Source organism: Poecile atricapillus, chromosome 12 (assembly GCF_030490865.1).
Source record: "Poecile atricapillus isolate bPoeAtr1 chromosome 12, bPoeAtr1.hap1, whole genome shotgun sequence".
Lineage (NCBI taxonomy): Eukaryota > Metazoa > Chordata > Aves > Passeriformes > Paridae > Poecile > Poecile atricapillus.
The window spans coordinates 573,261-706,960 of record NC_081260.1 but is presented as its reverse complement, the minus strand read 5'-3'; the positions used below and the strand labels follow the sequence as shown (position 1 = coordinate 706,960).

The 133,700-nt window shown below is 59.1% G+C and overlaps 10 protein-coding genes and 1 long non-coding RNA gene across 35 annotated transcripts in view; 8 read left to right on the top strand and 3 right to left on the bottom strand.

Moving 5' to 3' along the window:
* Positions 1-9,778, top strand: part of TSC22D3 (TSC22 domain family member 3) — a 16,275-nt gene extending 6,497 nt beyond the window's left edge. Inside the window, exons 1-3 of one of the 2 annotated variants that reach the window (XM_058847431.1) lie at positions 7,458-7,716; positions 7,912-7,963; positions 8,523-9,778. In XM_058847431.1, coding sequence (XP_058703414.1) covers positions 7,595-7,716; positions 7,912-7,963; positions 8,523-8,768 — 420 coding nt within the window. In that variant the 5' untranslated portion in view covers positions 7,458-7,594 and the 3' untranslated portion in view covers positions 8,769-9,778. Of the gene's footprint in view, positions 1-7,457; positions 7,717-7,911; positions 7,964-8,522 lie in introns of those variants that run through there. The other variant, XM_058847430.1, reaches the window with a different exon arrangement.
* Positions 9,779-27,432: 17,654 nt separating this feature from the next.
* On the top strand, positions 27,433-38,857 carry LOC131583781 (uncharacterized). Its single transcript, XR_009278592.1, has 4 exons — positions 27,433-28,640; positions 28,745-29,110; positions 32,329-34,228; positions 38,187-38,857. It is a non-coding gene; the product is annotated as an uncharacterized LOC131583781 (long non-coding RNA).
* A 1,408-nt stretch (positions 38,858-40,265) lies between these two features.
* On the top strand, positions 40,266-47,412 carry FAAH2 (fatty acid amide hydrolase 2). The gene is made up of 11 exons (XM_058848222.1): positions 40,266-40,519; positions 40,626-40,708; positions 40,930-41,063; positions 41,322-41,531; positions 41,923-42,042; positions 42,469-42,604; positions 43,390-43,507; positions 43,817-43,936; positions 44,816-44,927; positions 45,576-45,770; positions 46,444-47,412. The coding sequence occupies exons 1-11, from the start codon at positions 40,322-40,324 to the stop codon at positions 46,617-46,619; spliced, it is 1,602 nt and encodes a 533-aa protein (XP_058704205.1). The 5' UTR covers positions 40,266-40,321; the 3' UTR covers positions 46,620-47,412.
* A 118-nt stretch (positions 47,413-47,530) lies between these two features.
* Positions 47,531-54,567, top strand: LOC131583776 (interleukin-10 receptor subunit alpha-like). 8 transcript variants are annotated; one of them, XM_058848218.1, is made up of 8 exons: positions 47,531-48,309; positions 49,470-49,639; positions 50,028-50,148; positions 50,722-50,913; positions 52,025-52,203; positions 52,619-52,772; positions 53,041-53,168; positions 53,449-54,567. In XM_058848218.1, the coding sequence occupies exons 3-8, from the start codon at positions 50,118-50,120 to the stop codon at positions 54,358-54,360; spliced, it is 1,596 nt and encodes a 531-aa protein (XP_058704201.1). In that variant the 5' UTR covers positions 47,531-48,309; positions 49,470-49,639; positions 50,028-50,117; the 3' UTR covers positions 54,361-54,567. The 8 variants fall into 8 exon arrangements, with proteins under 8 accessions (XP_058704201.1, XP_058704203.1, XP_058704202.1 ...); XM_058848220.1 differs by having other exon boundaries at positions 50,815-50,913; positions 53,449-54,566; XM_058848219.1 differs by having other exon boundaries at positions 50,815-51,067; positions 53,449-54,566.
* A 5,380-nt stretch (positions 54,568-59,947) lies between these two features.
* On the bottom strand, positions 59,948-68,899 carry LOC131583780 (chloride intracellular channel protein 2-like). Its single transcript, XM_058848228.1, has 7 exons — positions 68,565-68,899; positions 68,225-68,438; positions 63,818-63,927; positions 63,287-63,412; positions 62,239-62,345; positions 61,671-61,852; positions 59,948-61,527 (listed from the first exon to the last, which is right to left on the bottom strand). Exons 1-7 carry the CDS (start codon positions 68,882-68,884, stop codon positions 61,366-61,368), a joined length of 1,221 nt encoding a protein of 406 aa, XP_058704211.1. The 5' UTR covers positions 68,885-68,899; the 3' UTR covers positions 59,948-61,365.
* A 1,248-nt stretch (positions 68,900-70,147) lies between these two features.
* Positions 70,148-78,432, top strand: LOC131583779 (protein eva-1 homolog C-like). 4 transcript variants are annotated; one of them, XM_058848225.1, is made up of 8 exons: positions 70,148-70,628; positions 73,560-73,759; positions 75,154-75,277; positions 75,479-75,631; positions 75,788-75,928; positions 76,089-76,160; positions 76,506-76,595; positions 77,301-78,432. In XM_058848225.1, exons 1-8 carry the CDS (start codon positions 70,547-70,549, stop codon positions 77,684-77,686), a joined length of 1,248 nt encoding a protein of 415 aa, XP_058704208.1. In that variant the 5' UTR covers positions 70,148-70,546; the 3' UTR covers positions 77,687-78,432. The 4 variants fall into 4 exon arrangements, with proteins under 4 accessions (XP_058704208.1, XP_058704207.1, XP_058704210.1 ...); XM_058848224.1 differs by having other exon boundaries at positions 70,149-70,628; positions 75,788-75,931; XM_058848227.1 differs by lacking the exon at positions 76,506-76,595 and having other exon boundaries at positions 70,149-70,628.
* Positions 78,433-81,385: 2,953 nt separating this feature from the next.
* Positions 81,386-86,097, top strand: CCNB3 (cyclin B3). 3 transcript variants are annotated; one of them, XM_058848278.1, is made up of 12 exons: positions 81,386-81,432; positions 82,120-82,202; positions 82,323-82,406; positions 82,568-82,686; positions 83,157-83,259; positions 83,583-83,684; positions 83,860-83,952; positions 84,203-84,340; positions 84,777-84,932; positions 85,219-85,368; positions 85,552-85,682; positions 85,818-86,097. In XM_058848278.1, the coding sequence occupies exons 1-12, from the start codon at positions 81,429-81,431 to the stop codon at positions 85,888-85,890; spliced, it is 1,236 nt and encodes a 411-aa protein (XP_058704261.1). In that variant the 5' UTR covers positions 81,386-81,428; the 3' UTR covers positions 85,891-86,097. The 3 variants fall into 3 exon arrangements, with proteins under 3 accessions (XP_058704261.1, XP_058704259.1, XP_058704260.1); XM_058848276.1 differs by having other exon boundaries at positions 82,120-82,238; XM_058848277.1 differs by having other exon boundaries at positions 81,388-81,432; positions 82,120-82,238; positions 83,586-83,684.
* Positions 86,098-86,233: 136 nt separating this feature from the next.
* DGKK (diacylglycerol kinase kappa) lies at positions 86,234-105,900 on the bottom strand. 7 transcript variants are annotated; one of them, XM_058848268.1, is made up of 29 exons: positions 105,579-105,900; positions 96,664-96,774; positions 96,469-96,549; positions 96,152-96,256; positions 95,815-95,947; positions 95,540-95,646; positions 94,972-95,097; positions 94,725-94,827; positions 93,164-93,326; positions 92,959-93,067; positions 92,663-92,802; positions 92,445-92,526; positions 91,864-91,955; positions 91,508-91,607; positions 91,072-91,312; positions 90,779-90,877; positions 90,568-90,667; positions 90,030-90,137; positions 89,470-89,566; positions 89,283-89,390; positions 89,007-89,120; positions 88,743-88,877; positions 88,493-88,659; positions 88,254-88,371; positions 88,081-88,167; positions 87,872-87,988; positions 87,675-87,786; positions 87,072-87,241; positions 86,234-86,678 (listed from the first exon to the last, which is right to left on the bottom strand). In XM_058848268.1, exons 1-29 carry the CDS (start codon positions 105,774-105,776, stop codon positions 86,604-86,606), a joined length of 3,498 nt encoding a protein of 1,165 aa, XP_058704251.1. In that variant the 5' UTR covers positions 105,777-105,900; the 3' UTR covers positions 86,234-86,603. The 7 variants fall into 7 exon arrangements, with proteins under 7 accessions (XP_058704251.1, XP_058704253.1, XP_058704252.1 ...); XM_058848270.1 differs by having other exon boundaries at positions 87,072-87,199; XM_058848269.1 differs by having other exon boundaries at positions 89,470-89,563.
* Positions 105,901-110,227: 4,327 nt separating this feature from the next.
* On the bottom strand, positions 110,228-122,250 carry SHROOM4 (shroom family member 4). 6 transcript variants are annotated; one of them, XM_058848262.1, is made up of 10 exons: positions 122,075-122,250; positions 118,631-118,782; positions 117,391-117,522; positions 114,922-116,869; positions 114,661-114,722; positions 113,685-114,284; positions 113,015-113,437; positions 112,743-112,932; positions 111,940-112,212; positions 110,228-111,858 (listed from the first exon to the last, which is right to left on the bottom strand). In XM_058848262.1, exons 1-10 carry the CDS (start codon positions 122,198-122,200, stop codon positions 111,589-111,591), a joined length of 4,176 nt encoding a protein of 1,391 aa, XP_058704245.1. In that variant the 5' UTR covers positions 122,201-122,250; the 3' UTR covers positions 110,228-111,588. The 6 variants fall into 6 exon arrangements, with proteins under 6 accessions (XP_058704245.1, XP_058704246.1, XP_058704247.1 ...); XM_058848263.1 differs by having other exon boundaries at positions 113,685-114,272; XM_058848264.1 differs by having other exon boundaries at positions 113,685-114,251.
* A 2,721-nt stretch (positions 122,251-124,971) lies between these two features.
* On the top strand, positions 124,972-126,717 carry BMP15 (bone morphogenetic protein 15). The gene is made up of 2 exons (XM_058848260.1): positions 124,972-125,458; positions 125,942-126,717. The coding sequence occupies exons 1-2, from the start codon at positions 125,134-125,136 to the stop codon at positions 126,715-126,717; spliced, it is 1,101 nt and encodes a 366-aa protein (XP_058704243.1). The 5' UTR covers positions 124,972-125,133.
* Positions 126,718-132,195: 5,478 nt separating this feature from the next.
* The window catches only part of PHKA1 (phosphorylase kinase regulatory subunit alpha 1), a 21,948-nt gene continuing 20,443 nt past the window's right edge, over positions 132,196-133,700 (top strand). The window contains 3 exon segments of the mRNA XM_058847778.1: positions 132,196-132,368; positions 132,472-132,630; positions 133,103-133,150. Of these exon segments, the coding sequence (XP_058703761.1) occupies positions 132,291-132,368; positions 132,472-132,630; positions 133,103-133,150 (285 nt within the window). The 5' untranslated portion in view covers positions 132,196-132,290.

Genomic DNA, 133,700 nt, shown 5'->3' with positions numbered 1-133,700 from the left:
GGCACTCCCGCACGCCGCAGGGCAGCAGCTGCCAGCGCCCAGCAGGGCTCCAGAGCTCCTGCTCCTGCCTGAAAAGGGGCCTGGGATTGTTTTTGGAGGATGCCAGAGGCCCTCCTTTGGGGTTTCTCTCTGGGGCTGGGGAGGCAGGAGCCAGGCTGGCAGCCCCCCGTGGGTGCAAGGGCACCTCGTAGCCCTCGTGCTGCCAGAGGTCCCTTCAGTGTTGCCACCACCTCTGCCCTATCCCCACTCCCCCAAAAATGGGCCAGAAAAGGGCAGCCAGGATCTGGGGCTCATGCAGCTGAGGCTGTGCAGGATAACACGGTCAGGCAAGGAGCAAGGAGAGCTCTGGAGTTCAGAGCCATGGCTGGCAGGAGCGCCAGGGCAGGGCACGGGTAACCAGGACATGATAACACCCAGTTCAGTGACAGGACTCCAGCCACGGCCTGTGGGTGTGAAACACTCTGCTCTGCAGACAGATCTGTGGATTAAAGCTCAGCCAAGGGTTCAGCCTGCCATCCTCCCTGGAGCTGGGCATTCCTGCTCCGTGGGAGCAGGTAGCGTGGTGGGGGTCAGCTGCACTGCCTCAACAGCCGGCACGATGCTCAGAGAAAGCTGCAGGGTTTTCACTGGGCTGTGCCATAGCTGGCACTCTCACCTCAGTGTTTGGCAGCTGTGGGACCCTTTGTGGGGAGCAGTGAGGGGCAAGGGTGCCCCACAGCCCCTGGCAGGGCACCCACTGGGACTCCCACAATGGGATGGCAGCAGCATGGGGCTGGTGTTGACAAACACGAGCAAGGTGGGATGTTTGGCCTCCTGATCCAGGGCTCTCCAATGAGCTCTTTTTCCTCTTCCTCTCCTATGCCAGCATGCCCGGGGAAGCCGTGACTCTGGGGGCTTCCGACACGGTGAGAAGGGCTTGTCTGGAACTGGGTCCTCTCTGACCTCCCCTTCTCACACTGCTGCTGCTGGGGCACAGGAGGAAGAAGAGGGTCTGGTGACAGTTAAAGAAAAATTGCAGCTCTCAGCAGGCTGGCTCGAGGGTGTGCACTCGCATGCTAGAAAAAACCAGAACTGGGAGTACAGCCAAGTACCTTTATCGGAGGAAGCAGTCAGCCCCACAGCTGGACACAGGAGCCTACCAGGGCTCCCTCCACCACCCCACAGCCTGACAGGTTGGAGGAGTCTCTGCAGCACAATCCCTGCCTTCATGCCTGCTGCCTGGTGGAGCAGGTCACCTGTGTCCCCTGCCCATGGCCAAAGAGCCCACTCTGTCTCCACTGGGCATGAAGGGAAGGAGGACATGTTCCCTGTCAGCCTTGCCAAGGGAAGGTTCCCCTCAGGCCTTCCCTCCCTGAAACCGTCCCTGGGCTTCCCCAGCGTGGAGGGGCCACCACTTCTGTGTGAGCCACACATGACTCTGGTGTCCCCTGGCTTGGGACTGGGACCAAGCAGGCAGGGGGTGCATCCCTACCCAGGCACATCCAGGTGTGCCCAGGAGTGGTTTCTCGCTGTTCTGGAGCAGCACGTGCCCTGGGTTGGGGGATTTATGACCCCTCCAAGGCTGTGATGGGCATGACCTGGGTCCCCTTGTCACGGGGCTCCTGGTTCCATGGGGCTTCTGCACGTCCCACACGTCCTGGAAGGCAGCAGCCGAGCTGGGGGTAGTGCCAGGCCTCAGGGAGCAGCTCAGCCAGGGGATCTCCAGGAGGAAACCAAGATCTGGACAGTTGGCGTGTCCTGGCAGTGCTCGGCCCACAGCCCTGGGGATGGGCACAAGGGCCCCACACCGGTGACACAGGGTGCTGTTCAGGACCCTGGGATTGGCATGGCAGATGACTCGGCTGCCTGTTTGCCTGGGGGCAAACCTTTCCCAGAACCAGGATAGAGGTGCTGGACACGACCTGGAGCTCCTCAGCCCTGTCCCACACCCAGCCCTTCCTGCCACAGGCTCCCACAGGCCCCAGCCATCACCCGTGTCCCCAGCCACACTTCCCTCTGCTCCTGCAGGGCATGTCCAGTGCTGGCATTCCCAGTCCCTTGGCTTATGCCACCACAATTGCAGGATTTTGGGCTGTGACAGGCAGAGTTTTCTTAGCTGTGTGTTTGCAAGCAGTAGCTTTTCCTCTCTCACTCTGCTCTGACCCTTGGAGCAGGAGATCTGACTCTGCAGAGCAGCCTGGGCAGCCTTGGCTCTGCGCCTTTCCCAGTTTGCTCTCCAGTGTCTCTGGGGCCAGGCTATAAACATTTCCCACGCCTCAGACCCTCTGAAGGGCCTTCCTCCCATTGAGCTGAGTCCTTGGGAGAGAGCAAGCCAGGAAAACTGCCACGGAGCCATGAGCACAGGCTGGAGTAGGGGGAGAGCCAAGTCTGGGGAGCCAGGGCTGCTCCTGAAGCCCCGAGCACCCCTCCACCGGCTCCATCGGCCGCTACCGGGACAGGAGCATCCTTTGGTGGGTGGCACTGCAGGGCCTGGAGCAGCTCCAGCACACAGGGCACGGTACAAAGGCACATCTTGTCCCCGGGGCTGTGGGGAGAGGGCACATCCCCAGAGCCACAGCACTGTGCAGGTGTGGGATGCAGGCAGCGAGCGATAATCCCCTCTTGCCCCTTGCTCCAGTCTGGCAGAGCCCTGTGCTGCTGCACAACTCCAAGTCCCATTGCTGAGGAGGGGGTTGTCACCTATTGTCACCTGGCTGGCATCTTCTGGGCCGAGGCACAGGCTGTGTGAGGGCTGAGGGGCTGCCAGCAGCTTTGGGGTGTCCTGCAGGGCCGCTGCTGGGCTGATATCATCACTGGCTGCTGTCACCACCTCTCCTCACTGCTCGATGACAACCGCGGGTGCTTTTTTTTCCCCCGAGAGCACAACAATTAGTGTCACAATTACCCTGTATTGCGGCTGCTGTCACTGTTACCAAAATAACCACAGGCACGAGCCGGGCCCGGCCTGATGAGCCTCCTGTCACTGTGTGTGTGCTCAGGAGTGGCTGTGCTGCTGTCCCAGGGTGCAGATCACACCATGGACCCGGCCTGATGAGCCTCCTGTCACTGTGTGTGGACACAGGAGCGGATGTGCTGCTGTCCCAGGGTGCAGATCACACCACAGGCCCTGCTCCAGGCACTCGGTGCTGGAGGGTAACAGAGTCTGTGACGCCCTGCTCTTTAGGAAGCACAAGCTTGTGTGCTGCCCACCCTGCTCTGCTTGGAGGAGCAGGAGTGGGTGGTGGGAGAGGAGGCGGCTGCCAGCGGCCTGGCAAGGCCAGGTATGGTAGGAAAGGGCCCCCCACACCTTGGGGAGCAGCTGGAGCCCTGTGTAGGGCCCTGCTGCTGTGGGGGCATTGGGGCAGCTCAGAGGGGCTCCTGGGCAGAGCTGGCACGAAGCAGGATCCAGCAGGGCTGTGGGGGTGCCAGCAGGGCTGCAGGTGACACCGAGGGCTCTGCAGGTGACACCGAGGGCTCTGCAGGTGGCACCGAGGGCTCTGCAGGGCTCGCAGAGTGCCCTGTGCTGTGCTGCTGGCTCAGGTGTGCAGTCAGGGCAGCGCACACTGTCAGTCAGGGCAGTACACACTGTCAGTCAGGGCAGCGCACACTGTCAGTCAGGGCAGTACACACTGTCAGTCAGGGCAGCGCTCCTGCCTCTGCGTGGAGCAGCGTCTGTTTGGGACGCAGAGCACGTGTCACGGGGGCATTCGGGTCGGAAAAGACCCTCGAGATCGTGGGCTCCGGGTGATGCCCGAGCGTGCTGGCACATGTGTGCGAGCAGTAGGCCCCGGTGTGCCCACGCGTGCCCGTGGGCTGCAGACGCGTGCAGGGCGCGTGGGCGGGCGCCGTGTGCGCCCATGGGTGCGGGCAGGAGCCGCCTGCAGGGCTGCGAGCTGTGCCGAGCTTGGGGGGCTGCGAGGGGCTGCAGCCCCTGCCCGGCTTCACCTGCCCTGGCCAGCGGCTGCGTAGGGATCTCTCATTTACTGAGCGCCAGGAAAGAAACTTCTGCTTCTCCATCCCTGCAGGGCATCCCTTGCTGGGGCCTCTCGAAGGCTGACAGCGTCCTGCCCTGCCTGAGTGAGGAGCCCATGCCCCAAGCGGTGATGTGGGCAGGGCTGGGTGGAGAGACCCAGGAGGACTGCAGGGAAATCAGTGACTTACTCCGGTTTATTTTTGCAATAGTCCCAGCTCCATGGGAAAAATATTGGAGGTGGCAGAGCTGAAGCATTTTCCAGCTTCACTCCAGTAGCTGCAGAAGTATTTGGGTTTTTTCCTTGGTGCCTGAATGCTGCATCAGAAAGGTACCAGGTGGGGACCAGGAACCAGGACAAGGACCACCAGCCAAGCTCTGGCTTGCCGGTTCTGGAGCCCTTGGTCCCTGCCACTGATGATTGAGAGCTTCCTTTGGGAAGGAGGCTGCGCCAGCACTGGGGGGGACATGCCACAGGAGGTGGGAAAACAGGCACAGCTGCCAGGGCTGGGGGCAGACTGGGGTCTGCCCATCCCATCTCCCTGCTGCTGTCACCTCTCTGCAGAAGACAGGAGGTGGCACAACCGTAGGAGAAAATGCTCTCCCCATCTCTCCTGTCTTCTCCACAGTGAAACCAGCATGCTTCATGAGCTGCAGTGGCAAACTCAGCCAAGGGACCCCTGGTGTGGGTGGTCTGGACTTGTCCCAGCAAGGGGACAAAGCTGTGTCCCAGGGGCCGCCACCAAGCCCACCACCAGCCACTCTGGGGACAAGCGCACACAGAGGCCTTTCATCTCCCCAGGGAGGGGGGCACCCGCACAGCTTGGGATGGCACACTGGCCATTGGTCTTGAAAGGGCCAATTGAGTACAGCTGAGGTCATCTCCCAGCATGTTTACCCTGTGGCTGGAGCCCCTGGATGCAGCCAGCACCCAGGCTGTCTCTGTCACTGTGAGCCGTGGGGACGCAGCCACAGGCAGAGCCGGCATCGCTGCTGGGAGCAGAGGGGCAGAGCTGGGTCACGGTGTGGCATGGCCTTCCAGCCGCCGTACTCCCCGAGCCTCTTCAGAAGGAGGGACTGGTGAGTAGGGCCTGCTGTGGGTCGGGGGGGGAGCACGGGCCAACCTCGGGGCTTGGGGGACAGATACCTGCCCACTCTGTGCAGTGCCAGCACCCTGCTCAGCCCCCACCCAGCAGCTCTGCATGGGCTGGAGTGGGGCTGACACAGGGGGATGTGCATAATCCTCCCCACAGCTTCCAGACGGGCCCACCAGGGAGAAGATGCTTTCTCACATCCCTGCATCAAACCCGCACATCCCAGGGCACCTACATATGCCCGGCTGCGGTTCACAGACAGCACAGCATCCTCGTCCTGCCCTGGGAGGGGGTTGTGGTTTGTGGAGAGCTGCCTGGCTAGGTCTGGCTCCCAGCAGAAGCTGTGCTGCACTGTGCCTCAGTTTCCATTTTGATGGGGAAATTCCACTCTGCTCCTCCTCCCCACTCAAGGAAGGGGCACAGCAGCACACCCACAAGTCAGGGTTCCTTGGCCTCTCCCAACAGCCAAGTGCCAGGCACATTTTGTACGCCCTGGCCCGGGACTGCTGCTCAGTGTCCTTTGCAGCATCCCTGGGGTGCACATGCCCTGCCGGCACTAACTCTTCCGTGGATGCTGTGCCGTGTGTGGGGTGCGCCATCCAGCATCAGCCTCGCCGTGCCTAGCAGGGGATGAGCCCCGGGGTCAGGGGCAGCAGGCAACCACTGAGCAAAGTTGATCCAGAGGGCGGAGATAAGTGGGCGCCCAGGGGCAGCGGGGTCAGCACCGGCTGGGCAGCGCCACCCCCGCCCCTGGGATGCTGCCGTCGTTTTAGGGGCCCTGCTCCCAGCCCTTGGGGCTGTGGAACGCCTCCGGAGCCTCCAGAGACTCCGCTCCTCCACACTCTCCAGAGCCTCCAGAGCCTCCCCAGCCTCCCCAGCCTCCACAGCCTCCCCAGCCTCCACAGCCTCCCCAGCCTCCACAGCCTCCACACCCTCCACAGCCTCCACACCCTCCACAGCCTCCAGAGCCTCCCCAGCCTCCCCAGCCTCTCCAGCCTCCACCCGCGCTCGCTCCGTGTGCGGAGCGGGGCCCGCAGTGCCGCCCGTGCCCGCGCGGGGGCGCCGTGCGCGGTTATGCAACGATGGGCGGGGCGCGCCCGGCCCCGGGGAGCGGCGCTGGACCCCCCCTTTGTTCGGGACCCCCCCTTTGTTCGGGACCCCCGCTTTGTTCGGGACCCCCCCTTTGTTCGGGACCTCCGCTTTGTTCTGGACCCCCCTTTGTTCGGGACCCCCCCTTTGTTCGGGACCCCGATTTGTTCTGGACCCCCCTCTGTTCGGGACCCCGCTTTGTTCGGGACCCCCGGAGCGCTCGGAGCCTCGGGGTGGCGGTGTTTAGTGCCCCCGAGTTTGTTCTGGACCCCAGATTTGCTCTGCCATCCCGCGGTTGTTGTTCTGCGCCCTGGGCGTGTTCTGTACCCTGAATTTGTTCTGCACCACAAGTTCATTCTTCTGCACCCTAGATTTCTCGTTCTGCACCTTGGGGTTGTTTTGCTCTGTATCCCGAGTTTTGTACCTCTGTTTTGTTCTGTATTTGGGGGCTGTTCTGCACTCCGGGGGTGTTGTTCTATACCCCGGGTTTCTTCTGCACTCCGCAGTTGTTGTTCTGCAACCTCGGGGCGTGTTCTGTACCCTGGGTTGGTTCTGCACCCCGGGTTTGCTTTGCACGCAGGTTTTAGTTTCCCCTCCTGGAGTTGTTTTTTTACGCCTGGGTTGTTTTTCCGCTCTCGTTTCTGTTGTTTGTCACTCGTGTTTCTGTTTGTTTTGCACCCTCGTTTCTGTTATGCACCCCGGTTTTTAGCAGCCCGTTTCTGTTTTTCATTCCCGTTTCTATTTTTCACCCGGGGGTCTATTTTGAATGCCCGTGGCTCCCCTTTCCCTCCTGCCTGCTGTGCACAGTCCTCGGGCCTCACTTGGCAGGACGGGCAGGCTGCACCTCCAAACGCAGCCTGGGCTCAGCCCTTCTCCCAGCAGGAGCGTGTGTCCCCGGGATGCTGAGCGGGGCTGGCTCCGCTGGGGCTGCCGGACGAGGGGCGTGGAGGAGGGTCCAGACTGGGGGGGACGCGGTGCTGAAGAGGGGGGTCCAGACTGGGGGGGACGCGGTGCTGAAGAGCGGGGTTCTCGTGCTCGGCGGCGCCGTGCTGTGCTTCAGCTGGAAGGGGCGGAGGGGCTGCACAGGGGGGCAGAACACGGGCTGAGTACCGGGGCAGTACCGGGGCAGAACACGGGCTGAGTACCGGGGCAGTACCGGGGCAGTACCAGGACAGTACCGGGGGGGCAGTACCGGGGGGGCAGTACACAGACTGAGTACCGGAGGCGGTACCGGGAGGCAGTACACAGGCTGAGTACCGGAGGCGGTACCGGGGGGGCAGTACACAGGCTGAGTACCGGAGGCGGTACCGGCACAGCCCCCGGCGCGGCGCTGCGGGCGGTCCCGGCCGCGTTCGCCCCTCCCGGCAGGGCGGGCACCGCCGATATAAAGCCGGGTTGCCTCGGGAGGCCCGCAGTGCGTTTCGCTCCGTCTGTGCGAGTGTGTGTTCCTGCGCCCACAGCCATGAGCACCGGCATGTACCAGTCCCCCATGGAGGTGGCTGTCTACCAGCTCCACAACTTCTCCATCTCCTTCTTCTCCTCCCTGCTCGGGGGGGATGTGGTCTCCGTGAAGCTCGATAACAGGTAGGGGCAGCCCCGGTGCTGAGGTGCGGGGGAAAAGCTGCTCCAGGAGCGAAGCACAAACGCGACCGGTGCCTGAATCCATCGGTTCCCTCGGGAGGGGCGCGCCCCGAGCGCTGGGGGGGAGGCGTCGCTGCACGGACCCCTGTGGAAGGGAGGCGTTCGGTGCTGACCCCCGGCCTTTCCGCTCTCTTCCAGCGCCTCCGGAGCCAGCGTGGTGGCCATCGACAACAAGATCGAGCAGGCGATGGTGAGCTGCAGCGCTGCCCCCTCTGCCCCGCACCTGCCCCGCCACCCGCGGCTGCCGTGCCCGGGGCTGGGCTCCCCGCTCCCGGGTGGCTGCTCTGCCCAGGGCCGGGGGTCCCTCGACCCGCGGGGGTCCCCACTCCCCACCCCGCTGCCAGGCAGAGCCGCTCTTTGTCTGCAACCGCCGCAAAGCTCATTGGCTCCAGCCCCTCCGCAGTGCGCAGGGAGCGAGAGCGGACATGGAGCCGGACTTTCGGGCTCTGGGCTTGCCCCAGCCGGGTCCCCTGGGCGCTCAGGAACTGCAGCCCCCACAAATCCCGGGGCAGGGGAGGAGGCTGGAGAGTGCTTCTGGATGCAGAGAGACCAGAGAGATGCCCCTTGAGGGAGTTGTGCTGGATGAGCACCAAACCCTGGGCCAGGGTTCCAAAGTTGGGGTGGGGAGGGATAGTCCTTGGGAAAAGCTTCTCCAGCATTTTGCACTTTCCCCAGCACTTGGGAATGGGAGGGAGCACCCCCCAGGGCATTACTCTCCATTGATAGGTCTCTTCCATGGCATTTTGCAGGATCTTGTGAAAAATCATCTGATGTATGCTGTGCGGGAGGAGGTGGAAGTCCTGAAAGAGCAAATCAAGGAACTGTTGGAGAAAAACTCCCAGCTGGAGCGTGAGAACAGCCTCCTGAAGACCCTGGCCAGCCCTGAGCAGCTGGAGAAGTTCCAGTCCCGGCTCCCAGCAGAGGTGCTGTGCCCTGAGGAGCAGAGCCCCGGGGTGGCTGCCCCGGCCCAGCGCTCCGGGGGCTCTGCGGTGTAAGGTGGCTCTGTCCTCGGGGTGGGCAGAGCCACAGAACTCTTTCTACTTAATCTCCTGCAAAATCGTTTCCGCCTTCATCTCACACGAAGGACTGCCAGACCCTGGCACTGAGCCGCACCCCTCGGGCAGCCCTGGCCAGCCCGCAGAGCCAGCGGCCGTCTCCTTCATGAGGATGCTCTTCTTCAAGGAAGACAGGGGCAGCTGACCCCCCCTCCCCACCCAACCACCCAGCAGGTGCCAGGAGGAGATCTGTGGAACCCCGGGCCCTGCTGCAGAGCGAGGCTGGGCAGGCTTTAGCACCATGCTGGTACCAGCGGTGGGAAGGAGCACACGCCAGGCCCCAGGCCGTGCTTGCACTCTGCAGGGGGGTGTCTCTTTCTGGCCAAGCCCGACATTGGAGGGAGACCGATGTTTAGTGAGCGAAGCAGATGTGTCCCACAAGCCACCCAGGAGCCTGCTGGAACCCAAGCCAGACTGAGCAGCACCAGGGCTGGCAGCCGCAGCGTAGACCGTGGCTGAACGCACAGCAGTGTGGGGATTACAAGGAGAAAAAGCTTGTTTTGTTAGTTTGGGCATCTTGTGTAGCCGTATCTATGTACAAACACGCGCACCAGAGGTGCCTCCGAGGCCGCGGGGTGCCCGCTCTGGCTCAGCCGTGCCCACCTGAGCAGCTGGGGCGTCGGAAGGCGGGCTGGAATGGTGAGCGCCCGTCAGTGGGCACACAGCTATTGCCAGTGGCACCAAGGAGGGGACAGACTCGCTCCTCTCTGGCATCCCACCTGACAGAACCATGCAGCAGCACTGGGAGGATCTGGACTGACCACTGGGCAGAGCCACAAGCCAGGCTGTGCTCTAACCCTCTGAGCTGGAGGAGCCAGCCCATGCTCTGGGCTCCCCTCTGTCCCTGGCCTTTCCCTGGGATGTGACGGGACATTGCTTTTGATGTCAGAAGCGGTGACACTGTTGTGTAAATCTAGATAGAAATGGCAATAAACTCTACTTTTTATATATACCTGCACTCCAAGCTGTGTCTGTGGCTGGGAAGAGAGGGGAGAGTGATGGCACTGGGGAAGAGGCTGGAAATTGCTGGAATGGGACTGGTGTGGATACTGGGCTGGTGCTGTTTCCCAACTGGGAAAAGCTGGCAGTTCCCCACCTTTGCAGGAGGGGATAGTTCCCCCTAGAAGGCCCTGGCTGAGCCAAGATGGGTTTTTGGAGATAGGAGCAGGTCGCCTCTTCCCAAGGGCTGGATGTGTGGTACGGAAAAGTGCTGTGAATCTGCAGGTCTCTGTCCCCTGTGTCACACCTGTGCAGGGCAGACTTGGCAGCACAAGCACAAAGGAAGCTCTTCTCAGGCTGTGTGGAGCTGTACCCTCAGCTCTGCTCTTCCTCTGGTACTTTTGTTCTTACAGCCATCATTGATATTTTTTGTTTTTCATTTTGGGCCATCTCAAAATATGATATAAGGATGGGTCATCTGGATTGAACAGTGCTGGACAGGGGTGGGGAATGCCCCAATCCTGTCCTAGGGCACAGCCAGCTTTTGATTCAACCCCAGGGGTATGTGAGGGAGAGAAAAAAAGCCCCAATTCCTCTATCCCTGGGGCTGCTGGTGGCTAATACAGGTTAAAACCTGGAGGTGTTTGTGCAGAGCCCCAGGCTGGCAGGACGTTTGAAGCAAGGTGCAGTATTGCCCCCCAGGGTTTCCTGTCGGGACAGAACTGCTGGGCCAGCCAGAGCCATCCTTGGGCCAGGGGAGCAGGCAGAGGCCACAGCTGTGCTGCAGCAGCCCAGCTCCACACAGTTTCATGTCTCTGCTGTGGTGAGGGCGGCTCAACCCCAGCCCTGTGTGAGTCACAGTGGAGCTGGGGGTGGTTGGTACCCTGGAAACGCCGGGTAAACAGCAAAACACAGGCCACAGGGGCTTGAAAACATTGTTGCATGCCTTTTTCATCTCTGTCCTGTCTGTCCCAACATGGTGACCCCACAGAAGCCTTGTGCAGGCAGCCCTGCAAGGGCTCTAGTGCAGGGGCACACACATGTGCATCTTGAGTACGTGTGTGGAGACTTTCCCTGTGTGTCTGATGATTTCTCGTGTGTGTGTGTGTGTAAACAGGTTCAGCCCCCCCTACCATGTACATCCCCTGCACACACAGGCACTGCAGCAGCCTGGGGGGACACACACCACGGTCCCCCAGTGCTGCCAGCCTCTCAGGGGGAGCTGTTCCACGGGGCAGCTGGATGCAGTTGTGCTTGCACTGGCCAGGTCACTGTGGTGGGTGTTGGGGTGCTGGGAAATGCTCTGGCCATCCTTCTGGCCCTTCTCAGCTGGGGAAGCTTTGGCCTGCAGCAATGAGCTCTGTTTGTTCTAATGGCACCCCTCAGTCCAGCTGTGTTCAAGGGGTGCCGTGATGGTGTTGGGAATCCTGTTTGCTGCCTCCACCCGTCCTCTGTCCCCTCCCCGCAGCCCTGGGGTTCCACACAGCACAGAGGCACTCGGGGACAGGCTGTGGCAAAACCCGCTGATTGCAGCCACCAGCCTCCAAGCACTCGCTGCAGAGCTCAGCCTTCCTCCCACGGGGAGGCAGAGCCTGTCCCTCCTGCAGCGTGGGGTGACAAAGTGCCAGCCAATGGCACCGGGCAGCCCTTGCAGAGCCCCCCGCTGCCCCGTGGGTTACGGCACCCCCGTGTCTCCTGGCCCCCCGTGTCTCGCAGCCCAGCCCCGGATCCACCCCACGGGCTCAGCTCAGGGCCAGGCGACAGAGAAGGGCAGGGGGTGTGTGGTGCTGCAGGGCTGGGAGGACACGTAGGTGCTGCAGCAGCCTGGGACGGGCTTTGGAGCAGCACAGCGAGGGCAGCAGGATTTGAGGGTCTGCCCAAGGGTCAGGATATAGGGGAGACACCCCCAGCCCTGCATGTTCTCACTCCTTCACCGGGTTCTCCTGGGGAGATTCCACTCCAGCCAGGCAGAAGGGCCTTATGCAACATCCCTCCCTGTGCCTCAAACACTCTGTGCCTCCCTGCTCCTCAAATCGAACACCACGTCCCAGCCCAGCCCAGCCCTGCGGGAGCCTTGCAGACAGATGCGTGCATGGGATTTTCCACACAGTCCCTGGTGCCCACGGATCCAGATCAGCCCAGCACAGCTGCCCAGGGCCAATTGCAGGCCTGGGGACCCTCTCAGGATGGGAAGCTGTGCTGCACAGTGGGGGCTCCCGCTGGAGAGTGGCACAAGCTGTGATGCCGGCCCTGAGCAAGCTGCAGCTGGGTGCCATGGGGCAGGGTGCATGGTGAGAGCAAGAAGCAGCCAGAGCCCACACAGGCAGCCAGGGTGCTGGGGCTCTGTGTGCAGCAGCCTCCCAGGCCTGCACTAGCACTCCATGAGCACTGGGACCCCCCATCTGGGACAGCTGGAGAGGGAGAGATGCAAGCGTGAGGATGCACCAGCAACAAGCCAAGCTTGCAGAGCCCATGCCCCAAGAACTCCTGCAGCAAGGGTGGGTGGGGTGTGCAGAGGGGGTGCACCAGAGCTGAGGGTCCTCATCTAGCCTGTCTCCTTCCCCGCAGCTCAGCCACCCTCCTGCTGTGCCTCAGTTTCCCCTCTGTTCCTGTCCCCTGGGAAGGGAGTTTCTCCAAGGCAGGGTCAGGCTGAGAGCCTAGCATGCCTCCAAGCAGTCCCAGCTGGGTGAGCGGTTTCTCCATGGCAGGGAGGCGCAGCCCCAGGCAGAGGGACGGGGGCTGTTCCCAGCACACGTGCATGCCAGTAGCTGCTGGCAGGGCTGCCCACCACAGGCACGCTGCAGCCGTGCCCTTTGCCATCTCTGTCAGCCCACGGGCACCTGTGGGGTACGGGCAGCACGTCCCAAAACGGCACAGGCAGTCCTTGTTGCTGTTGTGCCAGTGCCATGCCATCCTTACGTAACCAGGGAGCCAGCCCAGGCCTGTGCCTTCTGCTTAGGGCTGGGACAGGACCCAGCAGTGCCAGCCGCCAGCCCCCGCAGGGTTTTGGCCCTGTCACAGGTCACAGGGCTGTCCCCCTCCCAGGAACAGCACCAACCCCTGTCCCCCCACAGCCCCAGTGGGACGGGGACCCTCCAGAGCGAGCCCAGCCGGGCACCGAGGGCAGCGGCTGCCGGTGCCCAGGGCTCGGTGTCAGGGTGGGGGCCGGTTCTCGGGTGGGTACGCAGTGTTCCCAGCGGGCTGTGTCCCCGGCACCCTGCCCTGACAGCCACAGGCATTTGTTGGTATCAGGAAGTGAAACAAACAGCAGGCAGTAACCTGGCAGCGAGACCGCAGCCGCCTCAGTGTGCTCCACGCTCCTGCCGAGACCTCAGCACCGCCAGCTGCCCTTGGCACAGCACCTCTCCCTGCCCTCAGTACTGCTGCGGATGCCTGAGGAGAGCAGCTGGCTCATTCTCACAATCCTCAGGTATCCTTCCCGTGTCCTCCTGTGCTGCAGGATGAGTTTTCCCACTGGGAAAAATAATGCCATAGTTTGTGGTCTGTGGGCTGCAGCTGTGTCCCCAGCCTGGTCAAGTCCTGTGGGCCAGTTGCAATAGGACAAGGGGGACAGAGTTAGACTGGATACAGGAAAGTTTTTTACGATGAGGATGGTGAGGCCCTGGCACAGGGTGTCCAGAGAAGCTGTGGCTGCCCCTGGATCCCTGGCAGTAGCCAAGGCCAGGTTGGAGGGGTCTTGAGCAGCCTGAGATGGTGGAAGTTGTCCCTGCCCATGGCAGGAGGGTGGAATAGATGGCCTTTAGAGGTCTCTTCCAACGCAAACCCTTCTGGGATTCTATGATTCAATGAATCTTTGGTCTGGTTGGGTCCAGCTGTCCCTGCAGGTCCCTGCCTGTGTCACGGGGGTCTCATACTTCTGGGAGCCATGACATGCTGGCTGCCCTTTCATCCCCACCCAGCTGGAGAAAGGGTAGCCCAGTGAGGAGCCATCTGCCCACATTCTGCCATGGGTCAACACACAGGGAGCCACAGCTTTGCGCCCATGCTGAGGTGGCTTTGTGTGAAATCCTCTGGACAGACACTCCCCAGGGCTGGGACAGCTGTGGGACCTGCTGTGGCAAAAGGACTTCAGCTTTCCAGGTAGAAACAAGGCCAAACAGCCCCAAGGAGACAAGCTTAGGGGAGGAGAGACGAGGGAAGGGGATGGAGTACGGAGGATTGTGTTGGGGAAAGGCAGGAGATACTGTCGAATTACAGCACCAAAAACAAAAGTTGCTGAGGCAGCTGGAAAACAGGTGGGTCATGCAGGAGGGTGACAAGAGTGCAAAAGACACAAACAACCTGAGATGCCTCCTGCCTGTCCATGCCAGAGCCAGCACGACAGCTCTTAGGAGGTTAATGGGATCATTAGTGGCGATAAGGAGGCAGCTAAGCAGTAAAATGTTCCCGAGAAAGTGAACTTCCTCATTCCAGCCAAGAAAGGGAGATTGGTTCAGAGCAAACAGCACCAGGATAAACAACTCAATTAGAAACAGCAAGTTCTCGAACCCAGACAAACAACCCAGACCCGGAAGGTTTCATGTGGGAAGAGCCACGCTCAGAGCAAACACTTCCCCATGGGACTGCCACTTAATGAATGAGCACTTGGAGTTACAGAAGGTGCCAGGGATTAACTGGGATTTAGGGGCCTGGGGGACCTGGCCAATTTGCTTTAATTGATCATTAGAAACAGCATAATCCCCAGGAAAATCAGTGTGGGAAATCCGGGCGCCAGGCTTCAGACTTGGCTGGGACTTACAAGAGGACACGAGTCACGAAGGGGTTGCCTCCATTCCAGAAGGCTTTGCAAATGAGTGGCTTGTCTTGTAGCTGACCCTCTGGGGGCTGCCCATGGCCTGCCTCAGTCCCCAGCTGCCTGCCTGGTGCCCTGCCTGCAGAAGCAGCTGCCCACACTGCCTGGCTCCCAGACCAGAGGGCAGAACAGAGGGACAAGGGTTCACCTGCACCCAGGGCAAGGCTGACCTCTCCACCCTGTTCCTCCACATCCCACTGCCACTTGAGCCCAGGGCTGCCTGCAGGCTGTGCTGAGGCAGGGACAGGCAGCTGGTGATCTTGGTGTGGGTGACACTGCAGCCCTGTGCCAGGTTTACACCGTTTCCAGACACTGATATGGACATTTTTCCCCGAGCTCAGCACTCAGGTCTCCCTGCTATTTGAGGTCTCTCTGCCAGCCTTCCCAGCCCAGTCAATGATTACCGAGGATGGAGGTTACCCAAGAGCCACCAGGACAGTCAGAGAGCAGGAATGACATCCCCAGGCAAACACTGGCTGTGCTGGCCAGGGCAGGGTGCCAGCTCCCAACAACTTCAGCACAGCTTTTTGCTGACACAGCCAAGGTGCGTGGGGCCACCCCACTGCCAGCTGGTGGTCTGCTGGACAGACCAGAACCTCAGAAGGCCCCAACCTTGTCCCTGCCCCTGCACAATCAAGATCTCCTTGCCACTGTGGGTCTGCTCCCGCTGGAGACGCTGGCCCCCGCCACTGGAGGGGTCATGGGCCACTGCAGCGGAGAGCAGGGCTGGCAGGAGATCACTCTGTGTGTGCCACACACTGCTCAGGCGTGTTTGTTGTGTCTGAGCCCTGCTTTGCCCCAGGCTGGAACCCCAGCAGGACTAGGGCTCGGCTCCATGGCAGGAGATCTCCCAGCTCTGGGATCACAGGCTGGAGGGATTTTTTGGTCTTTGCTTTTTTGCTGTGGAGCTGGCATTTCAGAGAAGGGCACCTCAGGTGAAGGGCTCACTGCAGCAGGCACCAGGGGTACCCAGGGCTTGGAAGGGACAGCAAGAGCTGGGCTGCAAAAAGCCACTGCTCTCCTGGAGGATGGATGGGCTCTGTTTGCACTTGCACAGTGCAAAGCAGCACAACACTTCCAGTCTTTCCTCTCCACCCCTGGAGAAACTTCCCCCTCAACCTTCCTGCACTCTTCTCTCAGTCAATTCAGTAATTCTTTCATGCCCACAAGAGAAGATACACTGGCAAAGTTAAAGGTAGTCCTTGGCCACCTCTGAGCCAAACATAGCTAAACTTCCTGTCCCAAAGGTCCTAGAGGCATGAAATGGGACTTCTGACTTGCTGGGAACATTCAGGTGCTCTGGAACACGGAACATGAGCATGGCCCATTTTTAATGAGCAAACTCTGGTAGAAGCATCATCAGAGCAGAGCTGCTGCTGTTCCTGAACAGCCCCGTGCACGTGGGAGAAGCCCCTAAAGGGTGCTTGAGCCAGGGTGATGCAGGCAGGTTCGTCTGTGGGACTGGAGGCCCTTAGCTGCCCTGGCCTCCTCTGCAGCCCCCACAGCACGGGCTGACCAGGGGTGACAAGGGGATGTGGTGGCAGGGGCATTGCAGCTGGGTTGGAGCCCTGGGGAGATGGTCCCACGGTGGGAGAGCAGGCAGGGGGTGGCCACTGCCAGGCGAGGGGTTGGTGGCCGCAGCCTGTTATTCATTCTCCGGGAGAAAACCTTTGGACTGTGGAAGGTTCGAGGCTCAGGGAAGGCGGGGGCAAAGGCAGAGTCCAGGCTGGGCTCTGTCTGTCTGCCTCCCTCAGCGAGGGGACTGCCAGGCTGGGGACACCTGCGGCTGAAGGCACTGCACAGGGGCCTGTGCAGGGTGAGTGGCTGTGAGCACAGGGTGCACAGGGCCTTGTCTCTGGCCCGGTAAGCTCCAGGCTGCAGCGCCTTCCCATCTTGGTGTGAAGGGGCTCCGTCCTAGCGACAGCTGCAGAGAGAGGAGAGAGCAGGAGAGCTCACCTTGGGTCTCTGCAGGCTGTCTGCATCCCAGCACTGAGCCCACAGCAGTGCAGCAGCCCCTGCACCCTGTGCTGTGCTCACACAGCAGTGCAGCAGCCCCTGCACCCTGTGCTGTGCTCACACAGCAGTGCAGCAGCCCCTGCACCCTGTGCTGTGCTCCCACAGCAGTGCAGCAGCCCCTGCACCCTATGCTGTGCTCACACAGCAGTGCAGCAGCCCCTGCCCCGTGCTCGGCTGCAGGAAGGGCCGTGGCTGCATGGCTGCATGTCGGCCTTCCAGCCGTGGCACCAGCTTCCTCCCACGGTGGCTCCCAATTAAACCAATTTCTTGGATGGCTTCAGCGATGCAGGAGCCGGAGGCTTTGTAGTTGTGCAGCCTCTTGGGCCACCCCCAGGGTCTCCCTGTCCCCCCAATGCCCTCCCCATCCGCAGGGCAGCACCTGCTCTCTTGTGTAACACGTGGCCTGATCTCCTGGGCCAGTGCCTCACTGGCCCTGCTGCTCTCCATAAGCCTTTTTGGGAACATATCCCAGCAGGAGCCGAGTGCTGGGGACTGTCCCGGCCTCCCCAGGCACAAACAAGCCAGCGCCATGCTGGGATGTGAGCCAGAGGCACCTCTGAAGCTGCCGCCCAGCCCAGGCCCCGCTGGTGCCAGCCCGCTGTGCCCAGAAGCTGTGACACCAAGCAGAGCAGCACATCAAAGCCCTTCTTGCCTCAGCTCCCCAGCACCCCGGCCAGGCACAGAGGGGGTGCCAGGGAGGATGGGCAGGCAGGCCCAGGGCCCCCATGGGGCTGGGGCCAGGGGGTCGGGTGCCTTCCCTCTCTGAGCACCCCCTTCCTCTCGCCAGAGCCCAGTCCCAGCGTACAACAGCTACTCAGAGTGGCTGGGGTGGAGTAGGGACAGGAGCACTGCAAGGCCAAAGCAAGGCTCACAAGCACAGCCTGAGCTGATGCCAGGAAGGAGAGGAGCCTGAAGTGGGCTAAGTTGGTCACTGCAGCCACAGGAGCTGCACTCCCAGCAGCCCAAAACAGATGGACAGACAGCACGGTGACAGGGACCTGTGCTGTCTAACAAGGAGGATGCAGAAAACTTCTGGGGTGTGACTCCGGGGAGACAGACCCAAAGATGTCCTGGGCTGGGTGGGACAGTGTTCAGACAAACACCAGGGTCCCTGTCAGTGCCACTGGTGCAGGGGCAGCTCTGCGGGCACATGAGACACGGGCTTGGGCCACCAGGCAGAGAGAGCCTCTGTGGCAGTGGCAATGGTGTGGCTGCTGCTGCCCCTGGTGTCACCAGCACTGTGGCACTCAGGGACACGCACTCAGCCCTGCAGCCATGGCACTGACACAAACACACACATGCTTTAAGGCACAGGCTCCATGCTCAGTGGGACCAAAGCCTGACGGTCCCCCAGGCAGCCCTTTGGGTGGCTGAAAGCTCAAGAGCTGCAGGTGAGGCGCTGCTGCAGCGAGCAGAGTGTGAGCAGTTTGGCTGCTGCAACCCCACTTTGAGAATTTGGGTCCAGTGGCAGACATGGGGCAGAAACCCCTGGTGCCGACACCAGCCAGAGCTCTGGTCCCTCCACAGCACAGGGGCTCAGGGGCCAAGGGGAGCAGGGCCAGCACCCAGCCGAGGAGGCTGAATGGCAAAGCGCTGAGCAGCAGAGGCCGCAGGCTGCCTAGATGGGTAATTACTGTTATTGTTGTTATTATTGTAATTACAGTAACAGCAACAGCTACAGCTGGCTGCCTTTGCATCACTGCTGGCATCATGGGCATTGTCACTGCAGTGGGAAAGTGACATCCCCAGGGCAGGAAGCGCCTTAGCCAAGGCCCGTGAGGTCTGTCCCTCTCTGAGGGCATCCACAGCAGTCTGCCCCTCCCTCCAGGGACCCGCTGCCCACGACTCTGCTCTGCTGCCTGCAGAAGAGGACAGATGGGTCTGGAGATGAGCTGACAGCTCCAAAGCTCCCTGCCCATCCTGGGGCTGTGCCTCTTCCCCAGGTCAGTCCCTGCCAGGGACCGGCTCACTCTGTCCCCAGGGCCCGGTGTGTTGTCATTTGGGGTACAGCCAGAGCTGGTGACACTGCTCCAAACTCTGCCACTGCCAGGGAGGATGCCCTGCTCATGGGACAGGACCATGTGGCTTTCCAGTGTGGGGACATGTGAGCACACAACAGAGACCCTGTGCCTTGGCTGTGCAGGGCATCCCAGCAGTACCTGAACCACCGAAGCCGTGACCTCTCAGAACTCCTGCACTGGGGAAACAGAGAAGCAATGTGTCATTTTATCAGCTCTGACCTGGCTGTGCCCCCCTCTGTGTGCCCCCCACAAAAGCTCTGCTGGCAGGCGACCCCCAGGCACCGTGGCAGAGCTGGCTGGGGCAGGGGCAGGGGTCACTGCACACACGCTGGCGCAATTAGGCAGCCAGAGGCTGCTGCCAACAGCCCTGCTGCAGCACGGGAATGCCACACCAATCAATCCAGGCACTGGCTTGGGGCCAGGATCAACCTTCCAGGGCTGCAGGAAGTCAGGCAAGAAGACAAAATGCCCCTCCAGGAGGTGGGTGTCTAACCAGGGCCTGGATCTGGCAGCCAGTGTGCCCACCCTTGGGCTTGGGGTCACCAACTTCTGCCTAGGGCTGGAAGAACCAGCCCCTGCCCCCTGCCACCACCCTGGGGACATTTCAGCTCGGCCCCCATGGTCAACAGGGCCCAGCAGCTGGGGGTGGAAAGCTGAGACGGCTTCATGAGAAGAAAAGAGAGCTTGGAGGTCTATGGCCATCTGACCCCCACTGCAGCCACAGGCCAGTCACCACAGTGTGCTCAGCCCTGGGGAGTCCAAGAGCCGGGTGCCAGGAGCCAGACACATCTGCTCTCTGCCTGCTGCTCCCATCACAGTGACAAGTGGCCACCGGATCCCAGTCTCGAGCTCTCTTTGGCTGCTTCCCTCCACGCTGCCCGCCCCGGCCACCCCCATCCCCAATCCCACAGTTGATCTGGAAGCAGGAACCAAAACCTGTCGCTTCCTCTTGCTCACGGTGTCTCACAGCATTGCCCAAAATAGCTGAAAAAGCCCTAAAATAGCGCTGCCCACTCAGCTCAGCTAGTACCCTGAGGAAGACGTAGGAGTGTGTGCAAGGCTGGGGGTGACCAAGCAGAGGGACCAGCCCAAAAACGCACATCCCGTGGGACCATCATTTCCCCCGGCGGGCAGAGAAGCAGCTGTTGCTGTGGCGACAGCTCAGCGCTTGCTGCTTCCTCCCACGGATCGGGTGACTCGGCGTCATCAGCCGGCCGGCGGTGAGCGTGGCCAGGGCTGCCACTCAGAGCTGGCCACCGGCCCCGGCCCGCCTGTCCCCCTGCCCTTCTCACCGTGCCCGGCCATCTCTGCCTTTCCTAGAGCTCCCATCAGGCAGCTGGGTGTGGAGCCTGGGTCACGATTAGCACGTTCCGGCTCGGAGATGGGCTGTCCCCAGCTCTCCAGCCCGGGGCTGGGTTAGCCAGCGCTTCCCCCCGTGCGAGTGACGATAATTCGGGCAGAGCCACCTCTGCACAGGCTCCCTCCGCCTGCTCCCCTTTCCTTCCTGGGCACACCAGGGCATCGAGCAAGGACCAGGACGCTGCTGCCCTGAAGCATCCTATTCACAAGTGAAATGCTTCCCAGTGCCCCCAAATTAATCCTGATTCAATGCCAAACCATCCGGGGGAGATGCCGAGCTGGAGGGATCCGGGGTTCACGAGCCAGGTGAGGGATCAGGAGTGGATTTGGGGGAAGCTAGGTACCAACAATGTCTCCCAAGGATCAGCCATCCTGAAATGCTCGCAGCATCTCCAGAGAATGTTAATCCCTCTCTGTCAAACTCAGATTACATAACATTCCCTGTTTCCATTCTCTCTCCCTGGCTCTGCTCCGCTGGAGGACCCCTGAACCCCCCTAGCTCCAGGCTGTCCCCACACCTCCTTTGCAGAGCTGGATGCACAGGAGCACTCCTGGGAGAGTCTCTTCCATGGCCAGGAGGCACCCCAGGGTCTCTGCTTGTCCCAGCACACAGACCCAGAACCTGCTGAAGGTGTTTTAAAACTGATCTGTTCATGAGCAGGGGAATCCTGGGGGAAGTAAGACCAGAGCTGTGCTGTGATGCTTTTCAGGAGGAATTTTCTTGAGAAGGCAAAGAAAAGGCCCAAAATCATGGCCCAAAATCAGTGCCATCCACTGAGCACACCCAAACAAAGGAATGGCTGCTTCCAGACCTGCTGGCTCTCCCCTGGGCTGCAGCAGCTGGGAGGGCCTGGACTGTCCCAGGGAGGCTTCACTGTGCCCATGCCAGGACACAGCAGCATCAGGTTCCCAGAAACCTTTGTCTTGCTCCCCTGAGACACAGAGTCCCTTCTCCTTGGTGGTTCTCAAGCAGGTTCTGAACCCCCACCCCATGGAGCAGCATAGATACCCTGAGCCTCCTTATCACCAGCCAAGGAGTCAGGGACTAATTCTAGCTCCCCTGAGCCTCCAGCATGCCTCCTGTGCCATCCAGGATGCCCTTGCTCCCCTCGTGCCCCATATGCCTGTTTGTATGTTGCTGCCCTGGTTACTGGCCACTGAGTCACCACCAAACCTCTCTCACAGGCAGGAAAGCCCAGACTCATGTTTTCCGTGGGATTCCTACAACTCATTCAACCTTCTGAGGTGGGGAGAGATGTTGACAGAGGTGGTGGACAGAGATGCTGACGTCAGAGGGATGTCCCAAGAACCAGGGCTGTCTACACAGGGAGCTGCCAAGAGCACATCCAAGCTCTGCAGGAATGTTGGGGTTCCTTGGGGCTGTATGATAGGGGCTTCCTTCATCCTTTTGGAAAATGGATCCAGGAGAAATCTTTCCCCAGCAGCTCCTCTTGCAGCTGAGCAGCCGTGGTGCCTGTGTGTGGGTTCACTCCTGACATGTTCTTTGTGAACCCACCCTCACATGGGTGCTGAGGCTCCTCACCCCTCCCCTTCATATCCCCAGTTTTGCAATGCTGCAAAATTATCCCCAGCTCCCGAGAGCCCCCCCAGCCCAGCTCTGTGAGGAGCCAGCATCTGGAAGGGATCAGCACAGTAACCACTGCAGGGAAAGGGGAAGGCTATAAATAGCAGCAAGTTTCCAAATCGAAGCTTTAGAAACAACAACAACAACCGAAGAACACAGGCTGAGGCGCTGCCTTTTCTGCCCAGCGTGTTTATATATGTAGTCATTTTTTTATTCCTAGCTTGTTTTCAATCTTCCCTCATTGCTGTGATGTTCTGGGTCTCTCCTCTTTCCCACTGGGCAGCTTCCCAGAGACACGTTTCTTGGAAGGTTGTAACCTCTTTTAGCAGATTTTAAATGGCTCTCAGGCAGGAATGTCCCAGGACTCATTTAGCAAGACAGACTTGTCCCTGGTTTGGGGGTGCCACAGGGCTGGCTGTGGTGGCCCTGGGGTGTGGTGGGCACTGCAGGGAGGACACCAAAGTTCATCCAAGTGGAGGGCTGATGTTTTCTCAGGGAACTCATTGGTGATGGGAAAGTCTCAGCGCCTGCAAGGAGAGGCAGGCTGCACACCTGACTGCAACCCTTATGGCTAAGAGGTAGTGCTGGCAGGAAACTGAGCCTGAGAAACATTGCCTGGGGTCTCCTTTGGAGCATCCAGAGGAATGGATGAGGGTTTCCTTTGGACCATCCTCAAACAGTGTCCCTTACTCAGGCATGGACACTCCTGGGAATAACCCAAGCACAATCCCAGCTGTGGGTCCCCACACCCTAGCCCTGTTCTGGGCACAGGAACTGCACCTCCTGAGTTCTTCCCACTGTCCCTGTTGGGGCCCATGGACTGGCACAATCCCACAGTCAGTCTCAAAGCTCTCACAGACACCACAGCTCTAGCAGTACATCCTTCCTGGCTGGTTTGTGGCCCCAATGGCATCCAGTGTCCAATGGGACATCTGTTCTGCAGAACAGTGACCCCCAGCTCCTGGCAGGGCAACTCAGATGTCAAACAAGGGAACAAGGAGAAATTGCACCTTTGCCCCATCAAGTTCCTCTCCAGCTTGAAATCCCCAATCACAGCCCAAACTCCTTGAGCCCTGGTGTGTCCCTGCTCCTTCCCCTGCCCAGGGCTCCTCAGTGACTGTGAATAGCAGCAGCCTGGCCCTGGGAAGTGTGGATGTGTGGCCTCCTGTGCAGACCAAGCCAGTGCTGCTGTGTTTATCCCAGTTTTATTGCCCACTGGAGTTGTTTTGCTGGAAGGGCTGTGGTCTGGCAGGCTCTGCCCTGGCAGCAGTGCTGTGGTGCAGCCAAGCCAGGATGGCATGACACACACGTTTGAGAAATAACCTCATAAATCTGCTTAATTCAGTCAGTGAATCATTCCTGCTCCCTGTGGGCTCCCTCCCTATGAGCCAAGCCTTCCTGTCCCTGCTCTGGGAAACAACACAGGCTAAAAGTACCCGGGCAGTGTTCCCTGAGCAGCACCAGCAGCACTGCCTGCTCTCTCCCCGCAGCCCTGCCCTGCCCAGCACACCCGGCCTTCCTGCAGAATGCTGGGAGCTGCTCGGCACCTTGGTGCCACATCCCCAGGCTCCAGCCTCTTTTCAGGGGAGAAAGGGCAGAGTGAGGGCTCCGAAGGTCTCACAGCAGTTGGTGCATTAGCAGGTGCAGCTGTCCCAGCTGCAGCACCTCCCTGCTTCCATCACAGCCCCCTCGTGACCCCATCCTGCCCCACGCAAGAGGCGCACGGAGGGCTGGGACACTCGTCATGGCCCTGAAATAGCAATGACCTGCAAACATGGGCTGAGGGTCCATGTCGAGGGCTGTGGCTGCAGGAGTCCCAGCGTTAGGTGACTATCCCAGTTTTCCTTTTAAAGACACAGACACTGAGACGAGTTTGCTTTGAGTTTCCTGCATTCCCAGCTATGGAGGAGAAAATCTGGGAACCTTTCTAAATCCATGCTAATAACATCAGCAGAGGAAATGTCGTTAGAATGAATGTGAAAAGACGTGACAAAAGCCCCAGATCCCATGACACCTCGGGGACTTGACCTCCCAGGATCACACCCCACCCGGCTCCTGTGCCTGTGGCAAGCCCTACACCTCTTACGTGACCAGCTCACAGCATCCCTGTCAGCCAGTGCCAGCCTGGACAGCATCCCAGTGCCGTGCCCTGGGGAAAAGCCTTGTGGAGATGGAGGAAAACCCAAGATGAGCCATCAAGCTCTCTGCTGACACTGCACAAAGTGGAAGCACTTTACTCTGTGGAAGCGCTTGGCCAAGTTCAAGGTCGAGGGCTGTAAATTCCTTGTTATTTTTAACTCCAGGATAGTAGCTGGCTGAAAACAAGAGGAAGAATAGCTTGGATTCGGAGAGGGAGGAGAGGTGCAGGGGAGGTGGATACTTTTGCCTGCTGAAATAAGGGTGAAACCTTAAGAAAGAGGCAGGGGGGGTGGGAGAAAACAGGTGCAGGGTCCCTGTCTGTGCCACATCAGTCACGGCATTGCAGATGGACAGGTTCTCATGGCTGAGATGACCTGCAAGGACACATTGTGCTGCTGTAGCCTGGGGCTGTGGGAGCACAGGGGGCACAGAATGAGCCAGGCTGAGGTGTGTGCTGGCACACTCATGTGCAACCAGTGGTTTTCTCTCCCACTAGAAAACAGCAGCATGTGGCTGATATTGGGAAAGAGACTTTTCTCCTGCTCGGTGCAGTGTCCAAAGGAGGGTTGGCATCCCAGCTCCCTCGTCCTGCCCAGCCCATCTGACAGTGGGCAGGGGTGCTGCACTCGCAGCCGGGGCTCCACCGCCGGACACAGCAAAGCCACAGCGCCCACGGCACAGTGTCCCCTGGCCCAGGTCTTGGCATATGGCTCCATCAGATGGACATTTCCAAACCAGCACATCATGTCACAACCCCTCAGCAATGGAGTGCCTACGTTGAGGGGACAGCACTGAGACCATGCGCCTGCAGCTCCACACATCCCCCATCCCGCACACGGCACCCGTGTGGCTGCCAGGAAAATGCAGTGATGTTCCCAGGGTGCGGAACGATTAAATGCTGGGGTCTGAGGAGAAAAAAACAGTCAAGGAATAACAGAAGAGAGAACAGCCTTGCAGCAATCGCTGCGAGCCGCGCAGAGCGGAGCCGTGCACAGAAGCGTGCTTGCACAAACACCCACACCCACTCTCACGCTGGCACCCAGACCCTGCGGCATCCAGCTACGTGCACGAGGCATGTGTGCACACACGTGCACACACACACACCCCCTCACAGGGGTGTGTGATCCCTGGCATCCAGCTACAGGCAGCACGTCCGTGGGCTCCGGGTGTCCGGACACGGCTTTGCGCCCGCCGCAGTCCCACTGGGCTCCGGCCCCGCAGGGCTCTGCCCCAGGTGGACACCATGGACTGGGGCCAGTCATGGTGCTCAAGGGAAACCTTCAGATCCTTGTCCTTGAGCCCAGCCAGAAGAAACTAGGCAATAAAAGGGGATTTCCTTGCTCAGAGCTACTAGCACAAACCTGTGCCTTGGCCTTCTCCCAAGCCTGCTCTCCTGTTGTTCCTCGTGTTTCAGCCCTCCCTTGCCGTCATCTCTGACTGCATCTTCTCCCACTTCCTGGCTTCTCCATACACCCTGCAGACACGCTGGGGACAATCCCAGCCCCGTGATGCTGCCGGGGTGGGTGGTTCTGCAGCTCCTGACTCAGGGCAAATCCTCCCTTGGGACAACCAAGGCCTGACTTCAAAGACACCCAGGGCCGACACTCTCTGGGCTGCCCGGGGACATCCCACTGATGGTCTCTGGGCACCCAGGCAGTGGCACTGCCCCATGGCGGTGTGGGGACACAGGGGACACACCACTGCAGGGGTGCAGACAGAGGTCCTGCCAGCAGAGGTGACAGCCAGCAAGTGTCTCTCCCTGCCTGGCAGTGCCAGGCTAGACAGCTCTGCCAGGAGGAGAGATGAACATGAGAAGATATTTCATGGTCCAGTCAAACCCAGTGCAAACAAAGCAGCGTGATCCAAGGAATGAGGGGCAAACGCTGCATGGGGACAGAGCCACTGTGCTGGCACACAAAGGCCCCTTCACTGCCCTGGAAAGATGAGCAGTGTGTGCAGTGGCATTGAATATGGGACAGGGACAATCACGGTGTGAGCCCTCCTCAGACAGAAAGGCCTTTGTGAGTCTGGAGCATCCCCAGTTCTGCAGTCACCCTTTGTGACCAAGCACAGGCCAAGCCACAGGGCTGGGCTTCTGTGCAGCCAGGTCATGCCAGAGCCACCCCAGACACAGTCTGTGTGATGGCTGAGTGTGTGGGAAGTGCTGGGAGCACTGGCTGAGCTCTGTCGAGGCTGGATGGTACCCAGGCAGCCAGGGACACAGGAGCCAGCTGCTTTCTGCTGCTCTGCCAGATCACCAAATCCCTGCTCCATCCTGAAAGCCCTTCTCTGTCCCATCTCCCTTTGATGTGACTTATGCTATGTGGCCCCTCAGGCTACACAGCAGCAGGCCCTCAGCACCCCACAGCTGTCCCAGTGCCTCTGTGTGCTGCAGGAGAGGCACCCAGGGAGCGACAGCAGCTCCAGCCCGTGGCAGACTCAGACCTGCTGGGCTCCCTGGCACAGAGCAACCCGGGACCCTCTGCCACTGGGAGATGCCATGTGGGGTGCCACCCACCCAGCATCACCCTCCAATGCCAGACACATCAGAACTGGCCAAACAGGGCACGAGGCCACCACCAAGGTGAGACAGCAGCTTGCTCTTGCTGTGCATCCAGAGTCAGGATGCAGAGGGCTGGTGCAGCAATCCCCCTCTCTGGAGACAGGATTTAGGGAAGACCACAGTGCTCCCCTACACACAAGCAAGCACAATCAGATGCTGTTAGACCATGACCTGATGAATGACAATCTCTCCATGGTCATGCTGGGCAGGTGAGGAACAGGCAAGCTTGGGCAGCAGCCTCACTGGACACCAGTGAAGCCATGGCATGTGACATGCCACCTCGCAGAGCCAGCCTGTCCTTACCATCACCACATCTCAGCTGATTCCTTCCAGCAAGAGGGTGAGCACAGGGTATGGCCACGGCTGGTGGGGACCATCTTTGCCACTGACACTGCCAGACTGGCCTGGGATGCACAGTCAGTGGCTGCTGCACCCCCTAATCCCTGATCTGCCTGTGAGTCTCAGCTCCCCCAGCCAGGTGATGCTGCTCCTCTGTGAAGATTCACTCCAGGGCCTCCAGCAGGTGCCAGGAGGAGGCCAAGACAGAAAAGGAACCAGACACAAAAAGCCTCAAGCGTTTTCCAAAGAGGCTGCTTGTTTCTCTTCTGGGATGGGGTAAGCTGCCATCTGAGCTCTGGTAGGGCAGAGCCAGGGCTTGCAGTGGGGACAGAGGGCACCACAGGAACCCCAAGCAGGGGCTGTCCCAGGAGAAGCCACACAGGATGCACGGGAAGGGGGTGGGAGGAGTGCCAGGGCTGTGCTGCTCAGTTAATGAGCCCAGGACTCATCACAGGGCCCAACTGTGGCTTCACAGCCCTGCCCGGGGCCCTGCTGCACCAACATGGGTGTTCTGACGTCTTTCATTCCCTGAGCAGGGACCACAAGTCTCAGGCACCTGGAAGAGCCAAGCCTGGAAGCCTCACTGTGCTCCAAGGACAATGCAGGGAGGACATGCTCTGCTGCCAACAGCTGGTGCCTCAGCCCTTGTTTTTAACTTTATGTAAGCAGGGAACCCAAGCCTGCTCTGGGACATGGTGAAATTGGATCCACACGGAAACAATTAGAAAGGGGAGGGATAAGGAAGAAACTTTGCTTTGTTGGCACAACTCTCTGTTCAGGGAAGAAAACAGAGCCCATGAGCCAGCCCAGATGTATTTGTGCTGGGGAAAAACAACCCATGAGTAAAAGAGAGGCACGGAGATGGGGCTCACTCCACACCTCCCTCTGGGACCAGCTTCAGCTGACAGTGATAGGGGCAGGTCCCTGAGGACAGAGAAGCTCTTAAGAAATAGAATTATAGAATGCCCTGAGCTGGAAGGGACCCACAATGATTTTCAAAGTCTAACTCTCCTACCAAGGAGGAGATGGTATCTCACCAGGAAAGCGCTTCTCACTGAGTTGGAGACAAACCATATTTAAGCCAAGCTCAAGGCAGTCAAATGAGGACTGTGAAACACCTGCTGGGATCCCCTCTGCCAAGACCACTTGCAGGTCCCAGTGGAATGCTGCTCACACAAACTGGAGGTCACTTCTGCCCATGTGGGGACCCATCCTCTCCACAGGGCAAGGAAAGGACAAACATTTTGTTGATGCTCTGCGTTACAAGCCCAGCCTGCACCCGATGTGCCCCAGCTGCTCCTGCAGGCCCTGTAGGCCCTGGGTCCTCTGGGATGTAAGATGTGTGATGTGTGTTCATCCTCTGGGATGTATGATACCTGCAGGGCTTGATGATAAGAAACACCACCACAGCAGCTTGGGAAAGGCACCCCGCAGGCATGGGGTGTTCCAGGGTGAAAGCAGACTGTGAGTCAGCTCAGAAAGTGGAGTCTGGATGAGCATCTTCAGGGTTGATCCAGGATTGCATCACGGCAGTGGGAGAGGTCCACCCCCTGCCGGTGCTCATGGAGGTCAGCCTGTGTGGGTAGGTGTCCAGCTGGACAGGTGAACTAGTGCTGGTGCCGCAGGGTGATGCTTCTGCCTGCAGCACAGTATCCTCAGCTCCCACCTCAGCTTCAGCATCCTCCTCAAACCTTACCCTCCAGCCACAGATCCAGCACAGCCCTGGGCCGAACCCACTCCCTGCTGTCAGTGTCCCCAGGCAGCTGAGGGGAGCAGCCAGTTCCCAGGGTACCCACAGAATGTAGCTGTACTCTCCAGCTCCCCTGCCAGTCTCCCAAGAAGGACAAAATGGCAGCAGCTGCTTCCTCATCCCTTTTTGGGACAGGAGGTCCACAAGACAAACAGAATCCTAGCCAGGCACGGGGTGCTGGCCATGCCTCACCCCAGTGAAAGCTGGGAGCCTGATGCAAGCACGTGGGGAACTTGCTCTGCTGGCAACTTGCACCGTGTCTTTCGTCAGCCAAACGGTCGGTTCCAGGTTTGTTTCTTTCATCAACAAAGTCCTTCAGAGCGGGAATCCTGGGAGGTAAGTATCTGGAATGTGCTAGGAACAGCTAATCCCAGGTTTGTTCTTCCCTGCAGGAGAGGAGGAGCAGGGCAGGTGAGATGGGGCTGCAGGTGCTGGCTGCCTTCCCGAGCTGCTCAGCAGGAGCATGGGCTGCCCTCCCAGTGTGGCCACTGCACTGAGCAGGGCTCCTCCTCTGCTGCAGACCTTCTGCAGGGACCATGTCGTGCCTGCAGCCTTCGCTACTGGAGTCTGCACATCGTCCTTTGTCCCCTTCTCCCTTGCAAGGGAACGTGCACTCTGCCAAACTGCTGGTGCCCTGTCACTGGACGTGTCCCTGCTGTCACAGTCTGTGATGAAGCACTCTGCATCCCCGGCCTGTCCCTGGCTGAAGGCTGTTCTCAGCCGCTGCTCAGCAGGGTGAGAGATGGGGAGAGCAGGAGGTGAGACTTGCCAGCCCTCCCAAGCTCCTGGAGCTCCAAAGTTACCCTATGGCAAAAATCTCCTGGAGGAGCTGGGATGGGCAGCAGTGGAGCTGGGATGGGCAGCAGTGGAGCTGGGATGGGCAGCAGTGGAGCTGGGATGGGCAGCAGTGGAGCTGGGATGGGCAGAAGTGGAGCTGCAATGGGCAGCAGTGGAGCTGAGATGGGCAGCAGTGGAGCTGGGATGGGCAGAAGTGGAGCTGCAATGGGCAGCAGTGGAGCTGAGATGGGCAGCAGTGGAGCTGCGATGGGCAGCAGTGGAGCTGGGATGGGATGGGCAGCAGTGGAGCTGCAATGGGCAGCAGTGGAGCTGGGATGGGCAGCAGTGGAGCTGGGATGGGATGGGCAGCAGTGGAGCTGCAATGGGCAGCAGTGGAGCTGGGATGGGCAGCAGTGGAGCTGGGATGGGATGGGCAGCAGTGGAGCTGCAATGGGCAGCAGTGGAGCTGCGATGGGCAGCAGTGGAGCTGCAATGGAGAGCAGTGGAGCTGCGATGGGCAGCAGTGGAGCTGGCAGCCAGCCCCCAGAGCTCTGCAGTGCTGTCTCCAGCTGTGCCCATGGCAGCCAGCAGCTGGGCGCGCTGCTCACCACGCCAGATAATTATAGCTGCAGTGTTTATATACCCTCAGCAGTGGCCACAGGAAGGAAGGCTGAAGGACACTCTACGTAAAAGAGCTCTCCACCCCTTCCTCGCTCCCCCTCCCACCTGCACCCCCGCCCCCCGCCATGTGAATTCATGTGTGTGTGTGTGACAAGACACCACGGCCCAGCACTGTTTGTCAGAGCTGGTGACAGCCCACAGCTTCCCCTTTCTGTCACCCGTGGAACCCTGCTCTGGGCTCTCTGGGCACTCAGTCCCCCCTCTGCACAATTTGCAATCTCCTCCTGCATCCCTCCACCTGGCAGCTTCTTGATCCCACACCTTGACTGAGGACATGAAGGCTTGTCCCTTTCGCCATGCACGGCTGAACCGTGTGGGTCCTGCAGCCTGTGCCCATCTCCAGAGCTCTGGGTGCAGTGAAGCACCCAGCCATGGTGGGTCAGCGCTCTCTGCTTCACACAGATCAGCCGTGGCATCTCTGTGTCAATCCTGCCTCCCTGCTGCAGCAGATGGCATCTCCAGGGCAATGCCGTGCTGCTTGCTGGGCCTGAGCAGGACCAAGCAGGGTGCGAGGGAGCTTCTGAGCCATGGGGCTGTCCATCCCTGCAGGGACAAGTGACCACTAGTCATCACTGCAGTGGGATCCCAAGAAGCTGCCTGGAAGGCATCAGTGGTGGCTCTGGAAGGAATTGCAGGGCTGAGGTGAGGAATGGTGGAGCAGAGCCCATTACCCACCCAGGGAGAAGCAGTGACCCGGCAAGACTGGGCTGCAGGATTACCAATGGGCTGGGCTGTGTCCCGCACCCAGCTGTGGCTGAGCCAGCACTTTCATGTTTGTTTGGGCTGTTAGATAACTTCGAAAGCAGAAGCTGGAAGGGCTGGCAGCTGAACAGTTTGTTCTTTCCGACTTCCACGCTGCTGCCTCAAACCTCAGTGCTGTGCAGGACTTAAACCACAGACCTGCTGTGCTGCTCAGAGCCACCCTGTCCCCTCATGCTCACCCCAAAGTGTCCCTGGAGCCCCTCCAGCCCAGAGCTGAGCTCTGCCTCTTCACACTGCCAGAGGAGGAAACAGAGCAGTGGGAACACATGTCTGGAGGGGTCTCAGCCCCACAGCCCCAGGCTGGCACAGGGCGAGGGGCTGCCACCTCCTCCTGAGCTCAGGGCTCAGGTTCAGAGCAGCCCATGGCCCAGGCTCAGGCTCAGGGCAGCCCACGGGCAGCACAGCACAGGTGGCTCCCAGCCACACCCTGCTCACAGCCGGGGAAGGAGCGAGGGTCACACAGCACCGCCGCCCGGTGCAGCCCGTATCAGCCCAACACGTATCCACTGGGAACTGGGGCAGGGAACAGGACGGGACAAGGCCACTGCCAGCCCTGCTCCAAGGAGGCTGTGCCAAAGGGCAGCAGTGGGAACTGGGTCCAGGTTACCTTTGAGCACCTGAGCCTCTGCAGGGACAGGCAGCCTCAGGTAAAAGGGACGGCTGGGGCTTCAGCTCTGAGGTGTCACCTCAACAGGGAGCAGGGTGGTCCACACAGCCCCTGAGCCCAAGAGGGTCCAGACTGCAGCATAGTGCTCTGCCTCACTTTCCTGGCCACCAGAAGTGAGGGCATGAGGCATACATTGCTCTGCTATGAGCAGAAAATCAGCAATGCTGAGAAAGCCTGCAATGGTGCCCTGCTCCTCTGCTCCTGCCAATGGTAGCACTGGGAACAGACGCCTGGCTGTGCACATGGAGTTGCCACATTCCTTCAGGTTGCACAAAGTCCACCCCACAAAGGGAGACACCACTACTTGATCAAAGGGAAGGCCATTTTGCTACAGCTGCTCCCAATATCCCTCGCTGGGTTGCATCACACCTCCCTTCCAGATGCTGGATCATCCCAACCAGTGATACAGGGTCCCAGTTCCCAGCAGCAACTGGGAGCTTCCAAGAAACTACAGGGACAAATGCATGGTTGGGCTGAGGCCAAATCACTAGCACAGGCTTTGCCTCTGTCCAAGAGAGTGTGGTGAGGGTCTGACCCTGTGTCTGAGGACCAGGAGACAGGCACAGGGTCATGGGGCCTGCTAAGACCCCTCTCCCGTGCTGGAACACTGTGGATGGCAGTGTCACAGTGCCAGGCCAGGACTGAGCAGCAGGAGTGTGCTGTGGCCCAGGCAGGAGCTGGCACGGGTGAGGTGGGGAAGGAAAGCAGTGCCATGGCTGCCCTGGAAGGAGAAGGAGGCAGCAAAGCCAAGCAGTAGAGAGGACAGGCAAGAATGGAGCAGAAGTCAGTTGGATGCAGAGAGGACAATGCTGCAGCTGGGTTCATCAGAGCTACCTCTGCTACTCCAGGCATGCAGGTGTGTTTGAGGTCAAGCAGAAGAGAGACTCCTGACATGGAGAGGACTTGGCTTGGCTGCTACCCATGATGGAGAGGGCCCAGCAAAGCTGTAGCCTGTCCTAAGCAAGCTGCTCCTGCCCCAGAGAAATGGCCTTGCATGCCACAGGAGGGACGGGGTGTGCTGGGCTTGTGCCAGATCCACTTGACTAGACTGTGATTTTTTACATAACTCTGTTTTCTGATTGTTTTCAGCATTTTCCCAGTGAAAGCCACAGACATCCATAGTCTGCATGCCTGGTTGCTATGAATGGGATGAAGGGCTTGGTTCCCCCACTCACTGCCCATTCCTGCAGTGAAACCCGGTGACGCAGCAGCGATGCTCAGGTCAGACCCAGGGTACCAGCACAGAGAGCAGGCTGTTCCCATTACTGCTACACAAGGAGCCTACCAGCTATCCCACAGCTGGGACAGACCCAGGAAGGGGACAAGCACAGCCTGGCTCCCTTCACTCTGGTTGTTTCTCCCAGGCTTCCCCAGCCACATCCCTGCTCCCCATACCAGCAGCTGCTGGAAGCCCAGCAGCCCAAGCCTGCAGTCAGTGGCACCAGCTATACCCAGTGTTCCAGGACAAACCCCATCCTGCTAGGATGCAGGGGAATGATTCCTGGGGCCACAGGCAGCTGTCCACCACAGGCAGTGGCAGAGAGCATCCTGCTGCTGTAGGGAGGGGTCCCTCATCCCAACTGGGAGCTTGGAGGAGCGCAGACCTTGGATGTGGCTCAGGAACACGGTTCCCACGCGTTCAGCCCACGCAGGCAGCAGCACATTGCTCCTGCCTGCAGGAAACCTGGGAACATGGCTGCCCGGGCTGGCCCCCTGCAAGCAGATGTTATTTTAACTCCCAGTTCCTCTCTCACTTTTGCCAGGCAACGACTGGTTCTGCTGTTGGCTAAGCAATAAAGAGCCCCTTTTTTTTTTTTCTCCTCCACTATTTCTAGGTTATTTTTAGGCTTTTGTCAGTGGGTCTTTTCTGCAGACACTCAAAGAGCTGGAGAAGTTCTCCTGTTTTGCATGCCCAGAGGAAGGGGAGCAAGTGCAGGGCAGGAGGTGCCAGCAAGAAGGGCTTCCCAACCCCGATGGGGATGCACACGCCTTGGAGCACCCACTGCCCTGTGCAGCACACAGGAGCAAGCTCCTCTTCTCCTACCCAGCTGTGCTGTGCAGGACTTGGCCTTCCACAAGGGAGCTGTGATGCCCACATCTTCCCAACTGTGCCAGCAGCAGCCTTCACCTCTCCAGAGCCCAACCAAGGCAGCTCCTCCACGTGGTGCCAGCAGGGAGATCCCTGTGCTGCTCCAGCTGCAGCCCAGGGCAAGGTGAGGTGCAGAGGCGTAGGGAGGGACTCCTGCAGAAGGGAAGTTAACGGGACAGGATGTGGGCTTAGGGACCCAGAGAGGGTCACACACAGCTGCAGCAGTGCAGGAGCTGCCGGATGGAGCCAACAGAGCTGAAGTCAGCCAGTGTCACATTCAGGCTTGGCATAGAGACCAGGCTCCAGGAGGGGGAGAGAAGAGTGTTAGGGACACAGTGCCTGCCAGCACTGTGGAGTACCAGTGCCATGGCCAGAATCCCCCCACTGAGAGTACTGATGGGAGTGATGCTGCCCTGTCCCCAAAAGAGAGGACATGCTATAGCACATCCCAAACCCCTTGTCATGTCAATGCTCAGGAGAAGGACAGCTTTTTGGGGAAACCTGTGTTTCCACCAGGCAGGGACATTCCAGTCTAAGGCTGGGATCCCCTCTCGCAAAGGCTGTTTTGTCCCCGGGGACAAAAGTACTCTCCACTTCGGGCAGGAGATGTTACTTTGAGCGGCCCTACAGCTTGTTGTCTCACGGAAGATTGCAAAACCCAGAGCTTCGCTGCAGCTCTAAGAAGCTCAGAAAGAGACAGAACCTGCTGGAAGGCAGACGCCCACGTCGGCGCTGGGCCAGCTCGAACCTTCCAGGCTGTTTCGCAGCCCCGCAGCTGCTTGGCAAGGACACTGCTGACCCTCCCACGTCACAGCCCCGAGCAGCCGGGGCCAGCTGTGTCCAGGCGCTGGGCTGGGGCTGCTGTTTTTCTGCTTTATCAGGATCTTGCTGAGCTCGGCGGTGAGTGGGTCATGTTTGTGCAGTGCTCGTTATGTAAGCGCTCAGGGTTGCCCCGGAGGCTCGGCCGGAGCCGGGGACAGCCGCGGCGCTTGTGTCGCTGTCCCGGCTCGTTCCGGAGGTGCCCGGCGTGTCCCTGGGCTGCCCGAGGCCCGGTGCCGTCAGGCTGCGGGCCAGGGGCCGCTGGCCGAGCCGCGCTCACCCCGCGCTGGCTCCCGGCGCTGCTCCAGTAACCCAGCTCCTGAAGGTCGCTGGCTGGAGGCCGGGCTCGCGTTCCATCTGCCTGCTTTTATTATTGATTGTCCTTATCATCGCTTGAGAGAACAGCATGTCCCAAACAGCCGGGGGCAGGACTGGGCTCCCTGCCGCTGCTGCTGCCTTTTGCCCAAGCTCTGTCTCTCCCCAGTGGAGAGGTGCAGGCACCAAAAGCTGCGCTGCCACTGTCACCCCTGCCCACATGCACAAGCCACGATGCCACGAGCTGTGGCCAACAGACAGCAGTGTTCCTGTACCTGCTGCCCTAAGCGCCTCTTCCTCTTGCCGCTGTCTCCATCCCAAGCACAGGTTCCCACACAGCAACAGATCCCTGAATCCCCGTTTTCAGATGCTCCCAGCAGCACCCTCAGAACATCAGCATCCCATCTCTCTGTCACTGTGCCTTGGTCCAGCACCCACTGACCTGGAGGCTGCAGGGGCGTGGGAGGGGACAGGGGACCCTGTTCAGTCAGAGCAAGTGGTGCTGCTCCATCACAGCCCAGCGGGAAGGGAAGGGAAGGGAAGGGAAGGGAAGGGAAGGGAAGGGAAGGGAAGGGGAGGGGAGGGGAGGGGAGGGGAGGGGAGGGGAGGGGAGGGGAGGGGAGGGGAGGGGAGGGGAGGGGAGGGGAGGGGAGGGGAGGGGAGGGGAGGGGAGGGGAGGGGAGGGAAGGGAAGGGGAGGGAAGGGAAGGGAAGGGAAGGGAAGGGAAGGGAAGGGAAGGGAAGGGAAGGGAAGGGAAGGGAAGGGAAGGGAAGGGAAGGGAAGGGAGGGAGGGAGGGAGGGAGGGAGGGAGGGAGGGAGGGAGGGAGGGAGGGAGGGAGGGAGGGAGGGAGGGAGGGAGGGAGGAAGGGAGGAAGGGAGGAAGGGAGGAAGGGAGGAAGGGAGGAAGGGAGGAAGGGAGGAAGGGAGGAAGGGAGGAAGGAAGGAAGGAAGGAAGGAAGGAAGGAAGGAAGGAAGGAAGGAAGGAAGGAAGGAAGGAAGGAAGGAAGGAAGGAAGGAAGGAAGGAAGGAAGGAAGGAAGGAAGGAAGGAAGGAAGGAAGGAAGGAAGGAAGGAAGGAAGGAAGGAAGGAAGGAAGGAAGGAAGGAAGGAAGGAAGGAAGGATCCTCGCAGAGTTCTCATTCCCAACATACCATCCTCACAGGAGACCTGTGACCCCCTCACTCTCTCCAGCTGTTGACTGATACTTAGCTACTTTGCCACTGACAGCACAGCATGGGCCAGGCCGTGTTGGAGGACAGGGACTCATGTGGCACTGTGCACAGGTGCATTGTCCAGGTCTGTGCTGCCTGGCACGAGCTTTTCAGGCTTCTGTTGAGAGCACAGTAGGATGGCAGGGTGGACAAAAGGAACTGCAGCTCTAGAACACCCTGGTTAAATCGAATTGGGCTTTCATATGCTAATTACCAAACAGTGGACAGCACAGGACTGAGCACACCCTCTTCATACCACAAACCGACTGCTCTTTGAGGCATTTCCAACTTACTAGAAGACACACCTGGGCAGAACTGACCCAGGCAGCCTGGAGGGTCCTGTCAAGGGTCACCCACTGCCCTCAGGGCATTTGGAAAGAGGACCAGAATCACAGGAAGGCAGTTTCTTGGGACAGGGAATGGAGAAGCATATGGCTCACTCCAGCTTGGCCCCTGTACTTGGAAAGGGGAAAGCTAAGGGGCAGTTCCTTGCCAGGACACAAGAATAGCTCCATGGTGAAATGAGGGTGGTGGGGTCTCCCTGGGGACCCTAACCCAGCCTGCTTGCTCCTGTATGCAGCACAGGGCAGTGTGTGCCACCATGCCCCAAGCAACCCAACCACCCCTTGCTTTGCCATGTGCCTAAGGACAGCACTTGCATGAGGGTTTACTGGGCCTGACAAGCCAGCTGGGACACCAGCAGATAATCTCTGCCTTGCTGGGGACAGTCCCCCAGCAGGGTCAGGCACGCTTGCCATAGAGGAGTGGAAAATTCCTCTCACTGTGCAGGCACTCCCCACAGCCCGGGCACATCAGCTGTCATCCTGCAGGACTTGGCATGCCCTGGAGTGTTTATCAACACCATTTCGCAAGAGCCATGGCACACAGCCTGGCAGGGGCACGCAAGCTGCTTGGGCAACTGGCTCTGCTGAAAGCCGTGCTCTTGAGAAACACTCCAGGCTGGGAGTCTGGTGTGGATGTCATGTGAGTGGCCATCAGCACCTTCTCCTTTCTGGCCTCCTGAGTTCAACAACAGAGCTGTGAGCTTTGGTCTTGGCCCTCTCTCAGTCCTGCAGAATCCTTCCCGTGGTCTCAGCTGGCAGGGTTGTAAATGACCTCAGCACTGGTTCCCCACTCACCCAGGGCATGCTGCTCCCTCCTCACAGGGTATATGGCTTGGGGAAGGAGGTGCCCTTCTCCCTCCAAGGGGTTTGGAGGTATCAGCTGGAGCAACAGCATAATTGTGATGACAGCACATCTGGCTGAGGGCTGTCCCCCAGTGGCTGCATGATGCCTGAGAGATGACATAGCAGGGCCAGCCTGTCCCCAGTTAACTCCAGATGTGCACAACTGACACAATCCCCTCAGGCAGGGAAGAAAGCAGGCACATCCTGGACTACAGTGGCTGGACAGGACAGGGGACATGGAGTTGCGATCAGGCCCTGGGAGCCAGTCCAAGCCCTGTGGTTGCCCTGGCCAGGGCTGGCTATGCCCACCCAACTCCATGGTGCTGTACATGGCCATCATCAGTAAGTGCAGCAGCCGGATGTCAAGAAGGCACAGGGCACAAGTGTTGTGCTTCTCTGGAGGCACCGTGGAGCCCAGGAGATGTCTTAACTGCTCTTGAAATGTCAAGATGCACCTCAAAGCCTTACTTAACTGGGAAATGGGTGATGGGTTTGTGGGGTGGGTGTCACTTCCTCAGGGTAAAGCAGCAAAGCACGCCCCTGCCCAGCCTTTCCAAAGGGGCAGCAGCTCCACTTGGCACCAAGGGGCTGCGGAACACAGCCTTCCCCAGCAGACAAGGTCCCTCCAATGGAACCGGGGGTGCAGGGACAGGGCGCAGATGGGGTGCTTCTGGAGTGGGGACCATCTCAGGAAGGCCAGCTGGCTCCTGAAGCATCGCACAGACCCTGCCCCGATTCCAGTGCAGCTGGAGCAGCAGCAGCGAACAGGCACCGTGCAGCCGCCAAGATGTTTTCTGGAGCAGAGGCACGCATAAACATTTTGTTGAATGGAGGGCTCGGAGCGAACACGGTGTGCCCTGGCTCGGTGCGGAGGGCGGGGCAGGGTCGGGGCCAGCGATCGGCGGTGGCGGAGCGACCTCCGGCGGCCCGGTCCCGCAGCCGGCGGTGACAGCCGCGTCCCCCCCCAGCAGCCGTTCCCGAGGGGCTGTGCCCGGGCTCCGGCCGCTCCCGGGGGGCTGTGCCCGGGCTCCGGCCGCTCCCGAGGGGCTGTCCCTGGGCTCCGGCCGCTCCCGGGGGGCTGTCCCTGGGCTCCGGCCGCTCCCTAGGGGCTGTCCCTGGGCTCCGTCCGCTCCCGGGGGGCTGTGCCCGGGCTCTGGCCGCTTCCAGCGGCTGTGCCCTGAGCTGCGCTGCCCCTGGCTCTGTGGGTGTTGTAGGGAGAGAGCCCAAGGCCTCGGCAGTGCCCCTGCCGTGTTCTCACCCGGGCAGGATGGGATCCCTTCCTGCCCACCTGGGAATGAGGTGTTGGGGACCCCCTGTGCCCCAGCAGGCTCCCTGCTCACAGCAAGGTGAGGTCAGAGCTCTTTCTGTGCGAGCGCCGAGCGAGCAGCACGGGCACCCAACATCTCTGATGGATCCCCGGCCGGCACGCGAGAAAACAGCGGATGGAAACATGGAGCACGGAATCCCTCCGTGGTGGATCTGGCTAAGGGCAAGATTGCGAGAACTGCCATCAAATTCATGTTTTTTTCTGGGATCAGCTAGGAATTAAGCATCTGAGGTGCTGCGTTTAAACCCGAACCTTTACACATCCCTTCCCACTCCCCTCCGCCCCAGCATTGTGCTGCACAAACCCCAAGTTTCTTTGGAAGCGTTATTTTAAGGATAAGATTTAAAGGACTCCTTTCATAAAGAATTGTGCTATTAGGTTATTTTTCTTTTAATTTCCACAAAGGTGTTTTTTGTGCCTTGAGGACTAGATCGAGAAGAGCTTTGGAGAATGCTGTGAAGGCAGCCTGACTGATACTGCCGCTCGCACTCGGCTGCCAAGCCCGTTCCATGGCTTCCCGGGCAATTAGTGCTTACAACACACATCCACACAGCCAGCACAACCACTCCAGCTTTCCATGTGTCCTTGATAACTTCCTGTGGTTTTTTAAGACTTTGGTAGTAATGAAATGACTGATGATAATGACAAGCATAAAGTCCCAGAGTGCAAGACCCGGAAACGTGTTTTTCTTCTGAGCAGCTGGTGTCACTTGGTGGGACAGGTCTGAATGGGTGAGCTTCGCTCTGTATGTCAAGCCCCCACGCTCTTGGTAATTAGACTGGCATTAACTGGCTTCTTAGTGTGCACCTAGGGTGGTGTTTGCTTGGATGGCTGGTTATGGTAACTGAAAAACAGTCCAAATCACTTCTGCCTTAGGTTTCCAGACCTTACTGCTTTATTTCTAGAGCTTGTATCCGTTTTTTTCTGTTTTCCATGGACACAAAGCTCCACTGGGCTACCATGACCTCCAGCACGTAGCTGTTCTTTCTTCTCAGCACCCAGGACGCTCCTCAGCTTGACCTAACGGAGGAGCAGCCTGAGCTGCTGTGTGGGACAGTGCAACAGGAACAGCAGGGACAAGGGGAGCTCACAGAGGGCAACAGTGTGAATTTCAAAGCTTTGTTCTTGAAATGCTAAAAGACAAAGTTTAAGCAAGGCACTTTCCATGACAAACAAAATGCCAGAGCTTAGGGAAGGTCTCTGCAGAGCAGCAACATAAGCAGAGACCCAGGACAGAAATGTTTTGCTTTGTACCCCCCTCTGCCAACGTTTGGGCAGGATTTGAAGGGGGGAAACCAGAAAATTCACCAAGAAATTGAGGGAAAAAATACCAAAGCACTGCTGGGATTACATTTAGGAGGGCAGCTCAGAGTTTCACTGTTTTAGCTCTGGAAGACAGAGGACACCTGACTTAATCCTGAGTGAGCCCTTATGAGCTTCTCCTCTCCTCTCCCTGCATCAGGCAAGGAGAAAAAAAAGTCTCTTTGCTAACATTATGAGAAAAGAACTACTGTCAGGGTGACTTCGATATCATCTTAGGTTTTAGGGGGCAGAGGTTGGCCGATGGCGTTCCAGGGCGGGTGTGCTGCAGATTGTTCTCTAAATGCTGACCGGCCGACTTTGCGGTCACACAAGATTTTCACAAGAAATGTATCCCTTCGTAGCCTTGCTTTGCACCGATAATTCAATTGCCAACTATGTAGAAGGAAAGAGATGCAGTAAGGCCTGCTCACATGCTGCTTAAATCCTTGGTTTAAAACACATGATTTTTTCCCCCGGCATTACCAATTCTCTTGCCCTGAGGGTTTCAGATTATACAGTGCTCTTCCTGTTTCCATAATCAAGTACCTGAACACCTCAGAGCAGGTTTAAAAGTAAGTGCGGTAAGTGTGCGTTTGTCCCGGAGCAGAGGAGCGGGCACAGCGGGCCTGAGCGCCGGGCAGCGAGACAGAAGGTGTCCCCCGGGCGGGGTGCTCCGGGCCGGGCGGGGAGCGCCGCGTTCCCGGGGAGCTCCGGGCCGGGCGGGCTCCGGGCACGCGGCACCGGGACGAGCCCGGGCAGAGGCCGCGGCGGAACGGTCGCCACGGCAACGCGGGCGGTGCGTCGCCGTGACGTCACTTCCGCGCGGAGCCGTCATGGCGCTGTCGCGCGCGGAGCGCTGGCTCGCGCTGCTGCTGCGGCTGCTGTCGCGCGCCTGCCTCGCGCTGCTCGCGCTGCTGCCGCCGCCACGCGCCGGGACCGCGCGCGCCGCCCCCCGCGCCGTCCCTCAGCCGCGGCACGCGCTCCTGCTGCTGTCCGCGCGGCGCCTCGCGGAGCTGCTCCGCGCGCGGCAGGTACCACCGGGCACCGGGCAGGGGGAGCGGGGCCGTGGGAGCGGGGCCGGCGGGCCTCGGGCCGCTCCCCGCGCTTCACGGCAGGTCCCGCTGTCCCCCGTGCCAGGTGACGTGCATCGAGGTGGTGGAGGCGTACGTGGAGAGGATCAAGGAGGTGAATCCCCTCATCAATGCCGTGGTTAAGGACAGGTGAGAAGGTGGCTCCCCGCCTGCCTCCCTTCGGGCCCAAGGCGGGGCCGCTGCCGGGGCTCGGGGATCCCCGCACCGCCAGCGCAGCAGCGCCGTGCTGAGCGCGCCCGGCTCCGGCAGAGACCAGGCGGGCTCACCTCCCCTCACAAGCTCCTGCCGCGCTTGGGGTCTGCCCGCTCCTCTGATCCAGCGCCAGAACATCGCCGGGTGCTGTGTTACAGGTTTGAGGAGGCCTTGCAGGAAGCCCGGCAGGTGGACAAGCTGCTTTTGGAGGGCCCTGGCGATGACTGCCTGGAGGAGAAGTTCCCCTTGTTGGGGGTTCCCTTCACCGTTAAGGAGGCCTTTTCTCTCTACGGTGGGTTCATCTTTGTGCCTCTCCAGGTCTTGATGTGCTCCCCAGAGTGGTGGGGGGCTGAGGCAGGTGCTTGGAGGGAAGTACTCTCCCTTTCTCTGGTTTGCACCAAGCTCTGGCCGGGCTCCTGCGTTTGCGCTCATTTGTAGCCCACAGGTGCTGCGGAGGAGCAGCTGTCACTGGGAACCTGCTTCCTGCAGCCCCAGGTTGTCTCGGGGCACTGGCTCTGATGCCTCACTCCTGTTTACCTTGGCACCACAGGGATGCCCAACACCTCTGGCTTGGTCAACCGCCGCAATGTGATCGCCACCTCGGATGCCACGGTGGTGTCGCGGCTGAAGCAGGCAGGTGCCATCCCACTGGGTGTCACCAACTGCAGCGAGCTCTGCATGTGGTACGAGTCCAGCAACAGGGTCTACGGGCGGACCAACAATCCCTACGACCTGCAGAGGATTGTGGGCGGCAGCTCAGGTGAACCCCAGCTCCTCGGCACAGTCCTGCATGAGTGGCAGGTTAAAATGCAGCAAGGGAAGAGTTCCACGTCTCTGCACACAGCTATTAATGTGTCCCTGGGCTCTTGCAGAGATTACAGGACTCTTTCCTGGGCACTGCTCTAGGCTATTGGGAGGTTCAGCTGCTTTGCCTTTTCTGGGTGTTTCATCAGGCATTGCTTCAGTTTGCTCTGTTGTACCTCAGCAGGAAAATCCCTTTGGCCCACATTCCCGAGCTGTCCCACAGCCATCACTAAAGCTCCCCATCCCTATTGCTTTTTAGGCCCCCACCCTTACTGTGAGGTGCTCCTGCTTTGCTGGAGGATTTGCACCATAATCTGTGGGGTTTTGCCACGTTTTCTCCTGTGCAGGTGGGGAGGGCAGTGTCCTGGCAGCTGCCTGCTCAGTCATAGGTGTGGGCTCTGACATCGGTGGCAGTATCCGGATGCCTGCCTTCTTCAATGGAGTCTTTGGCCATAAACCCACAACAGGTAAGGTGGGTGTTGGGGTCAGGACACCCCTGTGCTGGTCACTGGTGGGATTGCTGTAAGGAGTCAGGTAACTCCTTGCCTGGGACAAGCCTGTTGAGGGAGCACAGCAGGTGTGGGCATTTGGGAAAGCTTTTGGTGGCAGAACGCCAGGCACGTGGGAGACGGGTGGGGATTTACCCAAGTATTGCATTCTCAGCGTGGGATGTTTTCACGAGGTTGGGATCTGCTGGGATGTTTATCTGGCTTTCAGTGTCCTGACTGGACGCTTGTCCTCCCTTGTAAAACTAACCCAGTAACCCCACGCAGTAACTTGCCGTCAGCTCTTGTGGGGTGTGCAGTCCCTGGGGAGCCGTATCTCCTGGCACACAAAGACCCCAGCAGGTCTGGAGGCGACACTCAGGGCAGTATCTGACATCTCTGCTCTAGGGGTGGTGCCCAACGACGGCCAGTTCCCAAACGCCCACGGGGTGCGGACCAGCTACCTGTGCACGGGGCCCATGTGCCGCTACGCAGAGGACCTGGAACCTGTGTTGAGAGTCATGGCCGGTCCTGGGGTCAGCAAGTGAGTTGTTCCCACTGCTCCCAGCTGCTGAGCTGGAGTTGGCACCTCTCTGGTCCTTACAGTGTATTAGTCCTTTGGAGGAGACAGGCGTGCACGCCACCCAGTTTGCTTGTTAGTGATTTCCTTCCTCTGCTGCTGGCTTCAGCAGGACCTTGGCTGCTGGGACTGCCCTTCCCACCACCCATGTGCTCCTGGGCAGCGGCAGCCATGGGCTGACTGACAGGGTCCTGTTCACCAGTGAGCTCTTTCCCAGCTCTGTCCCACACACCCCTCCCAGGCCTGGCCTTGCTCCTGGGAATTACAGGGCTTTTTTCCTGTTGTTGAATGAGGAGTTTTCCATCCCACACCATGGCCTCTTCAGTTCTTTCAGTTCTTGGTCCGTGCAACCAAGTGCAACTATGCTGCATGCCAGTGAGGAGCAGAGCGGAGCTGTGGCACGTGGGGCAGCCCTCCTTTTTGCCACAGCCTGCACACAGTTGCTCTCTCCATTTCCACTTTGCTTTTTCCCTGGCTCTTGTGCAATCCCAGCCTTGGCTGCAGCCAGGGTGTGTAATCACAAGGTGCTTCTGAAGAGATGAGAACTTTCCCAACAGAAACTTGCTGGGACTGAGGGGGCGGGTGAGCAGCTGGATGTGTTGTGGGCAGTAGGTGTCTGTGTGTCTCACCTTGCCGCTCTGGGGGACAGAGCAGGGTCTCCTGAAGATACATAATGAGCATGTGGGAACCTCTAGCTGCTGCAGAGGAGCTGGGGATGGATTTGTGACAAATCACCATTCCTTTCCCAGGCTGAAACTGAATGAAAAAGTGTCACTGGAGAAGATCAAATTCCACTGCATGGATCATGACGGTGGATCCATTTTTGTATCACCTGTGGACAAGGAGATCTTGCAGGCCCAAAAGAAGGTAGGAAGCAGCAGAGGAAGCAGCATGAGCCTGAAGGTAGAACCTGGGGACACCGGTCAAAGGAGCCCTGGGGAGGGGAAAGAGCTGCTTTGTATGGTGGCTCCTGCAGGGGCTGATAGGATGAAGGGCTGGGGTGGCAGTCTTGCATCCCAGTCCTGTGCTTTCAGCAGTTAAAAAGTGGAAAGAACTTTTTCTTCTTCAGGGCTAAAGAGGACACAGGGGGAAGATCTTGTGAGTAGGTCTCCTTATCCTCCTCTGGCATGCATCACATCTTTGTGGAAACAAACCCATCCTTGCTCTTCCCTTCAGGTAGTGGAGCACCTCGAAAGTGACCTCGGGGTCCGGGTTCAGCGTGTGGCAATCCACAAGATGAAGTATTCTTTCCAGATCTGGTCAGCCATGATGTTATCCGAGGACAGCGAGGGGCAGGTGTGTCACAGTGAGCTGGCAAAGGCACAGCTTTGGAGGCATCAGGGAAGAACCAGCTGTTCAGGGCCAGCTATAGGGAGCCGTAGGCTTCCCAAACCTACTCGGGGGCTTTCCCAGTTCCATTTTCCCCCCCAATGCTCCTTCCATCTCTTCCCAGAGTTGCACAGCCCCTTCTCCCTTGCTGTCCTGTGGGTTGAGGCCATGGCTCTCAGCAAAGGATCAATGTGGTAATAGGGAGGGGGAGGTTGTTTTGGCACATTGACCTTTTCCATGCAGGTTAAGGCAGCCGAGCAGGGGGCATCCTGCCTTGCTCTTTGTAGGCTGGGATTAACACTCTTTGGGATACCAGGACAGGCAGGGAACTAACAGCTTTCCAGGAGGAGGCCCACTTATGTTATTTTTCCCTGGAATTGCAGACACTGTGCTATGCTCTGTGCATGCAGGAAAGTATTTTGTAATAAAATAAACTTCTGGGAGGGTCATAACTTGTGCATTCCTGGCACAGAGGCAGTGATGAAGCAGTCCAGCCCCACCACACTAAGGAGGGCTTGTCTGGCTCCTCTACCTCCTTCTTCCAGGTCCCATGGTCGTATCACAGGAAGAAATGCCTCTGGGATATTATCCCTTGCATCATGTCACTTGTGTGCTGGTTTGGGGGGCTCTCCCTTCTCCTTGCTGTCTCTAGCAGGGAAAGATACTCCTGCTGCTGCCCTGGATCAGTGTCAGAGCTGCGGCGCGCTCCTGATGGGCATCTCCTGTGTGAAAGCAGGAACACCTCACACTGGGATAATGGGACAACCAGAATTTCACTGTCCCATGCCAGCCTGTGCCTCCCTGCTGCATGTTGGTTGTGCTGACAGGGGACTGGGTGTGTTACAGGAGGCACAAAGATTCATTGACCTGCTGGGGGACCATGGGAAGCCAGTGTGGCCGCTGTGGGAGCTGATGAAGTGGCTCGTGGGGATGTCTTCCCACACTCTCCCAGCTATCGGTAATGCTGGCAGGGGCCCCGGGGAGTGCAGAGGCAGTGGTGGGGTGGGCAAGTTGTTAAATGCAGGTATTACCCTTCCACGCCCAGTGAAGGAACTCAGGGTTTTTCCTGAGCAGCTTCAGCCTAGTTTTGTAAGGACACTCCGTGTCTTTGAGTCACATGCAAGCTCAAGAGAGTGGATCTTTGATAAATGGGAGTGGGGATCTTGGGGGAAGGAGTGAGGATGATGGAGCCGGGGGCAGGGTTCACTCCTGCTGTGAGCCCTACCAGAACTGCTGGGGGCTCAGAGGGTACCAGGGTCTGCACTGATGTTGTTTCATAGCAGCAGGTACTAGAGAACCCTAATCAGTGCAGTCATGCTGCTGTCTAATGAGTGCTGGGGTCGTTCTGCGAGCTCTGCTCAATCCCACTGGCTGGAAAAGCTGGAAGGAAGGGGCAGGTTGAATGCCTTTCCCCTGGCAGAGCTGGGGCAATGCTGCCACAAATATGTGCTAGGGTCAATCTGCTGTGGCTACTGGCAGGAAGGGGTACTTGGGAGGCCACCCCAGAAGCAGGGCATGTTGCATGTGGCTGGGCAATGTGTTTCTGCCCTACGTAGCCCACGGTCCTCTCAGTTGCTCTTGTCCCCATTTCCACCTTTTGCTGCAGCCCTGGGACTGACAGAGAAGCTGGTGAACATCAACCTCAGTGGGAAGGCCAAGCTGGTGAGCATGGGGAAGAGCCTACAGGAGGAGATGGAGGCACTGCTGGGGCCGGACGGGGTGCTCCTCTACCCCTCACACCCCACCATCGCCCCCAAGCACCACTCCCCCATCTGCATGCCCTTCAATTTTGCCTACACAGGTGAGCAGCCCTGGCTCCTGTGGGGTTGCAGGTAGGGCTGTCAGGATAGTCTCCCCATGGCAGCAGTGTGGGCTTGCAGCTGGGGTGTTGTACCCAGAGTGTTTGCACTGCTGACAGTGGGCTGTGCAGCAAAGAGAGGTGTCCTGCTCCAGGGAGTGGGGCGAGGATTGTTGTACTTCATATGTGTGGCATTTTTTATCTTTTACCAAAGGTGCCAGCCCACAGCAGGGCAGGTCTGACTTTGTGTGTGATATTGGGGGCCTCTGTGCCCCAGAAGGGTTACAGCTGCAGCTTAGCAGGAACCTGAGACCTGCCATCTCTTGGGGTACAGCCTGGCGCTCCCTGTGTGGTTCCCTTGTGGTCTGAGCACCTCAGTGCCAGTGTCAGTGCTGCCTGGCTTTGGAGTGATGAAGGGCTGCTGCCTGGGACAGGAACCACCCAAATTTGGCATGCCACAGTGTGTGCCATCCCTCATGGGTGCCCTTTATACACATGATGTATGGGAATCTCTGGCCAGTGATTTCTCTTGTAACCATGTCGCTGCACAGAGCACCAGCTGCCAGGATCTTGGTGCTGTGCTTGGCAGAGCTGCCTGCCCAGGGTGGGAGAGCGAGGCAGTGATGTATCCCAATCATTGTGCTCACTGTGATCCATCCAACCTTCTCTCTTGCAGCCATCTTCAATGTCCTGGGCCTGCCGGTGACACAGTGCCCACTGGGGCTGGGCAGCGAGGGGCTGCCGCTGGGCATCCAGCTGGTGGCAGCTGCCTACAACGACCACTTGACACTGGCAGTAGCTCAGTACCTGGAGAAAGCCTTTGGAGGATGGGTTTTACCAGGGAAAGTTTGACTTTGGGAGGCAGGGACAGAGGTGGTGACAAGTGCTGATGCTTGATCCTATCATGGCACTGTCTGCTCCCTCTGCATCCCCCTGTGCCCTGCTGGGAGTGGCTGGTGATGCCTCCAGCCCAGGAACAGCTGGGCCATTGCCACTGGAGTCCTCATCCCTGTGGCACCCTCTCTCAGGGAGAGACCTGCCTTTCCTCAACCCCCTCAGGAACCCCAGTGCCACAGTCTGAGGATGTCCTGCCTGCAGTGGGCACATGCCCACCTTTTTCAGACCATGGAGTTGGCCAGTTCTGTAACCTTTGTGCTTTCAAAACGCTGAGAGCCGGGCAGAAGACATGCTTCCAAACTGCTGGGGGCAGCTGTGCCACACCCCTCGGGGCTGCCTGGGCCTCCTCGGCCTGACTGTACCCACAGTCCTCCCAAACTCCTGCAGGCTTCCCCACACCCTCTGACCACAAAGGATGAGGGGTTGAGGGGCCTGGAGCAGCCATAGGCCTGCCTGGCCAGCAGCGCTTTGTGGGGTGCTGGGTGCTGGGCTCTGCAGTGTGCAGCTGTCAGGCACAGCTGAGAGCATTTCAGCACTGGCTAAAGCATCTCCTCTTTGTGTCTTCCTCTTCTCTCTGGGGGGATCATCCTGCCTGACTGGTGTCCCCTGCTACCTGTCCTGCTGAGCTGCCTGGCCTCTGCCCCAGGAGCAGACATGGCCAGCAATGTGAGTAGTTTGTCTGAGCAGGCAGCAAGCACCAGTTGTTCTCATTAAGGAAGGTATTAAAGAGCCTCTCCAGTTTACTGTGGCTGTGTGTTTTTGTCCTTATGTCTGTCTCCCTTCCAGCTCCCCCCAGGCCCCAGCCCCATCTGCACCAGGGATGTGTCGGGGCTACCCAGCACTGCTGGCAATTGGAGTGGTGCAGAGACAACACTGGAGAGGCTGGCATTGGCCCCCAGGCTGGCATTGGCCACTCCGGGGCTCTTGTTTTGGAATGCCCAGGCTGGCAATGACTGCTGCCTTCTAGGCAGAGCTGAAGGGTGCTTATGAGCTCCGCATGCTGCCCTCACTGGCTGTTAGTCTTGTAATGGTTGCACAGTTCTTAGGAGGCATAAGCCCAACTGTGTTTTACCCCAGTGGGCTGCCAGAGGCCTGGAGCTCTTGAGGTGATGCAGAGCCACATGCAGGTCCCTTGTGGTCTCCAGGGCAAAATGCGGGGCCCCAGCCCTGTGTGCCCAGCCTGCAGCACCGGTCTTGGCAAGGATAAAATTTGATACTGGTTTTGCTGTGCTGGCCTGGCCTGTGTCTGCCCTGCCATGTGTCACCCCTGACCTGAGCCCCATGCTCCTGCCTGTCCCCACGCCACTGACGGTCCCTGCAGGGCTAGCACAGGATGGCGTGCTGGCACAGGCTGTGCTTCAGCTCTGCTGTGCAGAGGGCACTGCAGAGCGCCCGCGCTCAGCTGGGACGTTGCTAACGAGGAAGCAAGGAACGTAAAAAACAAGCCCTGGCTCAGCAAAGGAGCTACAAACCACCCGAGTCAAATCACGTCTCCCAGCCTGGTGGCTCAGACAACACGGACTGTCCCCCATCTGGAGGAAGCCTGGCAGCTGAGCCGACCGTGGCAGCGCTTCCTGTGAGCACTTGGAGCCAAATGTGAGGTTGCTGAGTTGAGGGTGTTGCATTTAACAGGGCTGTGGGCCAGGTGGGTTCCTGATACGGCAGAGGGGCAGAGGAAATGCTGGATCAAGGTAGGGGGGAGCACTGGTGCCTCAGGGTGGTGTGGTGAGGGTGCAGACAAAGGAGAGGATGTGCAGAGCAGAGGGGGTTAATTCCCACAATCTCAGTTATTGCCACAAGACGGGGAGAGTTGCTGGGATTTTTCCTCTGGCCATGGCAGAAGGGGAATGGATGTGCTGGGGGGCTGGCAGGGACTGGTCTGCCGTCACCTCCGCTGCTTCAGGGAAGCATTGCCCCCCTTGTCCCACCTTCTGCAGCAGGAGCAGCCCTGTCCCTGCCTGCACAGGCAGCTGGTCCTAGGGTCTCCATCAGTTCCCCAGCTCTGGGCTTCCAGAAGCCCCAGGAACAATCCTGGAGGCTCTTAGTCCCTCCAGGCAGAAATGCTGCCTCCTTCAATGGGCTCTGTTGCAAAGGCAGGAGGGCTCCTGCTGGTCACAGGCTGGGGGAATCCCTGGACCAAATGCCTGTGCTTCACCTCAGGTGTTTCAGAGGTCTCACCTCAGCCCTCGCCCACAGTTTGCAGCTGCACGTCCCTGCTTGTTGACTGTTCCTCCTTGTTTCAAGCTCTTAATGCTGCAAGGGCAGAGGAAACATGGGGGGAACGTTTTGTACCCACGTGCTGAGGTGGTTCTGCTTTGGCTCAGTCTGAGGTCTCTGCTTACAGCCCGAGGGTCCCTCATTGTGCCCCGTTGTGCCTTGTGGGTGCTGTCCCACACAGCGCCCTCCCCATACCCGGGAGGCTGTGGGATGTCTGGGGGTGTCCTGGCAGTGGTGTCACAGGTTGTGCCAGTGTGAGTCATGCCCAGAGCTGGGCTGAGTCACCTCCCCAGTGGTGTGAGCATCAGGTGAGGAGCTTTCTCAGCCCCACATCCTGGTGACAAAGGCAGCATGGCTTCTCATGGCGGGGTGCCACAGGTGGGTGCAGCAGAAGGTCGCTGCAGCACATGCGCAGTGCCATAGCAGGGTGGCAGCTGCCCACCATCTCTGTGGGTCCACAGAGCCCTGAGGGTACCTGTGAGGGTCCCCTGCCACTGGACACCTCTGTGCCACAATAGGCATGTGGACTCCATGGGCCAGTGTCACTGGCTGAAGCTTCTGGGAATAATAGTCTGTTTTTAATCCCAGGTGCCAGCAGCCAGTCATGTCTGCAGGTAGCGGAACAGCTCCAGCACACCCATCCCTTTCCACGGCCCCATGCGCAGCAGCGTAATGTGGGGGCAGATGGATGGACTGTGGTAGGATGAGCCCTGCCCTGCTCCTGCTTCTATTCCTGGCCAGCTGCTCCCTGCTCCAGGGTAAGCCAGCTGGAGCTGTCACCACAGTCTGGGGGGGGACCCTGGCTGCAGGGCAGGAGAGGCAGAGGGACACCTCTCAGACCTACTGAAGGTACCTGTGAAGAGGAGGGGCCCAAGTGGTCATCAAGGTGTGATGAGAAAGGAAACCCTGGGGTCAGCAGCAGCTGTGTCAGGGGCTGTGTTGTCTCCCCCATTTTGTCAGCTGTGTCTCTGCTTTGGCAGAAGCGTGGAGAGGATGTTCTCAGTGTGCGATGGACTGGGGGGATGCAGGGGCTGAGCTGCTTTGAAGTCAGTGTTTGCCCATGTCAGGCTGAAGTTGGGGAACCTGTGCACCAGGCCACAAGGGGACTCTTCAGGATGCTGCTCACACCCCTCTGCTCCTCCCCAGGGACGCTGCTGCGGCCACGGCACGTGAGGCTGGAGGCACAGAACTTCCACGTCTGGCTGCACTGGGAGCCAGACCCCAGCTCACCCAGCTATGCCACCTATGAGGTGGAGTGGAGGAACAGGTAGGTGGGGAGGGGGGGCTGAAGGGGTCTGGTCCTCTTATACCCTGGCAGAGGCTGTTGGGGACCCCAGGCAGCCAGAGGATTGTTGCCTGGCAGCAAATGCCACAGAGTAAGAGAGCAGTGGAGTTGGCAGGGATTAGCTTGTCCCACCTCTGCACACGCAGGGTCAGCTCAGGACTGTGTCCTGGTAGGTTTTGAATAACTTTAAGACAACCTCCCTGGACTGCTTGGTCCGTTTCCTGGTCACTTTCCCAGTAACAAACTAAGGGGTTGCTTTTGGACTTGGGATTTGGGGTTTTTTCCATTATGCTAAATGGGATTTGCTGTATTTCAACCTGTGCCCACTGCCTCTTGTCCTTTCGTTGGGCACCACTGACAGGAAGGCTCTGTCTTCTTCTCGTCCCCCACCCAAAGTCACCTTTCTCTGAGGCTCCAAGCCTCACTCAGGTTCCCTCATACCACAGAGCCTCAACAGCCTCAACTCCTTGGGGGGTTCTCCCTGCCACAGCTATGTGTTTTCTCATTGTGGAGAGCACAGGTCAGGGTGCAGTGCCAGGTGCCATCTGTCCCCAGGAGGGAGTCAGCTTGCTCGTGACCTGTCTCCTCACGCATCCTGGGAAACTGTTGGCTGCTACCTGGGCTTTCCTACACTTTCCACCTGGGCAGGAGGGCAGTGCTGGGCAGCCCTCCCTTTGGGCTGCGAAGATGCTGAGAAGAAGCAATTCCTGTGCTTTCTCCCTGGGCAGAACCTCGAACTGGACCAAGGCAGGTGCCTGCCGGGGGAACAGGAGAAGCTCCTGGGTGTGTGAGCTGTATTTTGACAGGATTCATGATATCTACTGGGCACGGGTGAGAGTGGTGGCCGGAGCTGAACAGTCCGAGTGGGCCAGTTCCAGTGAGCTGCAGCTGTACAGAGACAGTAAGGACTGGGGAGCTCCTCCAGCTGGGCTCTTCCTGGGGGCCAACGGGGAGAGGGGTCCTTGGAGAGATCTGATGGGATACAGCGGGAAAGCATATTAGGATACTGGAGGGAAAAGAGTCAGAACCAGAGGAAAGGGATGAGGCAGAGCTGCTGGAGGAGGGCTGGGTGAAGAGCAAAAGGACAGAGGAGACACAGTGAGGCGAAGGATAGAAGGCCCCAGGCCAGTAAGGCACCATGAGAACTCGGGTCTCTGGGGAATGCAGCGAGATGGGGCAGGAAAGAGGATATGCCTCTGGGCTTGGCTTTTGAAAGGCTCACCTTCTTCCCCCGTCATGGTCTGGGAGTTTTTGCCCCAGCAAGATGAAGCTGGTGCAGGCAGGGGTAGACCCTCTGGTGATCCATTCACCCTGACTGTTGTGTTTGCCAGGTGTGGGAATGTGCCTCTTCTCAGTCACAGGCTGCTCTGTCCAAAATCCTGGCAGTCTCATGGAGATAGAAATTTTTCAGGACCCTCCTCTGACCTCCATCACAGGGGTTGTTGCAATAAACTGAATGTGTGAGAAGCAAAGTGGGTTCTATGTTGGTGGTTTGTGTTCCCTTGTTCATTCCCTCTGCATCCAACTGGCATGGAAGTGGGTGTATTCATTTAGAAAGTCATTGCTGGCCTTGGCAGTGGATCTCCAGGCCCTGGTGGATCGCTCAGGGGTGAAGGTCTCAGCAGTGGGAGCTGGTGGTGCCACAGGTCTGTCAGTGTGAAGAGGAGGCAGAAGCAGTGCTAGCTGTCATGAAGAAGTGGTGGCTGCCATTCCTAGAGCTGGTTTCAGAGCAAGACCTGAGGAGCTTCTGTGCTCTGGGAGGGGAATGTCAGACAGAAAAATACCACTTCTAGAAAAAACAAGATGTCTGCCTTCCTTTGAAGGCCTTAATTTTCTATATTCTTTCCCTTCCCTACAGCAATTATTGGCCCCCCCAAGTTGTCCTGGCTGCTCCAGGATCAAATCCTCAGCGTAAAAATCATCACACCACTCACTCCCTACAAGAAAAGAACTGGTTCCTACAAGCCAGTTGACCGAGTGCTGCTGAAGCTGTGGTACTGGCTGCACCTGTACGAGGAGGACGTGCTTGTCCAGCAGGTGTGGTAGCTGGGCAGGGCCCAGAGGTGCAGGGCTTGCACAAGCTTTCCTGGTGCAGGAAAGCCACCGTCTCAGGTTGCAGTGGTGTGGGGATGCCTGTGCTGCAGCTCTGCCCACACATGGCTGTGCATGCAGGTGTGAAGTGCTCTGCACCCCCAATCCGGGGCTCCCACCTCAGCGAGGCAGGAGACCCCTTCCCTCCCCTGGGTAACAAGAACTGGACTGGTTCAGATGACAGGTGATGCCACAGGTGTTTCAGGAAATGCTCTGGGACCTGAACACCTCCTGGGGCAAAGAACTGAGAGGTGGAGGTGGGACCATGGGGCAAGCGGGATGTTGGGGCTGCACAGAGCAGTGGAGCCACGCACAAACCCCACCTCCAGCTGCTGTGGCCACCCGTCCCATCTGTTTTCAGGTGCCCTGCAAACGGAGCAGTGAGAAAGTGCCTTGCACCTTTGGGCACCTGAAGCCCAGCACACAGTACTGTGTCCGGACGGTGGCTGCAGACATTGCCAGGGAGCGGAGCCGGGAGGTTGAGCAGTGCCTGGTGACTCCAGCAGGCCCTGCAGGTGGGAGCATTCTTACCAGTTCAGCTGGCACGGTTGCATCTCCGGTCCTGCTCAGAGCACAGACTTGTGTGGAGCTGTGGGTCCCTCACCCCCTGCCACTGCACTCAGGGTTGGGGCCCAGTGGGACCTCTCAGGGCGATGCTTTCTTGTCATCTGCCTTGGGCTTGCCCCCTGAAACATCCCAGCCTGACATGGATGGGAAACACTGATAGCGGGTGGAGTGGGAGCGATGTGCTTGAGTGACCCTCAGCCTGCTGTACCCTGGCAGGCTTTCCATGGGTCCTTGCCGTGCTGAGCGCCTTCTTCCTGCTGCTGCTGCTAAGTGTGGCCGGGCTGTGCTTCATTCAGCTGCATGTCTTTCCCAGTCCTCCGGAGATGAGCCTCCCAAAAGCACTGGTGAGTGACCATTCTCCTCCAGCTTGGAGCCGAGCCAGGGTTCCCTGCATTTTCAGGGCCTCAGCACCTCCTTTCCTCCAACTCTCACACCACCAGCAGCCTCCCCTGCTGTCTCTGCCCCTGCCCCCAGGAAGGTGGGGCACCAGCCAGCCGTGGGTCCCAGCGGAGCGTGGGGTCTCGGGCAGCGCAGCCCTTGGTGTTCAGCACAGTTTGTCAGTGCCCGAGCTGGCAGGGCTGTGTCTGGCTGAGGCTGACAGTGTCGCTGCTTGTGTCCCTGCAGGCTCTCCAGAACAGCGAGCTGAGTGTGCCCGCCCAGGTGCTTCCCCTGCAGCGTGAGGAGGACGCGCTGGCGCTGCTCCTGCAGGCGGTGCTCCCGTCCCACGGGCCATCCACAGCTGCCCCACGGCTCCTCCGAGGCCTTGCCCAGGATGTCAGTGGCTACTGTGCCAACGGGTTTGGCCCAGAGTGCCCTGAGGAAAGGGACCCGTCCTGCACCCACAGCCAGCTGGGCCACGCCTTGGGTTCCCAGGTCCCCTCACAGCTGGAGGAGGATGGGGAGGCAGGTGATGGGCATGACTTGCCAGAGCAGCTGCTGCTGGTGGGACCGACTGGAAACAGCTACGTCGGTGACAGGGACAGCCAGATACCTGAGCTATGGCTCCCCCTGAGCCTCCAGCTTTATTCTAAATGCCAGTGCCCAGTCCTGGCAGCATGCTCACACCTTGCTCTGCCCGTGCCAAGCAGAAGCTGCAGCCAGGAGTACCCGCAGGAGAGTCACGGCTCGGCTGGCCACCGGATCCGGCTCAGCTCCGTGAGGCTCCCGGCTGGGGAGCAGGAGGAGGAGGAGGAGGAGGAGCAGGAGCAGGAGGAGGAGGCAGGGCAGCTCCTCCGCGCCCCCCAAGCCCCGCTGGGCGGGCCGGGGCCGGAGCGCGGTGGCAGGGCTGTGCAGCGAGGCTGCTCGGAGCAGGGAGAGCCGTGTGCTTCCAGCCCCTGGCAGCCCCGCTCGCCCCTGCGGGCACCTGCCTGCTCCGGCTACGAGCCGCGGGCCCCCCCGGCAGCGGGGCAGGGCGAGCGGGGCACCCCGAGCCCCCCGGAGCCGCCCGGGCAGCGCGGGCTCCGGGCCCCAGCGGCTGCTCCCACCGGCAGCCACACGCACGGGCCACCGCTTTCCTCTGGGCTTTTGCTGCCTTGAGACACAGCAAAAGGAGCATGGACCAAAGCTGAACCTCCAAAACTCTTACCTATTTATCTGCCTCTGTGTGTGCATGCGCAGTACAGTATCTATACTAATGTAACATATATTTATAAAGCTCTTTAATGAAAAAATGTTGGGGTTTTTACTTCTGTGGTAATGTTGATTATGTGCTAGAGTTTTGGGTTTTTTTAAATATCACTAATTTATTATAGAAATCTGGCTTCTCTATTCATTGTTTGTGTGTTACAGACCCATCATGGCCCTTCCCTGTGCAGCAGTCGGGAAAGGCACTGGGTAAACTTGGCATTTTCCTGGCAGAAAATTGCACCCTTAATCTCTGTCTTGCTCTCCTGTGGGAAAAGAGTGGTTTTGAGCACCGTGGGATGCATTCATTATTCCTGCTGCTAGCACTGGGGTGATTTATGGCTGAGGAGCCCTGCCCTGTGGTAGTCCCTCAGGATGTATTTTGAGGCTGTGCCTGAAGCCACAGAGGTCAGGGGAAACCTCCTTGTGCTGTGTTGCAAGCTGGGATCAGTGGAGTCAAAATGCGGTGACAAATCCAGGCTCTTGGACCCACAAGAATTACTCTGGATCTGGGAACAGGTGAGAAACTGGTGTCTCATGTCCAGGCAGCTGCTGGAGGGGATGGAGGCACAGTGCTGCCAGTCCTGGGGAGCCTTTGGGGCTGTGCAGGGCCATGTTCCAACCCTGTGAGTTACCCCTGACACCCCAGCCGTGTTCCACCCCTGCCCCATACTGCAGGCTGAGCCCTGCAGCCCACAAGGGTCCATGAGGGAGCAGAGATCCACCTGCAGTTTGGGGAGGACTCCACACCAGATGCCCAAAGGAGACCATGACTCCATGGGAAGATCCTAGCAGGCAGGACCTGTGACCCCATGGAGAGAGGAGCCCAAGCTGAAACAGGTTTGCTAACAGCAACTGGGGCCTTGTAGGGAGAGTGATGGAGCAGCTTTGGGGTATGTCTGGCACCCAGCCCAGGTCACTCCCACACAGACCATGTGAGGACATGTAGAAATTGAGCTGAATTAACACCAAAAAAAAAAAAAAAAAAAAAAAAAAAAGGAAAGACGTAGTCCCAAGAGCTATTTGAGGAACACATGTATTACCCATATGCTTTTTTTTTGCTGCCTAGGAAGTTGGTGTGCAGTTGCCATCTCCTTTGTCCCTCACAGTTTCTGATGTGCCTCAAGGTCATGGTCGAGCCCTACATGCCTCTCAGCAGGAGCATCAATCAGAGCTGCTGTTTGTGCCACAGGCTCTGGGCAGGAGCCACATCCCAGGCAGGAGCTTGTCCAGGCCCAGCAGAGCGTCCATCGTGCTGCTCCAGCCCAGTCCTGGGTGCTTTGCCAGGACGTGGGGCTGGTGCAATGGGGCCAGACTCGGCTGCTGTGTTGTGGGAACTGGGCTTGCACTGGGGCATGAGCGGTGCTGTGATCACAGCTGGCCATGACTCTGCAGGTCAGAGGAGGAGCAGCTCTCTCCTGGCTCCGTGGGGACAAGGGTGCCAGGGTCCCCTTGAGTGATTCAGGCAGTCACTCACTGGCAGCAGGGGCTTGCCCTGGCCCAGGGGTGGTTGAACACCTGGAATGTTCCCACTCATATGAAAGAGTTGTTCATGGGGAGTGGAAAAAGACAGAAGGCTTGTGACATTTCGAGATGCCATTCAGCAGCTGAAGTTTCCAAGTGCATGCGAGAGGGGGTTTCTGCTTTGCCTTGGCAGTGTGAGCAGCACGCTGGTTTCTGCAGAGCCACAAAGTGCAACATTTGCTGCAGGTGAGGTCCCAGCATGTCCCAAGAGAGACCTGTCACCACTGTGTGCAGCACAGGGCCTGGGGGCAGTGTCTGAATTAGATCCCACTTTGGTCTACCTGGCAGGTGCTGAACAGGACTGGACTGGATGATGGAGCTGGGTCCGGGGTAAGCTCCCAGCCCCAGGCAGGTCTGCACAGGACACCGGACCAGTCCCTCAATCACCACTGCAGTGACATCCAAACAGCCGGCTCCTCCCTCAGCATTCCATGCTCCCTCCACAGCCTGGAAAGGGCTGAGCCAGCAGCCAGGCCTTTGGCACCCAGCCCAGCCTACAGGATGACCTCGGGGATCAGATGCCATCCCTGGTGCTGGCCTCAGGCCAGTGGCACAGCGCTGTGCCTGCAGGTACTGCTGCGGGGGCTGAGGAAAGCTCTGACTCACCGCGCTCTCTGGGCTGCTCCTGCCCTCTCTCTGTGGTGTTTTCAGATTCTGCTGGTGCCAGATCAAAGCAACAAGAGGGATGCTGCTGCAAACAGCTCTTTATTAGAAACAGCAGGTTTAGGACTGTGCATGAGCGTATTTCTTATTACTAATTCTCAGAGAATGGAGCTGCTAGCCTAGGAAAGCAGTCCACAGTGGAAAATTGCTCTTTGGGGGATAATGGGGCTTTCAAGTCACTATTGTGCTGGACAGCCATGAGAGATGTGGTGGCCCCTGAAATGACGGGGGAAAATCAAGCTCTTTTATTTTGCAAGCTGCCAGTACCCAGGACCATTTATCTTTGAAAACCATGGGAGGCAGAGATGCAAAGAGCAGGGTCTGCTCTGACCTTGTCCCCAGCCTGCTCTGTCTGCTCTCTCTCTCCTTCCTGTCACTGCAGCTGCCCTCACCCCTCTCTGGGGCAGTCCAGAGTCACTCCAAATCCTCACAGCCACCTCAAGGGCTGTCCAGCACAGCTGGCAAAGACCTGGGACCTCAGTGAGGCCCTGTCACTCAGCCTCCCTCTGCAAGGTGCCTTTGTGATGGGTCTGTAGCTCTAGGTGGGTCCCTGAAGTAGCACAGAGCAGCAGCATCGGGGCTGTCCTGCTGGACCCCATCCTTCAGCCCAAAGAGGCTTTGTGGGTTGGTGGATCTGATCTGCAACATCCAGAGCACTGATTCCTGCTGGCATACTCAATGGTCTCAGCTGCTTGGCTTGGTCAGGAAGCCCACCAGGATGTGGGGGGAGGATTGTGAGAGCCACCCACAAAGCGTCCCAAAAGCTGGAGCCTGAGTGCGGTGTGTTTGGAGGATGTGGATGTGCATGGAGAGGGCTGCCGAGCTGACAGGCTGCAGGGAAGTGAACTTGGTGGCTCAGACCTGTGTGGTTTCTCTCCAGGCAGGAGCTTTCCCCCAGCTCAGTGGAACAGGACCCAAGCAGAGTGACTGGGACGTTCAGGTCACCCCAGGGGACTGTACAGCAAAACTGGTCCTACTTCATGTGCAGGTCTGGGAGTGCCCTCACCTGGGGATGTGTGGCAAGTGTCTGCACTCAAAAGGTGCCATGAGCACCCAGCCTGGTCAGCAGCTCCCCTTCCTCTGCAGGACAACCTCCCCTGCGCTGGCCCAAGCGCTCAGCACTGCTCTTCCCAGGGTCTGTGCCACACGGCCAGTTCCTGTGCTGCCCATCCTTCGGATGCATGGCAGGGCATTTCTGGGCCCATAGCCTATGGGAACAGCAGCTCAGCTCAACACCTTCCCACTTCCTGGCACTGCTCCAGTAGCTCTCTGCCCCCTGGGATCGTTCATGCTCCTGGTGATGGACAGGAGCAGCAAGCTGCCCTGAGCTGGGCTCATATTGGTTCACTATGCACTCTGAGGAGCACTTTGGGGGGATTCTGTGCTTCCTCCTCATGGCACCACAGCAACTGTGATGAGCCTGTCTCCAGGATTTTTCATTCCATGATGTGAAACCTGGCAGGATTCTGGTTTTTTTCCATCCTCTATTTTCCAGAGGATGGAAAACAGGCTAGATACAGATTTCTGTTAGGAGAAAAGTCCCAGCTGGGTGGTGTGCTCACTTGAAATGGATGATAGCTTCATCTCAGCTGTTTCCCAGTCATATCCATGCCTGACAGATGGGGACTGGCAAATAGAGGTAATCAATGATCTGTGGATAATGCAACTTCAATCACTCCATGAGAAATGAGTGCCTCTGTTTTGTGGTCAGCGGGGTCACAGTCAGCCTCATGATTAAACAATTGATGCTCGGGCTGCTCAGCTTCCTGTCCTGTCTTCCTCCAGAAAGTCCCTGTGTGATGTCCCACCCAACAAGATGAGAGGACACAACAGACTGAGAAACATGGATCTCATGCCAAGACTTCAGAGGGACTTTCCATGTGGCCCCTACGAAGCATGTTCAACCTGTCTGAGCCCTAGCCTCAGTACAGGTAGGGAGAGGCACAAAACAAGTTGTCCTGTCTCCTCTCCTCCATGAACAACACCTCAGGATTTTAAGCTCCTGAAAGCTTAAAATCTTGTGCCTGTCAGTCCCTTCCCCACTGCCCTCAGGAAACATGGTGCTCAGTGAGGTAGGGCATGAGCTGCAGTCACAGCAGGAAGGGTCTGGCTGATATCACCAGAGGGACCCATTCCAGCTGGATTTCTCCAAACTAAAGCCTTCCAGGGGAAGAGAAGTAATTAGAAGCAATTCCAGTTGGCCGATAGCACAGTAATTTGAAACTGAACTCAAGGGAAAAAGATAAGTTCTCTAATGGGAACTGGAAAAACCTCAGCAGAGGAAAGCTGGGCCTGGTCCCAGCTGACACTGGCAGTGTCTGGGGGCTGCCTCTGTACCTGCAGCTTTGGGAAGAGTGTGCACCACCTCAGTGCTGTTCGCTCAGAAAAGCCATCTTTCATGACCCTGTCTCATGGATGGTGCTTTGGGACACTGGTGGACCGGCCTCTGTCACCATCTACCTTTTTTCCAGAGAGCGAGGATGGGTATTTCCCTCTACAAAACTCCCCAGACCCCAGCACTTGCTCTGGATTGTGCCACTTTCCTGTTGCTGTGAAGCCCAGAGTGATCTCTCCAGCCTGCAGGGATGGCCTGGATGCCCCCAGGAGTGTCCCCTGGATGATCCCAGCCAAGGAGCCAGGATTACACCTGCAGCTCACAGACATCCTCCCAAAGGGGGAACTGCACGGCCAGCAGTGGGATGAAGGGGAGAGGTCAAATACTGCTCCTGCAAGGAAGCTCTCAGCACCAGAGGATAAACCTTGTCACTGGCTCAGTCCTGTCCTTGGGGGCTGGAGCATGCACTGAGAATCAGCTTGGGATGCCTGAATGCCCAAAGGCTTTGCCACTGCTCTCTTGCTGCCATGAACTGTGAAAGGAGCAGAAGACACATGGTAGCCCTCAGGAAGGAAGATCATGCAAAAAGGAAGTGTGGATCCACGTGTTTTGTCCAAACCTTGGCCTCTGGTTCTCTTCTGATCAACCTCCAAACCCCACCAGAGCCAGGGTTAACCTGCCCAGCCTTCCACAGCACTTCCCTCCAACACAACACAGCCACAGCAAACAGCAGAGCTCCTGAAAAGCCAGACCAGAGTGCCAGGTCCTGCCTCCAAGGAGGAACAGCCCCAGGCACCAGGACACGGTGGGCTGATGATGAGCCAGTGATCCAGGCCAGCAGAGACCATGGCTACAGCTTCACTTCTGCTAAATCTCAGAGGAGTTTGTAGTGCAGGAAAGGAGGTTTGCCCTCCACTCCACAGCACCCTCTATGCCAGCAGCCTTGGCACCTGGCTGACAGCACACCACAAAGGCATATTAAAACATAGTTTATTGCTGTTCTTAGTTTCTAAAAACCAACACACCAAAACCCATCAGTAATAAATCCAGTCCCCAAAGCCAGCACTATCTGAGGCAGGCTTGCAAGGACACACCTTTAGTGCAAAGAGGAAAGTGGCAGTGAGGGCTGAGGGGGCTCTGCTCACTTCGGTTCCCACAGAACCCACTGCACCCACTGTACAGTATCGATTGGCCCTGGGGCTGCTTAGGGAGGGCTGGCCGAATTCTCAAACTCTGGTGGGAGTCCTGGGGGAGCTGGAGGTGTCAGAGGGGGAACATAGGATCTCATGGCTGTGCAGAGCAGCTTTGGCACCTCGTGTCAGTGACACAGGACGTAGAGGCATTCTGAGCCAGGGGGCACTGCCCACACCTTTCCACAGACACAGTGCTTTGCCAAACAGCTGCTGTCTGTTCTCCTGGGCCTTCCAGGGTGGAAACTAAATGTGTGCCCTACCCTGAGGCTTCTCCCAGCCTCAGGTGCCAGAAGTGTTGGTGGGAACTAGGGGGGGCATGGAGCTAGAGCATGGCCGCACCCTCTGCAGGGTCCTGCAGGGCAGAGAGGCTTCTGGCCTGGGAGAAGCCACACAGGACTTTGCAGCAATGGCCCTGGGCACTGGCAGTCATGGGAGGGATACCCTGATCCTTAGCCCTTCACCCTCAGGCCCTTTGTGGGTCCCCTGACCCTCTCTTTCCTCCCACAGCTGGTCCTGGCACTGTTGCACCAGGCATCATCCCCAGCACCAACCTACTCTCGTATCCTATGGGGAGTCAGATCCATGGCACAGCCCTCAACAGTGAGCGCCATTTCTCACTGAGATGAGCTGCCAGGGCAGAGCCTTCCCATATCTTCAGAGGGAGCTGATGTCTCGGAAGAGAGGGCTGCCCAAATGCCAGCCCCAGGTGCTGAGCAGGTTGGCAACAGGCAAATGCAAACAGCTCCAGCCCAGGGGAAGCACTGGGGTCCCACAACGAGCCCAGGATGGCTGGGACCACACAGGGCTGACAGATGGGGATGGGGAGGCTGGGCTGGCCTAGCCATTCAGGGGTCTCATCTCTTCCACAAAAGCGCCGCTGCAGGAGGCAAGTGCTCAGTTTTTCCTGTGACATGTAGTCACAGGGTGTGAGAAAGATTTTCAGGGAGTAGGGATGCAGCTACATCCAGATGGGAGCAGTGTATACACGTGCTCAGCACTGCTGGTGCCCAGGGGTTGCAGCCAGCAGCATGGAAGGAGGAGGCAGTGGCAGGGGCTGTGAAGCAAGGTGCAGTTTCTGAAAGGCAGGAGCTAGCGATGCTGCAAACCCTCTCCAGTCTCTCCATCAGCTGGTTTTGGTTGTGTCAGGACTGCAGAGTTGGAGGGCTCAGCCAGGGCAACGCTGCCAGCCCACCCCTCCCATGGTTAGGTCATCTTCCTGGCAATGCTGGCATAGGAGTGCTCGATCTCCTCATCTGCAGGACAGGTGTGACTGAACTCATCGCAGGCGTAGGCGTTGCTCAGGTAGCGCCAGACGCCCGTCATGTCCTCCGGGATCTCGAAGTCACGGTACTTTTTGGCTGCAATCTAGAGGAGAATGAAGGAGGAGGAGGCTGAAATTTCCAAGACCTGGGGAAGACTCACTCTCTGGCTTTGGCAGGGGGACTCCCTGTCTACTCCTCGTGGAGCAGATGCCCCTCTGCCCTGGCCCTGGGGGCCGGTGCCATTACCTTGATGATATGCAATTTGGGCAGGAGGTTGCAGTCAGCCAGAGTCAGATGGTCTCCATCCAGGAATTTCCTCTTGGAGATGGTGATATCCTCAACACTGTCCTGGTCAATCTCCTCTGGGAGAGGAGTGTTCAGGTAGACATCCAGGCGCTGAAACTCCCGCAGCAGGGCCTTCTCAAAATCTGGGAGGGCGGGAAACCGAGAGCAGTGACTGTGTGCCCTGGGCTCACAGGCAAGCTTTAGGCTGTGTTGGGCTGACTTGAGCCTCCTACAGGTTTTGCAGAGAGGGAAAAAACCCTCTGGGCCACACCATCGAGACACAAGCTTGACCCTGGCCAGTCTCTGTTCCCAGGGGACTACAGCAGCATCACCCCATGCTCTGCTGTTATCCCTGTGGGGGGAACAGAGAACTGTCTTTATCCTTCCCTTCTGCCCCTCCACTTCCCAAGGAGGCCTTGGTGAGGCAGGCAGCAGGAACCTTAACCTGATGGCAGGATTTGCCAGCAGACAAAAGCATTTCTCATGCTGCACCACAGTTGACTGGAGTCCAGCAACCCCCAATTCTTACTGATATTTGCTTCTTTGCGTGGGTTCTTGATGTATGCCGAGAACTTGGCAAAGATGTCGCTGCCCACATCAAAGGACTCCTTGTACTTGGGGCTCAGGTGTGGATACCTTGAAAAAGAGACTTATGTCAGTGCAGGCAGGGATGGAGCAGGCATGCAGCAGCCTCAGTTCCTAGGCTGTAGAGCCCAGGGCTGGTACTGGGGGATGCAGGGGATGTTTGGCTGTCTGTGGGAGAATCATGATGATGTGGATTACTGCAGCTGCCCCTCTGTGAGCTGTCTTCTATGCTGGGTGTTTACCAGGAGATAATCTCAGGGCAGATACTCCACAGTTTGGGAACACTGGTGGTAATTGAGCCCCAGAGCACAGCTCTGCCTGCAGGCAGTTCTGGCCCAGCCCAGAGGATGCACATTGGCACAGAGAGGGCTCAGGAAGCCAGAAGCTCCCATGACTTCCTCAGGAACTGTATTCTGTTAGCTGACATGTCCCAGGGTGTGCTGCAAGGGCAGACACATTCAAGGAGGCAGGTGACAAATGCATTTGAGCTTCCTCTTCTGCAGCAGTGGGGGGGCTGCAGCCACACAGGGCATGGGGGAGGCTGCTTTGGGGGGGGCTCCCCAGTGAGCTCAGGGAAAACCACCTCCCCAAGCACCCTATGAGCCACCTGCACTGCTGCTGCCAAGCAAGGGCATTTGCCTTCACTCAGCTGAGTACATTGAACACAAACAAGCAAAGGGGTCTCGCATTCCCCTCTGCCTCAACCCCGCCGCCACCGCCACTGCCAAACCCGCCAGTGCCAGGGTCCCTGCAGGGACCTCCCAGAGTGGGGGTGCAATGGCTGGTTTTCCATTTCCTCCCATTGTTTTCCATTCCTGTTGTCCCCATGCCCTCCCCAGCCCCTCAGCATCCCCTGCAGGCTCAGGGGGGATCCGCCTGCCTGGGCTGCCCTGGGGCACCTCCTGCCACCCTGCCTCGCTTTCCCAATCTGCCACGCCCTGGGCAACACTGTGACAGGCCCCAAAATGGGGAAGGAGTGAGTTTGCAATTACATGGGTGGACCCAGGGTCTGCTCCAGGAACTCCTCAATCTTGATGAAGTCTGTTTTCAGCTCCTTGTTGAACAGCAAGAAGGGTGGGTTGGTGCCCGGTGCTAAATCTTTCAACTCTTCAGGTTTCCTGGAGCAGAGAAAACGAACTGGCTCAGAGCCTGTAGCACATCTGCCTCCACCAGCCCCCAAGGAAAGTGGCCATGGCAGAGGTGAGGGTTAGGAGGGGACACAGGACCAGGAGCACTCCCAGCTCTGCTGGCTTTGGGGACCTGACGTGCTCCCCAACCTCTGGATCTGCCCAGCGGTGCCTTCAAGTCATCCTCACATCCAGCAGGACAGGGAGTCCCTGGGCCATGCACACTGGCAAGTGGCCCAAGTCCGTGCTGGCCCCAGATGAGGTGGGCAGTCCATGAACTATCGCTGTGCAGTGACATGCTGGCTACGGAACAGGCAGGGGCAAGAAGTGCTGATGGGGAGCTGAGCAGGGCGTGTCTCACCCCACTGCTGGCCCAGGGCTTCAGTGCCATCTCACCTGGTCATGTCCACCGTGGTGACATTGAACTTGACCCCTTTCAGCCAGAGCACCATGAAGAGGCGCTGGCAGAAGGGGCAGTTTCCGATGTTTTCTCCATCCAGACCAGCCTGCCAGGAAAGCAGAAAAATGAGGATTTAACCCTTCCACAGGCAGGATGCCTGGAGCTGAAGAGTCACTGGGCACAGCATGCTGCAGGGAGCCCCTCCCGACTCGGGGGGAGCCCAGCTGTAAGATCCACCCCGAGCCATGGCCCTGAGGGCCATTGGAAAGAACATAAGAGCATACTCAGGATGCCAAGGGTCGGATCCTTCCCAGAAATGTGAGATAAAGCGGGGAGGAAGTGGAGAAGGAGGCAGGGGGAGAAGGTGGAGGGTGACGGCTAATGGATGGGGAGGAAGGGAGGGTCTGTTTGGCCAGGAGGCCAGGCTGGAGAGGGTGGGAGAAGGGAAATGAGCTCATGTTTGCCAGGAAAAGAGCAGTTTGTTTTCATGTGCTGTTCATGTCTGCCTCTGGTCTCGTGTGTGTTTAACGAACCCAGGCACGATGTCCCCAGGCCAAGAACCACCCAGCAGCCTGCCCCCGAAGAGAATTTGTGCTGGCATCCCACACAGCACTGGGAGGAAACAGAGACAACTGTCAGCTGCTAAAGGAACTCCTTTCAGCCCCTCTGCATGAGCACAGCCACAGGCAGAGTGAAGCACATTTCCTTGCTATGTAGCAGCTGGAAATATCCTTTGCAAAAACGACTGAAACATCTTATGAGGAGTTTGGCAGGAGGATATGGCAGGGCTGTTCCCCTGTCACAAAAACTGGCTGAGATGGTGCTGTGAGAGGGAAGCTGTGCTGTGGTAAGAGGTAAAATGGCTCACAGGAAACTCAGCTTTTTTAAGAGAACAACTGGGTTCCTAAGCTGCACGTGAGCCATGGTGCTCTGGCTCATGTGGCCACCCTGCCCTGGCAGGGAGCAGCTCACGCCAGCCCCGTCACAGAGCGATGCTGCTCCCAAGGAGCAGCGTGTGGTGGGACATGAGCCTTAGTGGGACAGCTCTAAGCCCTGATATCTGAAAGTGAGCTGAAGTCCTGAGGCTAAGCAGGAGGGTGATGAGATTTAAAAGGATCTGGCAGAGTCAAGTAGCAGCAAAAACCTTCAGGGTGGGCAGCTCGACTTGGCTCCAGAGCCCACACCTCTTTTGGGACCCAAAGACAGGATGGCTGAAGAAGCAGAGACCTGTACCTGGTTCTTCTGGGCTGGAGGTAGGTGCTGTAAGTCACCACAGATGCCTAAAAACCTGTGGTGTCTGGAGTGCTCGGCTTCTCCAGGAAGAGAACACTGATGTCAAACTCACCTCAAGGGGGACTGCAAAAGGATCAAAACAACCCCCCAATACTCTGGGTAGTAAGCTGGAGCAGGGGGTCTGGTTTTCCATCATGCCAAGATCTTTTAGTCCTTCCAGAGGAAAGAAAACTACTTTTAACAAGAATTTTTTTATGCTCAGTTGTCATGAAATTATGCCATGAAATCTGAGGAAGGAAATGGGAACTGAGAAACGTTGATTCCCTAGGATGTGCCCAACAGTGAAGCTGAATCTACACATGAGGCTGGTCAGTGTCTATTAATAGCAAATACTCCCAGAGGGGCTACAGTTCAGGAACATCCTGTGTCATTAAAAGCAAATAGGGCTTCTTTGGAAAGGGGTGAAACTGGGTCTCAGACTTCCTTTGAAGGAGCTGGAGGGGAGAGTCAGAGAACAGTCTCGAGGGCTGCCCACGGGCAAGAGAGCAGGGCATCTCTTCCCCCCTCCCCAGCACCCCTGCCACCTATGACCCCAAACTACGGCTGTTCTTCGCAGCAGCTCCAGAACCAGCAGCTCAGCAAGTGCTTTTGTGACTTTTTTTGTGCTTTTGTGGCTGCCTAGCATGAGGACCAATGCTTTCCTCCCTGCTCTCCCTGCCAGCTGCACTTTCTTCGACTTCCCTGGCCTGGCACAAGGCTGGGAATGAGAGGGCCTAATATGTCCAGTTGTGCCCCCAGGAGCTGTAGTGCTGAGCCATGGGGTGGGGGGCAGTGAGGGGAGGGGTGCCTGGGAATAGACTCTGATTGCCTGCTTCAGGGTTTTCCAGGCTTGTCTGGTAGCTCCAGTCCCTGAGCTGTTCAGGCTGGTCTTCCCCTTCATCTTTTAAAAATAGAGAGGTGGGGAATTTTGGACTAGAGTGAAAAGAAAATCAGGATGGCCTCTGCAGAGAGAAAGAATCAGGCCCATACCAGGATGCTCAGAGCTAAAACCTTTATCTGGAGGAATTGGAGGGGAGCTCCACCAGTGCCTGGGCACTGCTGGGGGAGCATCAGGCTCTGGAAGGACCTTGCTGGCAACCAGTGGCCGTGGGGAGAGCCCTCCCTGGCAAACGCAGGGCAGCACAGAGTGGGGGGACTCATTGCTTTGCACTTCCTTCCCCAAAGTGCCTCTGCTGCTCCTCCCGCTGCAGCAGGAACTGCGGTAGGGGCACAGACTGACACTCCTCAGTCCTTTACCCTCAGTCCAACGAGGACTAGCACAGTATCTCTAGGAGGGTTGCAGGCTTTTAGCCCCAACTTTCTGAGGCATCACTAGGCTGCACAGGGCATTGAAACCCAAAGCTACTTGGCAGTTCCTGTGGTTTCCCCGGAGTGAAACAACCTTAAATGCAGTGGGAGGAGGGAACAGCTTTGCCTGCTTGGGGCACTGCTAAATATTCAGCCCCCACGGGACCTGCCACAGCTCCTACAGCCACACTGAGAGCCAGGAAGCAGCTGAATGCCTGGTGGAGCTGCAGAGCAGAGCCTCCTCCCAGGCAGGGAAAGATGCCCTTGCCAGGGACTTGGCCAGGGGAGAAACTGCCAGCCCTTTGGGAACCACCCACCCCAACCTCAGAGTACAGTGGGAGTTGCTCTGCACCCTGTTCATCTCTACGATGGTAACTCCAACATTTGCCAAGTGAAAGTCAGGCAGGGTGCCGTGCCAGGCCATGCCATGCTGTACCAGTAGGCACTTGTGGGAGCACCAGCTTCCCCCATGATTTACAGCTGTCACTGGTGACAGCAACAGCCATGTCTGGGGCGTTCCCAGCCCAGGGAGGTGCTGATGGCACGGGAAGGTGCCTGTCAGCAGCTAGAGCCGCTGTGTCTTTGGTAAAGCTGGCTCCTGAGTGCTGGGAAGGGGAGGCACAGCATCAACTTATCTGTGAACAGAAAAGGCGGGAGGGTTTTTACACACTAAACTACAGCACAGGGGAAGTCCTGATGATGCTGCTGGTTTTCTGTTTCACTTCCCTCTGAAAACCCCTAGAATGTGCTGCTGGCATTGCAGTCACCTCATGTATCATCTTCTTTTCTAGCCATCCCAGGGAGAAATGTTAAGCAGAGAATTCAGGACTCAGATTACTTTTACCAAGAATATGCTTGTCCAGATTCAGCTTAGCCAAGCTCAGTGTCCATCAAGAAGTGCTGTGGCTACAATTCTGGAGAGGGGATGAGGGACATTTCTCCTGGGAAGCCTCACATAATCCTTTCTAGCAAGTATGTCTAACTACTACCCAAGGAAGGCACCATTCAGTGTCCAGAACTGCTGGGTGCTTGTGCCAGGGAAGCCAGTGCCCCTGACCCAGACTTTTGGGCACTGAACTGCCCCAGAATGAGAGGAATGAAGCCCATGGACCTGAGTGGCTATGGAGAAACCACCCTTAAAACCTTGATGAGGTGGCACAGAGAGGCATTGCCTCCTAGTCATTGTCACAGGGCCCCCTGGCATTGCTGTGGGCAGACACAATTACCAGCCACCAGCTTTGGCTCCTCTCTTTTTTGCACCACCCATGGCCACTGCAGATATTTTGAGCCTGAGTGTTAAAATATTCCAAGGAAAGGGAAAAAAACAGAAACCATTTCCAGCAAATACCCCTCTGCGATGCCGCCGCATCTCGCCCACACATGGACTCCCGTACCAGTTCCCCAATACATCCATGCTTGTTTCATAACCCTGCTCTCAGCAGAAGCTGAAGTGGCTGCTCCCAGCCCTCCTGCTTGCTCTTCCCAAGCTGGGGCTTGTCTCATCTGAGTTTTGAGAGGCATGTGTGTTCCCACTCCTTCATCATGCTGCTGCCAGCTGTGCTGCTTCTCTGGGGTGCACAACCATCACAAGATCAGGGCATCTTCCAGACTGCTGAGTGTGACACCCACAGTCCCCACACCATCATGTGGTCCCCCCATTTGAGCAACTGTTTAGCCAGCCTTTGTGGTGAGTGACCCTGAAATTGGTACCCATCTCCAGCCTCACAGAACATGAAGAAACCCATGAAGTTCCACCACCTGCACCCAGCTGGATCTTGGTGAGGGTGAGCCAAAGAGTCACTGCCCCCCGCCCCGAGACCCACCTTCACAAACAGCTCGATCTCAGGCTCCTTGGTGGTGCTGTGCTGCCGACTGTCCATCCCAGCGGTGTGGGGAGGGACCACTGGTCGCACGCTGCTGTGGTGAGTCGGTCTGTCCCCTGCAGAGCTCTGATGGGGGAAGGCTTTCAGAGGGCTGGTGGCTTGGGCCTCCTGGCTGCTCTTACTCTGCAGAGGGCTGGAGCTCACACTTTCCTTCCTTTTGAAGAAGGGAGGAGCAATGGGGTGTGTGCCAGGACCCAGCAGCAAGGGGAGGAAGCTGCAGGGCCTCTCAGATGTGACTCAGCATGGGTCTATCTGGTCACATTGAGTCTATCACACCCACCCAGGCACTCCTCCAGTGCCTCCGAGCAGTGGGCTGGCACCTCCAGCACCTCTGGTGTCCACAGCACTGCTTCTGTCTCTTTCCAGCTGGGAGCAGGGGTTTATAGAGGAAATGTCTTGCCTGTTGCTCCTCCTGCTGCTCCAGTCTTGGCCCTTTGCCACTCTCCCACTCTCATGCTGGTGTCCAGTGCCCCAGGGCTTCTCGATCAATTTGGGGTGAAGCTGGCTTACCTTTTCACCACCTCCTGTGTCTGCATTATGACAAGCAGCCACCCGGAGGGAGGGTCCAGCTCCTCTCCCAGCCCACCACACTCGGGGCATCCCTGCATGGGCTCATCTGAGCACCCCTCGCTGCCAGGAGCTGGGCTGCACAGGGCAAGTGCTCAGGGAAGCTGAGTGGAGCAGCCTGGACACCTGTCACTGACTTTTTGAAGCTGGGGCACAGCACTTGGGTGGGAAGGATTGCAAAACAGCTAAGGCAAGATGTAAAAGATGCTGAAGAATGCTGGGGAGCAGAGGGGAACGCCAGAGTGCCCCAGGCAGTCACACAGCTACGTGGTGCTCGGCAGGATGGTGGGATGGGATGTGTTCAGGGCTGACCTTCAGTGGGGCCCCATTCCTGGAACTGGGCTGTTTCTCAGGAAGGATGAACAGTTTGCTTTCCTCCCCAGGACAGGAGGGAACTGTTTGCTGTCAGATTATTCTGGCTGCAGAGACAGCTTCCCAGCACACACAGGCTTAACTCTAAGGCAAGACCTGTCTTACACCCCCAGACCACATAGCTGGTACAATTGCACAAAATGGGGATCCCCAATGCTTGACTCAGCCCAACCCCCCAGCTTGGATAAGCTCCAACTTTCACCAAATAATCAAACTCTAATCAGACAGCAATCTCCCTCAAGGCAATTAAGACAGGAAATGATTTTGCAGACCCCTGGAGGAGTGTCCCCAACAAAGATGTTTCCCCTGGTCCTGCTACAGAGCCCAGAGTGGTGCTAACACTGGGAGGCTGCAGGGGTGGGGAGGGGGGGGGGGCGGCATTTTTTTTCTGCCCCATCAAAACTTTAGGGGAACTTGGAACTCTTCTCAATGGGACAGGACACTCTGACTCACACTTTCATGGTCGAGAGGTATGTATTGATGGCACTGTGAGTGCCCCACAGGGCCACGGCATTACCCTCATGACAAGCTCAACACCCACCCCAGCTGATGTGTGCCAGTCCCCGCTGCTGCCACAGCCTCCCCGGCTGCCCCTGCCTGGGCAGTGCTGAGCCTCCGGGAGCTGTGATGCTCCTGGCACTGCCAGCTGCTGCTGTCTCTGCTGATCTCAGCCGGGTGCAGAGCCAGCAGCTCCAGTCCATGGCATTCCCTTCCAGCTGAAGCAGTAGGCAGAGATTCAAGCCCTGCAGGTGGGACGTACAGTAGGACATGGTGCCCTCCTCACGAGGTGCCGGAATGCCCCGTCCCTCGCCCCACAGAGGCTGCGGGGCAGAAACGTGACACTGTTGGGAGCAGGAAGGGTGTTTGTCTTTTCTGCAGGAACAGCCGCCTGAGAGGCAATTCAGAGAGCCTTCCCCTTCCTCCTCACAGAGTGAATGGCCGGACATTTGCCGAGATTGAGATTACAGCACACATGTATCTGGATCTCTGTCTCACTGTGTCTGGGAGAAAGCTGGGGGCACTTTGCAAACCTTGCCAAGCCCTGTTCCTCTGCCCAGGGGAAACAGAGGTGGGAGGGAAGGGGCTGCCGGTTTCTCTGCCAGCACTGGGATGCCAAGGCACGGCTCAACCGTATCAGGGTGCCCTGGGGGAAGTGTTCCTGTGCTGAGAGTGACCCAGCTGTCCTGAGCAACCTCTGGCCCTGGGCAGCAGGCTAAGAGTGAGCGCACATGTGCCCGCCCAGCCTCGGGACTTCGGCAGGGCAGAGAAGCGAGCATTGTCCCCGCTCAGTGTCAGCCCCGGCTGGGACACGGCGGCTGTGCCATGGCCGGACTGCTCCTGCCGGCAGTAGCCGTGGTCCTCCTCTGCTTCGCCGTGCGTCTGGAGGCCAGCCCGGAGCTGTCCGGTGAGTCAGGGTGAGGGCAGGGAGGAGGGGGATGCTGAGAACTGCGCTGGAAGAATTGGGAGGGCGAAGCGACAGCAGGTTAGAGGGGTAGGGACAAGGGAGGTATAAACCACAGCGGGCCAGAGTGAGTTTCCCCAAAATGCTAGGATTTCTTTATCCCCACACAGGGCTGTTCTCTGCCCACAGCCCCGCTGCGCGTGAGAGTGGCTCCCCAGCTCTGCTGTGCGGTCTTAGATAGTTTTCAGGCAGAAATGCAAAGAAACAAATATCAAGCCAGTCCCTGAGCTTCACCTCAGCCACGATGCTCAGGTCCTCGGTGCTGAGCAGTGTGTAGAGCTGAAGGAACACCCAGAAGTGCCCTGCCAGCCTTCCCTGCTCTGAGAAGGGGAGGGAAGAGTTGGGTTGAAGCTGTACCTCGTCCCTAGAGGGAGCAGGTGGTTGTGCCCCAGCTAGAGTCACCGTGAGTGGGGATGCTGCAGGGTGCCCTGCCACGAGGCACAGCATGGGCCAGAAGCTCTCCCGAGGGCCATGCCGGTGAGCCTTATAGATGTAGACAAGACAGAAATTTGGGATCCCTTTGGCCCCAGTTCTTTGTACAGTCAGGACAGGCGCAGGCAGGTTGTGCACCAGGCATTCCCCAGGAGTCATCTGGAACCAGCCATGCACACCATCTATCCACTCAGCTGAGCCCAGGCGGGTGAAAGCCTGAAGCTGCAGGGTGGGCTGTGCTGAGGAGGATGTGATTTCATCTGGGCAGAGCTAACGGCACAACCACAGCACCAGAGACTTGAGTCAGCTGTACTGGCACAAATCACTCACAAAGTCTGCCTGCAGCCTCCTTGACAAGGCTCCACCCAAAAAAACATCCTCACAACTGCTTACTGGCCCAAAATAGTGTGATGGAGGAACCTCTGCCTCCATGGCAGTTTTGAAATACAAACCTTCAGCCGGCATGGCAAGAGAAGAGGGTCCCTGCCTCAAGGCTGTATTTGTGGAAACCTGTTTCTTCTCATACTTCTCCTCTGAGTTCCTTGCCATCCCCAGGATTTGGCTGAGCCCTCTGCATCCAAGGCTGCCCAGCAGCAGGGGTTTAGGCAGCCCTACATCCAGCAGTGTTGGATATGGGCAGGTGGGTTTGGAGTCAGTGCTAGGAAGAGACCAAGGCCAGGGTGGCTCTGAAACCTTCAGGAGACCCTGACTGCTGCCAGGTGTGGAGCTGGTGCTGCAGGTGTGGGGCTGCTGCAGGGGATGCAGAGGAAGGGGATGGGGGCTGGCAGCCTGGGCAGGGTCCTGTGCCCCTCACAGCCCCCAGCATCTAGTGATGTGGGGCAACCAGAGGAGAGGGACAGGACAGGGTTTGTCCTGCCCCCTCTTCGTGAGCACTGCACCCCAAAGGTCTGATCCAGCTCTGTGCCATTCAAGGAGCATCTTTGCATCACACTGGAGCTTTGACCTGGCTAGAACACCTTGTCTACTGCCATCTACCCTCCTATTCCTCTCCTTTCCTCTCTCCTCCAGCATGCAGAGAAGCAATCGAGGGCTTGCTTCTGGGATGCTTGTGGCCACCCACTTGCTCATCCCATCTTGTGAGGGAAAATGCTGAGGGAGAGATTAACTCTGGGCTGGAGGCAGCTCCCAGCTGCACTCACTGACATCCCAGGGAGGGATGCTGACTGCAGATGCCAAAGGGTTAGAGGCAGCACTGAAGGTGAAAGGGGCCCTTTGTGCTGCTGAGCCTGGCACCAGTTTGCAGGGGCAGGGGGAGCTGGTACTCCCACCTTCTTGTCTTTGTATGGGGGAATTTGAAACACTGGGGTTTGGGAGACAGGGTGCATGTCCTGCCCTGGGCCTCAGATTGGCCTGGGGCTGAAATGCAAGCTCCTCCAAAGACCCCACAGCTGGGGTTTGGGGTCTGTGATCTGCTCAGAAGCACCATGTTGCCCTGTTCCCATTTCCCAAGCCTCAAAATGATGCTTCCCCTTTGCTTTTGTTTTATTCAAAGCTGCCAAGTGCTTCATTCAGGGGCTACACATCACATTTCATCAGCTTTTCTTGCTTCCCCAGCCTTGTCCAGCAACTGGTGCCTGCTCAGAGCACCTGGCAGCTTGAAGAGCTGTTACTAGAACAGTTTCCTTGCCCACCCAGTACATCCAATGCCAACTGGAGCCAATGCTGCATGTTAAGCCTTTGGAGAGGCTGGGCAGGACAGTCCCACTTTGTTCTCCCCTGTAAGGAAAACAATGGGGGCAGTAGTTTGGGACACAAACTAGGCCAGACTGAAAGAAAGAAGCATGCTGTGATGGGAATTCAAGGAGGAAAGGACCAGTGCCCATTGAAAGGGTTGTGATTAAGAAATAGTTTGTGCCAACACACTGGGCTTCTTCAGCAGAGACCTGAGGCCATCTGGGCTCAAGTGATGACTTTGTGGTTCACACTCATCCATACTGACCCAGCCAACTGTGGAAGATTGCAGCAGCCCCTGGACCTTTCTCTCATGGCTCATCTTGTGATGAAGTGCATCCTCCTCACCCTGGCTCCAGGGATCATCACTGGGGGATCATCACTTGAGGACCATCTCTGGCTCACTCTTGTTCCTTCCCCACTATGGCTCCATGAAAATCCTGATTTTCTCTGAACAGTTGATAGCTCCTTATGGGATTTCCCCATCTCCTCTGATCTGCTGTACTGTCTCCAGTTTTCCTTTCCTGTTGCTAACCAGCTCAGCTATTCCGTGCTGCTTTCCAGGCTCTTGACAGCAATGCTGTAGGCAAGGTTTGCTACAAGCCCATCTTCTCTGCTGCTGTCCTGCTCTCATCTTGTTCACCCCATAAGTGCCTCATCTCAAGATATCCTCACTGCCACCAGCACTTGGGTGCCCAAGTGGCCCTGGTGTCTTCTCTGGACAATGCCACCCCTGCTTTCCCCTTCCAGGGTACCTGCGCAAGGTGCTGAGGAACCACACTGCCCACACCTGCGACGGAGAGCAACTCCTCATCATCTGCCCTCGCAAAACAACCATCAGCATCCTCGGGGCCTTCTATGGGCGTCGAGTGCCCAGCACCAACCTCTGCCCCAGCCCCGAAAATGCCTCCCAGGAGAGCACTGAATGCACGTCTGCCACTGCCCACCTGGTAAGGGAGGGATCGCAGGGGCCAGGCTGCACAGCCCTGTCTCCATATCACTGAGCTGCCTGCTTGGGCTGGGGACTGCGGGCAGCGCAGCCTCCCCATGCCCCGAGGAGGTTTTCATCAGCATCGGGATTACGGAATCACGGAATCCAAGAATCACAAACACTTCTTGAACTCTGTGAGGCTTGGTGCTGAGAGCATTTCTCTGGGGAGCCGGTTCCCAACCGGAGGATCCCCGGCCCGAGTCAGGAGGCGGCAGCGAGGGATTAAAACGCTCCCTGCTGCCGGCAGCCTCTGCTCCGCTGCGGAGCCGCTGCTGTGGGACTTGCGGGGGGGACACAGGGGCAGGGAGTCCCACAGCCCCCAGGGCCGGGCTGCCCGGACACTCCAGCCGGAGCCGAGGCGGGGCGCAGGCCGCGGGCGCGGGGCACAGCGGGGCGCAGGCAGCGGGGCACAGGCAGCGGGGCACAGGCAGCGGGGCACAGGCAGCGGGGCACAGCGGAGCACAGAGGAGCACAGCGGGGCACAGCGGAGCACAGCGGAGCACAGCGGGGCACAGCGGGGCACAGCGGAGCACAGCGGGGCACAGCGGGGCACAGCGGAGCACAGCGGGGCACAGCGGGGCACAGTGGGGCACAGCGGGGCACAGGCAGCGGGGCACAGCGGGGCACAGCGGAGCACAGCGGGGCACAGCGGGGCACAGCGGGGCGCAGGCAGTGGGGCGCAGGCAGTGGGGCACAGGCAGCGGGGCACAGGCAGCGGGGCACAGCGGGGCACAGCGGGGCACAGCGAAGCACAGCGGGGCACAGCGGAGCACAGCGGGGCGCAGGCAGTGGCGCACAGGCAGCGGGGCACAGGCAGCGGGGCACAGCGGGGCACAGCGGGGCACAGCGAAGCACAGCGGGGCACAGCGGAGCACAGCGGGGCGCAGGCAGTGGGGCACAGCGGAGCACAGCGGGGCACAGCGGGGCACAGGCCGCGGCCCCTCGGTGCCCGGCGGGCACGGCCAGGCCCCGTCGCCACCTGGCGGGCGCGCGGGGACACGGCGGGGCAGGGCCGGGCGGGGCAGGATCGGGCGGGGCAGGGACACGGCGGGGCAGGACCGGGCGGGGCAGGGACACGGCGGGGCAGGACCGGGCGGGGCAGGGCCGGGCGGGGCAGGGACACGGCGGGGCAGGGCCGGGCGGAGCTCGCCTGTGGGGTGGGCGAGGAGCTGCTTCAGGAACGGACATGGGAGCTGCCATGTCTGCATCGGGGCCGGGCAGGAGCAGCTGTGGGACACTTCTGTGGGGCGAGATGCCACTTCCTTGAGCCCGGTGATGGTACTGACGGGCAGGAGGTGAGAACAGCCTCAGGACTTCTCACCCAGCTCACACCTGTTCCTCTCTGCTCTCCAGAAGCTGCTGGATGAGTGCCAGGACCAGCAGTGGTGCCAGTTCTCAGTGCACAGCCAGGTCTTTGGGCCAGACCCATGCCCTGGGACACACAAGTATCTCATCGCTTCCTACAAGTGCCGGCCAGGTGAGGTGGAGCACGGTCTGGGCAACCCTGCATGGGCTCTCTCTGACATCAGCTGCTCAGAAAGCGGCAGGGAGGAGAGCGTGGCTGCTCCTGTACCCCACAGCCCCCTTTTAACCCTCCCTTCAACCCTCCCCTCTGCCTAAGAGGGGGGCTGCAGGTGATTCAGGATGCACTGGGGCACTCAGCAATGTCACTTCCTAGGGAACCATCGGGTCAAGACCGTGTGCGAGAATGACAAGCTGAGGCTGCAGTGTCGACCGAAATCCATCCTGGCCATTTATTCTGCAAGTTATGGACGGTTCTTGCGGGGCAAACCAGAGTGTGATGCCTTGAACACTGGAGGACCCCATATAGGTATGCCAGAATGGTTTGAGACAGAAATGGGGCAGGAACCATGCAGAGAGTATGGCACAAGTTCACCACCTGTGTCCCTTGGCCTCTGCTGGCTGATGCCCAGCAGAGAAGGGGCAGGCAGCTCTGCCCACAGATCCATGCCTCATGTCTCTGCAGAGTGTGTGGCTCCAGACGCTCTGCGCAGGGTCTCCAAGAAATGCCATCGCAAGGGGAACTGCACCGTGGCTGCTGACAAGGCCACCTTCGGGGACCCGTGCCTCCCCGGCACAAAGAAGCAGCTGCGAGTCTCTTACACCTGTGGTGAGAGCTCCCCACAGAGCCAGGGGCACAGGGACCACTGGTGGAGTGTCTGCTGTGCCCCCCCCGTGCCAGGCATGGGGGCATGGGGCTCCCCAGGGAGGCAGGGGCTGCAGGGAAGGAGCAGGGTGGTGATGCTTGGTGTGTGCTCTCCTTGCAGTTCCCAAGCAGCTGCTGGAGGAGGTGGGCCCTGACACTTCGGACCCCTTCCTGCTCTCGGACTACATGCATGGTAATGTGGGGAGAGGGAGGTTACACCACAAGTGGTGTGGCACTGTGTCCCTGTTGGGTGAACCAGACTTTCCATAGTTTGTCTGCATCTCTGGTACCAGCTCCAGACTAGCATCTCTGTCACATGGAAGCCATCCCTTGGTCATTGGCCATTCTGAGGGGATGGAGGTGGTATCTGCTGGGAGCAGGGGAGCGGAGGGCACACGGGGTCATCCCTGCGCACAGCAGAGCACTTGTGCAGGAAGGATGGAGTGTGGTATGGGGAGGGACAGGCAGGAGCAGGCAGCCAGGACACAGGGCTCCGAGAGCACCTTGTGTCTCAGCCTGTACCCCCTTGTCACTGCAGGTGGCTGGTACAAAGGGCCCAGGTTCTCCAGGCTCCAGGAAGACCGCATGATTTTTACTAGCTCTCTGGCAGCTTTTGCCCACCTTTGGGGTACGTGCCCTCCCTGGGTCTCACGCAGCACCCGGGAAACAGGACAGGCTGGGGGGTGGCTGACATCCCAGATGGCCCCAGCTTAATCCAAGGCTCGTCTCAGAGGCAGCCGGACTCCAAACTTCTCCAGCAGGATCAACAGGCACACGAAGGAGCAGGGCACCAAGCACCCATGCTGGGTTTGGGGTGGACAGGTGGGGCAGGAGCTCAGAGGCTGAACAAGCCACAATGTCATACAACATCAAAGAGTCATGGTGTGGCTACATGTGGTGTCCTGCTTGTGGACCTTCCTTTTCCAACAGTCCAGATTCCCCACTGGATCTTTTCCTTCCTGCCCTGTCTGCAGGCACTGATGGAGACCACTTCTCTGCAGGCAAAAATTTCCCTTGCCAGAGGAAATAACTCATTTAATCCCCCAAGGGATTATTCTTTCCCCTGCTCTGCTCTGCCTACCCCACATCCCAGTGGAGGTTTTCTTTGGGGAAAGGCACATTTCAGGATTGGTGGGTGCTGATGAGGCTCTAGATGATACTTCCATGATCACTGGGGCAGGTCTGTCCTGCCTCTGCAGCCTGGGTGGTGAGGACATCCCTGCTCCCCTCCTCTTACTCCCATATGCCTGGCAGAGGGGATTTGCAGGCACTGATACCCCACAGTCTGCAGAGCAGTTTGTACCTTAGTGTCTTTCTTTCCTTTTCTCTTCAGGTGTTCCAGAGAAAGTTGCCCTCTACTTTCTTTGTGGAGTCTCAGGAGGCCTCATGCTGCTGCTGTGCATCATCAGCCCCAAAACGACCTTCCTCCAGGAGGTGGGGGAGGCTATCAAGGACCCAGAGCTGGGGAGCAGCTCAGAGCTGGGCAGGACCAAGCTGCGGGATGAGCAGGATGAAGATATCCCTGATGACAGCTCCTCAGACTCCTCCTTCCGCCGCCTCACCCGCACCTACCGTGCCACTGACAGCATCTTCGGCCCTGAGCTGACAGCAGCTATGGAGGGAGCAGTGGAGCACCAGGGCCACAGTGGGGACGAGATCTGGATGCCCAAGGAGTCAAGCCCATACGCCATACACAAGATCAAATCAGCCACCAAATAAGAACTGGAAGAAAATGGCTGGAGGGCAGCAGCAGAAGGGTGCAGGCTCAGTGGGATCCGACATCAGAGGGACATAAGTTTGGGCTCCTTGGGGTGACTGGACATCCCGAGCAGCAGCAGGGTCACGGCAGCTCCAATGTATCCATCAACCCACTGCTCCACAAGCATGGAAACCTCTCACCTGGGGGTAACATGCAATCCCTCGGTTTGGTGAGGGGCTGTGTAATGGTTCTGTGGGCCATGGGCTCCTTTGCCACAGATGCCACTAACCCTAACCTAACCTCCCTGTTCTCAGCTTGCATCGTCTGGCTCTAGAGTCTAACCCTGATCAGCTGTGCCAAGTCTACCCTGAGCCTTCAAGGCTGTTTGCTCCTATTTCTCCTTGGGTACTGGCTTCCACTCCTGGTGCTGCAAATACACCCTGCACTCAGGCACTGTGCCAGCAGCGGAGAGGCAGGAATGGCCAGGACACAGTGAGAAGCAGGAGGAGTGGGTGTGCAAGCACAGCAGCACAGCCCCACCACAGTGCATGCCATGCAGCCCTGCTTTGCCAAGGGAGCTACTCCCCAGGCTGGGGCCACTGGCAGCTCAGCACAACACTGGCTCTCATCTCCCTGCAAGCATTCTGGAGCTCTGTCACCCTATGTTGCTCTGCTTTCCTTTCTATTTTCCCCAGAGGCAGGAGAGCCCCAAGTTTTAACTTGCTGTGGTTTTTTTCCAGTGAATAAATGCAACAGGTCTTAGGCATAAGATCTCTCCCTGACCTTGGTCACTAGTAATGAAAAGGAGAAAAAGGAAGAGGCAAAGTTCAGCCCTCCCTGTGCAGAGAAGTACCTTGCCTCCCACCAGTGCTTCTGGTACTCGGCCATGGGAAGCAACAACATGTTGGGCCTGTTGTGCCACAGGAAGGGATAAGGGGAAGGAAAAGGGGAAAAGGCAGTCCATCTGTGTCCCAGGAATGATGCTTCCCTGTCCTTGCTGCTCTTCTTGAGCCTGGGGCTTCCCATCTGGTAAGCAATCCTGGAGCAAAGGTCCCCAGATACCTTGCAGAGGGGCAGTCCTGCAGTGCCAGGAAACCAGGCTGGGGCTGAGCTCTGTTCCAACTCCAAAAGGCAGTGCAGGCTTTTTTAGTGCTGTGGGAAGAGGCTGGATGGAAGCAGCAATCCAGCTCTCCTCACGAAAGGAACATGCCAGGCACAAATGCTCTTGAGCCAGCACACAGCAGAGTCTAGTGGGAGGAGTCAAGGACCTGCATTCTACCTGATTTGAGGGAATGTCAGAGCCCAAGGAGAGCTTGTGGAGCTCTCACCTCCAGCTCACCCCCAGCATCCTTAGATTGTGGGCAGAACTGAGACCACAGCCTTGCCTGGACAGCTGGCACAGCTCCTGCTGTACATCCATGGCTTCACCTGGCACTTCTTGCTCTCCTCATCTTTTCTCCCACACACCCCACGTCCAGGGGCAATTTCAGCTTGCGTGGTGCGAGTCACACCCCTGCAGCTGGCCTGGGATTCCCAAGAGCCTTGTCAGGAGCACCAGCATGGCAGTGCTTTGGAGACTGGAAAAGCCAGCTTCCCAGTGCCAAGCAGACGTGAACCTCTCCCAAAGCAGGCAGCTCATCTTAGCCTCCACAGAGCAGACTTGGATGGGAGTTTTGGCTGAGAATCTTATCCCACAGGATAGCAATGTTTCCATTGGCAGTGGGATGTGTCCTGGCTCTGCCTGGCTAGTATGCACTCAACCTGTATTTTTGGCTGGGTTATGTACTGCTGTAACTTGCATGGAGAAAGGCAGGCACCTGGATCCCACAGGATCCCAAATGAACAGCAAGCAAGCCTCAGGAAGCCCCCAGGCCAAGGACAGAAGCAGTGACACCAGGGGAACTGGGGCTGGAGAGGACAAGTGGCCAAGGAGGGAGCAAGGTGGGCTGGAGCTGCAGGGGCCTTGACCAGTTTTGGGGACTGAAGGAACCTGGGTTTAAACCTCCACTGAACCTGTGAGCAGAATTCTGCTCCTAGCTGTCCATGACCCAGGTCTTTCTGCTGGAGATGTGGTAGAGCTGCCTGCATGAAGCCCAAGCCGCGTGCCTGATCCTGCCCACGAGGCCCTTGGGCAGCAGTTTTAAATCCCCTTGGATGCTGGCACTACTGTGTTTCCCTAGCCAGGGGTTCATCAGCTCCATCCACAACAGCAGCACATGAGTGTGCGATTATCTGAAAGGGTTTTCTTGGGTTAAACTTAGGAATTTGAAAGGTTTTTCTGGGAATCTGATGGCTGGGAGCTCTCCTCTGCTGCAGTCCTGAGGTCCTGAGTTTACCTCAGCAGGAGCTTCACTTGCACCAGAGCTCGGTGCAGTGCTAAAGCCCCCAAGAGTTGCTGAGGGCACAGGACCCCTGCATAGTGGTGGTATGAGAGCAAAGAACTGTGCTGGAAACTCACAAAGGAGCAGAGTGATACAGTGAGCATCAAGTATAGGAACATGGATCATGTGTCTGACACATGAAAAGTGGGTGGCTTTTCCAAGACTAGTTTATCAAGGAACAAAGGAAGCTGTGGGTGTGAGGAGTCTCATGCATTCCTTTCCTGATACATGGAGATTGACTTCAAGCCAACTGACAGCCTGAGCAAGCCTTCTCCAAGCTCTCCCTGCCCAGCAGCCTGGCTGCATGTAAGGGGTCTCCCCAAGAACTGCAATGCCCTCAAGGCTGGTTCTTGATACACACAGAGTGCTCTTACCCTCAGCAGATGTTTGATAAGCGGCCAGTATCTCGAACAACCCTGTAGGGACAATGACTGTGATGTGTACCTCGGTAACTTTGACCCCGTCCTGGTTACTGTGGATGATGGGGCTGGCCCAGTGAGCCTCACCCTGAACTTGGTCAGTCATGCTTATGTGACACCACATGAACACTGCTCCCCCATGGTACCTCAGACAGTGAAAGTAGGGTTAGATGAGAGATGAGAAAAAGATCTTCCCTGTGAGGGTGGGGTGGCCCTGGCACAGGGTGCCCAGAGAAGCTGTGGCTGCCCCTGCATCCCTGGAAGCATCCAAGGCCAGGCTGGAGGGGGCTTGGAGCGACCTGGGCTCATGGAAGGTGTCCCTGCCCATAGCACGGGGTGGACCGAGATGAGCTTAAGGTCCGTTCCCACTCAAAGCGTTCTGCGATTCTCCAAGCGATCCGAACCCTCTGTTCCTGACACCGGGTCAAGGAAGGTGCGCGGCCAGCACACCCTGCTCCCCAAACCAGAGCTCCCCAGCCCGGTGGGAAAGGGCAGCGCCGAGGTCTGGGACCCACAGCTTCGGCTGCAGGCGGAGGCAGTGGCCCGCGGAGGCCGCTCCACCCGCCTCGAAGGACAGCAAGGCCGGGGCCGCCGGCCCTGAGCCCCCGCTCCGCGGCCCGGCCGCCATGCCAGCCTCGCCGGGCCCTCACAGCGGATTAACGGGCACCCGCGGCCACCAATCACTGCCCGCCCGGCCCGCCCGGCCACCAATCACTGCCCGCCCGACCCGCCCGGCCCCGCCCCTGCCGCATGCTCGCCCTTCCATTGGCCGCCGGCGCTGAATTTTAAACCCTGCCGCCCTGCCCCTTAGCAACGGAGTCCCTTTGCGCCCTCCGATTGGCTGCAGCCTGGCACCGCCTCGCATTCTGATTGGACGAGGCTCGGCCAGTGCCGGCCGGCCGCTACCGAACTGCTACTTTCAAAAGCGCCGGGGCCGGGGCTGCGGGCACAGCGGATCGGGCATGGGTGAGTGGGGAACGGGCGAGTGGGGAACGGGAACGGGCGAGTGGGGAACGGGCGAGTGGGGAACGGGAACGGGCGAGTGGGGAACGGGTGAGTGGGGAACGGGAACGGGCGAGTGGGGAACGGGCGAGTGGGGAACGGGAACGGGCGAGTGGGGAACGGGAACGGGTGACTGGGGGGGATGCCCCGGAGATGGCTGAGCGGGGTCTCCGAGGGCTGCCGGGGAGTGGGCAGCGCTGGGACCCCTACTTGGTAGGCGTGGGGACCCTGGAAGGTGCAAGGGAGTAGGGGCTTCCAAGATCCCCGACTCCCCAGGGGACCCTGCGGGTTGTATGGCAGTGGAGATCTCCAAGACCTCCAGCTCTCCGAGGAAGTGCAAGCCCTTGCATCCTTCTCTAGGATGCAGGAACCTGGGAATTGCCTGTCCCCCCTCCCACCTCGCCCAGCAGAGTGCTTTTGGTAGTGGTCTTTGGGGTCCTTCCTCCATGGGAGCACCCCTAGCCAGATTTGTCCCTTGCCTGGGCTTGTCTTGGGGCCCCACTCACCTGCCATGCTCAGGGAAGGGGTCAGTCCTGCTGTGCTGACCCCCAGCAGGGACAAATGCCCGCCCCCCTGTTCTGCCGCAAGCTAGGAGGGTGTCCCTGGAGGCAGGCCAGCAGCAGCCCGCATCACATCATGCTTTGCCCCCAGCTTGCTCGCAGAGACCAAGGGAGAGGATGCCGTTGCCACGCAATGCCAAGATGCTGAGCACCAAGCAGTCCCGAGCAGGCAAGGTAGGCCCTGCTGCAGAGAATGTCGACCCCGAGAAGGTGAGCACCAAGCCAGGCGAGGGCTGTGTAGTGGGGGCTCCAGTGGGGCAGCTGACCACCATCTTCTAACAGCCTCTATTGCAGGAGGAGAGCTGTCATGCCAAGAGGTCTTCATCCTCACCCCAGGGTGGGCCCAAGAAGAGATCAGCATTTGGAGACATCACAAATGTGAGTGCTTTTTTGAGGGTGGGGGCTCTGGTGCCCCCTGTGAGCCCCTCGTGGTGGAGAGGTGCACCCCACGCCCAGTAGGGAGAGGAGAGGTCTCCCTGCAGGGCATATCTTGCTTTCCACTGTGCAACCCCTGTATGACCTTGTTCTCACCCAAAAAGGCTCGCAAGAACCAGGTGGTGGCAGGGAAGAAGGAGGCTGTGAAAGTTGCTCCACCCAAGGCACAGAAGGCACATAATGCCTTGGGGGTGGCCAAGAATAATGAGATCAACCTAAAAAAGTGAGTAGCTGGGGGCAGGGTTTGCTGCAGACTTGTCCCATGGGGCTTCCCTTGGGTGATGGAGGCTGAGCCAGATACAGGAGGGAACTAGTATCTCTACTATAAATTACATCAGACTGTGGCAGGGGAGGGTTATGTTGGATATTAGGAAAAATTTCTTCCCCAAAAGGGCTGTCCAGCCCTGGCACAGGCTGCCCAGGACAGTTGTAGAGTCACCTTCCACAGAAGGATTTAAAAGTCATGTGGATGTGGCTCTTGGGGACATGGCTTAGTGGGCATGGCAGTGCTGGGGGAACCATCGTCCTTAATATCTTTAAAGGTCCCTTCCAACCTAAGTGGTTCTAAGAGTCTGTGGGGATATTTTAGGGGTGGTTTTGCCCCTTCCAGAAGTTGCAAGAGTCTCTGGAAGGCCCCTTTCAGCTAAGAAATTTGGTGTTCTCCTAGCAATGATTTATTCTCATCCTTCCCAGGTCAATGAAGAAAACTCCCCCAACAGCTCCTGCAGAGCCCAAAGTGAGTCCTGTGCCAGAGAAACCAGAGTCTGTGCAGGAACTGAAGCCCCATGAGGAGAGGGTAAGGACCCTGGGCTGCAGCACTGCCCCAGCCCCATCACAGCACTGTTCTGTGTTCTGTGGCTGCCACTGTTGGTACTGGGGCACCAGGCAGTGCTCTGGGCCTTGGACAAACTTCAGCCAGTGTGATGGAAAGCTGAGGAGGGGGGCAAAACACACTGCCATCTTCCTTCAAGAATCCTCCTCTGGGGAAGAGTTGGGCAGGGACTGCAGGGTGATGAGGGCAGGTAGAAAAAGGGGGGTGCAGAGGGGTGGCAGCCTTGTCCCGACAGAGTGACTGACACCCACAGGCCCTCCCCCTCATTGCTGCCTCTTCTGTGCCAGCAGGTACCAGCAGTGGAGGACATTGACAAGGAGCAGTTGGGTGACCCCTACGCCAACGCAGAGTATGCCAAAGAGATCTTCGAATACATGCGGGAAAGAGAGGTGGGTGATGCCTGTCCAGGGGTTGACACTCCTGTCTGGGGAAGGAGTGACTGCAGGCAGGGCTGCTGACTGCCCAGAGGCTGTGACCACCTGGCAGGGGCCTGCACAGGGTGAGAAGGGGCTTGTTTGAGGCTGGGGATGTCTGCCCTGTCCCTGATAGCTGGCTTTTTGGCAGGAAAAATTCATGCTTCCTGACTACATGGAGAAGCAGACAGACATCAGTGGGGACATGCGTGCTATCCTTGTGGACTGGATGGTGGAGGTGCAGGTGAGAGGGCACAGCTTTCTGCAGAGCTGCCCCCATGCTGCCTTTGGCATGTGTGACCTCAGTGTGCTGGCAGAGGCTCCTGCAAGCATTGGAGCTGATCCTCCCCCTGTGCGGCCTAGGGATGAGCCTACATCCCTACCTGTGAGCCTGGCCCATGGGCACCCCCTGGCCCCTGTGAGAGCTGGGTGGAACTGGGCAGACCTAACTTCTTTCTGAAACTCTGCCCTGACCCCTGCTCCCATTCTTGCAGGAGAACTTTGAGCTGAACCATGAGACGCTGTACCTGGCTGTGAAGCTGGTGGACCACTACCTGGTGGAGGTGGTGAGCATGAGAGAGAAGCTGCAGCTCATCGGCTCCACTGCCATCCTCATTGCCTCCAAATTTGAGGTGACTCTCTGTGTGCTGTCCTGGGGTGCAGGGACAGAGGGGCTGTGCCACTGTGGTCCCTGTGGGGTTTTGGAGAAGGCCAGGCCACTGCACTGAGAGCTGCCATGGTGGCATGTCTGTCATGTTCCTCTTTCCTGTCTCAAGGGCTGCAAATGCAGCCATGACGGGCTGAATCCTGTCACTGGTGTCACGGGAGAACCAGCTTCTCTCTGCTCTGCACAGACCATCAGAATACCTTAGTTTACCTAATGCAGGCATGGAGCTCAAGCCAAGGGCTGGAGGAGTACAGGCATCACGAACGTCCCATACGGTGTTAACAGTCCTTGCTGAGTCCAGCAGCACATGAACAGTTACAGGGACTGCGGGTTGGCTGGGACCTCCTGAGTGAGGCCAGGATGAGCCCCCATGGGGGTGCTGAGCAGTTGTGCCCCTACAGGAACGGTGCCCACCATGTGTGGATGACTTCCTTTATATCTGTGATGACGCCTACAAGCGGGAGGAGCTTATTGCTATGGAGATGAGCATCCTCAGCACTCTCAAGTTTGACATCAACATCCCCATCCCCTACCGCTTCCTGCGGCGCTTTGCCAAGGTGAGTGCATTCAGAGGGGTGCCCCCAGGGACCCCTTCTCTTGGCTCCATGGGACAGTGACTCGCATCGCTGTGGCTTCAGGCACCCAGTTGGCATCAAGGAAACTTTGTCCAGGTCTCCTCAAGACAAGCGGTGTGAGGATGGTGGTCTGTGCTAGGCTGGGTGTGTGGGATCCCTGTCCTGTGCCCTGGAGACAGCATTACAGCATTCTAGATCCCAAAAAGGCTGGGAAGGGGGAGCAGCATTCCTCAAAAGGCTGAGCCCTTTCCCTGCCCACTGGCTGTAGTGTGCCCGTGCCACCATGGAGACACTGACGCTGGCCCGCTTCCTCTGCGAGATGACCCTGCAGGAATACGACTACGCCCGCGAGAGCCCCTCAAAGCTGGCTGCCAGCTGCCTGCTGCTGGCACTCACCATGAAGAACCTTGGGGGCTGGGTGAGTACCTGCCTAATTCAGAGTGCCTGTCCCTGCTGAGGCAGCCTGGGAGGCACTGCAGTGGGAGGCAGTGGACCAATGAGTGAGGTGATGCGCTCAGGCCATGATCAGATTTGGATGCTGGACAGGGAAGATGATGGTTGTCCTGAAACGACACAGCTTAGCCCCACTGTCCCGTTGCAGACCCCTACACTGGAGTACTACAGTGGGTACAGTGCCCAGGACCTGCACCCCCTGGTGAAGAGGCTGAATTTCCTGCTCACGTACCAGCCCCGCGACAAGCTGAATGCTGTGCGCAGCAAGTACTCACACAGGTGAGAGCCGTGGGGCTCTGCCTCAGGCCTGGCCCCACTGCAGGCTTGCACCCTTGGCTTCTGCAGGGATCTGGGAGCACTGGTGGATGTTTGTCAGGGCTGTGGTCGAGCTCTAAGCCAATGTATTCCTTCCAGGGTCTTCTTTGAGGTTGCCAAAGTCACCCCCATGGACATGCTCAAGCTCGAAGAGATACTCACTAGCTCTTAGCCCTACTCTGTAAATAAGCCTGTAAATAATGGGGTACCCTCAAGCAGGGTGGTACCATGTACATAAGTAATAGTAATTTTAACTGAGGAAGAAGGGGGGTGGGGGGGAAAAAAAAGTCATGTGTAACTATTAATAAAACATGTTTGTCATACATACTGGCACTGCAGACTATGAGCCCCAGCACTGTACTTCCCCTTGTTGTGATGAGATAGAAGGTGAGAGCATGGTGACGGGTGGGGAGCAGGAAGCTTGGAGGTGAAGGCTGGAAAGGTATTCTCAATTCCCTCCTCCCCACCCCTCACCTTCCCTTTAGTAATGACACTATGCAAGCAGCAGCAATGAGTATCTTCTCTCCAAATATTTACACAGCATAAATACCCATGTGGGGAAGGGGAAACTTTGCTTTGGCTCCAGCTTGAGCACACAGAGGGTGGCCCCAGCTCCTACAGTGACCCTGATGGGGCTGGACCGGTGGTCAGACCACATCACAGGTTAGACCTCTGCTTCAGTGTCTCCAGCCCCACAGACTGGGGGAGAAGCAGTGGCTTCTGGGGGACACTGGGGACAGACAGATACTTAAAGCAAGGCAAGCGGGGGGGAGCGGGCTCCGTACATATGGGGTAAGGGTAGGGACCAGTTCCCCCACCCAACGCCTGTTCCCTGGGGGCAGCACCCACCCAGCACCTGGGCTCAGCTGCTGCCCTGCTCTCAGCCTAGGGCAGGTTGCTGAGCTCCTTAATGGCCTGAAGGATCCTCTTCATATGGCCCACTTTGGTGATCCCCAGGTCCTGCAAGAAAAAGAGAGGTGGTGCAGTTGCAGGGGGGAGCTCTTGGCACTTGCTACTGGACAAGCCACAGGGTGGAGGATGAGGCACAGCCCAGCTCCCCATGCTCTCCCTTGCTGGAGCATAGTGCTTACTTGGAGCCCTCTGTCCTCTTGAAAGCACATCCCCATGCCTGAATGCAGGTGAGGGTAGGGTGCTGTTGCTACTGCTTTGGACAGGTGTATGGAACCTTGCAAGCTCGAGGACCAAAGCCACCCCCTTCCCCTGCTTCCCTGCCCCTGTGCACAAGCTCAACTCTGTGGCCCCAGATGTAGGGCCAACCTGCCACCAGGAGGGATGGAGGACACCATGCTCCCCAGGGCTCAGGATCCCTCAGGAGGCACAAGGGGGTTGTACCTTAAGGTCTCTCCTCTCCAGCAGAATCAACTCTGAGCCCTGGATGTCATGTCGGACAAAAATGTCTCTGTATTCCCCTAAACCGAGTGCTTCCAGCCAAGCTGCCACCTCCTCGGAGCCCCATTTGTCTGCTAGCAGGGAGGAAAACCAGAGTTGTGGACTGCTGGGGCCTGTGGAGGCAGTGAGATGCAGCAGGGCAGATAGCAGTGATGGCAGCCTGTGGTCAGCAGTCAACCCCTCCCACCCCTGGCACCAGCAGGGCCAGAGGCCACAGCCTGCTCAGGCTGCAGAGGTCTTTCTTCTCCTTGGCTTACTTACAGAACACCTGAGCTCTCCCCCTCAACCCACAGCTATGGACAAAGGACTTACCAAAAGGTCTGAGCTGTACCAGAGCCCACTTCTCCCCCCTAGCTGAGGAGTTATGGGGCTGGGGCGCTCTGCACGTCTGATATCAGAAAAAGCTGTGACACCCCCAGGCAGCCAGAGATGAGGATCCTTCCCCAGCATGCCCAGGACAGGAGACTGAGGGACAGGTCAGCACAGGGTGTCCTTTCTAGAATGGACTGCATCACCTGTCTGTCCCTGGCACACTGCTCACTTTACCTGGGAGCGCACTGTTGGCCTTCTGCTTCTGCAGCTTGTCCTTCTCCTTCCTGGGCTTGGGGATGTTGAGACGAAGCTTAAAGCTGCCCTTGTTGGCACTGCTGGCACCTTCCTGTGAGAAGCCAGGCTTGGTGGGATGCTACAGCTTCCTGAGCCAGACACTGGGCTGTGCCAGACCCCAGTCCCTGTATACCCACCTCCTCAGCAGGGTGGGCAATGGGGCCCAGCCAGTGGATGTCCAGCAGCCGCTGCAGCTCCTGGCCCAGCACACTCAGGGGGCCGTGAAGTGCCTCCTCCTCCTGCGGTGAGTCCAGCTGTGGGGGACAGGGACCATACCCAAACCTGCTGCCACCCCCAGAGGTACCAGCCCTGGGGGGCTTTGGGTGCTCTCCGGCCCCTCACTCACCGCCTTCCCTTCCAGGAATGCCCTGGTCTCAGCCCACAGCTCCCTGATGCTCAGCACCACCTCCACAGCCACATTCCTGCTGAGAAACTGAGGCACAGAGGCATAACCCCTTGAGCAGCAGGGCCCCACAGGGCCTGGGTAAAGGCTTCCTTATACTTCCAGTTCCCACTCACCTCCGAGGTGCCAGCAGTTTTGTGGGAGAGGGCTTCACTCAGTGCCAGAGAGCTGGCATTGACTGCATGTGCCAGCTCCTGCTCCACGGCTTTGTGAGCCTTGGCTGCCTCATGGATCCTGCAGGTGACAGGGGCTGGAGCTGCCAGGGCTCTCCTGGTCTGAGCAGGCACCTTTGCATGGCCATGGCACAGCTTCCCCCTTCCCTGTGCCCACCACATTCCCCTTCCCACAGTCTGACCTGGCAATGAGGGTCTCTGCAACCCGTGAGACCTGCTGCAAGAGGCTGCTCTCCTCCTCAGTCAGGTACTCCATGGACTGCTGGGAGCTGAGCCGTGGCCGTGTGGCTGCTCGGTAGCTCTCCCCTTTCTGTTTATCTTCCCAAGACTTGAGGGTGCTTTCAAATGCCTGTGGGGGACAGACATGGCCCCTCTGAGACAGTCATACCTCCCTGTGCCCCAGCATCATCTTGCTGAGCACCCCAATCTCACCCGGTCCCTTGTCAGCATCTGGGCTCTGTTCTTGTGCTGGATTTTGATGATGCCAGGTGGCTGGATCCAGGCCTCTCCATCCACCTGCACAGGGACACCCTCGTCCCCCCGGATGGTAATCTTCACCACACGGCACTGCGGGGCAGACAGCCCAGGGGTGGCATCAATAGCTGCCAAGCTGAGCAGAGCCACAGCCCAGGCTCCAATGCTGCCCCAAAAGCTTTCTGGCACCACCTGTGGCCCTGCAGGGTGCCTCGCCACTACCTGTGCAATGCGATGGTGCTGGAGGTTGATGACCCGTGACACGGCCATCTGGATGCTGCCAAAGACTGCCACCACCTCCAGCTTCTTGTCATCGAAGGATGGAGCCCCGAAGTTCTGAAAAGGACCACTGCACGTGAGACTTCCAAAATGGGCTCATTTTGGGACCCAGATTTCCCCCATGTGTGTCCAAGGCAGGGACACCCTAGCCCCAGGGTTTCTTAGGACTGGGGAAAGGACATCACACCATCCAACTCATCTCATAGTACTGGCACTCACGTTGTCCTCCTTGGTGCCTCCCCAGAAGTTGATGCCCCCGGCATAGCTGGGGATGTTGAGGACTGCAATGCCCTGCAGGCTGGGCAGCGAGATAGGCACCCCATCACACTGCAAGAGAGGGCTAAGCCTGGGGGGCTGCTGTAATGCTGCCCCTCCCCACCCTGTCCCTGTTCTCCCAGCCCTGTACCTCCAGCTGTACCCGCTGTTCCAGGTTCTTGTAGGTGCGCTGCAGGAGCTCCTTCGTGCCCAGAACCCCATACCACATCATGTTCTTGGTGCGGCTGCTGTGGGGCAAAGTGGAACAGATGAGGGGCTGTGGGCTCCCCACTGCCTGTCACAGGCTCCACACCCTTCCCAGGCACCATGCTGCACAGTCCTAGACTGCTGGCCCCACCTCAGTTTCCTCAATTCCTGCTACCACCTAGGGAAGCCAAGGTGCAGCGTGTTGCACCCAGACTTCAACCCTTCCATGCCAACACAGCAATGTCCCTCTCTCCAGGTGCAGAGCAAGTAAATCCCACCAAGCCCTCGTGTCATCACCCTTTCTGGGGTGTTTGCAGTCTGCCACCGAGGGGTGTATACCAGCAATGGGTGTAGGTACAAAATCTGCTGCAGGAAGGGTCTCCAGCACAGCAGCACCACATCACCCCTATGGCTCCCAGCATCTTGATGGTCCCTCCTGGTGCAGGCACTGCAGAGCCAGGGGTACATTTTTTTCCTGGGGAAAATCAGGGGGTTCCAGCCAACCTGCACTTCTTGGGGTGCTCATCACGTTTGTTGTTGAACTCCAGGGAGATCTTTGCATCCAGGCCGATGCCGAAGTAGTTATTCATGACACATTTCTCCGAGAAGTGGCTGGAAGCAGCAAACAGGGAAAGCAGCTTGAGAAGCAGCTGCACATCGGTGACTCTGGGTTGGCACCAGAGGATGTAGTGTAACACCCACTGGAGCAGAGCGGCTGGCACTGGGAAGCCTGACCAAAACTAGCAGGGATGGCTGCATTTCCCTCAGTCACCATGGTGGGACACCCAAGGCACAGCCAGGACCTGCCAAGCACCAAGCTCCAAGCATCAGCCAGAGATCCCACACCATGCACAGGCAGGCTCCCCCGGCACGGGCACTGCTTGGCTGGGCAGGGCCTGGTACCAGGGATGCCACACTGGTGGGCAGAGGCTGCTGCAGCAGCCTTCCCAAAGGGGCAGCATGGTACCAGCTCTGCTCCTGCTCCATGATGGGCAGCAAGAGTGGGCCAGAGTCCCTGGGGCAGGAAGAACACCTGACTCACAGAGTGCTCGGGTCTTCAGGGAACTGCAAGCTGCCAAAGGTGTCTGGCCGGTCCAGGATGATGGAGGAAGATGCAGAGGTCACCGTCACCTGCTGGGAACCTGGCCAGGGTGGACAGGGAGGTAGTTGCCACATGGGTTCTCACCCTGAGCCCATCCCACAGCTCATCCTCGTGCCCCCACAAAATGCCACGTGCCCTGCTGGCATCTTACTGAGCTTCTCCTCCTCCTTGTTGAGCTCCTCCGAGCTGTCCTTCCTGGGGCCCACAGTGCTCTGGTAGGCTTGGGTCTGCTTGTTCTGCTCATCCACAGCTGGATCCAAAGAGGGGCATGACAAGGAGTCTGTGCAGCCCTGTGGCCCCTCCTCCTGTCAGCCCTGAGAGCTTGTGCCAGGGATCCCAGGGGAGAACAAAGGCATGGGTCCAGCACCAACCCACTGTGGCTTCACAGCCCCTGCCAGGCCGCAACAGCATCAGGGAAGCTGCCAGCTCCCACCACTCCCTCACCTTTCTCTGTCTGCTCGATGATTTGCCGCAGGGCTTTCTTCAGGCTGTTTGCCCGCAGCATGAGTTGCTCCTTTGATTTGAAGATGCGAGGCATGGGGCTGGGGTTGAAGCTGCCAGCTTTCTCCTGGTCCTTCACATCAGCATGAGTGGCCTGTGCCATTTCTTCAGGAACCACGATGGCCTGAGCCTCCTCATTCAGCTCCCTCACCAGCGAGTCCAGCTTTTCATTCAGCATGGCACACTGTGGGACACCTGCCCCACTCAGCACCTGGCACAAGCTGCTGCCCCCCACCAGTGCTGGGTGCTTCCCTGGGCACTACGGGTGCCTGGATACCCCCAAGCACCTGGGCACCCCAGCACACGCTGAACAAGGGCAGAGGCCCTTCCCTGCTGTGCCGCCAGCTTGACCCAGCCCTCCAGCTCCCCTGCAACACACCTTCCGTGCCATCAGCTCAGCCTCCTGCTTGTTCTCCGTTGCCCTCTTGTAAGCCCTCCCAACTTCAGTCACAAAGTCATTGACAGTGCCACAGAGGAACCTGCCAAGGGAAGTGGCTGGAGGTCAAGAGGGGCACAGCATAGCCAGCGAGGCACAGGAGGGCCAGGGGGGCTGCTGGCATAACACCCACTGCTCCAGAGGGGCAGTGCCAGGATTATCTGCCAGGCACCAGCACAGCTGGCAGCTGCTGGTGGCCAGTTGGGACAGCCTGGCTGAGGGGGGTTGCAGTGGTCCTGGGGACATGCCCCAGCCCAGAAAAGGGGGCACTGGCATCCCATCAACAGCCCCCTCCTTACTTTGCAGAGGAGATCACCACTGAGTGCTTGTCTGACTCCAGGATCTTGGCCAGGTGGAAGGCAACAGAGTCAGCGTAATGGGAGATCTGGACCTGGGGGGACACAGGTGGAGACAGCTGGAGCCCTGCCACCCTGCCATGTGCCCTGCTCAGGGATGGACCTTTGCCCAGCCAGCCTTGAACTGGGGACAATCAGCCCTTATTCAGCCCACTCCCCAGCACTGAGGGCAGCCATGCCCATGCTGTTGGCCAGAGGTGAGGTCAGTTACATCAGGAGGGAAATGGAGGCAAGGGGCTGAAGGGGAGCACATAGAAGAGTCCAAAGCAGCTGGCCGTTGACAAGCGAGCTCTACCTCTCCTTCTGCCTGCTCCCAGCTGCACATGCCAGGCTGAGACCTGCCAGGCTCGTTTCATTGCATGCGGCCGACTGCCAGCCCCCTCGCAGCCCCAGTCCCCAGGGATCCCCTGCATCACCTCTTCCTGTGCCATCCCTCCCTGTGTGTCCCTGAATTGGGTTGAACAAGAACCTGCCCTCCAGCCTGCCCTCCCCATCTCAAGCCCTCAAATGCCAACAGTTCCCACCTGGATGTTGGCATCCCCATTTTCCTCCTCCTTCAGGGGTGAGGGGGACTGCTTGGGGGCCTCGTAGGTCAGCACACTCCACCTGCCAAGCAGAGAACATGGCTGCTTGCCATCTCCTGGCCCCCTAGCACAGGGACAGGCAAGGAACTGGGACAGGATGCCCAGTTACATGCCAAGGTAGGGGGGACAGAGGGGCATGTATTCTGTGCCCTGCTCACCGGTCCAGCATCTTGGTGGTGGCCCTTTCCAGCTTCTCCAGGATCTGCAGCAGCTGAGTGTCATCGTCACACAGGCTGCCCCAGCCCAGGACCCGTGCCAGGTCATTACCAGTCCCCAGTGGCAGGACACCGAGCTGACACTGCAGGAGAAAGACACAGTGGGGGAGCTTAGAGCAGCCATGTGACACCCCCAATCCTGCTGGGCCCATTGCTTGGCAGCACCTGGGGCACACAGAGTGTGCCAGCACTGGGGATGGTGCCAGCCTGCACTAGCAATGCCAGACACTCCCACTCACCTGCTTGTGGAGGCCAAGGGCATCGATCTCAGAGAGCACCCAACCCACACTGCCATCCCCACCACACACCAGGATTCTGAAGGTGGAGAACTTCTGGAAGAGGCGCAGCCTGGGTGGGGGGCAAGGAGAGAGGGACTGGGTGCTGTGCCAGGTGCCCACCAGGATCCCACCAAGGCAATTCTGGGGTGCTCAGGCAGGCGCTTACCCCAGGTGTGGGCCCCCATTCATGAGGTCAAAGACTTGGGCTGGGTTGAGGAACTGCTTGAACTTGCGCAGAAACTTGACACCCTGGTTGTCCCCACTCTTGGAGTTGACAAAGGCCAGGAGAGGGCTGGAGCAGGTCGAGGGGCAGGTGGCTTTCCAGAAACCTGCAGTAAGCCCAAACACATGAGCCCTGGCCCTCACTCTCCACACACACTTGAGGAGAGCAGAGTGGACACTCCATCTGTGCCAAGCCCAACCTGTTGGTGCTGGGACAGGAGGGGCAGTGATGGGGATATCTGGGGGATGGTGAGGGGCAGAGGGAAGAGGAAGCACTGTGCTTTTAAAGGAATGAGATGAAGAAAGAAATGTGCCCAAGGCAGAGTAGGACTGACAGCTGGCCCAGAGCCTGCACCTGCCTCAGGCACATCTTGGCCATCTCAGTCCGCTGGCTGGTGTTTACAGGCTCCTTCCCTTGGCAGACTGCAAGGACCACATCAGCCCACAGTGCCACTGGCACCGGCCCCACAGCCATTGCCCTCAGAGCCCTGTGGGCTGCAACCAGGAGTCCCAGCACCCCCACCACAGCAGGAGCATGGAGGCAACCTCCCCATAGCCCACCCCCTTCTTGCCTGGCCACCGCTCCATCTCCACTCCCAGCTGAGCAGAGCAGATCAGTAACACAAAGCACTGGCAGCTGCTGAGTCAGAGCGTGGGCTGCAGTGGAAAAGCTTGCTGCCAGCAGCACCCATGTGCTCTAGCAGGCAGGACAAGGGGGGACTGAGGCCTTGCTAAGCTGTTCCCAGCTGGGTGGGCAACAGTCAGCCATGGATGTCTGGGCTGCTGGAGGGGGACAGGGCAGAGATGGTGCCAGGGATCAGCCACCAGCAGCCGAGGCTGTGGAGCTGAGGAGCAGCCGCGTGATGGTTACCCTGACAGCATCCCGATGAGTAACAGGAGGCAAATGAGCCACCGGCTGCGCTGAGTGGTGAAAAGCATTAAAGAATGAAGAAAGAAATATCCGGAGGAGAACAGATTTTGCTCAGCAGAGGCCAGCTGGGCCCCTCAGGAGAAGGAGACAGCCAGGGGGTCCCCCCACGCTCCACATGGCTTCTCCCTGCAGTGTCCCGTGCCAGGGCAAAGCTGTGCTCTGCACTACCAAAAACCAGCTGAGCTTCAGACACTGAGAAATAACCCAAGCAAGAGCTTTATCCTTCCTTGAGAGAAGCTGAACTATTGAGGTGCAACAGAGGACAGCTCATCTCAGGGGTGCAGGGCTGGCACCGCTGATCCCAGCACGGAGGGACTATGTCCTGAGCCACTGCAAGAGGAGGCCTGGCAGGAGCAACTAAAGCCACATGTGGGCTAGAAGTGCTACCCCAAAGCCCATAGAATACCACCAAGCCCTGAGCCTGAAGCCCTACTGAAGGTGGTGTTCCTGCTGCCACACAAAACAGGCACAGTGCCATAAGTCAAAGCCTCCAGAGGACCTCAGAGAGCTCAGAGCCTTATCCCAAACAGCCTGTCCCCCGCCACCAGACCAGCCCTGTGGCTCTGTGACTCACCATCAGAATCAATGCTGTTCAAGGCCGTTGGTGGGATGATGGACACTTTGTACTGGCCCAGGGGGCACCTCTTGCCAAGGAGCTCCTTGCAGGCACTGTGAACCTGGGAACACAGGGATATCTGTCTAGCAAAGCTGGAGGACACAGCACCGAAGTCCCCTGCATCAGCTTTCCCAGAGATGCACAAGTAGGGGCAGTGGTGTTCGTGCTGGGAGAGGGGTGGGGCCAGGGATTGATTCATCCTTACGATGGCTTTGCACCAGAGACACCGCCAGTCCTGCAGCCTCCGGACGCTCCCGCAGGTCCGGTCGCAGACAGCGCAGCGTGCGCTGACGGGCAAGTTCCCCTCCAGCCACTGGTGGGGCATGGCCACCTGCAGACAAGGGCAGCCACTGATGGCATCCTGCACGCCTAAGGGAAAGGTCCACCTTTCCAGACCACCTCTTTCCCCAGTTTTCACTATGGAGGTGGTGCCTTGCAGCAGGGCAAGGCAGGTCTGGGACCCCTCCCATGTCCTCTCATCCCTGCCTTCCCTGGCCCCTTGAAGCCATCAGCACATGAGGCAGGGCAGACACGTCTCCAGAAAATGTCTGGAGGTGGCCCCACTTGGACAGCAAAAAGGGATCCTGATACAGAGTGCCAGAAGAGGTGTCCCCAAGCCATGCCCCTGCAGAGCCAAGCTCAGGGGCCACACAGTGCAGGGGACAGCTACAGTTTCTTCAGTTTCTTCCTGCTTCCTGATTTGGGTACAGTGAAGCCAGTTCTGCTGGAGGATCTGTTCTGCCAGGATCCCTGACAGGGACTCCCCTGCTTACCCCATCCTCATCCTCGATGATTTCAATGCCGATGGAGGCCAAGGTTGTCCACTTGCAGTTGTTTGTGGCTCTGACGGCACAGCGCTTGTGTGCCTTGAACTTGCAGACTGCATGGGGGGAACCAGTGAGGAGCAGGGAAGGTCCCCATGGCATGCACACCCCCGGTCCCAAACCCCTCTGCATCTGGGCAGTGGACATCACCCTGCACCACTCCTGCTCTGGCCCAGCCTGGAGAGGCTGCCCTGCCCACCTCCTGGCAGGACCCCAGCACTGACCTTCACAGGAGAGGCCATGGGAGGTGACCCCTGGAAGAGCTTCACGGCACACGTTGCAGAAGGTGGGGCGGGCGTGGGAGCAGGCGTACCAGTTGTGCATGCCCGAGAAGTGCTCCATGTTGAACTGTGTGGCCTGGAGGCACAGCCCTGCCCCATCAGTGCCTGGGACCCTCAGCCAGCACTCCCTCCCTTCTGGCCCCCTGAGTGTCCCCAGCCCAACTCCTGTCCTCCCTGTGGGGCTATGCCAGGGGCAACAGCTCTTGTCTGGCAGTCAGAGGCACACAGAAACGCATTCCACATGGAAACACAGATCCAGGCAGCACCCTGCCCACATCACCTCATGGATCTCCCACTTCTGGACAGATTTCAGGGCAGTGATCCAGTCCTCCATCTCCTTCCGGTTCTCCGCGCATAGGATGAGCTTCCGGAACGGCGTAATCACCTGCAACAGCCCCCACGTTCCCTCACAAAGCCACCGCCAGGCCAGCCAGAGCCCAGCACAGATCCCAGCAATCTCTGGCACACCAGTGCCACCTCCAGCAGCAGGAAGCCATGCCCCATGGCTCTGGAGGGGATGAGGGAGGTCTGTAGTGCCTGCCCACAAGGTTCTGAGGTCTCCACCAGGTACAGCTGGTAGCCCCACACCTCCCTCACCGTGAAACTGTTGTTGATGTTCTTGGTGCTGGTCTCAGCTACACTGGCATCAGACAGGTCCACCTCATCAAAGATCAGGGACTGCAAGGGAGGAACCAGAGCCCCAGTCCACCAGGCAGGGATCTCTGTCCCCTCCTGGGCTGGCAGACTCAGGTCCCCCCCGACTGAATATGCTAGAAGCACCCCCCAGCCTACCTTGGCATCCTTAGCATAATAGAGTGTCCTGCCTCGCAGTTTGAAGTATCGTCTCTTCCACCTCTGGAAGGAGCTCGTCTGCTTCAGCAACAGCCCCTCCTTTACGCTCTTCTGCAGAGACCACAGTGTCCTGAGCTCTCGTAGCCCCCCAGGATCACCAAAGCCACCATTTTACCCTGTGACACCAGTCCCTGAGTCCCCAGGAGCACAGATTGGACATTCTGGGGCTCACTATCTGCTGCATGTAGCAGGGCAAATTATGTTCCCTGCCTACCATGGCCTGGGCACTGGGCACTCCCTGTGATCTGGAAGGATGCTGCTGGGCATGGCAGGGCAGGAAGATGCAGGTCTCCAGCAGTGCAGACCCTCTACTGCTGATGCTTCCTCCACATCCCCAGGGCAGTGCCTGGACATCCTCACCCTGCTGTAGCTCCCTAGAAGCCAAGGGCAGAACTGGAGCCAGAAGCGCTTCCTTTGAGGGGACACCAATGCCCCAGAGATATCAGGACTGCATCTCTGAAGTGGCATTACCTGGGCACTGCAGCACCAGCTGGTTTGCAGAGCAGACAGCAGGGTGCACCCAGCTCTGCCTTGCCCCCAAAGCCCCTGCAGGGGACAACCTGGGGTTGAAGGTAGCCTGCAGCAGGCAGAGCATCCCCTGCAGCACAGTGCATCACTGCAACCTGGCTGCCCGTCCTCTGCCCTCCCCGAAACACAGCACCTGCCAATATTTACCCTTCTCACAGTGGTGTTTACAAGACTCAATTAATTAGTGTTTGAAGCATGGCTATGAGCCTGAGCAGGGTGGCAGAGATGCTCTGGCACTGCCTCATCTTTGATTGTATCTTCTTTAAACACCACCGGCAGCTCCGTTCAGCTGCTTCTCTACAATCAGCTGCCACAGTGGCTGTGTCCAATCCAGGCAAATGATGAGAAGCCACATTTAACAGCAAATTAGCACTGGGCACGAGGGCACAGCGAGGGAACCATGGCCCTGGGGCTCTGCACTCCTGTGCCAACCCATATGCTGCAAGAGGTGGCACCCAGGCCCCACCAGCCTGCAAACACACCAGCCCCAGGTCTCAGCCTTAATCTACTGCCCCATGAACCAGATGGCCAAAGCACCAGAAATAGCAGGAGCCTTCAAAGTTACAACAAAAGTAAAACCCCATCTGGGGTGGTCCCTGAGCCTCAACTCCCCAAATGCCTAACCCTCCCGAACCTCCCTGGGGCACCCACCATGTTGTTCCCCGCTCTCTTCCAGCCTGGAGTTTGAAGAGGGACGCTTTAAGACTTTATCACTCCCCCAGACTGGTGCAGAGTTTGGCTGTGGTCAATCACCACGATGCCTATGAATGTCAGTGCAGGTTCAAACAGCCTAGTTGTCCCCAGTGCCAGCACCCCGGGACACACTGTGTCCTTTCCCTGGTCTCTCAGCCGTGAGCACAGTGAAAGCAGAGGAGTCCTTCCACTGGGGTCCAGCTGTGACCCCCAGATCCACACACAAACCATGTGCCCTAGCAGTCCTTGTCCCACACCAGGAGGGGACAAGCCAGGGTCCTGCCATAGCCAGGTGGGATCCAGCCCCAAACACCACATCCACCACACCTGGCTGCACCGGTCAGGTGCAGGTATTGTGTTTGCTGCAGTCATTGCTGTTGCTGCAAAGGACAGGCAGTGTGTGACAGTGAGGAGTGGTGTGAGGAGACGGTGGGGGCAGCAGGAGAAAAGGATGACAAGGAGGAAGAGGTGGGTCCATGATGGCACCTCAGGGCTATCACAGTAGGGGCTGGAGCCAGCTGGGCATGGGCAGCTGGCTCCAGGGCCACATGGGTGGCAGGACACAGCAAGGACTGGCTGCCTGGGAGGGTGGCACCCACTCCTGCAAAGGAGGGTCAGAGACAAAACACCTCCTGACAGCAGCAAAATGTCATCACCCAGCCCCAAGCTGTCACAGTCCTGGCCATCCCAGGGACGGGATGCAGCTGCCCTGAAAAGCAGAGTTCCGCACCTTCACCACAACACCCATCAGAGTTCTACAACACTTCCAGTACCGTGGCTGGGGGGACTGTGCCTCAGTTTTCCACTAGTGCAGGCTAATCCCTAGCCATCCCAACATGGGGTAGCAAAATTGGTGCAGACAAGCTCAGGGGGCACCTCTCCCCACACCCACCCTTGGGGGCTGCTTTGGGCATCAAAGCACAAGCCCTCTGTGTGACCATGTGCAGCATTTTTCTGCACAACTCCTCATGTCAGCAGCTGCATCAGGCTCCACCATTCCTGGTGTGTGATGCCATGTGATACAGGTTCCATTGGTGCCAGCATGGGACCAGACAACCCCTCCCTGGGGAAAATAAGGCACATCCCTTTTCCAAAATAAGCCCTGGAGTCCAGCTGTCCCACGCTGCCTGGGCAGGCACACAAGTCTGGAGTGCTGGAGGGCTGTTTTGGATCTCACTGTGGTAAGCCACCCACCTACCTCATTTTTGACTATGGGTCTCAGCCAGGAGCACCTGCTCCAGCTGCTGGGGCAGGTTTTGGATCCCTGCTTTTGGAAAGAACAGGAGACCTGAGAGGCACCTGATGGCCAAGTCTGGCAGGCCCAGCACACAGTAAGAAGCCACGTGCAGCAGCACTGCCGAGTGAGCCCAGTGTTTCCTCCTCGCTAACAGGAAAGGGGTGCGGGTGGCAAGGGCAGACCGGCCATGGCAGGGTGGCATCACCCCTGCTGTGCTGGCTCCCCCAAGCCCTGTCCAGGGCACCAGGCTCACCACAATAATACAGTAAGTGGCTATTAAGTACTCTAGAGCTGAAAAGAGCTGGAGCTGAGCACAGGCACTGCCCCTTCTTCCTCGAATGTTCTGGGGACACTGGCAGCCCCTGGCCACTGAGCTGGGAGCTCTGCACCAGTCACTGCACAGCTGTAAGCAGTGTGCCACCCACACCCCAAAACAAACCCAAGCCCCTCCACTCACCCCAACCACAGCTTTTCTGTCTGGAGAGACCCAGGCAGCTCTGCAAGGAGCCTCAGCAAAGCCAGTGCTGGTCCCATCTCAGCAACCGAGGCGGCACACCCAGAGCCACATACAACCTGCCCAGCAATCAGCCAGAGGCCAGCTCTCCTGTAGGGCTCTGCCCCAGCAATCCACTGCCCCATCCCAAGGTCGCTCCCTGCTCTCTCCAGCCCAGGGGACTCAACACCAGCACTGGGGGGATCCTGGAGGCACAGGGTGGGAAGGCAAAGGCAAAAATGAAACCATACAGCATCTGCAGACATTACTACCACCTCCAGCTCAGATGCAGCTGAATTGGCAGCAGAGCCACAGAGAGGACACAGGTAAAAATGGCCCTGGGATAATGGCCAGCTACGTGCCCTGCCAGGACTGGGCTGGCTCCCAGAGGCCATCATGCCACAGGCTGGCTGTGTGCTCGGCACAAGCAGGGGGCTTGAACCACAGCCCAGGAGAGCTCAGCACCCTGCAGCAGGGATTCTTCCAGGTCAGGCTGCAACCCAAAATCCCTTTCTTCAGCCCTAAAGCTGAGCCCCAGGGTGCTGCTTTGTTCTGTCACCCTACTGTCCCAGCACTGCCACCACCATTCCTGGGAAGAGCCCATTGTGCAGCCAGGTCTGACCACAGCTGAGGCAGGAAGGCTTTCCTGGTGGGATCATCTTGGACAGCGAAGGAGCACCTGGAGAAGAGCCAGGAAGGCTGTTACTCAGGAATGCCGTCACATATGGCTGGTGAGTACCAACCACACTGTCTGCCCACGCAGCTGGCCACCCTACACCTCTCCTGAAGGGATATATTTGTCCCTGTGACCACACGATGCCTCACCCAGTAGGAGAAGGGAAAGAGGATAACCTGCCAACACACCAACCTGCATTGCACCAGCATCATTCCAGGCAGCCACCCTCCTGCTCCAAGTGCAGCAGCCCACTGGGCACAAGCCAGGGTCCAGTTGCATCAGAGCTCATCCCCGAGCTGAGCCAGCAGGCACCAGGACAACAGAGGAAAACTGGCATACCTCAAACAGCCCAGCTGCAGGGCTTCCACCAGCTGCTAGGCACCCCGTGGGCTGGTGTCAGTTGGAAACCTTATCAGGCTCTGTGACACAGCAGAGCTCTTCCGGGACTGGGCAGTCAGGGGGCTCGGTGACTGACGGGTGCTATTGGCCCCACAGGCTCAGCTGCTCCCAGAGGATGGAGCTTTCTGCCACTTCAGGACCAACCCCAATATGCCTTCCCCATGCTGGGTGGATGCTTGAAAGGAGATTCCATAACCAGTCCTGACAAGCCATCGCATCGTGCTCACAAGGCCATTGAAAGGGGACAGAGAACAGGAGGAGAGGAATGAGGAAAGGAGCCCCCAGAAGAAAGGCAACCCCCCTATAGCACATCATCCAGCAGCTGCTTTTTAGAAATGAGGTCACGCTTCCCTATCTACAGCCACATCAGTCCCCAAGCATCCTGCTGGCAGGCATCCCACATCAGCCTGACCCATGCTAGTTCCCCCCTGCCCCTTGTGCCGTGATGCTGGTGGGCACAGCCCTTCCACTCTGCCCAGCAGGGGTGGGAAAGAGCTGATGGGCAATAGCAACATTCACATAATGGAAAAAGTGAGCGGGGAGAGGGCAGAGAGCTTGAGAAACCTCACAAACATCCGGCTAGTGACAGTGGGGCTATCTTCACACCCCAGGCACCAGCTTGGCAAGCCCTGATTAATGAGAGCAAGCCAAGCCTCCCTGGTCTCACACCATGTTTTCTTGTGTTGAGGTGCAATTTCCTATTTTTTCATCTCTGTCCATTGATGAGCACCACTGAGAAGAGCCTGGTTCCCTCTTTGCTGCACCCTCTCTGTCAAAAACTGGGGACCCCTTGGTTACAGTCTCCCGTCCAGGCTGAACAGACCCAGCTCTCCCAGGCTCTCTCTGTATGAGAGATGCTCCAGTGTCCCAAGTCTGGAGGATGCACTGCCCAGGAGCCACAGCCCGCCCTCCTGATGCAGAAGAAAGGTTTCCAGGCCTGGCCCCAGACAGCTCTACTTTGCTTTCTTCATCTTTTGGCCAGGATTTAGCACTCAGGGGTGCACTTCAGCCTTCCCCACAGCCTGGCTGTACAGCACTGCCTCACCAGGCTCCCTATAGCTGCCCAGCACCCCAGTATGCACAGGTACAGCTTGCCCCATTCCTGGAGCTTGCAGGATGCTCAATGCCTGCAGCAAGGACAAGGACCTCTCATTCCCCAGGGTGCCAATAACCCCACTGACCTCCCCGAGCCCCATGGAAGGATTCTGGTGGGTCCATCAGCCCCACCAAGCAGCTGTGATGTATCTCAAGATCAGGAATTCAGGAACATAATCCCCCTTTCCAAACAGCAGACAAGCCATAGTGGCCTCTGCCCACCATGGCCATGCACATTGTGCCCATGCCATGGGCAACCCTGGATCCCTGGCACACACCCAGCTGTGCCCCCTTGAAGCCTCCACCTCCCAGCTCTGGTGCAGTCACCCCAGGAACTCTCGCTCACTGAACCAAACAGCGCTGCTGGATCACTCTCTGCCTCCACTCAGCTGCTGGGAGAGCCTGTGCTGAGGCAGTGCTGGGAAATGAACACCCCAGCCATATGGGCAGGATGTGACCCACCACCCCCAGCAACTCAAATGTGTTGGTGCACCCAGAACCAGTGCCCCCTCTCTCCTCTTCGCCTTCTCTCCATACCCAGCCCTAAGGAGACCAGCACTGGGAAGCAGCATCACATCCCACTCCCACTCTGCTCTTGCACACCTAAAACCTCGTACAGGCAACTGGCAGCCCCCAGCTGCATTGAGAAAGAGGAGGAGGAGGAGGAAGAGAAGGAGGAGGAGGATGAGGGGCATTAGCAAGACCCCATCCATGCTGAAGACTTTCAGTCCAGCGGGGACACCTGAATCTGGCAGCTGTTTTTGTCACTGAGCACAATGACCTCACCGCCTCCACGCCAGTGCTGGCACAGAACACCCCAGGGTGTCCGCAGTTCCAGCCTGGAGGTGTGGAGTGGGGGGATGTGATTGATGTGGAGGCTTGAGGAAGGGATGTGGGGGTATGGGCATTCAGAGTGCAGAAGCACTAGGACTGGGGAGCAGCAATCAGAAGGATTCAGCAGATCCCCAAATGATCCTCTCCTACTCCTGTCCCAGGGACTGGACAACAGCCTGGAGTGGGAGAAGCTGCCTGCTTCCATCACCAGAGATCAAGGTCTCTCCAGTCAGTGTGGATGGGCAGTGGGGTGGGGGTCCTGACCTTTCCCAGCCCTCCAACATGGCAGGCTCCTACAGATCCTCTCCAGCACCCCACCCACCACATGACCCAAAACAGGACAGTGTGCCCTGACCCCCACCACCTGCTGTCTCAGGAGCTGCCACCCTGGCACTGAACTCTCCCTTATTAATTGTGTTCTTTAGATACCTGCCCCTGGGGTGCAGGCAATGATTCCCTCCCCCGACCCCAGCCCCACCTGGGTGACAAGGATGTCAAGACAGGGGTGCTGCTCAGGAGGATGCCTGCCATGGCACACACTCTGTGGCTGTGGCTGGAGTGACGGGCAGCACATGCGCCATGGCAGGGTTGTGAGCCCAACCTGGGTGGCAGCAGCAACCTCATCCAAAAATCCTCACCTCCTAGGGAAGGAAGGAGTCCATCCAGGCATGGGCCAGGCCAGCAAGTGTGGTCCTGCCCATCTGGACCAGGGCAAAAGCATCCTCAGAAAAAACACTGAACCCCAACACTGAAAACACAGAGGTGGCTAGGGAGGCATACACAGCTCACTCTCAGGGCCCTCCAGCCCTGCCAGCTCTCAGTCTCTCCCTCAGCTCCATGGGCTGTTAACCCACACGTGTCATTTCCACCTGCCCATCCATCACGCCACCTGCCTCCCCTGGCACGCTGCACAGCATCACCTCCTGCACAGCTAATTGCTGATGCCAGGCAGGATGTGGGCAGTGGCCACAGCAGGCAGGGAGACAGCCTTTCCCCACGTGCAGCCTGTCAGCAGTGAGGCCAGAACCTGATGGGGGTATGGGGGGCTTTGGCGACTGGGCTGGGGCTCAGAGCGTGCTCGCGTTCCTGTGCTGCTGCTGTAGGACACGGGCATAGCCCAGCCATCTGCCCCTTCCCCTCAGACTTGGTGGCATTGCTGGCTCCCTGTGATGCCCCTGTGCCCCACACACGGCAAGAGCTGCATGGCAAACTCCAGTGGCTACTGCTGCCTTTCTGGAAAGGTGCTGAGGGCTCACACACAGAACTAAACATCCCCACTGCCCACTGGCCTGGCTTCCCACCATGCCTCCCCCCAACACCCAGCATAGCCCTCTACGCCCACCTGGCAGCCAACCTGGAGAGGGTAGAGTTAGTGCCAGCAGGCGTCAAAGAAGGGAAAATTGAGGCATGCTCCTTGAGCAGCCAGAGGGACTCAGTAAGAGCCCCCTCAACACCCCATGCCCCAGAAATCTCTTCTGCCAAGTGGGAAAGCCCCACAGCGCTAGGCTGGGAGCATGCAATTTCCATACCCCTGGGCAGGCATCCTCTGCCCCACCTCATGCCAGTACACCAGGCTTGGCACAACAGCCAAGCCAGGGCCAGCAGGATGGGAGCCTGCCCCAGCCCCAAGAATCCTCACAACTGCCACCAGGCCCAGTACATTGCCTCATTCCCCTTCCTTCATGCCCTCAGCACCCAACATTACTCCAGTGACACCCCCCTGCTCCAAAACTGCATTCCCATGCTGTTTTCAGATCTCTTCCCTCTCCCTGGAGCAGCACAGCCACCAAATCCCCACTGAGGGGTGGCTGGCACCAGAAGCTGGCTGCGGGGGGATTGCTAACAGCCCCCGTGTGCCGCCCAACACTGCAGGCACTGCCTTGACTCACTCTGCCACCTCCTTCCCACAACTGAAAGGTGGATGCAAAGGGACTGCTAACCCAGCATGTCATCCAGAGCATCCTCCCAGCACCGTGCCTTGCATCCTCCCAGCACCGTGCCTTGCATCCTCCCTCCCCAAAATGTCCCCCACAAACCTCCTTCTCTCCCCACATCCCACCTGGCCATTCAGTCCAGGCTATTTCTCCCTGCATTGCATTTCACTGTCCCAGCCTGGGACACCTCTGACCATGCACTCCTGCTTGGCTAAAGGCACCACACCCCATATTTTGTAGGTACTATCAAAATAGCTTTTTCTGAGCAAACTGATGCATGCACACACACACACCCCTCCACCCCCCAGCTGCTCTCATGCCAGTGGCTGGAAGTATGAGTGTCATGTCTGACCTCAAAGGTGTTCCCATCTGTCCAGCAAATCACCACTGGGGACTGGATCTGTGGGAATGGGGCCTGCAGGGAAGCTGGCACAGCCAAATTAATCTGGGGCACTAGGAAAGATGCAGGTTCCATTCTGCCACTCACCAAGCCCTGCACATGCAGTACCTACAGCAGGGTGTGGGATCCCAGGAGCCTACAGAACTGCCACAACCCTAAATCTCAGCCCCAGAGCATCCATGGGGCAGAGCCTTCCAAAAAGAGTCCTCTTCTTCCAGGCACAGGTAAGGGGAACCCAGGGGATACAAATGCAGCATGAAGGCAATGTTGTAGGGGATGTCTGGGTATGGGAGAGACCCTGTTCTAGAATAGTGTGATAAAATCCGGGCTTCACAGCCCCATGGGACCAATGCTGATACTGCCACTGTGGGGTTTGCATGTTTCTATGTGCCATCCCACAGGGCACAGGGGACCAGAACCCTCCCATCTCTGGCTGGGTTGAGTCTGCCAGCAGTAAGAACCTGGTACTGATTTGCATCCTGCAGAAGGTAAACTCCCCTGCCCTGTTCTCAGCAGTGATCACACACCCATCCAGCCCCTCACCCGCCGCATCCCCCACCCCTGACCTTGCTTCTCATCTGCCCCGAGGTGGAAACCTTCCGGATGAGCTTGTGAGAACTGTCCTCCTGCTCGCCCTCGCTGTCAGACGACTCCTCACCACCCACCTCGGGTGAGATGGGTGCCAGCTTGTCCGAGTCCAGGGATGACACTGATTCCCGGGTCTTCCTCGAGAACAGGTCCCCAGGCACCAGCTTCTCAGCCATCTTCCAACCTGGCTTGGCTCAGAGCCCTGCAGCCTCTTATGATAGCCCTGAGAGGACAAGGACACATAGGAATGAAGAGCCCTGAAGAGGCATGCACGGCCCCTCATCCTGTAGGGCTCTGCCAGCTGCAAGGTACAATCCTGGAAATCAAGGGAGATGGTGTTCCTCGCCCAGGAACGACACTCAGAGTGGCATCCTTGCAGGCAAAGTTTTCCTTCATTGCCTTTTTTCAGCGCCCCAACTACTCCTCAGCCTACCTGGCATCCCAACGTTGTCCCAGGCTTGGGCGCAGGAGACCGGCTGCCCCGTGCGCGGGCATTGGTACATTGGCGCAGAGAGGGGTGGAACCGCTTCCCGCAGCCTGTGTTATTTGCCCTTGTTTCCCACCCCCGATGTGCCGGGCTGCCCTGCGTGGCCGGGGACAGCGCAGTGATCTCCATGAAAAGCAGCAGCTGGACCCCGCCATCCGTCTGACTCCGGCAGCTGGGAAGGGATGGCTGAACCTCCCGCGCCCATGGGTCGCCAGCCCCGAGCAGGTGACTGCGGCTGGGCTGGGATGAAGTGGGGAGCGCGGGGTTCCCGCATGCGGGGGAAGCCATCTCCCCACGGCATCCCAGCCGGCCCCGAGAGCTGAGGAGAGACTGAGGGAGCACCTGCCTCGACGAGCGAGCCTGGACGGCAGCAAAGCTGCCGTGCCCGGGCCGGGGGGTGGCGGGGGGGCACCCCACGGCGCCGTGCTGGGCCCCACGCACCTAGCCCGGGCCGGCTCCGCCGCGCCCTCCCCCATCCCCGCGGCTGCCGGCAGCCGCGGTGCCGTCTCTCGGCACGGCAACAAGCGTCGCGGGGAGAGGAGACGGGGGGGGGACCGAGGGCAGCAATGCTGACCACCCCTCCCCTCTCCCTGGGTGCATTGCCTCCTCCAGCCCCAGCGCTGCCGGATCCCCGCCGAGCATCCCGCAGCACGCCCAGGCGGGGGAAGGCGGAGCGCCCCCCGCCCCGCACACACCTTGCACGACCCGAGCCGCCGCCGCCGCTGGTGCAAGGTCGCTCTTTCTCCGGCCCCGGCCCGCCGTCCGCAGCCCCCCCGGCCCCGCCGGGACGTGCCTCCGCAGGCGGCCCCGGCCCTGCCCCTGCCGCAAGCCCCGGCCTGCTCGGCGCGGCGGGCGCTGCTGCGCGGCGCGGGCGGCCCACGCACGGCCCCGAGCATGCGGGCACAGCGGGCACCCGCGCGCCGCCGCGCGCATCCGCGTGCGGCACCCGCGCGGGCACGGAGAGCACGTGCACACGCGTGTGCGCTGCCCGCTCACGCACCACCACCGAGCGCACTCGTGTGCGCGCTCCCGCAGCCACCCAGACGCGGGCACGCACGCACGCACCGCCACCGAGCGCACACGTGCACGGGCAGGCACCGCTCGGGCATGGGCGTGCACGCGCACTCCCACCGTGCACAAACGGACGCTCCCCTCGCGTGGGCACATGCACGGGCATGGGAGAGCACATGCACCACTGCAGTGCACCTGTGTGTGCACCACCCACGTGGGCAGGGCCAGCACAGGCACCGCAGCCACGCGTGTGTGCACACCGTCCACAAAGACACAGGCACAAGCAGGCACGTGCACGGTTTCCACGCCCGTATCTGTGGTCACAGACCACACGCACAAGCCTGCACACCCCAGGCGTGGGAAAGCACATGCACCGCGTTCATGCACATAGATGTGTGTAGGCATGGGTGAGCACACGTGCTGCCACTGTGCCCATATCTGTGTGTAACCCACATGGACTAGGGTGGGCACATGGCTGGCAAGGGCGAGCATTCACACCACGGCCACACGCGTTGTTGTGCACACCCCAGACACAGGTGAGCATGTGCACCATTGCCATGCAACCTATGGGCACATGGCAACACATGGAGGCATGGCCGAGCACACACACAGATGCCTCCACACACTTCCATGTGCGTGCAAACATGCTGGCAGCCCAGAGAGCTACCCATGTCCTGAGTGCATCCCCAGCAGGGTGGGCAGCAGGATGAGGGAGGGAGTTTTTCCTTGTCTGCTCTGCTCTGGTGAGATGCCCAGGAGTGCTGGCTCTAGCTCTGGGGTCTCCAGCACATGGAGGATGTGGTGGTGTTAGAGCTGGTCAGGGGGGGACCACAGAGATGCTCTGAGAGCTGAAAACCATCTCCTGTGGAGACAGGCTGTGAGGTGTGGGGTTGTTCAACCTGGAGAAGGCTCCAGAAAGACCTTAAAGTAGCATTTCAGTATATCAAGGGGGCTCCAAAAGGAGAGTTTTTCACAGGCCTTATCAAGGCAGGACAAGGGGCAACAGTTTTAAAGTGACCTATGTTGTGTTTGAGTTAGACAGAAAGAGAAAATCCTTTTTCATGGAGGCACTGGTGAGGCACTGGCACAGGTTGCCCAGAGAAGCTGTGGCTAGCCCATCTCTGGATGTGTTTGGTGCCAGGCTGGAGCAACCTGGCATCCCTGGAAGATGTTCCTGCCCATGGCAGGGGAGGTTGGACAGAATGTCCTTCAAAGATCCCTCCCAACCCAAACCCCTTTGTGATTCTGTGGTGTGCATGCATGCAGATACTCCCACAGAGGTGTGATTGCATAGAACTTGCTCTGGCGTGTGTGTTGGAGCACACACACATGGATGCACACAGGGGGGTGTGCTACCAAACAGCCCATGTCTAGAGAGAGAGGGTCTGACCTCACATTTCATCCCACAGTGTCCCATGGGCCCCTGTACTCATCTCACCCCCTGCTGCTCTGGGCTCTACATGCTGGCAGAGCCCCATTTCCCTTCCTTCCTGTTGAGCCATGCTGTCCCAGCCCAGGGCCGGGGAGGGCTCTCTTGTCCCTTCCCAATGCATGGCTTTCCCTTTTGGGCTGTAACGTGGGAGTGAAGGGAGTCTACCTTTTGGGGTTTGTATGCTTCAGGATTCCCCATCTCCCACATGTGGCAGGGATCTCTCATTAAAGCATCACTACCTGCCATGTCCTCATCCTTCCCCAGCTCAGATGTATGGGATATCGTGGGACAGATCTGGGATCTGTAAAATGAAGAGATCATTGCAATGAGGAGACAGACACCAGGGCCAGGGGCCACCCCACCTTTGTGGGTTTTGTTTGCAACTCTGGGAGACTTAGGACCCTGAATACTATGATGGGCCTGCTAGCCTGCATCTCCTCTGGGGTGTCACAGAGGGATCCCCAGGACACCCTATGCCATGGCCATATCTGGCACTGAGGGTCCCAGTACCCAGCAACCTGGCCATGCCACCATGCCTTGGGCTGACGGTCCTACCTGGCAGCATCCGGAGCTGCATGGAGGGGAAATGGGGTTTTGAACTGGTCACGGGACACAGTTTCCTTGTGCCTGCAGTTAGCCATATGCACAAGTAGCCCCGTGAACTCACGCACATGTGCATGCGTTCACCCGGGTGTGCATCGGCTCACTTGCATGTGCACGCACACGTGCTCGCATTCACATCTGCACGTCAGCCATAGGACAAGTTCCCTGCCCCGTGTGTGTGTTCACCTGCACGGGCAGTCACTCACCTCTAGTGCTTGTGAGCAGCAGCGTGGGGCTGTGCCCTGCACACATGCCCTCACACAAATGGCATGTGTTCCACTATGCGAACACGTGCGCTCACATGCATGTGCACACGCGTACCTGTGCGCGCACGCGTTCGCTTGTGTGCACTGACGCGCACGTGCCCGTATCCGCCGCGCAGCCTCACGCTCGCACCCCACACGCTTTCGGCCGCTCCCCTGCGCGCTCCCCTGCGCGTGCACGTGTGTATCGCACCGTGCGCTCGCCTGTGCCGACACTCGCCCCGTGCACTTGCGCTCCAACGCGCGGACCCGCCGGAGCATCGCCGGCGTCCCGTCCCGACACCTGTGCACGCGCGCGCGGCCCCGCCCACCCCCCGCGCGCGTGCCCGCGCACACCTGCGCGCCCCGCCCACGTGCACGCGCGCGCTCCGGCCGAGCACTGGCGCCGCCCAGCGGCCGCCGCCGCCCCGGAGCTTCCGCGGGGAACGGCCCGGGCACCCCCCGCCGCACCGCGGGGAATCGCGGCACCTGCACGGCCACATCCCCCCGGGCACGGCCACGCCCTGCCCGGGGCTGCCCCAAAAGCTCCGGCAGCTATGCCCCGGCAGATTGCCAGGGGAAACGCTGTATCCACCACCCAAGTTCTCTGAACCCCTACGTGCATCCCCGGGGCAGGGTCCAGGCACTGACCCGTGCCCCAACTCAGCCTAAGAGCACCGGGTGCAGAAGACACCCTGCCCACAGCTGCACTTCAGGTGCCCCGTCCCACAGGGGCATTCAGCTCCCAAGAGCTTGCCAAACCTTGGTTCATCCCAGCTGGAGCAATTACCCCCTCCCTGCTCTGATGCCACTTGTTGGGGCACAAGGACAAACCATGCAAGACACAGCTGGGACAGATGTGCAGCTCCTGCTGCTGCTTTACTGTTAGAGATACAATGGCATGCAGCAACATGCAGGCACTGGCAGCTCCTCCAGCACAGGGCCCTGTACAGAGCTGCTGAACTCCACCGTGAGAGCAGCATGGCCCGCAGGAGGTGCAGTCTTTGGTCCTAACAATGATCCTGGGGGTTGGCTGAGATGGAGAGAATGTTGAGAATCCCACTCCTGTCAGGCACCATCCCACGGTACAGCCTGACAGGTGTAGGGTGTAGTGTTTAACAGGCTAAGGGTAGTCCAGAGCAGGGGTAGCAACACAGGGGGCTGCTGCTGGAGCACACAGGCAGACATGGATCCCGCCTGAACCTTGGGCTGGGCTGTCCAGCTATGGGGCCACCCCAAAGTACTGCAGCCCACCTGCCTCCACAAAACATTTACACCCCTGCCCCAAGCTCCTGCTGGTTCCATTAAACCATTGTGCAAAATCGGTATGAAGGCACCTGCTCCTGCTATGGAGACACGTAGACAGTGGCAGGGGTGACATCTAAGTGCTATTTGTGGCTGTTGCAGGACAAAGGAGGGGACAGCTACCCCGTTTTGTCCTTAATGTGGTTCTTCCTCAATTAATCACTCCAGGTGTTGAGCTAGAAGCTACAGCTCAGGGCTGGATGAGGCCCGGTTGTCTTCATGCCCACAGCATTGGTGACAGAGCAGCTACAGGCCTCAGTGTACTGTCCCAGAATCCCATGCCCTGGCATGGTACCAACCCAAGACACAGGTACACAGGACCTACTGGTACTCACCTTGGCCCCCTGTGGTCCCTCAGCCAGCAGGGAGTGGGTTAAGAACCCTCTGGCTGGGGCCATTGTTTCTGACACAATGGGGAGGAAGAGGATGCTGGGGCTGAAATTCCTTCAGCTCCCACCGGACAGATGGACAGAGTTGGACAAACAGACATGACAGAGGGTGAGCACAGTTTAACCCTTTCAGGTGCTGCATGAATATGCTCCAGGGTAGCTGAGGGGTGTTTTAAGTCGTGTACACCAGATACAAGACAGGCACTGGTGTCCAGGACAAGTTGGAGGGACCCTGTAGGCACAGAAATACCCATGAGACTGGTGATAGCATCCATCCATCTGGTCTTGCCGAGCCACAGGCTACTGAGTGGCCAAGAGCCCATGACAGCTCTGTGGCACAACAGCCCCTGTCAGCACCTGGACTAGCAACCCCTGCCCTGCTTGGTTAATCGGAAAAATAAATAAAAAGCAGGGGCTGGACAGATGGACAGACACAGGGAGAGCCCACAAGGGGTTGGATCCACTTTGGCAGCAAGCTGGGATCACAGCCAGGATCCTGGACGGATGCTGGATAGGGGGCTAGCAGTCCTTGGAGGCCTGGCCAAGGCTCTCACGCAGGCACCTGAGCTGCTCCTGGCCCAGCTTGATCTTCTCTTCCAGCTCCCGCTGCTCAGTAATGAGGGCCGACTTCATCTTGACAAAGTGCTGGTAGTCCTGGAGGTGCTCGGCGGGCAGGTACCGCGCCACCATGGCACCCACTGCCTCCTCCCGCCGCCCCACGTGCTCCTTCAGCTCTTTGGCATCCTCCAGCTGTGCCACCAGCAGCCGCTGCTTCTCCCGCAGGGCCAGCTGTGGGCAAGACAGCTGGCATTGGCAGGGCATCCTGCAGCCCAGAACCTCACGGCTGAGGGTCCCCTCCCCCATGCCCACCTTGTCCTCAGCAGGGGCATGCGGCCCCAGGCTGCCCAGGGCAGTCTCCACCCGGGCCAGGCGCCCCGAGAGGGAGAGCAGGAGGTTGACCACCTTGTCCAGGTCACCCACGAAGAGGCGGTACTTGTCGAACTCCCCTGGGGTGCAGAGGGCTTGCAGGCGGGCAGCCACATCCTCACCCAGCGCCCCATTGGCGCTAATGTCCTCCTGCAGCCCCCGTTGTGCCTCCTGCAGCACCACCAGCTTGCGGCTCAGGCTGTCGATCAGCTGCAGCTGCCAGAGCAAAGGGGTCAGGGGTAACTGGTGCCACTCCCCATGGGATCAGGGGACTGGCACAGAGGTGTAGGGGTGCTGTGCTGGGGCCCCCAGTACACAAGACCCTTGCAGTACCCCTGGTTCCCATGAGCTACTGGCAATTCCTAGCCCCCATAAGAATCTGTCAATGGAGTCTGCTCCATGTGTATTTAATGATGCCCCCAGTCCCTGTGGGCATCTGGAAATATCCCAGTCCCTGCAAGCATCCACAAGCATCTGGTGAGACTCCCAGGTCCTGCAAGCACCTGACAATGCCCCTGGTCCTTGCAGACATCTGGCATATCCCAGCCCCGTGTGAGTATATGGCAATGTTCCTGGTCCCAGCAAGCATCCAGCAATGACCCCTCTACCCCTGAGTGCCTGGTGATGTCCCCAGCTCCCAGAAGCAGCCAGTTCCTGTGAGCATCTAGGAATGCCCCCAGTCTCCATGAACACCTGACCAGGGCAGTGGGGAACCACAAGAGAATTGTTCCCAGAAGCATCTGTACCTTCTTTTCCACCAGTTCACGGTCCACCTCCTCCTCCTCCTCATCCTCCGAGCTCCCCTCCACTACCTCCGGCAGTGCCTTTACCTTGTTGAGTGGCTCAGCTTTGCCCACTGCAACACCACAGTGCACTGGGAAGGAACTGGAGCTGGCAGCACTCCTGGGAGGTGGTGAGATGGGCTCAAAACCTTGCCTGGGGAGACAGAGATACAGCGATGAATACTGTGGGTGTCAGCCTACCCCTGGCATGGGGTCCGGTGCCGTGCCAGCCCTACCTGTCCTGTGCCAGGGCCTCCAGGTGCCAGTCCTGCTGGAGACGCTTCCGCCAGGCCTGTTGCTCCCCTGTCACCAGCAGCTCACCCATCACCTCAGCGGTGGTACCAGGGGAAGCCAAGGGGGCCAGGGCACTGGCCAGGGAATGGTCCCTGACAGCCACGTCCCACAGCCGTTCCTTGGAGTCCATGCAGCGGGACTGGGGCCAGCTGCCCTGGCAGCTCACCCCTTCCACTGCCCCAGAACTGGGCTTGAGTGCCTCGGTCAGGGCAGGGCCAGAGCCACAATGCAAGGACAGGGAGCACTCACCCCTGCCACGGGGACTGGCACAGCCCTGCTCCTGGTTCTGGATGAGCCTTTGGGGCTGCTCCTCCATCTCCCAGGACTGCTTCATCTTTGTCCACTTCTCCCCAGCTCCTGACACCCTGCCAACACCCACCCAGGGCATGTCAGCTCCCCTGCCCACCCATGGGGGCAGGGACACTCCGGGCTATGGCCACGCCAGGGAAAGGGGTCAGCGACACCCCTAAATGCAGAAGACCCCCACAGGGTGCTCCAAGGGGTGGATTAGGATGCTCTGATACAGGGTACAAGGGACCACAAAAACCCCCTCATGTGTCCCGGCTGTGCCCACTTTCTCGCTCCCAACCCCCATGCCATGGCACCACTTGCCTGCAAATCTCAGTGTTGGCAGCATCGGGCCCAGGAGTCCTGCGGAGTGATCTGGGTGGCTCAGGTCGGGGCCAGGCACCTGGTGGAGCAGGTGGACGAGCAGTGTGCCCCCAGGACTGGCCTTTCTGCTCCCCGGTGAGGCTCTGTGACCGCTCCCTCACTACCTTAGCAATGCTGTGGATTGGCACTGGGGCAGCAGAGAAGACAGAGCCATGCCCAGCACCATCTGGAGGGTGCTGGGATGCCCGGCGCTGCCTGTACTTCTCCCAGTTGGGCGGAGGTGGGCGGGGAGGTGGGGGGCCCTTCTTTTTGGGTATGCTGGGAGGGTCGAGCTTGGCACGGAAAAGGTCCTTCTGCTCACGGCCCCAGGGGCTGGAAGGTTCCAGGTTGAGGTGGCTCTCAGAGAAGGCTCTTCCCCGTAGTGGGCGGTGCAGCAGATCCGGGGGGCTCTCAGGGGCGTGAGCCAGGCGGTCACTATCCCACAAAAGGTCATGCGTGGATGTGGCCCGGTAGCAGGGTGGCCACTCTGGCTCGGTGCTCTCAAGGCAGGTGTGGAATGGGCCAAGCCTTGGGAAACCCAGTGGGTAGCTGGAGAGCTCACTAAGAAGAGAATGAGGCACCCGTCTTCCCGCACACAGTCACCCGTCTGGCAGTTCAGGCCCATTTCATGCCCTGCCTCATTTACCCGTTAGTCATCCAGTCACACTGGTGGGAGAAACCCAGGCTCATCTGCTGGGCACAGCCCCCCCAAGATGGCCCCAGACCTTTAGGGAAGGGTAAGGACGGACCACCTTTTCTGTGGACACCTCCTCACACCCCCCCTGTCCTGCATGTCCCCTCCCGCCTCAAAGGGCACCACACCAAGGATGGCCAAGGCAGTGTGGGAAGCACTTTGTACATCCCCAGTCAAAATCACAGCAGTCTCCACATGCCCCCGGTGGAGGTCCCCACTGAGTGGCACCTGGCATAGGCTCACCTGATGGACTGGCTGACTTTCCTGGTTATTGCAGGTGGTTCCCACTCATCCTGAGGAAATTCCTGTGTGTGGGGGAAGGCAGTGTGTAATGCCGTCCCCAGAACCTTTGTCCCATCCCCATTCAGGTGCAGAAGGCATGCAGGAGGTCTGCAGGGCTAATGGGGGGCACAATACCCCACACCCCAACCCAGAGTCACGGTCCAGGGGTGCAAGGGAGCGTCAGTGCTGCTCCCCAGCACAGTCCCACAGGGCATTACTCACCGAGGCAAAAGCTCTCCTGGGGGGCCAGGCATCACTCTCCTCTCGCCCAGGATGGGGGGCCGGGCAGCAGCAGTCAGGGCAGCGCACCCAGGGCACAGGGTGACAGCGGCAGGTGCGGCCACGGGGCAGCGGTGGTGGGCACAGGTCCCCTCCACAGTAGCGGCAGGGCTCAGGGCGCAGAGGAACCCCATAGGGGTAGGAGAAGCCCCGCAGGTAATCCAGGTCCCCTGGCCTCCCCAGCGGCTTGTAACAGTGGGGCTGCTCCTGGCAGCACTCAGCATAGGGGCCAGCAGAGCCAGGGCGGCTGGGTGAGGGGGGGCTGTAGGGCTGGTCCACAGAGAGGCGGCGCACATCGCGGTGCTCAGGGCCAGGGGGCTGGAAGGCACCAGGATCACCTGCTGGTGGCTTGCTGTACCGGGGTGGTGCCGGTCGGCTGCTCTCCTCAAAGAACCGGCGGCGGTCAGCGAAGGGCAGCAGGACAGCTTCGTCACTGCTCCGTGGTGGGGAGCTGCGGGCTGCCAGGCCCTGGCCATAGCCCTCCAGTTCACTGGGGCTGGACGAGTGCTGCTGCTGCAGCTTGTTTTCCGGGGACCAGCGCCAGCGGCCCCTGGCTGTTGGCACCACTCGCTCAGGGGACAGGGGCCCTTTGGGGGCTGGCACTGGGTCAGGGGTGGGAATACCCCGGTCTGCAGAGCGGTTGGTGCTCCTGCTGTCCTCACTCGGTGCGGGGCTGAGACACTCAGGCAGGGCAGGAGGCCGCTCTGGCAGTACACTGCTCTCAGGGGGCTCCTCAGTCTCCTCCACTGGCTCCTCACCAGGCAGAGGTGCCCCAGGGCCCCGGCTCTTCTGCAGCTGGGCCTTGCGCCGCTGGATCTCATTGCGCAGACTGGTGGCAAAGCGGTCGCTGCGGCGGCGCATCTGAGCAGAGCGGTGGGGAGGACCCCCAGCCCTCCGGCCCCCTCCCCGGCTCTCCTCCTCCACTGGCCCCTCAGTACTGAGTGCTGGGCTGGTCCCCTGGCCATCCTGCCCGCAGGCTTGCTGCAGCTCAGGGCAGCAGCGGCAGGGCGGTGGGCAGCAGCAAGGCTCTGAGCAGTGCGGGGGGTCCTGGGCAGCCCCTGTGGCTCCCCCCCGGCTGCCCTCAGGATGCAGTGGGGACAAGGTCCAGCACTGCCCACTGGGGGCTGGCGAGGCTCGCCCGCTGTTGGTGCCCAGCTGGAGGGAGCGGAGCTGGGAGGCCAACAGTTGTTCGGGAGCACTGTGACGGTGCGACATGAGGCCCTTGAGAGGGGACAGCAATGGGTTGTCACCTGCTGTCGTGGCATCAGGCACTTGGTGCATGCTGTCATCCAGGTATGGCTGGTTGTCAGACTCCATGCTCTCCCCCAGGAGCGGCTCAGCCGGGCATCGGTCCGGGTGGGAGCTCAGCACGCAATACTGGTCAGCAGAGGGCCGGTCCTTCATGGGGTATGGTGCCGATGTCCTCCTGCCCACTACTTCCGCCTCCCCGTCCCGCTGGCAGAGGAAGGTGTCAGAGATCCACCGGCCTTTGGCATGCAGCATGTCCGCTGACACCGATGCCTGGCGCCTGTCCCCTCTGCCAGCTGGGGCTGCCCGCAGGCTGTCTCTCCTGACAGGGGGCTGGGGGGGCACAGGTGCCCGCCAGGCCTCAGGGTGCCAGCTGGCAGTTGGCTCAGCTCCTGTGCTCAGGTAGCGCCTGTCAGGGGCTTTGCAGGGGCCTTGGAGGCTGGAGTCAATGGACACGGCCTCTTCAGGACGGAGAGAGAGGGCGCAGTCAGAGGCGATGGAGCTGGCAGAGAAGGAGCTGTAGGCTGAGTCCCGCTTGCTGTGGTACATGCCCTGGTCAACGGGTGAGGGGTCTCCTTCATAGTAGGCCTGGCTGGGATGGTCCAGGCTCTCCATGCTCCCGATGGAGCTGCTCCGGTCAGTGCTGCAGTGCCAGGACAGTGGGTTCCACTGCAGCGACAGCTTTCTGCTGCCTGGCCCCATGCCAGCGTTACAGGCACCTGCTCCCCATCCAGCTTCACAGAGATCCCATGGAGCCCACCCCCACACATACACCCTCCCTGGGACAACAGAGTGCCGGGCACCACTGCTCCAGCTTTCCCTTCACCCCCAGGCTGGGGCCACCACCAAGGCTGCCTGGCACTGGCAAGGGGAGCAGGCACAGGGAACACAGGGTGTGTGTGACTCCAGCCACCCAAGACCTCCCAGCTCTGGCAGTGGGGGCAGTGGGACTAAGCAGCTCCTGGCTGTCTCCAGCAGAGCCACCGCCCCTTCCTGCCGGGAGTAGGGAGTAAACAGACAGGGGAAAGGGTAGTGCAGGATGAGGAGGGATGCCCGAAAGAAGTGTATGCGAACATCTACACCACCCCCAGTGCCACAACCCAAGAGGATGTCCCATCTGCCCCCTCCCCTTGTGCAGTCTCATAACTGCCCCCAGGATCTCACCTGACATCACACCCCGATGGCCACGAGAGGCTGAAGGCATCAGCCGGGCAGTGCATGGTGGGGACGTCTGGGCGGCTTTCGGCAAGTTTGGCCACGTGCCAGGAATGGGGCCGGAGAACGGGCACGCTCCTCCTGCCAAGAGCAACAGCGGGAAAGGACAAGAATGGGGAGGAAGCCAGGCCAAGGAACCGGGGCTGAAGTCACTTCCTATGGGGCTTCCTGTCCCCCCCAGGCCAGTGCCCGCCCAAAGGGGATGGAAGCGAGGAGGGTCCAGCCCTGCAAGCACCCAGCACTGGGCAAGGGGATCCCACAGCTCACCCAGGTGGCCAAGGCTCCCCAGACTGCAGCATTCCTGTTACCGTATCAACAGGGGACCGAGGACATTGCCCCTGCACAGCCCATAGGCAAAGCCCTGAGTAGGGCAAGTGTCCCTGTTGGGACTGGACTGGCTCCACCAAGGGACACTGGGGCCATGTCTGTCTCCACCACAAGCCTGACCTTCCCCCTTGTTCCTTTGTCCCTCAGCATCTGCCGCAAGCACCAGCCACATCATGTCTCCGGGAAGGGTTCTGTGCTGGTCCCTGTCCCACCCCTCACAGTATCTATAGGACTCTCCAGTCCCCCCAGCACATGCCACTGCACAGACACAGTCAGAAGCCACCTCCTGTACCTCCCAACTGCCCAGTGCTGCCACAGCATCTACTGACTGGACAAGACTAGCAAACTGTGAGGTCAGCACAGGGACTTTCCAGAACCCCCAAACTCACCATGGATGATGCTGAGCCCCAGCACAGTCCCATGGGACCCCTGCCCCTTGGGCAGTGCCCTTGCGCCGTCCCTGCCCCTGAGTGCTGCTGGAGCTGGAGTCAGTCAGGATGCAGCCAGAGAATGGATGCAATTGCAGGGGTTGGGGGGGGAAGGGACTGCAAGGCCCAACCCTGCCTCTCCTTCCTTTCCCAGGCAAGCAGGCAGGCAGGAGGCAGGCAGGCAGGAAGGGAGAGGAGCGGCCACACTTGAGGATACCGCCCAGCGAGGGGGTGGCGAGCCCAACACACTGCCCTGGCTCTGCTGGCTGGGGAACCCCCACTCAGCGGGAGTGCTGACAGCAGCTGCTCCCCACCCTGTCCCAGCAAGGGGCACCTCCAAGCTGGAGATAAGGGCACCTCCAGGTTCCTGCCAGTCACCCAGGCAGGTAAAGCCCCACTGGCCCTCCCTGTGTCCCCTCCACAGCACCGCCAACCTGCGAACGACCATCTTCAGAGTGCGGTAGGAGCCCTTGATGAGGATCAGGGCCTCCTGACGGGATCCGTACAGCGGCGTCCCACTGATGTTCACCAGCTCATCACCTGGCTGCAGCCGGCGGGATAGTGCAGCCTTGCCCCCATCCTCCACCTGGGTGACAAAGAGGAGCATCAAGGGGGGCACGGCCCCCAGAATACCCCAGGGGATGTTTCAAAGCCACTGCGTGTCAGGGGGAAAAGAGGCTTCAGAGAAGGTGCTGAGCCCCAGGCACCAAAGAGGGATCTGTGGGGCCAGGCTCTCCCCCTTCTCTGGTCACATGAATTTCTGAGCAAGGGCATCAGGGAGACGGGAGAAAGAAAAATGTCCCATCCCAGCAGATTCCCCCGCAGGCACAGGCAGCACAAGGGCCCTTTGTCCTGAGTGGACGCCAGCCCCTTGCCGCTGCTTCCAACCCCACACTGAGCCTGTCTGGGCACCCTTGGTGATTTCAATGTCCAAAGGATGCCATCCCACTCTATATGCCCATAGGAGACAACAGCAGGGCAAGTGCTGAGCCCTGGCACATGCCTACCCTCCCTGACACCCATGGCCAAAATGAACCTGGCACCCTGTATTGCTGTGCTTAGAGGAAGTAAGGCCATGGTGCTGCCAGTACATGAGACTCTGGCCCATGCCCTCTGCCCTAGCCGGTAGGTACAAGCCTGGCAGCCCTGGAACAAGCGGTGCCCAGCTGGGCCATACATGCCAGCACTGATCTCTGCCCATCCTGCCACTGCAATGGCCAGGGATCACCAAGTCCACACCACAGGGCTGGCAAGTGGCTGGAGCTGCTACTGCGTGATGGCAGTACCACAGGGCATGCAGGTGCATGGGGAAGGACCTGGGGTACCCCATGCCCAGCATGGATGTGGCAAGACCCTATAGCTACCTTCAGGACACCAGGTTAGGTGGTCCCATGCTGGGGCTCCTGCACCCACCCTGCCCATGGGCTCTTCATCCCGCCCAGTTGCTCCCAGGCCTGGCCAAGGAATGAGTTCTGCTCACTGTGCCTGCAGGGCCAGCCTGGGTAGCAGCCAGACCCCGGTGCCAGGGAGCACACATGGCTCCCTAGCAGGTCAGTCATTGTGCATGTACCCCTGGTCACCACTTTCCAGCCCTAATGCTGGGCAGGGTTCAGGGGGCATTCCATTACCCCTGGACAAAATGTCACCTTAGGACAGAGTAAGCCAGGGGCAGCCAAGCCTCCTGCCCAGTGCACCACTGCCCCATGGCCCTGTCTGGCACAGCTGTGCCCAGAACCGACAGCTCTCCCATTTTTTTCAGGGACCTTAGAACTGGAATGCCGTGCCCAGGCTGGGCACAGCAGGCTGCTGTGCAGCAGGCTGCCCCCCTACCCATATGTCAGCCATGGGGCTGCCTTCCTGGCAGGGGACCCTGACTGCCTGTGAGGGCTCCCAGTCCTACCATGCAGTCGGTGGAGCACCTGGGTTTACCCCCTGCCATGCTGCTGCCCACCACGGGACACCAGCAGAGCATGCAAGGCAGGCTGCACCTTCACCTCAGTCCTCTGTCCAGCCACATGCCCACCCAGCCCTGCCTGCCACGGCCATGGAGATGAGTCAGAGGTGAAAGGTGTCTCCACTGCTGCAGAATACCACCAGGTCTGCACCCATGTCTGGACCATCACACGCACCAGGATAAACAGGCTCAGTCCTGGCATCACTCACCAGGAGCTAAATTTGGCACAAACAGCCCCTTGTTCTGCCTTTGCCACCAGTGAACTCAGCAGCCAAACCCCACTGCCAGTGGCAGCCAAACCCTCGCTGCCTGCTGCTCTGCCTGGCTGGGCTAGCCCAGGACACTTCCCCAGCACCATCGCTGGAGTTCACTCTGGGTTCTAATAGTGGGCACCAGATGGCTCACGGGAATGTCTGCTTGTCTCAGGAGAAACTTGTCTTAGGAGTCACAACCAGAACAGTGCCAGAGCTGTGCCCACCCTGCCCCACACCAACCTCCGTCCTTGCCCCTGACGTGCCCGGGGAAGCCTGTGCCAGAGGGCTTTCGTAACCGCATGGAAGTGTGAGCACCGCCGTGGGACTGCCACAGGAAGGGATCCCGCCCGGAGTGGGCTCAGAGGCCAAACTCCGTCACCGAGAGCCGGGACGCCCTTCCCCTTTCCGGCCCGCGCCCCTCGCGCCGCCCCCTCCCCGCACACACCTCGGCCGGCAGCAGCGGCGGAGCAGCGGCCCCGGGGGACCCTCCCCTGAATGCACAGAGCGCTGGAACAAGCCCCTTTTGTCTGCCGAGCACACGCGGTGGCGGCGTGTCCGTGGGACACCCCGTGGCCCGCAAGCCAACCCCTTTCTCAGAAGTGGTGAGGAACATCCCCGGGCCCTGCGGCAATCGACGGACCCAGGGGACCTGCCATCCCGAAGACCGGCAGCGAGTCGGGACGCGAGCAGTTCCTCCCTCGGCGCCCGGCTCCCCACCCGCCGGCGGTGCCACCTCAGGGCGCACGGCTGGGACCGGAGCCACTTTTCCAGCTCCCCCAGCCAGACCGCGCTGCCCGCGTCCCGCCGAGGGCGTGGAACGGCCCGGGGGCGCAGTCAGCCCGGCCTGCCACACCCCGGCTTAGCAGGAGGGTGACACCGGCGGGGGGCGGACGGCCAAATCGTCCGGCGACAGGGCCCCGGCTGGGCTCCGTGGAGGGGTGGCTATTGGGAGTTCCCCTGACTATTGCCCGGCTCCCTGCGGGTCTCCCCGCGAGTCTCCCAGAGGGGCGATGCGCTGGCGGGGGCCGCAGGAATCGATGACCCTCTGCGTGGCGAGACGCCGGGGCCGCGGGGGTCACCCTCAAGCACTCGCACCCGGCTGCGGCCGGGCTCCGCTCGGCATCACACCCCGGCGCCAGCCCCGTCCCGGGCGCAGTCCTGGCCCTGCGTTCTAGGGGTGCTGGGGTATGACGGGACGGACTCTGGTTCCCCCACCGTGGCCCTAAACGTCCCCGCAGAGCCAGGTGCCCGGGGCGCCCGTGGGCGCGGCACTGATGGATGGGCACACAGGGGGCTGACCTCCCCCGGCTACGGCCCGTGGGACGGGACCGGGAAAGACGTGAGCGGGAATGTGGGGGCCGCCTTCGACACCAGCCCAACGGATGTGCCAGAGGAATTTCCTCCTGCCGCCGGGCCCGGGCTGTCCCTCCGCCCCTCTCGCTCTCACTCTTCCCCGCGGCTCTAAGTGGAGGGTCGCGGGGATCGTGGGTGCGAGTGGCCGCCCCCGTCCCGCCGCGCCAGGACACGAGACCCCGCGGCCGGGGCTCCCCGCACCCCCGACGCCACCGCGCCCCGGGTGTCCTCCCAGCTCTCGCGCCCCGCCACCGGCGGGAGGCCCCTCGTGGGGGGATGCCCCGGAGCCCACGCGGGACTGTGCCGACGGTGCCTACCTTGGAGACGATGAGGGGCTCGCCGTGCTCTAGCCCGCCGCGCAGCGTGAAGCCCCAGGGCGCGCCCCCCTGCAGCTGCACATGCACGTACTGGGGGGCGCCGGGCCGGCCCTCGGCCCGCTCCATGGCGGCTACAGCTACAGCCCCATCCCGGCCCGGCCCCGAGCTGTGGAGGAAATGACACCCCCGCCCGCCCGGGCTGAGCGGCGCGGGGCGAGTGCGGGGCGGGGCCGGCCCGCACCGGGACTGCTCCGCCGCCGCCAATGAGGCGCGGGGGGACGGCGGCGGCCGGCACGGCACGGCTCGGCACACAATGGCACAGCACCTTTCTACTCAGCAGCTTGGCATGCCATCCTTTAGCCCAGAGACCTGAAGGGAACCGCTTGGCTCAGCTTGGTACAGACCAGCCACAGCATGGCATGATACGGAAAGCTCAGCTCAACATGGGATGGCAGAGGGGCCAGCACGGGTTAACTGGCCCAGCACGGCTCAGCCTGGCATGCCTCGGTGCAGTTCATCTGGGCTGGCACGTTCTGGCTTGGCTCAGCTCAGTTCAACATGACACAGGGCTGGCAAAGTTAAATTGGGTACAGCGCAGAACAACCAGGGGCCTCATCTGGCTTAGCTTCACTTGGCCTGCTCCAGTTTTGTTCAGTGCAGTTCAACTTGGTTGATTTGGACAAGCAGGGCTGTCACAGTTCGGCTCAGCAGAGCCTGGCCTGGCTTGACCATGCACAGTTCAGCTCAAAATAACCCAGTTTGGTTCAGCACAATCTGGTGCCACCAGGAACGCACACCAATAGGGCCTGCTTGGCACAGCTTAGCCTGGCACGGTGGCAGTTCGACAGCACTCAGGCGGGTGCAAGGGGGTGGCAGTAGCGTGATGCGGCTCCCCCCGGCTCCCCAGTCACAGTGGCGCCCCAAGCTCCACTGCCTGCAGGCCAGCACATGTTGCTGGCTCCTGTCTGACCTACCTATGCCAGCCCCCACCCTGGCCAGATTCTGCTGGGCACCTTAGGGTGTGTGTGGCAGTTTGGCCGTTCTTCACCTTTGGCGTTTCCCTGCCAGGTCCAGAGGCAGCTGTGCCGCTGGAGGGAATTGAGCCGGGGGAGGAGGAGGCGGCGGATGGCAGACGGGGATGGTGGGAGTGGATCGGCACGGATTCCCGGGGGAGCCCGAGAGTCCTGCTCCTCCCCTTCCCGCCTGGGGCCACGACTCTTACTCATCTCCTTTCCAGACAACCCAGCCGGCCTGGAAAGCTCTGCTCTGTAAGCAGCGCCTGCGGCCCCTGGTTGCCTGACACGGATTCCTGGGAGGGTAGGCTTGCAGTGCCAGGCTGGTGAGACACCCTAAGCTTGTTTATTCCCAGTGCTGGAAGGGTCTCAAGTTTTTCTTAGTAGTCCCTGTCCACAAGCACCTGCCTTGAACTCTGCCTGCTCCCTGCACAGCCCAGCTTCAAGCAGGCCAGAGTGTCACAGGGTGCAGGGTAGAGTGATACCTGGGCTATTTGTAGTGCTGGAGCCCTCCCAGGAGAGATGCATGGTCCTTCCCTCCCTCCCCCCCAATACAGCTGTGATATGTCCATCGCTGACATGTCCACCACCCCGACCAAAATCTCCTGCTCTTCCCTATGGCTTTCCCACCTGCCTTGTCATGCCCCCACTCATGACTGCTGCTGCCATTCCCAGACTTTTCCCAACCTTCACTGAGTGGTCTGACCCTTGTGCACTTTCCCAAATGAGTAACCAGGGCTGCCTGGCCAGGCAAGAGGGCTCTTGTGCCCTGGCTCATCACATGGCCTCGCAGCACATTTAGCACCACACACACCCCCACACAGCCCTCCCAGCCCATAGCACTGTGCCTAGCTGACACCAGGAAGGGTGGGCAACAGACACCACTACAACCCTGCCAGCTCTCTCCATGTCCCTGTGCCTGCACCAGTGATTCCCAACCAGTGCGCTTACCCTGGGATGCTTCCATCCCAGCAGGAGAGCAACAGTGTACTGTGGGTATGGGCACAACACCAGGGGCTCTGGAGGTGGTACTGGCTGCAGCTGCCCACACCACACTCTGTAGTGTGCCCAGAGGACCTTTCCCAGGCAAGCACCATGGAGTCACTGTCCTCAGTATGGAAAGTGCCTCAAATGGAGAGAGCATCTTGCTCACAACCTCTTGTCTTTGAGCAGGTGCTGCCAGAAAGACCTGGAAACTAGTCAAGGTAGGCAAAGTTCTGGGCATGCTGATGGTGATGGCAGGATGATTCCTAAAGTGGGAAATCAAAAATTCCTAAAGCCTTCTGACTTACCCAGACATACTCAGCACTGCTGGGCTCAGGGTCACTCTGCTCAGCCATGTGCCTTAGCATCAGCTCAGTAGAGTGAGGCACTGAGCAGCCTGGCTGTGCTGCGGGGCTGTTGGGGAGCAGAACCCAGGCTCTGTGCCTGCTGGGGCGCAGACCAGCTTGCAGCAATGGGCACAAAGGTGCTGAGCCGCTGCTGGAGAGTCAGCACAGTGTGGAGGGAGCTGGAGGGACTCTGATCGCATGAAAGCACCCTCTCAAGCTCTGTCTGGCCCCATTCCACTAAGACCCAGCAAGGTCCTGCCTCTTTAAAACCTGATTGAGTCCATGCCTTTAAAATGAGCCTGGGCAGGGACCTCCTACCCTGTAGGAGGAGGCTGAGCCAGGAGCAGGTGGGCTGAGTGAGCTGGTTCTCCCACCCACTCCCCTACCCCAGCACCTTTACAACCCCCATAGCCAGGCTCTGTTGGACTAGCTTTGATCCTGGTCTGGGTTTTAGTGAGGAACTTGTACCCCTTTTTGCATACAGAATCCCCCCCCCCCCCCCTTTCTGTTCCTGTGCCAAGCTGAAGCAGCTGGTGTGGTTGTCCTGTTTTGATAGGAGCTGGAAGCACCCTGGGATCCTTTTGCTGGTGCCTACAGTCAGCTCTGCCTCTCAAGTGGGGAGAAACATGACTGCAGGTTCTCCCTAATTCTTCTGCTGGCCATCCCCACCTTCTCCCACTTACGTGCTCCCTCCCCAAACACACGCTCACCTATCATGGCTATGCCCTACCCTTTCACCAGCCTCCTCCTCCTCCTCCTCCTTGTTGTGCCCCTTTCCCAGGCTGCAAAACAGTCCCCACTGCCCCTTGGCTCCCTGCCTGCTGTCCCTACCCTGCCCCTCCTGCAGGCCCTGCAAATGCGGGCTCCAGGCAGCCCAGGCTGGCAAGTGGGGCCAGCAAGTGGGCAGCCCCTGCGCTACATGCTGAATCTGTACCGGCGTGCTGCTGACCGCGAAGGCCGACCTCGCCGCAGCCGCAGCTTGGGCACCAACACCGTCCGCCTGGTCCAGGCCAGTTCCCGTGGGGGTCAGACCTGGGCAGGTAAGGAGCCAGTGGGCACTAAGGATGGTATGGGGGCTTAGCAAAGCTAAGGGTGGGCTTGAGCTCTGAAAGTCAGGTCTCTTGCCTGCTTCCTTCTGCCTCTCTACAGTGTCCTGGCTGGGATTGCTCTTGGCCATGAGGTTCCACTTGGCAGGAGTCCAAGGCTTTGCCCCAGGGGTGAAATGGTCAAACACATCGCTGGCCCTTGTGTACTCTTCTCTTCTTCCCACCCTACCTGATGCTGTGCCAGGCTAGTGGTGTTGGTGCAGGGGATGGAAAATGTTACAAACTCTCTTTGCCCTTCACACCACCAGCAAGCCTTGGCTCATGGCTTCTGTTTGCTGCAGCTTCTGCCATGTGCTGGGGCAGATGGCTGTCACAGGCACTGCTGTGTGGGGCTGTGGCAGCACCATGAGAGAAAAGGGTGCTGCACAGCATCTCCTGCACTGTGCTTAGAGGGTACTGGTCACTGCTTCCCTGCAGGTCGCTGGTACTTGCAGGCCCTCACCTACCATCTGGAGGGCCAGACAGAGGCCGAGCACCTCCTCAGAGCCACTGTGGTCTACCTGCCCAGTCTGTCACTGGCCCATGGTCGTCTCCTCTGTGCTCTGGAGCTGGTGGTGGCTGGTGAGGCGTCCAGGGTGCTGCTCAGCCCTACTGCTCGTCCTCGTCATGGCTGGGCCGAAGTTGACATCACCCCTTACTTGGCACTGGGGAACAGCAGCGTGGGGAGCCTGGCACTGCGGCATGTCTGTGTGCGTGCTGGCCGAGCAGGAGGCCATGACGCCCCGGTGGCCCCTGGCCACCCTTTCCTCCTTCTCTACCTTAACGATACCCAGGCAGGGTTGGCACCTCCGGCAGCAGAGCCCCACCGACACCGACGTGATACAGGGACGTTGGCTCATGACCTGCCCAACTACCTGCGGGAGCAGGGAGGGGAGAAGAGTGACTGTTCCCTCCACTCCTTCCCTGTCAGTTTTGCACAGCTGGGCTGGGACCACTGGATCATTGCTCCTCACCGCTACAACCCGCGCTACTGCAAAGGCACCTGTCCCCACCTGCTTCGCTATGACTACCATGCACCCAACCATGCTGTGGTGCAGAGCTTTGTTCATCAGCTTGTGGATGGCAATGTGCCCCGGCCCTCCTGTGTGCCTTACCGCTACAGCCCCATCAGCGTCCTCATGATTGAGCGCAATGGAGCCATACTGTACAAGGAGTACGAGAATATGATTGCGGAGTCCTGCACTTGCCGGTAATTTCCACTGCCCCAGCACATCACCCCTGGGCTCTGCCTCTTCCTGCAGATCTGGACTTCAGGGTTTATCTTGCTCTGTCTGGGGCTTACTTGGCTCATCTCCCCTCCCCATGCAGTGCTGCTCAGTGGGGAGGTTTTACAATGACAATTTTATGTAAATTGTGGATTTTTAAAAGCAGGAACCTGTGCTGGGGTGGTTGCCCCATGGCATCTGTCCTTCCTGCAGCCCCCCATGGCTGCTGCCTGGTTTTGGTGGGCAGGGGGGCTTGGCCTGTTGTTCTCAGAGATGAGCTGTGTCCCTAAACTGGAGTACAAAGCTCTTAGGAGGTGGCTGGGAGTCTCCTGGTGGAGCCAGGGCAGGGAGGGTAAGAAGTCCAGGTGTCTGTGCTTTGCATTTGACACATTGGTGGTGTCAGGATCTGATGTGACCCTGCCTGTGGGTCACAGCTGTGGCATTCCTTCCCAACTCACGTGCACCCCATCCCTATCTAGTCTCAGCTGCAGAGACATCTCACCAGGCTTAGAATTTGGGCTAGAGGGAGGAAGCCTCTCTCCTCCCCTGCAGTTCTACTCTGGAAAGGCTATGAAAAACTGGAGGGACCTGAGCTGCCATCTCTGCTTCCAGTGCTAGAGGCCAAGGCAGCTGCCTGTGGTAGGCTCTGCCGGCTGTTCCCTGTGACACACTTGTTCTTCAGCTCCTTGGCTTGCCCTCTAGCAGGGCTCAGTTCTTGTTCTATCCCAAAGGTTGACTCCTATTGCAGATGTCTCTCTACCTTCTTGCACTCTTGCTGTCACACAGGCCTTGGGCTCTGCTGGGGTCCTGGCATGTCCCTGTTCCCAGAAGGGTCAGTCCTGCTCTCAGCACCCCTGCTGCCTGACTTTTCTCTATTTATTGCTTGACTGTGAATAAATAAATTGATTGATTTTGCTAAAGACCATCTTGGTCTGTTCTTGCATGATCCCTGGGGTGCAGAAGATGCCCCCTTGGATAGGCTGTCATCAGCTGTATCCCTGTGCAACTGCCCTTGTACTTTCTCTGGAGGGGGTGGGTGTGGGGGTAAATCCCAGCTGGTTCAAGCAGGGCCTATGCGAAGTGCCTTCCCTGGTGCCTTGACCTGCCCTGGCGCAGAGGAGACCAGATGTGGCTGCAGGCAGCTGCCTCCAGGAGCCGGGAACAAGAGATGCCCCACATCTCCCTGTATGGGGCAAATCCTAGGGGACCATGGAGGGGTAATGAGCCAGGTCTCCTGAGGCTGTCTGTCACCATGGCCAAGGCATTTCTCTTCTGGGGCTATTGTGGGTAGGTGTGTGCAAGCAAACCTGCCTGTTGCTGGATATGATGCCCTTTTTCAGTGCTGGAGCAAAATTTTCATTCTTTGAGCAGCAAGGCGTAGGTAGCAGTCATCATCCTCGGCACCAGACCTTGGGGGCACTGTCACCTGGGTGCTGTTTCTCCACAGCTCATGGCTCTTGCCAGGGCCTCCTCTTGCTTGGGGTTCAATCCCATCTGTTATTGCTGCCTCAAGCTCCATAGGGATGTTCCAGCACTTTTACTTTTCCTGTGTTTGATATTGGACAGGGTACAGTCAACTCCAATCCCCCCCTTTCCTGCCGGTCTCAAAGTTTCTTTCCCATCCTGGAAGAGTGAGAAACCACAGAGCCCCAGGCTCCTCTCCTGCCCCTTGTCCCCAGTTAGCCACATCTTGGTCATGAGTGGGGAATGTCTTCTGCTTTTTTGGAAGCTCGCAGATCTGAGCCCTATCAATCATTATGCATATGGTGTTGACTCATTCAGGCAAGTGATGATAAAAGACATAGAGAGGGGCATGTTCCCAGCCCTTAACACCCCTGGATGCTAGTGCTCCCCCCACCCTAACCTACTGCCAGCACCCCTTGGACCAGCTGGGCACCTGGAGATGGACAAGCACTGGAGTTTGTCACCCCAGCCCTATGTCCTCATATGCACTGTGCCAAACGGGCTATTGTGGTTTTTGGGATGGGCCCCTTCCCTGAGTACCCATGGATGCCCGGGGGCTGCTCTAGCAGTGAGATCTCCTGTATGCTGGTGGTGGGACAGGTGCTACCACAGAGATGGAGGAGCAGTGATTCAGGGAAAGGTTCCCTATTCCCAGATGACCCCGACACTGTGCCTGCATCATTGCCAGGACTGCTGGGTACAGTGACCCCAGCCTGTTGCCTGGATGCACCTTGCAGGGAGTATCTTCCTGCAGGTCCCACAGCTATGTGAGCCCCTTGGGCACAGCTGAGCAGCAGGAGTCCTGACTTTGGGCACACGCACCCAACCCACCCTCAGGCAGGAGTCTTGCCTGTGGAGCTGCTGCCAGCATAGGGGGCTGCATTGGCCCCTTTCTTTCCCCCAGGCCAGCTAGTGTATCCCTCTCCCCTTCTGCTTTGTTCCGAGCTCCTTCCCCTGCCCCAAACCCCATACTGAGGCTTTGCTTCATTTCCACAGGGTGCCCATTCACTATCCCTCCTGCTGCCCCTCCTAAGTGGGCATGACCACCTCACCACACCCCACATCCTCCAGGCTGGCACTGGGCAGACAGGGGACGTGTCCCATGTGCCATTGCAGTGCTGGGGCAAATCTGGGCTGGGAACAGTATGGGGCATCAGGATGCATGTCACCTAGGTGTGGAAAGCAGCTGCTCCCCAGGCACCTTGCCAGGGATTGTAGCTGGGTGCAAATGGTGATGGCCCGGGATTCAGATGCCTCATGGGTGCCCTGCAGAATTGTTGGCAGCCCCCAGTCGTGGTGGGGGGTAACAAGGGGCTGTTTCTCTGCCCAGGGCCACTCAAATATTTGTGCAGAGCCATTACCTGGGAGAGCAGTGCCTAGTGAAGGCACCTGACAGATGGAGTTTGCAGCACTATGGAAGTCTCAGCACTCAGAATGGCTGACAGGGCCACTGCGGTCCCTGCTACCATCCCCAGGCATCACCATCAGCCTACCACTACTCTTTTCCCTCCTCTTCCTTCTCTCCAGCTCCCTCCAGGTGGGTCTGGGCATGAGGGGCAGATGCCAGGAGACTCAGGATGCCCCTTCCTGCCCCATCTGCCCCTCTGGCTGCTCCAGGAGCCCCCAGGGGTGGGGAGTATGTGGCCCCCCCCAGATGCCCCACACAACATCCTTCTAGGGGATGGAGGGCAGCAGACCCCTGGGTGCCCACTGCTGGCAAAGCACTGAGTGTGTCATCAGGGCCTGCAGTGACTGGGAATCCCTGACCATCCCCTGTGTCACCCCTTGCCTAGCCTTGTCTGCATGCCTGGGACTCTTCATGTTTCTCATCCCCACAAGCCCTGGTACCCACTCCATGTACCCTGATGTCCCCAGCCACGGGGCCTCACAACTACCCCAACCCCACCAACTTTGGGAGTTCTTGACCCTGGCACCCCCATGCCTATGCCATTCCCCACTGCCCACAGTCTGGGAACCTCCAGTGCACGCCATTGTGGTGTCCTCCAGTTCCAGTGACTCCAGCCTAGGCATCCCCTCAGCAGAGTCCAGGTTTGCCCCCCCCCCACCCCATCCAGCTGCCCCCAGCTCAGGGATGCTCCCCCTCTGGACACCCTGGCACAGCGCTCACGGCTGCTCTGCCCCACAGGGCTAGGTGTGTGTCCTACCACAGCGTGAGCACTGACAGCTGCTGTTGTTCCCAGGAATGTCCACTGTGGCCTGGGACCCCCAGAGACCAAGGGATAGCATGCATTCACTGCTGGGACAGGACACTCCAGCAGCCATGTGTCCTGTGGGCCGGGGAGAGACTGCTGCTGAGCTCCCTGGGGCAATGCCATGGCTGGGCCACTCCAGATGCTCTGCACAGAAAATAAACCAAATGCACCCTGCCCACATTCAGCACCTTCCTGCCCCTGCCCAGCTGCGCAAAGGCAGGTTACATGGGCAGCAGGGCTACGTGTGCCTCAGGGTGGCACATGGCACCTGCAGGCTCCTGTCTCTCGCCCAACAGCTGCAAAGTCCAGCACAGCACCCACTTGGCCCCCACCTGCCCAAAAAGGTCCCCAGGATGAGGCGTGCTGCAGTCTCCAGGAGCCCACTGTGCCCAAACGCTGCTGGGGTGCCTATGTGGGTGCACATCTGTACGATGCACATGTGTCAGCCCACGCCTGTGCGTGCAGGCGTACGCAGTGTATGCATCTGTGTGTGCACGCGTACAATTACCTGCATGGGAAGCATGTGCTTACATGTGTGTGTGCTTAGAGGTGAGTGTACCTGTGGGTATCCACAAGTTTGCACACCTGTGGATGTACACAAGTGCACGTTTGTGTGTGTGTATTTGTGTGCTATGGAAACGTGGAAATGCAAAAGATTGTGCACAGCTGTATACACGTGTGCATGTGGAGGTATGTGCACACACGAGTCTGCCTGCGCCTGTGTTCCAGTGTGGTTAGGTGTGTGCACACCTGTTCACGTGCATGTGTATGCGTGCCCGTGCCTCTATGTGCACGTGCACACCTATGGACTGTCCATGCCTCTGTCCACGTGCATATCGGTGTGTCTGTCCATGCACCTAGTACACGTGTGTGTATCCATACAGACCATACACATACTGGTATGTGTACCCATCTGTGTGTCCGTCTGTGTGTCTGTACAGTCTCACACCAGCACGCCAACCCATCCGTGCGTCCCTGGGGTCCCGTACCACACACGGGTCTGCTCCTCACCGGCACAGGTACCCGTGCCTGAGCGTCCGTCCGTGTGGCCGTGTGTCCGCCCTTGTAGCCGTGTGTCTGTCCGTGTGGCCGTGTGTCTGTCCTTATAACCGTGTGTCTGTCCGTGTGGCCGTGTGGCCGCCCTCGTAGCCGTGTGTCTGCCCTTGTAGCCGTGTGTCTGTCCGCGTAGCCGTGTGTCTGTCCCTGTAGCCGTGTGTCTGTCCGCGTAGCCGTGTGTCTGTCCCTGTAGCCGTGTGTCTGTCCGCGTAGCCGTGTGTCTGTCCTTATAACCGTGTGTCTGTCCCTGTAGCCGTGTGTCTGCCCTTGTAGCCGTGTGTCTGTCCGCGTAGCCGTGTGTCTGTCCGTGTGGCCGTGTGTCTGTCCCTGTAGCCGTGCGTCTGTCCTTATAACCGTGTGTCCGCCCTTGTAGCCGTGTGTATGTCCCTGTAGCCGTGTGTTCGCCCTTGTAGCCGTGTGTCTGTCCGTGTGGCCGTGTGTCTGTCCGCGTAGCCGTGTGTCTGTCCGTGTGGCCGTGTGTCTGTCCTTGTCGCGTATCCCTCCTCAGCGTTTCTCGGCCTTCCCCCGGCAGGTGGCGCCGAACACCGCCGCCCTCTGCCCTCGGGGCCTCCATGGTGGCAGGTCCTGCCCACTCGGTAGTGAGCGCCCCGTGGGCCGGAGCCGCGGCTGGGGCGGCCGCTCAGGGACTGCAGCGGTGCTCAGGTAGCGCCGTCGGCGGCAGCGAGCAGGCGGTGCCGCGGGGCGGGGAGGGGCGGGCCGGGGCGGTCCGGGCCGGGCCGGGCCGGGCCGGGCCGGGGGCTCTGACAGGACCCGTGCCGCCCTGCCAATGACAGTGCCAGTGCCGATTCCGGTCCTGCTGCCGCCGCCATGAGGAGCCGGAGCAACTCGGGCGTGCGTCTGGACGGCTACGGGCGCCTGGTGCAGCAGACGATCCTCCGCCACCAGGTGCGGACCCTGACCGGGAATGGGGAGCAGAGCCGGGGCCCCGGCGCGCCCCGCCGGCCGCTGGGCCAGGGAGTTCCATGGGAACGGTGCGTTTCCTCCGCAGGACGCGGTGACGGGGCTGCTCCCCGCCAGCGCCGACCACCAGGACGCCTGGGTCCGGGACAACGTGTACAGCGTCCTGGCCGTGTGGGGTCTTGGCCTGGCGTACCGCAAGAATGCCGACCGCGACGAGGACAAGGCAAAGGCCTACGAGCTGGAGCAGGTAGGAGCGAGAAGGAGCCGGGGACGGTGTCACCCGGGGACGGTGTCACCCCGGTTTGGTCAGCCTGTAGCATAGCTGGGTCAGGGGCCCAAGGGCAGTGCAGCGAGGGCGAGGACACGGCTGTCCTCCGAAGCGGGAGGTAATAGGAATGGATGTCAGAGCCTGCTCTTCCCAGACCACACTGGAGCCCAACCAGAGGGTCTAGACACCTGGGTCTGGCTTGTTCTGGAGTCACAGCCCTTTTCTCAAGGGCTGGGGAGCCACGTCCTGCAGCCATGCCCTCTGTCCTGCTGTATAGACAGCCTTGGTGGCAGACCAAGAAATCTTCCCTCTGCTGTTGCCCAGGGGCTGTGAAAATGTGAGCAGGGGCTCTTGATTACAGACGCTGATCCCTGCAAAGGTCAGCAGCCAGCTGATCCTGAGTCAGGGCTTCTCCTGGAGGTTAACAAACCTGTTTTCCTTCTTCCTGCAGAGCGTGGTGAAGCTGATGCGGGGGCTGCTCCAGTGCATGATGAGACAGGTAGGGGGGGGGGGGGCTGGGGGGGGGGGGGGGAGTACCTCTGAGTGTCAAGTGGTCTCCTTAAAGCCCACCTATACCACAGAGGCTATCATCCTAGCTGTACCAGCCCTCCCCAGCCTTCCCTGATAAGCAGAAGGAAGCCCCCCCTTCCAGCAAGTCTTGAAATAAGTTCTGAGTGAGCATCTGTCCTGGGTGTGATTGAAGTTCCAGAGCTGTGGGCTGGAGGCCAGTGGAGCCTTTGCCAGCTGCTCCCTGTCTCATGGCCTGGCAAGGATCTAGGATTCTACAGCTCTCCCCCCCGAGGGCATTTGGGGTAACACCCTTTTCTCTCTGCATGGTGCAGCTGTGGCAGTGGGCCCTCCACTGCTGCAGTTCTGTGCCTCAGCAGCATGTGAGCCTGCACTCACTGCCTTGATGAAGAATGGGGCTCAGCCCAGGGTTTGTGGAATTTCTGCCCTGCCAGGCACAAGTCCATGTGCTCTACTCGTGGTGTGGGGCAGCCCTTGGCTCAGGAGCTGTTAGATCTCTCCAAAGACAGGGTTCAGTGAAT

Excerpts from the sequence above, each read along its gene's own strand:
- FAAH2 (XM_058848222.1), top strand. The coding sequence starts at position 40,322 with ATGGCGCTGTCGCGCGCGGAGCGCTGGCTCGCGCTGCTGCTGCGGCTG. Across the intron at positions 42,043-42,468 it reads TGGCCATAAACCCACAACAG|GGGTGGTGCCCAACGACGGC; the intron begins GTAAGGTGGGTG and ends TCTCTGCTCTAG. Across the intron at positions 42,605-43,389 it reads GCCGGTCCTGGGGTCAGCAA|GCTGAAACTGAATGAAAAAG; the intron begins GTGAGTTGTTCC and ends TTCCTTTCCCAG.
- LOC131583776 (XM_058848217.1), top strand. The coding sequence starts at position 49,570 with ATGGACTGTGGTAGGATGAGCCCTGCCCTGCTCCTGCTTCTATTCCTG. Across the intron at positions 49,640-50,027 it reads CAGCTGCTCCCTGCTCCAGG|GGACGCTGCTGCGGCCACGG; the intron begins GTAAGCCAGCTG and ends GCTCCTCCCCAG. Across the intron at positions 52,773-53,040 it reads GACTCCAGCAGGCCCTGCAG|GCTTTCCATGGGTCCTTGCC; the intron begins GTGGGAGCATTC and ends GTACCCTGGCAG.
- LOC131583780 (XM_058848228.1), bottom strand. The coding sequence starts at position 68,884 with ATGCCCCGAGTGTGGTGGGCTGGGAGAGGAGCTGGACCCTCCCTCCGG. Across the intron at positions 62,346-63,286 it reads CAGACCCTGGGTCCACCCAT|GTATCCACACCTGAGCCCCA; the intron begins GTAATTGCAAAC and ends CTCTTTTTCAAG. Across the intron at positions 61,528-61,670 it reads CCAAATTGCATATCATCAAG|ATTGCAGCCAAAAAGTACCG; the intron begins GTAATGGCACCG and ends ATTCTCCTCTAG.
- LOC131583779 (XM_058848224.1), top strand. The coding sequence starts at position 70,547 with ATGGCCGGACTGCTCCTGCCGGCAGTAGCCGTGGTCCTCCTCTGCTTC. Across the intron at positions 75,632-75,787 it reads CACTGGAGGACCCCATATAG|AGTGTGTGGCTCCAGACGCT; the intron begins GTATGCCAGAAT and ends ATGTCTCTGCAG. Across the intron at positions 75,932-76,088 it reads GCGAGTCTCTTACACCTGTG|TTCCCAAGCAGCTGCTGGAG; the intron begins GTGAGAGCTCCC and ends CTCTCCTTGCAG.
- CCNB3 (XM_058848276.1), top strand. Across the intron at positions 83,260-83,582 it reads TGAAGCCCCATGAGGAGAGG|CAGGTACCAGCAGTGGAGGA; the intron begins GTAAGGACCCTG and ends CTTCTGTGCCAG. Across the intron at positions 83,953-84,202 it reads ACTGGATGGTGGAGGTGCAG|GAGAACTTTGAGCTGAACCA; the intron begins GTGAGAGGGCAC and ends CCATTCTTGCAG.
- DGKK (XM_058848268.1), bottom strand. The coding sequence starts at position 105,776 with ATGGCTGAGAAGCTGGTGCCTGGGGACCTGTTCTCGAGGAAGACCCGG. Across the intron at positions 88,878-89,006 it reads AGCACCATCGCATTGCACAG|TGCCGTGTGGTGAAGATTAC; the intron begins GTAGTGGCGAGG and ends TCTGCCCCGCAG. Across the intron at positions 88,372-88,492 it reads GCAGAGACCCTCATTGCCAG|GATCCATGAGGCAGCCAAGG; the intron begins GTCAGACTGTGG and ends TGTCACCTGCAG.
- SHROOM4 (XM_058848262.1), bottom strand. The coding sequence starts at position 122,200 with ATGGAGCGGGCCGAGGGCCGGCCCGGCGCCCCCCAGTACGTGCATGTG. Across the intron at positions 116,870-117,390 it reads CCATCGGGGTGTGATGTCAG|CACTGACCGGAGCAGCTCCA; the intron begins GTGAGATCCTGG and ends CTGGCACTGCAG. Across the intron at positions 114,285-114,660 it reads AAAGTCAGCCAGTCCATCAG|TGAGCTCTCCAGCTACCCAC; the intron begins GTGAGCCTATGC and ends TTCTCTTCTTAG.
- BMP15 (XM_058848260.1), top strand. The coding sequence starts at position 125,134 with ATGGCTATGCCCTACCCTTTCACCAGCCTCCTCCTCCTCCTCCTCCTT. Across the intron at positions 125,459-125,941 it reads TGGGGGTCAGACCTGGGCAG|GTCGCTGGTACTTGCAGGCC; the intron begins GTAAGGAGCCAG and ends GCTTCCCTGCAG.